Source organism: Bos mutus, chromosome 21, assembly GCF_027580195.1.
Source record: "Bos mutus isolate GX-2022 chromosome 21, NWIPB_WYAK_1.1, whole genome shotgun sequence".
In the NCBI taxonomy this organism is placed as follows: Eukaryota; Metazoa; Chordata; class Mammalia; order Artiodactyla; family Bovidae; genus Bos; species Bos mutus.
Genome location: NC_091637.1, coordinates 44,067,547 through 44,211,316, shown reverse-complemented (window position 1 = coordinate 44,211,316; position 143,770 = coordinate 44,067,547). Strand labels below are relative to the sequence as shown.

At 42.0% G+C, this 143,770-nt stretch overlaps 2 protein-coding genes, 1 long non-coding RNA gene, 9 other non-coding genes and 1 pseudogene across 12 annotated transcripts; 7 read left to right on the top strand and 6 right to left on the bottom strand.

Annotated features, from left to right (window-relative positions):
• Window positions 1–2,325: 2,325 nt before the first annotated feature.
• CFL2 (cofilin 2) lies at window positions 2,326–6,771 on the top strand. Its single transcript, XM_070358711.1, has 4 exons — window positions 2,326–2,613; window positions 3,691–3,998; window positions 4,116–4,192; window positions 4,278–6,771. Exons 1-4 carry the CDS (start codon window positions 2,611–2,613, stop codon window positions 4,388–4,390), a joined length of 501 nt encoding a protein of 166 aa, XP_070214812.1. The 5' UTR covers window positions 2,326–2,610; the 3' UTR covers window positions 4,391–6,771.
• Window positions 6,772–37,266: 30,495 nt separating this feature from the next.
• On the bottom strand, window positions 37,267–37,950 carry LOC102272259 (cleavage and polyadenylation specificity factor subunit 5 pseudogene; annotated as a pseudogene).
• A 19,332-nt stretch (window positions 37,951–57,282) lies between these two features.
• SNX6 (sorting nexin 6) lies at window positions 57,283–105,238 on the top strand. The gene is made up of 14 exons (XM_070358710.1): window positions 57,283–57,391; window positions 57,546–57,593; window positions 68,659–68,763; window positions 68,999–69,109; window positions 72,155–72,276; window positions 74,186–74,309; window positions 81,419–81,514; window positions 83,769–83,874; window positions 87,449–87,524; window positions 89,389–89,428; window positions 96,094–96,180; window positions 99,881–100,040; window positions 100,123–100,208; window positions 104,525–105,238. Exons 1-14 carry the CDS (start codon window positions 57,386–57,388, stop codon window positions 104,576–104,578), a joined length of 1,221 nt encoding a protein of 406 aa, XP_070214811.1. The 5' UTR covers window positions 57,283–57,385; the 3' UTR covers window positions 104,579–105,238.
• Window positions 86,768–86,990, top strand: LOC138984526 (small nucleolar RNA U3). The gene has a single exon (XR_011461815.1). It is a non-coding gene; the product is annotated as a small nucleolar RNA U3 (small nucleolar RNA).
• On the bottom strand, window positions 89,042–89,113 carry TRNAW-CCA (transfer RNA tryptophan (anticodon CCA)). The gene has a single exon. It is a non-coding gene; the product is annotated as a tRNA-Trp (tRNA).
• A 2,600-nt stretch (window positions 105,239–107,838) lies between the features above and the next one.
• On the bottom strand, window positions 107,839–108,002 carry LOC138984522 (U1 spliceosomal RNA). The gene has a single exon (XR_011461811.1). It is a non-coding gene; the product is annotated as a U1 spliceosomal RNA (small nuclear RNA).
• Window positions 108,003–113,304: 5,302 nt separating this feature from the next.
• On the bottom strand, window positions 113,305–113,394 carry TRNAY-GUA (transfer RNA tyrosine (anticodon GUA)). The gene is given in 2 exon segments: window positions 113,305–113,340; window positions 113,358–113,394. It is a non-coding gene; the product is annotated as a tRNA-Tyr (tRNA).
• Window positions 113,395–116,153: 2,759 nt separating this feature from the next.
• Window positions 116,154–121,442, top strand: LOC138984395 (uncharacterized). The gene is made up of 3 exons (XR_011461654.1): window positions 116,154–118,037; window positions 118,569–118,687; window positions 119,615–121,442. It is a non-coding gene; the product is annotated as an uncharacterized lncRNA (long non-coding RNA).
• On the top strand, window positions 116,177–116,340 carry LOC138984500 (U1 spliceosomal RNA). The gene has a single exon (XR_011461790.1). It is a non-coding gene; the product is annotated as a U1 spliceosomal RNA (small nuclear RNA).
• TRNAY-GUA (transfer RNA tyrosine (anticodon GUA)) lies at window positions 119,696–119,785 on the bottom strand. Its single transcript is given in 2 exon segments — window positions 119,696–119,731; window positions 119,749–119,785. It is a non-coding gene; the product is annotated as a tRNA-Tyr (tRNA).
• A 1,204-nt stretch (window positions 121,443–122,646) lies between the features above and the next one.
• LOC138984489 (U1 spliceosomal RNA) lies at window positions 122,647–122,810 on the top strand. The gene has a single exon (XR_011461781.1). It is a non-coding gene; the product is annotated as a U1 spliceosomal RNA (small nuclear RNA).
• Window positions 122,811–135,377: 12,567 nt separating this feature from the next.
• Window positions 135,378–135,541, bottom strand: LOC138984525 (U1 spliceosomal RNA). The gene has a single exon (XR_011461814.1). It is a non-coding gene; the product is annotated as a U1 spliceosomal RNA (small nuclear RNA).
• Window positions 135,542–138,391: 2,850 nt separating this feature from the next.
• Window positions 138,392–138,481, top strand: TRNAY-GUA (transfer RNA tyrosine (anticodon GUA)). Its single transcript is given in 2 exon segments — window positions 138,392–138,428; window positions 138,446–138,481. It is a non-coding gene; the product is annotated as a tRNA-Tyr (tRNA).
• Window positions 138,482–143,770: the final 5,289 nt, after the last annotated feature.

Below are 143,770 nucleotides of genomic sequence, written 5' to 3'. Positions count from 1 at the left end.
AATTTGTGTCGTTTTAAGCCACTAAAATGTGGTAGCTTGTTAAGCAGCCACAGGAAACTGACACACATGATGTCTGACACTCAGATCCCTCCACCACATAGGGGCCAAAATTCATGCAGCAATACTTGGTAATGCTGTCTCTCTAGCAAGCAGCGGTAAATTCTGGTTATAAATTACAGGTGTGAAGAGTTGTTACTAGTTTCTACATCCTAAGAGCTGGCCTGACAAGGGCATGTAGAAAGGTCTCACAGTCTTGAGGTGCTTCCTTTTTGTTCTCTTTCTAGCACTAAAGCATCTTAAAGTTGTTATTTTATCACCTATTGAGTACCTGTATATGCGCGTTAAGTCGCTAAAGTCGTGTCCCACTCTTCGCAATCCCATGGACTGTAGCCTGCTGGGTTCCTCTGTCCATAGAATTCTCCAGGCAAGAATACTGGAGTGGGTTGCCATTTTCTTCTCCAGGGTATCTTCCCCACCCAGGGATCGAACTTAGGTCTCTGGCATTACAGGCAGATTCTAGGGAATAACCCTCCTCACTATGATTTTCCATCCCTAAATTTACTTAATCCTGCCAGGTTCCTCTGTCCATATAATTCTCCAGGCAAAAATACTGGAGTGGGTTGCCATTTTTCTTCTCAGGGATCTTCCCCACCCAGGGATCGAACTTAGGTCTCTGGCATTACAGGCAGATTCTAGGGAATAACCCTCCTCACTATGATTTTCCATCCCTAAATTTACTTAATCCTGCCAGGTTCCTCTGTCCATATAATTCTCCAGGCAAAAATACTGGAGTGGGTTGCCATTTTCTTCTCCAGGGGATCTTCCCCACCCAGGGATCGAACTTAGGTCTCCGGCATTACAGGCAGATTCTAGGGAATAACCCTCCTCACTATGATTTTCCATCCCTAAATTTACTTAATCTAAGAACACACACACCATTTCCTGAGAAACACTGGCACGCTAGGAAACTGAGTTTTTAAGCTCGAAAGGACTTCAAAGATAACCACAATGGCTTTCCAGATGGCTCAGTGGTAAAGAATCAGCCTGCAATGCAGAAGACCTGGGTTTAATCCCTGGGTCGGGAAGATCCCCTGAAAGAAACGGGAATCCACTCCAGTATTCTTGCTTGGGAAATCCCATCGACAGAGGAGCTGGCAGGCTACAGCCCATAGGGTCACAAAAGAGTCAGACAGTGACTAAACAACAACCACAGCTTATAATACAGATGAAGAAGATCTACAGCGGTTGAAAGTTTTTCCAATTTATAGAGATGGGGCAGTGCCAAGATTCATACTAGTTTCTCAACTCATAGTTCTTACCCTGCACTTCTGGCTTAGCTCACCTTGAAGTTTATCTGGACTATTTTGTTTCCAACAGTTTTAGTCATTAACAATTCTAATTTTTTAGAGCAAGTCTTTTTCACTTGAAAATAAGTTCAATTATTAATCAGAGTTTTAAATTCATTTTGCCAATTTTACAAATGAAGAAAGTAAGGTGGAAATGATAAATGTTCAGGAGAAAAGGTGATATAAATTAGCCCCAAAACTCATGAATGAAACTTTATTAATTTTTCCTTGTATTAAACATAACCACATAAAGTGTTTCATTTAAACACTTTCATTATAAACTCATAAAGCATTGAATCTTCATGTAAAATTTCCTCAAAGTATACGGTGACAATTTTTTCTATGATAAATGCAATGGATACTTGTAGTAAGTATCAAAAAGGTTTAGTCAGAGAAGAGCCTTGGCTCAGTCATATGGGTTTTGCTAGAAAAGGTTGTGATCGCCAAAAAGAGGGAGGAATCTCTATTCTTGGGTCCACTTATTTGATGCCAGCTGTTAAAGGTAGGGGCCTCATGAGGAAAAGACTATTAGCAGAGAGTACAATCCTACTAAACCTAATAATATATAAAAGAATATTACTAAAGGATGTTATTAATACTACCCCAAACTCCCCATTATTATTTCAACCATAGACTTTTAGAAAGTGATTTCCCACCTCTGTTTATCATTTTCTTTTTGCTGAGTAATTCAATCGCTAGGTTTAACCTCCGCCCCACAGTGTTTTATTCTCACTGAATTGATGGAGATCTAAATAATTTTCGCCATTTCTGACGGGGGTTTTCCAAAAAGACCCACAACGTAGGCATCCAATGGAAACCACAAACGAATAAAAGACACCCGGTGCCTCGTTCGCCTCACACGCGCCCAAGCCGGGGAGTAGCGGCCTGGCCCTCGGGAGGCAGGGTGGAAACGCCCTCCCGAGAGCCGGCTGGACCGGACTGCTGGTGCCCCGGGGTTGGAAACCTCCCCGCCAAGGCCCGCGGCTCCCACCGCGGATGCACAGCCCGCGGGGGCCTGCCGAGCGCGCGCGGGGTCAGGCCGAGGACGCGCGGAGGGTGAGGAGGGCCAGCCGGCGGGAGGGCCGGCCCGGGGCGTGCCCACGTGACCGCCCCGCCCGCGCCGCAGCCCCCCGAGCCGCCGCCGCCTCTCGGGCCGCACTCCCGGCGTGCCCCGCACTCGCCGCCGCCCGCCTGCCCCTCCTTCTCCTCGCAGCGCCACACCGCCGGAGCCCGAGCCGCCGCCGCAGCCTCAGCCGCGGGCACTATGGTAAGGCGGGCGCGCCGGCCGGGGGTCGCGGGGTCGAGGGGCCCCGGGGGCCGGGGCGTGGCGAGTGCTGCCTCCCACGCGGCTCCGCGGGGCCCTGGACCTGAGGCCGCCATTTTAACCTGATTTCGGCCTCCAAGGTGGGCATTCCTGCGCTGCGGCCCCGGTGCTCTCTCTCCACCCGGCGGGCCTGCCCTCTCGCCGTCAGGCCCGGCGAGGCAGCTCTTCGGATTCCTGGGGGCGGGGAGGGCCCGGACAGGGGGCGACACGCGGGGGTTCGAGGCCTGAGCCGGGCGGGCGGAGGCCGGGGGCGCGGGAGGGTCCGCCGAGTTGTTCCCCGGCCACCCCACCCAGCTCGCCGCCTTTGCCCTTCGCTTCCTTATTTTATTCCCACGCGGGCTTTCAATTCGGTATGTGCGGTAAAAACCCCTTGCTGAAGGCTGAGGGTCTTGAGGGCCTGTCATAAAACCCTTACGGGGAGATAAAGGAGGTGGGAAAACTCTTGAAAATGCTTTCTCGCCGTAGAAAGCTTTTTACACGCGATCCGTTAGTTTTGAAGTGCCTGCATTTGAGCTGTGAGTCAATTATGTTGTAGCCGTGGGCGGTTTGGAGTTCACACTTGATTCTCTTTCCTTATGAGGAAACGGCACTGGCTAGGATGACTTTAAAGAAAAAAATAGTAGAAGCATTAACTGAAATCCAAAAGTGTTTTTTTAAGGCCTGCCGGGTTGACACAATACAGAAGGTATTTTTGCTGCTGCTCCTGAAGCTCTGACATCACCCAGTGAAATAGGAAACATTTCAGGGATGGGACAGCCTGTATTTGTCCCTTTCCGTCTACCATCCACTTGCTTTAACCTCCACACACCTTTTTTAAAAAGGATGAATGGAGCAGGATGAGTTAGAACCCTTAGGTGCATCATATCCTGATACTTAAAATGTGGCAAATCTGATTAGACGGCTTGCAGGGTATGATGCAACTTTTGATGTCCAGACTAAAGTGAATCCTCTTGCGCAAACAGTAATTTTGGTTAAAACCGAATTACTTGTTCTGAATTTCTGTCCTTTCTTTACTTTCAGGCTTCTGGAGTTACAGTGAATGATGAAGTCATCAAAGTTTTTAATGATATGAAAGTAAGGAAATCTTCTACACAAGAGGAGATCAAAAAAAGAAAGAAAGCAGTTCTCTTCTGTTTAAGCGATGACAAAAGACAAATAATTGTTGAGGAAGCAAAGCAGATCTTGGTGGGTGACATTGGTGATACTGTAGAGGACCCCTACACATCTTTTGTGAAGTTGCTACCTCTGAATGATTGCCGATATGCTTTGTACGATGCCACATACGAAACAAAAGAGTCTAAGAAAGAAGACCTAGTATTTATATTCTGGTGTGTAAAAACAAAAGAAAAAAGTACTTTTAAAATGCAAGGATTATTATTAACATAGTCAGTTTTGCCTTTGTTTTTCTTTTAAATAGGATTCAACCATTTTTTTTTCCCCTGTAGGGCTCCTGAAAGTGCGCCTTTAAAAAGCAAGATGATATATGCTAGCTCTAAAGATGCCATTAAAAAGAAATTTACAGGTACAGGCATTGACTATTTTGTGCAGAAGAATTGCTCCTTTCTTAATTATAATAAAGTAATTGGATAATATTTTTTTCTTTTTAGGTATAAAACATGAGTGGCAAGTAAATGGCTTGGATGATATAAAGGACCGTTCCACACTTGGAGAGAAATTGGGAGGCAATGTAGTAGTTTCACTTGAAGGAAAACCCTTATAAATCAGTCAAGTGCCATCTGGATCTTAAGGAGCTTCCATTTCTCCAGCTCAGTCAATTGGAATAGTATTAGGTTTTTTTTTTTTCTCTTTTCCCACTGGGTCCTTCCAACACAATGAATGAAGGAAATATCATTCATGTAAGCAGCCTATCAGTGATTGCCATTAGACTGTTTAATACTGTTACTTTTATGTAGAACCCAAGGAATGCCTTCCCATCATATTTTAGCCAAAACAACTGGGTATATGCCTCCTTTGCAGCAAACACTACAGTGAATTGTGATTGTCAATGTGACTAGCTTAGAACACTACAAAGGGTTAAGCTAATTGAATGCCTTCAAAGTATTATCCACTGGTGAGATGGTAAACTCTATTCAGTATTACTGATAGTTGCACTTGACTGCAGTTCTGTGAGGCTTGAGCATTCATACACCTCACCTGCCTTGGCAAGCCTATTTTTTTTTGACATGGCAGCACGGATGTAACACTATGCATTAAAAGCACTTTTTTTGTAATAAATTTAATCCCCCACCAGAAAAGGAATGCCAATTAAGTTGTGTTAACTGTGTCATCAGCTTATCCTAGTACCTCAGTGTTCATTCCTTTTACCTGCATATCTTAAAAGAAATAGCTATTATTAATGCCTTTTTTCCCCCATTGAGTGTATACTACTGAATACACGTAGGAGTTTTATGTTTACCATGTGAGTCTTGCAACACTAAAGATATTTTGAGTATCAGTCATGATGGCAATTTCTGTATAAAAGAGCCTTAAATGGAACATTGTTTTTGAGATCAAACTCCCCACCCTCACAAAAATGGCCACGTTGCAATAAAAATTGTGGCATATTACAGAACGGTTGCCTTGTTTTCCTTGGACATTTTGCAAAATACCATGTGAAGCAACTCCTAGGCTAAACAGCTATTATTAATCTCTGCACTGGTCATTTAAGAATTTTTTTTGTACAACATTCTTGCATGATATTTTCCAGTTTGTTGATTTTATTTGGTTTAAAAAATATTCTGTCCTAAAGCTAATATAAAATATTACAGAGGTATACTTTTATAAGCTTTATTTATTTCCTTATGTATTAATATGGTGATCAGGAATTATTTTTTGCACTTTGACATAAATACTCTTCAGTATCTGATTAGTTCTCTGAATAAATTAGCATAGTTATTTTTTTAATTCACGTTTACATTTCTAAGTAGTTGACCAGTAGAAGAAACAGGAAGCTCTTATTGCCTATTTGGTCATAATGAAAATAATTTATAAAATGTTGTCCTTCAAAGGTTAATAGTACTTCTGTTTAGGAACTTTAATTTCAGCTACTATTTCTTAATATATTTCACAAATTCAAAAAAAAATGTTTATATAGCAGTCTTAAAGATTAGTAGTGGAATTTGGCTGTGGTCCAGGCGGCTCTCCTTATAGAGAATTTGATCTGTTCAGTGTGAGCAGTTTGCTGTTAGCCAGAGCTATTTATGGCAAACACATGCTTTTGTATCTTGTCATAGCTACCCACAAATGGCAGAACTGGACTTGAGGCTACTGGTATGCAAAACAGGCGTGCTAGGAAGCAGTGGCTTGCAGCTTCGGATTTAACCCCATAGCTCTGAAGAATGCTCTTATTAGAAAACAGGGACTGAAAAATCCCTTCTTTTTCTGATGTCTGGAAGTAATTTTGAGTTTAGTTTTTTTCCCCATGTTTTCAAAAGGTTTTTCAGATGAAAACAAAAATAGGAGGTAAATGTCTAGGTTTCCATTTAAAATTATATGAATGGCTTGGGATCTTCTGCACTGAGCAATTTTATTTCAGGCTTCCAGCTGTCCCTGTGAATTATTCTGGACGTTTTGATGGCTTTTTGGTAAGGCCAAACTCATATAAGTAAAGCATGAGAATACTGACATACACTAAACCATATGTGAAACTGATACTTGTACCATGAAATTTTTCATTATTTTCCTCATTCTAAAAAATAAGGGACTCTAAAGTTGTGCAGTCTCTTGTCTTTTTATAGCTGATTTCTCAACTTTTCTTACGTACCTCTTTAATTATACAATAATTTCAGAGGTTAAATATTGCTTTAAACTGTGGTACTTTGATTTGTTAGATTGACAGAACTGATACTAATAATTAAGTTCATCTTTGAAATACATCTTTGTGCATAAAGCCAAAAATAATGATAATTAATGGTTCTTATGTTACTTGAGACTAATTTGGCATTTGAAATGATCATTCTACTTTACAATCATTTACATTTGAAACAATGTTCCAGTTAGCTTTAAAAGGTATACGGTGCTAATTAGTAAAATATCAAGGACAATATTTTACTGCTAGCTTGCAAAATTATAAGTGTTTAAAAAATAAAATATATGAAACTATGTAAAGCTGTGGAGATGTGTTTACTTATACTTTGGGACACTAAAATTTTTTTAAACTAATATTTCAAATCATTATCTTTAGTCTATTTTTTAGGATTTTAGTTGATATACTTTCTCGATAGATAATAATATTCTTTCAAAACAAAGTGTTGTTGCAATTAATTTTGACATCTTTCAGACAAATGGAAACAGTTGGCATTTGTCCCAAACTGGCTATCAGCTGTTGTTTTCCATCATTATCAAAAATAATGTGGCCAACGTTGTGCATTTAATGTGCCTTTCTGATAGTGTAAGAAAAGCCTCTTATTAGGTTTGAATTTCTCTGATATGGATTCTTTGTAACAGCTAATTTATGGAATACAGCAAATGAGCTCTAGGAGAAAATTATTTTTCCTTGTTAAAGAATAATCTCAAAAAAAAAAAAGAATCTCAGCAATGGTAATCATAGAAACACTATGGTAATCATTGGTAATCATTGAAACACTTTTCCTTAGGTTTGCCACAGAAAAATAATCTACTTTAGTTCTTTAATAATAGTTTGAGATCCCAAACAAGCATGAATATTCCTTTTTCTATGAACATTAAAGCTACTAGAGATGTGCAGACAGGCTCCAATGAATATTGCTTTTGAAACAGCATGAATTGACAAATGTTCTGTGTCTCATCTCAGCCAATAAGGAAGTTTGAGGTTTTTACTTTTCTCTAGAACATCCAAATAATTGCTTTCTTTCCATGTAGATCAGGAGTCATCCTTCCACTTCAATTTCCTGTCAAAAAACAGTTGTGCAAATTAATTTCCCTGAGCCTCAGTTTCTTCATAAGAATGATGATATCTGTCTACCATACCTGCTTGCTGAGGATCAAATATGGAAATACTTTTTGGAAGACAGGAAAATACTATGTAAATATAATTATTTAAGCTTCACTCTTAAATATATATAGTTAAGAACCATGTTAAAAATAAGATTTATTGTAAGCCTTTGAACCTCTTTATTGTAACTATTTAATCTACAAATTCTTTAAGGACTGATTAGCTGATAAATTACAACTGTTTCACAGAATGAAGTATAAAGTGTGGCCCCCGAGTTCATGACTGCTCTTAATGTTTTTAGTGTAATTTTCTTTTTCACATGTGATCCGTGAGAGACTAGCTTCATTTCCCCAGACTTTGAAGTAAAGAGTAAATAAAGAGATATTCTTGTTTTGGAATACTTGGCATAAATGTATGATCCAGGTTGTTGAAAATCTGTGACTGTTTATTAATACTAGAAGTTTAGGTAGTGCTTCATAGTTCTCAAGGCACTTGAAATCCGTTTGATCTCCTTAGGTCCTCTTAACAAGCTAAACCGTATTTCTCTGCTGCACATGAAGAGACTGACGTTTGGAGAGGTTAAGGGACATCCAAGCTGTTGAGTAGCAAAATGGATTCCAGTCCAGTACACATTTCAGTCTGCGTTCATATTGTAACATACAGTGAGTTACTAATTTTCTTTTTTAAAAGATGGAATAATCTGACTTTTTGAGCAGAACATAACTAATTAGTATGTTTTTAAAGCATCTCAGAGAATATTTGAAAAACATTCTTGGACTATTTGTTTTCTAAGAAAGCCCATACTCATAAAGATCTGAAAATATTTTTACACTTCAAATATTTTCTTAGATGTTTCAGTATCATAAGTTTTTTGAAAACCATAAGGATTGTATAGACACATTTTCTAGAAAGCTGATACCTCTCAATCCTTATCCAAAATGTTGGATATTTTCCTCCTCTGTTCCTCTACTCACCTTTCTAAGAAATAGTACAGTATATTATGATAGTTAAATACTAGGACTTTGGTATCAGACTGTCTGGGTTCTTCACACATAGACCTTTAATACTTTCTAACTGAATGATCTTAGGAAAATCACTTAACCTCTCAGAGCCTTTAGTTCATCTGAAAAAAGGGATGATTTTACCTCGTCTCATAGTACTGTGAGGATAAATGAAAGCCATTGGAATAGTTCCTGCATGTAATAAGCATTCAGTAGGATGACCCTAAAATTTAGTTCAAACCATTCTTCTTGAGACTGAAAGGGAGAGCTAAAAATAATTATGCGTAGACAACAGCCTTAAACTGGTACAGTCCAAAGCAAATCAGATGTGTTCCTCCATCAAAAAGTAGGCTAATAGCAACATGATAGTTAAATAGAAGAAACTATTGATGACTCAAGGTCATCATCATTTCAGTTATATGTACTAGCATACTAACTTGGGAGTCTCCTGAAGAATATGATTTCTGTTAAGTAACCTCAAAAGGGTTGATTCTGGCTTTTTAGACCTTTTTTTTTCTTTTGATTTTCATACTTTTAGACTCTCAGATACTGCATTTTGTTGTTTTCAGTATGCTTTGCCCATAGTAGCTTCTCTTACTGTTGCTTTTCATCTCATGTGGACGCGGAAAGCTGAGTTTGTTAAACTTGTGAGGAAGGAACCCAGTAGACTCAGAGTGAGGGCTTGAGAGCAGAATGCCTGATGGAGCACAGGAGCCTTCTAACATTCCTTTTGACTGTTCAGAGAAAGTTGTCTGGGTTTTGGTTTTATTTTATTATCAGTAAGGTTTGTATGAGATCTGAGCTGTTGGTAAAGGAAACATTACTGTATTCCAATGAGGTGTCTAAAATACCATTAATTAGAGAAGTTATATTTGCTTTTGATTGTACTTTTGTCATTAAAGGCATACAAAAAGGATTTGTTCCCATTATTAAGAGAGAGAAGGTTTATTCTTGATCCAGCTTTTCTGGATTTTTGAAACAATAATAGGATCTGAGAACAAACATTTGATAAATCTTTAAAAATATAAAATGCCAATTGATTTTTTTTAGTTTGTTAGACTTTTCTTACATGTACCCTAGACATGTTCACTTGCAAGTAGCTTTGATTACTCTTCATCTAGACATGTAGATACTTCTCATTTACTCTTTTCTGTCAACTAATTTGATTATGCATGTATAACATTTTGGTACTTTATTTGGCATAACAAAAATTTGGAACAGATTTTTTCAAACGTGTAATTTTCTCACAGAAATGAAAAAGCATCTGTGTTAATTATGTTTTGTAGTAGCCCTTTTTTTCTTGTTTTATGTATTCCTAATAGTGGAATTTCAAATATTTCCTTTGGGAAGATGATAGTTACTGAGTGAATCACAGAATTCCTGGGCATGTGGCCCAAAACCTTTTATGTGTTCCTGTGAGCTGATGGGGCCCTTTTTTAATTAGCTGTAAACTAAATCACCAGCTAAAAAGTAAGACAGTTCCCAAATTGGCATAATTTGAAAGTTTTATAAAATGTAAAAGTGATAGCAGAGTATTTGTTCTAGAAATCATAAAATTCTGCTGTACCACATAAGAAATAAGATACGAAGGAGATGTATACTTTATGAAATAAGTAGAAAATAATTGTATGTGAAGATTAAATTAAGCCTTTTGTGTGTAAAATAGCTATGGTTCAAATAGGTTCCTTAACTCATTACTGCTTGTTGATAACTGTTATGAAGGAATGTATAGAAATATAGTTTTCATTTCAAAAAGTCTTTTACATGAGAGAAAAAGGGGATGAGCTAGCAAATCTGGTGTTAATCATTTTCCTATTTTGAAGTATATTTAGGCTTTAGAATGTATCTGGGTTTTTTTCTAAGGTTTAACTAAGTTTTAAAAGTAAAAAATAGAATTGTTGATTTACCATTTTCACATATTGAGTAATATGTACACTTTGAATAATTACTGCATTAGAATTATATGCAGTTAATTTAACAGTGCTTCCCTCCTGAAAGAGGACAGAAAAGAAATAAAGGGAAGCGAAAGATAAAGATTTTACCAGGTGCTATAAAAATCTGTATGGGAAGGAGCTGTATGAAGTATATTTTTTTGTCTAGTTAGTACAGTATATTTAAAGCGCTTGAAAATTCTGTAAAAAAAAAAAAATATATATATATATATACACACACACACTTGCCTCTTTATTTTAGTTTTGTTTTTATCTACCTGATAAAGAAAAATGCTTTATGGTTATCATAGTGTACCGGTTCTTAAGAAATAGCAGGTAACTGAATTAGGTATCTTGTGCCCTGGCTTTAGAAAAAAAGGTTTGGGGACTAGTTGAAGTGTCACTGTTACTGTAACAAAAAAATTTCCTTCTCTGAGCTAGATATTTTATTTCACTCAGTTTTTCTGTTTGCAATATGTAAAATAATAGAATTTTTGAAACTGAGCCTTAGGTTAAACAGAGAAGGTCTAATGGTATTCTTATAGGAAAACCCTAAAAATTGGGGCAGGTTAATATTTTTTTATTTGTGCTGGGTAACTCTTTAAAAATAATTGTGTTTTTATTTGAAAAATAATATGTTCAGTGTGGAACCTCTGTAAAATACAGAAAGGAACAAATAAGGAAGTGAAATCATGAATTATTTTCTTATGTTAAATTATTATGACTAATTGGAAGATTCCTGTAGTTAAAACTAGTTTTAAGTTAAAACTATTAATATATGCTTATCAAAGGCGAGATTTTATCCTTAAATATTATCTGTGCACATTCCTTAGTATTTTTCACCCTACAAAGAATTTTGTTGTGGCTCTAGACAGAGGAGCAGATTTAAATCTTGAAAATTATGCATTGTCCCTACTTGAATGCTTGCTGTATGACTTGGGGCCATCCACTGTAAATATTTGAAGCCACAAAATGTCCCTGTATTTCTCATGCCACCTACTTTTTTTCCATTGGCATTTGATAATAGGCACCCCTTGAATAATTTTTATTTTTCTCCAGAGGAATTATTTTGGGCTTTCCAGGTGGCGCTAGTGGTAAAGAACCTGCCTGCAAATGCAGGAGACACTGGTTCAATCCCTGGGTTTGGAAGATCACCTGGAGGAGAACATGGCAACCTACTCCAGTATTCTTGCCTGAAAAATCCCATGGACAGAAGAGCCTAGCGGGTGACAGTCTATGGGTCGCAAAAGAGTCAGACTCTTTCAGCAACTAAACAACAACCCTGCCAAAAGATTTAAGGTAAAACATAATGTATACATTTTGCACTAAGCCAGAAATACTCAACCTATATTTAAGAGTTTGTATTTTGTATGCTGTTCCAAGAGGGTCTGGTAATCCCTCTGATTAAAGCAATGTATGATTTATGTTTGCTGTGGCAAAGCATGATCATCTTGGCCACTATGAATCACTCTGGAAACATTCCACCTCTGTTTCCCAATTACTCAGATCGTTAGATCAAATTCAGTTCAGTTCAACAAACATGAAACACCTTTCATGATCTCAAAAGGTTTACATTGATAAAGAAAAGGTAAGCATATAATCAAGTAATTATAATACAACATGGTAACTAAAAGATAATAGATTTAGAAGAGGGAGTGATTGATTTTGGAGTTGGATGGACTTCAAGAAGGCCTTACAGAAGTCACTTTGAGCTGGGTTGTGAAGGATGATGGAGTTCATCAGAAGTCAGTGTGAAAGGATGGTCCTGGAGAAAGGAGAGCTGTGCAGAGCCCTTCTAGCGGATTAGTCTAGCATGAAGCACTGGGGCGGGAGAAGTACAGGAAAGGCGGGTATGAGCCAGATCACCGAGGGCCATGGGTACCCTGCTCACAAACAGACCTGTGCGTGGTGAGGAGCCACTGCAGGGTTTTGAGCAGAAGGATGGGCTGATCCTTCTGAAGCACACATCTGATCACTTTGTGAGCATGTTGAGAACCTATGGAAGAGGAAGGAAATTGGAAGCAGTTAGGAGGCCTGAATTGAGGCAGTGGCAAGTGCACTCAGAGTGGATGTGTTTGGGAGGTATATAGGAAAATTGACAGGACTTGATTAATTTCATAATTAAATGAGAGGGTACAAAAGCTTTAATCATCTTGAAAAATGTTAGCTATATTTTTAATATTGTTGACATTTAAGAGAATTTAATCATCAGATTGTCTTAGGGAAAACTTAACAGGAAATGTGGAAAGAAAAAATATTAAACACATTTTTAATGAAGGTAACATTTTGAAAGCATGAAATAAATCACTGACTAAAATGTCATAGGTGTGCTGTTTGAATTTAGATTTACAAGGCTTATTTGTAGTAATTTTTGTATAACAGTGGTTTCAGTAGATAAAAGAAAATTTTGAACTACCATAACAATAGCATCTTTGAAATGAAATATCCTATAGTTTTAAAAAATTATAGTTGTTTTTTTATTATTCTGTGTTGAGCTTTCATTATAAAACTCATGTCTGTCCACATATAAGCTGTGGCTAAATTCCTGGATCAAAGATTTTAGAAAGAATTTAGCAATGTTCTTCATCACATAATCTGCTCATTAGAGAAAGCTTGGCCCACTCTGCTAGTGTTAGAATATGGAATTTTCAGGTCATCTGAGGGATCACTTTCTATTAAGACTTTTAATCCTTACTAGTAAATAAAAGTTATTTATAAACATGGTGTCTTAATTCCTTTCACAAGTACTATCCAGAATCTGAGATTCCTCTCTTTTCACTGCTTTGTAATAAAATTTCTCAACCATACTGGCTTTTAATATGCTTTTATGGTAAATAAATTCACGTTTCTGAAAAGCCTTATACTCATCAGGAAGCATTTATTGAGTGTCTATTTGTAGAACACTATTCTGGCCCTCCTGAGAAATAAACTTCTCAAGGGCACTTTTATAATCCAGCTGGAGAGACAAAATAGACCTGTGAACTAAAAAGTATTCAGTGATAAACAATTGAATAACCATTGAGGGAATGCAGGGAAAAAGAAGGGTCAAAAAATGATTTCCTAGAAAGGAGTTTTAAATGGTACTTAGAGGAAATGTTTTTTTTTAAATTAAGGTATTTTCACTTCAAATATACAATTACTATTTAAAATGAGGTTCCAAGAGGCTCTTTCTTCACTGAGAATGTCTCCATAACATCACGAACAGAAAGGGCATTTTTATCACCACTTTAATTAGATCATTTTGGAGTAGTGGAGCCAAAATAGAGACCTTACGCTGGGAGTTCTGTGTTCAATGTGAGTAAATTGTCATGGAGCCCTGAGTTTCCACGGGGGTTCTTAACGTTTTCATGTGCCATTCATCCCTTTGGCAGTCTGGTAAAGCCAATGAAGCTCTTCTAACTTATTTTTTAATTGGAGTATAATTGCTTTACAATGTTGTGTTAGTTTCTGCCATACAACAACATGAATCAACTATAAGTATACATATATCCCCTCCCTCTTGTTCCTCCCTCCTGTCCCCCAACTCGTCCACCCCCTAGTTCCCCTACCCCCACCCCCCACCATCCAGCCTGTCTAGGTTGTCACAGAGCAGGGAACTCCCTAATAGTATACTTTTTTGTGTCAATCAAAAGTGATACCTTCACGTGTATGCTTTTGCTTAACACATTGTACAACAATATCTCTGTCAGTAATAGCTACCATAGTATGTCCTGATGAAGGTAAATGATACTTTGAGGTATATACAACCACATGATATGACTTGTATGAGTCTGTGATTTCTATTGGTGATGAATGTTTATCCTACTATGGTGTGGCCTAAGTTTAAAATCAAAGGAACTGGTAGATTTCAAATAATGGTTAGTTAAAAATGAAGTCTTAATGGGTCCTCTGAATTCTTTCCATGGATCCTTCAGGGTCCAAAGATCCCTAGTTAAGAAATCCTGCACTTTAGTGATTACTGAGAAGCCCCAGGAAGTGAAAGACTGAATGAATAGGGGTCACCTTCATTTCAAGGAAACTGCTTTTATTTTGCTTTATACGTTAGAATTTCATATACAATTTCATTTGAAATAAAAATGGTTTCTGGAACTAAATATATAATTTTGAAGACAATTATAAACAAAAAACTTGATTCTTTATCTTGGTTTTTTTTTTTAGCTTTAAACTTCTTTTGTAAACATTCTCAGTATGTTAGTATATGATCGAGTTGATAAATAAAGATTTAGAAGTCAACAGTATATGGTTGGAAGATATGAGACATCAGTCAGGTTGCCCAGCAGTAGTATGTGTGAGTATAGCCCAAGATGAGGAACAATAGGCAGAAGAAGAGTTGCCTGGAAAGAAGACAGAGAAGGAGTTGTCAGAGGGATAAGAAGAGAACATGATTTCTGCTATGTTAAAGAAGCAAAGGGTATCAGTGCTGCGGAGATGTCATAGATGATGAGAGAATTCACTGAACCTGGCTATTAGGGAGGTGAGTAACCTTTCCTACATCATTTTCAGCAGAGTGAAGAGGGCAGATGCCATATTGAAAGGGCTTGAAGACTCAACGAGAAATGATGTGGAGACAGTGTTATATATACCTGTGATTTTCAAAGGTCTGTAGTGAAGCACAGTGCCTCATTTCTAACCTATTGTGGACTTACGGCAGTCCTGCCACACACAGCTAGCATGCTGGTTGTACCAGATGTAAGCTACCCTAAGGGTTGGATGGCAACCAAAGTGGTCCAGACTTTTAAACAAGACAGGTCCACTGATGACAGGCTTGGGTGGCATGGCTGTGTCACATTGCTGTACAAGCTTCTAAATGCTTATTAATTCTGTACAGTAGTATCTCCCGTGCATGCTCAGTCATGTCTGACTCTTCCAACCCCCTTGGACAGTAGCCCGCCAGGCTCCGCTGTCCATGGGATTGTCCAGGCAAGAACACTGGAGTGGGTTGCCATTTCCTCAGGGAATCTTCTCGACCCTGGGTCAAACCCATGTCTCTTGTGTCTCCTGCTTGGCAGGCAAATTCTTTACCACTGAACCACCTGGAAAGCATAGTATACGTACAGATTATTCTTTCAAGAAGCTTACTTGTCAAGGAAGAAGGAGAATAGCCAGTGCTCTGTGGGGCCTTTAAAGGGTTGAAAGAAGGTCTCTACCAATATTATTTCTTACAACTGTCTCCTCATGTTCTTCATGCTTCACATTCTTTTCAGCCCCTAATTTGCATCTCCAACACTGAAAATAGTTCCCTGGTACATAGAAAGCATTTATATTGAAAGGTGGTTGGGAATACCCTGGCAGTCCAATGGTTGCGACTCTGCACTTTCACAGCTGAGGATCAGGGTTCGATCCCTGGTCAGGGAACTAAAATCCCATAAGCCACATGACGTGACCAAAACAAAAGGATGTTGAAAAAAATAAATTTCATATGAACAGTGGAGGATCTTAGTAGTCGTGTGTTTTCCAGGTTTTACAGTAAGAATATCCTGCCTCTTTAATCTCTGGATATTTGTTTTGTCAGGGAATTACCAGGGAGACCCATAGTCTTCACAGTCTTTGAGTGCATTAAATCATTGCCTTCTCTTTTCAAAGATGACATCACTGACTTGTTCTTTGAGGAGTTTTGTTTCTTGTTTTTAAAATTGGAATTGGGTTTTCCTCTTGATTTGCCTCTTCTTTCCTCTTCATGGACATACATTAACAAAAAACTAGACACATTTGGGGCCATACCATGACCACAGAATAAGGAGAACTGAACTGAGCAGCGAGTTAAAACCTAAGAGTATCATCTAGTATGAAGGACTCTGGTTTTCCATAAATCTCTTCACTTTCCTCTTTCTCTGATAGGAATGATTTTCAAACCTCTTGTTTTCTCATCTACAGCAGTGCCTATGGCCAACACAGAACTCAAATTTGTACCTGAAAAAAAATGAGAATTCTAATCTAAAATATGGGCAATATGAACAGGAACCAAAGAAAAAGGGACAATTTCTGTCCTTTGGCCAGCAGGCTTTTACTGCTGAGTGTATCATATGTGCCAGGCACACGTGCCAGGTATATGTCTCTCTATGCTATGCTATGCTAAGTCACTTCAGTCGTGCCCGACTCTTGGCGACCCCATGGACTGCAGTCTACCAGGCTCCTCCGTCCATGAGATTTTCCAGGCAAGAGTACTGGAGTGGGGTGCCAATGTCTCTGGGAAGTGTAAAACTTGGGTCTAATTGGTGTAGTAGGCTAGACTTGTGTATTTAAGTGCTCACCCAGACTTGTTTTCCTATGATAGCTGGAAGGCTTTCCATAGTGTGAGTCACTTATGCCACTCAGATTCATCCTTGACTAGATTGTTAACCTTAATCAGGCATTATTTAACAGATTTAAGGATCCTAGCTGTGTATGTGTGTTTGGTTTTGTGTGTGGAGTAAAGGGGGAAGTGATTAAATGAGAACTTTTAGTAATTTTTGGAAATAAGCGGTAGTTGAATTTACAACTTAAAAAGGACTTACGACTTTTTATCCATTTCTGGAATGAAGAGGACCTTGACTCTTTAGCTGTAAATCTTGTTCTCCATCTGGTCCTTAGTATGAAGTTCTCAATCTCTAGGAAAATCTATTGCCACATTAGAGCCAATGACTGCCAAAGGGTGTGGCTTGCGTGTATTTGTTCATTCATTTATTAATTCAAAAACAATTTACTGAGTATATTCTACTTTTATAATCCTTAACATCTCTAAAAGAGCTTGGCTGAGAAGGGAAGAGAAGAAATATGTCAATAGCCATAACAGGTGGGAAGTGTTCAGTGCTGTGCTTAGATAATATGTTATTAATTCCATTAACCTGGCCATAAAAATAGCCCAGTACCATTCAGAAACACCCCATGAATAGAAGGAAAGTCTGCTTATTTCTCACAAAGACAAATTATGATCTTATTGCACCTCTTTATATCAGATCAAGCTAGAGAAGTTTTACGTGTTTAGTCACTAAGTCATGTCCAACTCTTTGCAACCCCATGAACTGCAGTACAGCAGGCTTCCATGTCCTTCACTCATCTCCTGGAGTTTGCTCAATTCATGTCCATTGAGTCAGTGATACTATCAAACCACCTCATTCTCTGCCACCCTATTCTCGTTTTGCCTTCAGTCTTTCCCAGCATCAGGGTCTTTTCTAGTGAGTCAGTTCTTTGCATCGGGTGGCTGGAGTATTAGGGCTTCAACATCTCTCCTTGCAATGAATATTCAGGGTTGATTTCCTTTAGGATTGACTGGTTTGATCTCCTTGCAGTCAAAGAGACTCAAGACTCTTCTCCATCACCACAGTTCGAAAGCATCAATTCTTTGATGCTCAGTCTTCTTTATGGTCCAACTCCCACATCCATAGATGACTACTGAAAAAACCATAACTTTGATTATAATGGATCTTTGTCAGCAAAGTAATGTCTCTGGTTTTTAACATGCTGTCTAGGTTTGTCATAGCTTTCCAAGGAGCAAGCATATTTTAATTTCATGGCTGCAATTGTCATCTGCAGTGATTTTGGAGCCCCCAAAAATAAAATGTGTCACTGCTTCTGCTGCTTTCCCTTCTATTTGCCATGAAGTGGTGGGACCAGATGCCATGATCTTAGTTTTTTGAATGTTGAATTTTAAGCCAGCTTTTCCACTCTCCTCTTTGACCTTCATCAAGAGGCTCTTTAGTTCCTCTTCACTTTCTATCATTAGAGTGGTATCATCTGCATATCTGAGGTGGTTGATATTTCTTCCGGCAGTCTTGATTCCAACTTCTGAGTCATTCAGCCCAGCATTTCACATGATGTACTCTGTATATAAGTTAAATTAAAAAGTGAAAGTCGCTCAGTTGTGTCCGACTCTTTGCGACCCCATGGACTGTAACCTACCAGGCTCCTCAGTCCATGGGATTTTCCAGGCAGGAGTACTGGAGTGGGTTGCCATTGCCTTCTCCAGGGGATCTCCTAACCCAGGGATCGAACCCGGGTCTCCTGCATTTCAAGCAGATGCTTTACCGTCTGAGCCAAGGAGTCACCTATTAAGTTAAATAAGCAGTGTGACAATATACAGCCTTGTTGTACTCCTTTCGCAATTTTGAACCAATCAGTTGTTCCAGGTAAGTTTTCTTACTGTTGCTTCTTGACCCACGTACAGGTTTCTCAGGAAACAGGTAAGGTGGTCTGGTATTCCCATCTCTCAAGAATTTCCCACAGTTTGTTGTGATCCACACAAAGATTTTTGCATAGTCAATGAAGCAGGAGTAGAGAAGTTTGGGAAATATTAAATAATACCACTTTGGCATAAAAAATTATGTCAAAATTATGTGGGTTTCTTTCAGCATATTGATTTCTCATATGAGTTACATGATTCTTGAAGCACTTTCTTTAAATGTATATTATACCACTAAAGATATCTCCACTCTGGCAGGCACAATTACATGGTGGAAAAGCCTGGCTTTTGCAGTCATGTGTTGTCAGAATGCCCACTCTTACTTTCTATTAGATTCATGACCATAGGCAAACTATTAACCTTTTTGGGCCTCAGAGCTCCGATGTGAAAAATGGGATTAGTGCCAACTTCTAGGGTTGTTGGATTATCAGGAATATTAATGATAGCTAATATTCACCATTTACTTTGGGCACTTCACATAGATTTTCTCATAGATCATCCCCTCAAACAAGGCTAGTAGTGGTGCTGCTACTTCTCTACAGACACAGTTGCTTAGAGGTTAAATAACTTGCCCGAGGTTGCATAACAAAGCAGCAGAAACAGGATCCAAACTCAGGCAGTCTTTTTTTTTTTTTTTTTAATTTATTGTTTAAATGAAACAAAGATGAATTTTTTTTATTAAATTTTTTTTTAACTGAAGGATAATTGCCTTACAGAATTTTATTGTTTTCTGCCTAACATCAGCATGAATGAGTCACAGGCACACACATGTCCCTTCCCTCCTGAACTTCCCTCCCATCTCCCTCCCCACTCTACCTCTCTAGGTTGTCAGAGTCCCTGTTTGAGCTCCCTGAGTCATACAGCAAAATTTCCCTGTTGTTCTCGCCATACATCCCACCCTCTCCCTCCAACCCTCCCCACCTCTTCCCCGCCATCCCCACCACATTGGGTCCACAAGTCTATTGTTTATAGTCCATATCTCCATTGCTGCCCTGCAAATAATTTCATCAGTACCATCTTTCTAGATTCCATATATATGCATTAATATACAAGATTTTTCTTTCTCTTTCTGACTGACTTCACTCTGTATAATAGGCTGTAGGTTCATCCACCTCATTAGAACTGACTCACATATGTTCCTTTTTATGGCTGAGTAATATTCCATTGTATACATACACTACAGCTTCCTCGTCCATCTGTCTGTCAATGGACAGCTAAGTTTCTTCCATGTTCTAGCTATTGTGAATAGTGCTGCAGTGAACACTGGGATACATGTGGTCTTTTTCAATTTTGGTTTCCTCCGGGCATATGCCTTATAGTGGGTTGCTGGGTCATATGGTGGTTTTTTGTTTGTTTGTTTTTTTGTTTTTTTTTTTTCATATGGTGGTTTTAGTCCTAGTTTTTTAAGGAATCTCCATACTGTCTTCCATAGTAGCTATATCAATTTACATTCCCACCAGCAGGGCAAGAGTGTTCCCTTTTCTCCACACCCTCTTCAACATTTATTGGTAGACTTTTTTATGATGGCCATTCTGACTGGTGTGAGGTGATTATCTCATTGTAGTTTTGATTTGCATTTCTCTAATAATGAACAGTGTTGAGCATCTTTTCATGTGTTTGTTAGCCATTGTATGTCTTCTTTGAGGAAATATGTGTTTAGGTCTTTTTCCCACTTTTTGATTGTTTATTTTTGCTTGCCTAGTTGTATGAGCTGCTTGTATATTTTGGAGATTAATTCTTTGTCAGTTGTTTCATTTGCTATTATTTTCTCCCATTCTGAGGTTTGTCTTTTCACCTTGCTTACAGTTTCCTTTGCTGTGCAAAAGCTTTCAAGTTTAATTAGGTCCCACTTGTTTATTATTGTTTTTATTTCCATTACTTTAGGAGGTGGGTCATAGGGGATCTTGCTTTGATTTATGTCATTGAGTGTTCTGTCAATGTTTTTCTCTAAGAGCTTTATAGTTTCTGGTCTTGTATTTAGATCTTTAATCCATTTTGAGTTTATCTTTGAAACGAAGATGAGTATTTTTAGTGATAAAAGGTTTATTTCACAAAGAAGGTAGACATCATAAACCATTAGACACCTAACAACAAAGAAACAAAGATGCATAAAGCAAAAATCAGAAATATAAGGGGAAGAAAAAACATATAATCATAGTGAGATGTATTAACATTTCTCTGCAAACTCAGGCAGTCTTGACTCCAGACTTCATTCTTTTTTTTTAAACAGTTCTATCGAGATATAATCCACATGTCATACAATTCACCCACTCAAAGTGTAAAATTCAGTGGTTTTTAGTATATTCATAGCTATGCAGTCATCACTAAAATCTAATTTTAAAACACTTTCATCCCCTCTAGGGACCTCCCTGGTAGCCCATTGGCTAAGACTGCATTCCCAATGCAGATGGCCTGGGTTCAATTCCTAGTCAGGAAGCTAGATCCCTTGTGCCACAACTGAGTTTGTGTGCTACAACTAAGACCCAGTACAGCTGAAATGAATTTAAAAAATGTTTTTATCCCCCCTAAAAGAAATCTCAGGAGACGGTCCTAAGATGGTGGAGGAATAGGACGAGGAGTCCACTTTCTCCCCAACAAATTCATCAAAAGAACATTTAAACACTGAGTAAATTCCACAAAGAAATCTCATATCTATTAACAATCACTTCAACCCTAATCCCCTGCTTCCAGCTCTTGGCAGCTACTAATCTATTTCATATTTCTATAGTTTTGTGTTTTCTAAACATTTTATGTAAATACAATAATATGTGTTTTTATTTACAATTGGCTTCTTTTGCTTAACATAATGCTTTCAAAATGTATCCATGCTGTTGCATATATCAGAACCTCATTCCTCTTTATTGCCAAATAATATGCCATTGTATGGATATCTATCCATACAATCAAATTTGGGGTTGTTTTCACTTTTTGCCTATCAGGAGTAATGGGGCTGTGAGCATTTGTGTACAAGTGTTCTTATGTGCAAATTTAGGCTTTCATTTTTCTTGGTTATGTATCTAGCAGTCATATGCTAGGTCACATGATGACTATGTTTATCTATTTAAGGACATTCTTTTTTATTGTGAGAAATTTCAAAAGTTGAAAGAATATAGTACAGAGTACCTGTACACCCTCCATTTAGATTCAGTAATTGTTAATATTTTACTGATTTTACATCCCTGCTTCTTCTCTTCCTCCCTATTTTTGTCTCTCAGATTTCATTTTTTTAGATTCAGTCTTCTTAACTACTACTTTGTATTAATTTGCACTTAAATGAGTGAAAATAGATTAAGTAGTTATTATAATGCCTGGCCAATAATGGCGTCTTAATAAATGTGAATTTCTTCTTTTTCCCAGTGCTTAGAAACACTGTGTAGAATCTGGGGCTGCAAGCTCTACATCAAGATAAGAGAAGTGAGATTTTTTTTTAAATTTTTTTTATTATTATTTTTTACTTTACAATATTGTATTGGTTTTGCCATACATCAACATGCATCTGCCACGGGTGTACGAGAAGTGAGATTTAAATAGAGATTCAAGAACCTTACTTTCTATAGTATTTCTGGACCAAAGTCAGTGGAATTAGGTGGGTGGCCATCCAAGCCATGGTAATTAATTTGTGGTTGCCTTTATTAGGGTGATGGATCCTATGAATAGTTAAATTAACAGAAACAAAGCAGACAACTCAAACCATCACAACTTTTTTTAAGGTAGCATGAACTTCAGCTCATGTGATGTACAAACAAGCCTATCGAAAGCAAATTAAGAAATCCCATTTACTAATGCCAGTTTTTTTCACATCCCCACATTTCATGCATGGACATGAGGAAGGAGTTGTGAGAGAGAACTGACCAAAACTGAAGTTTTACCAAAGATACCAACAGGAAGGGTTACTTTCTTCCTGGACAGTGACATATATCAGGTGAAAATTGGATAACACATGACTCTACTCATTATTGACTTATTCTGAAGAATTGATCATAATATTGGCTCCTTGGGGACTTCAGAACAGTTTTCAGTCCAGTGAAATTCACATGCTTCCCCAAAATCCATGGGACTTCCTGGAATTTTTATGTATTATTACTCTTGATCTTGTGAACACCTAGGTCTGGGGCCCGAGTCTCACTGAGCCCAAACCTGAGATTCTGAGCCCTGGCTGTACACCAGAGACCTTTATCGCACCTAACAAAATTAGCAGTTTCTTAGTATAATCTAATACCTGATCTACATTAAAATTTCCCCAATTTCCCCCAAAATATCATTTACAACTGGTATGTTCAAACCACAATCCAACAAAATCCACATGTTGTATTTGGTTTTATTCTTCATAAGTCTCTTATAATCTAGCATAGTCTCCAACACTTTTTTTTTAGTGCCGTTGATTTGTTGAAGAACCTCTGTATGTCCTGAAGAATATTCCTACCTTATCACCCTGATGATTTCCTTGGGATGTCATTTCCCTTGTTCCTCTATTCCTTGTAAGCTGGTAGTTGGATATAAAAGGTTGGTTAGATTCAGGTTAAACATTTTGGGTAACAGTACTTCATGGGTGACACTATGTCCTTTGTGCTACATCGTGTCAGGTCCACACAATATCTGGTTGCTCCACCAATACTGAGACCAAGATTGATCAGTGCAATCGTATGATGGATCACAGCCTGATCCTTCTCTTTGCAGAGCTGTGTTTTCCCCTATAACCAGGGTGGGGTGATACTTCAGTCCTTCTATTCACTGCCACCATGTGCCATCCAAGTCCTGAAAGATTAAACAGAAACAAAACAAAAAATTATCTTCACTTTCCTAGTTTGAATCAGAGGATTTAAGCAAAGTATATTATTTGATCACAATGGAGTAGAATTAGAAATTAGTAATGGAAAGAAATTTAGGAAATTCACAAATATGTGGAAATCAGCTCCTAAATTTTAAATTAAACCAAGATTGGAAAAATTGTTTCTTTATGAAAGGAAAGAGATTTCCTAACCTAGCATCATGATTTTAGCCCCTCCTCCACTGTTCCTCCAATGCCATGTGCTGCTTCCTGTTACAGAGACTTTGTATCCACTGTTCCCACTGCCTAGAATGCTCTTGTCCGGCTTCCTTGCTCAACTAGTGCCTACCTTTCACTCAGATCTCAAGCCCAATGTTACTTCTATGGAGAGAACTTCCATGATCCCCCACACGCTAGGGCAGGTCTTTCTGGCGGTGTGTGCCATCCAGAAACATATGCCTTTCCTTTTTATCACAGAATATATTTACAATCTGTATGTGATCAGTGGTTTAATGTTTATTAAATCTCCCCTGCTAGGTTGCTAACTCCCCAAAGAATGGAACCGTGCTTCTTTTGTTCACCTTTGTCTCTCCTGTGTTGAGCACAGTAGCTGGCACACACTAGGAGCTCAGTATATATTTGATCATTCATAAGAATAGAAAAAAATTTTATGTAGATATTTCTCACAATTTTATGATAAAAAAGATCAATATAAAGGCTAAAATACAGAAAATTTACACAATGAAACATGTAGCCTTTAAAAGTGTTTCTCAAAAAAATCATGTTTCTGAGCAATATTTAATGATACTGGGAAGCATTCATTATATAATATTAGATTTAAAAATTAATGTGGCATAAGAGTCCTATTTATTTACCTTTTCCACATATTTTTGAAAAGTAGAATTATTAAGTGTAGTTTTGTGTCATGCTTTTCACTTAATACTTAAGCCAATATATCAATTTATCATGTATGCATAAGATATAAGCAGAGAAATAAGTTGAAGACAATGTTACTGGTGATTTATTTTACTGGACAGAATTTCAGGAGGATTTATTTCTTCCTTAGACTTCCTGTATTTTTCAAATGTGTTGATAATAAGCACATATGTTTTTGTAATTAGGAGCCACTGTAATTAAGAACATGGACTTTGGTATTAGCCTGATCTGAGTTCCAGTTCCAGCTCTGTCTCTGCCACCTAGTAGCTGAGTGACCTGGACAACATTCTCCCCTCAGAGGAATACCTAAAACACATAAACCTCTTAGACCTCTTTATGCCATATTAATAACTAGCAGCTTTTGTTATAGATTTGGATCTGATAAAAATATCACTTTTAAAATTTAAAAAACCTTTCTTCTGGAAAGAAAAAAATGAGAATAATACCCATCTCTACTTTCAATAGTATTTTCAAAACGAAAAAAAAGTTTAAAGTCATTCTCAGAACATTGAAAAAGTGAAGGATTACTGGCCCTGGAGAATCAGCTGTAGGAAGAAAGACCATTGAAATTCAGGAGTTAATTCCTGGGTCACTTTCTAAAAAGTAAAAAACAAAACTCTTTAACGTTGCCGACCTAAAGAGACGTGAATGAATTCCTATATTAAGTGCAGCTGCTGCAGCAGGGTCCCTCAGAGCTATTCACAAGCAGGTAATGATTTAGCCAAACTGTTGGACTCAGCTGTGTCATCACTATAGTGGACAGCTCTACTTCATAGGCAAACTTACACGACCTCAGTTTCTCCCTGGTTAAGTTGACAAATGGGCTCCACAACCAAGTTGATAATTTGTAAGCTATCCAAAATTCATGCATCTTGTTCTAATTGGAACAGCGTGTAGTCAGGGAGACCAACTTTAGTAGAAGCTATTAGGTTTATCTCTAGTGGAAAGACCCGATTGGAATCTCAGCCCTTCCACTTACCCAATTTTATAGCTTTAGGCTAAAACTTAATCATGCATGAGCTTCATTTTCTCATTTGTAGCTGGGAATGATGATTCCTACCCTACTGGGAAGCTATGCAGATAAAAAGAAATGGTGTCCATAAGAGCCTGGAACAGAGCCTGACAACTGACAGGATCAATGTACTACTTCCCACCTCCCATGGGGACCCAGTCCGTGGGACAGAACCAGGCAGCCAGGCCTGTATCTGAGCATGGCTACTGCAGTGAGATATGCAGCCCAGTTCCTTCATGGGGCTCACATCCAGCTAACAGAGCTGTCTGCCAGGTGGTAGAGGCCTTCAGAGAGCAGACTGACGCAGCCCCTGCCTTCGGGAAGCAGCATTGCTAAGCAGCCCTTCGACCGTTAAAATAGTTCAAACTTTATTGGTTTTAAGTAGACAATGATCACATCTGTTTCTTGAGTGATTATACCTCCAACTTCTCTAAATCTAAACTTAAACCTTGATGCAGCCTACACACATACACACACACACACAGACACACCGAGTCCTTGAATCAGAAGGATGGTTTTCTCCACAAGTCACAGCTTTTCCTCATCTTTTTATTTTGAAAATTTCAAACAAATTGCAAACAGAAAAATTACAAATAGTACAATGAACACCATATACTATTCATTTAGATTCATCAATTGAATTCCCCCATTTGCTTTCTCTCTTTTTAATTTTTTATTTCTGGCTGAACCATTTAGAGTTAATTATAGACACTGACACTTCATCCCAAAATACGTTAGCATGTATTTCCTAAGAACAAGGACATTCCTCCTACATGGAATAAGACTCTCACTCAGGAAATTTAATGGTAATGCACTAGTAGAATCTGATACACAGTCCATATTAAAATATTTTCATTTGTCCCAACAATATCCTTTGTAGGTTTTTTTTTCTTTTAATCTAGATATCAAAAAGAATAAAAAGGAAAAAAGACCACATATTGCATTTAATTGTCATCCATTCACTCTGAAATCCGATAACCTTTCCCCTTTGGAGCTAGAACTATTGTTTTCCTCTTAATTTTTGTTTACAGCAGTGGGCCTCGTGACTAAATGCAGAAATTTGTCATCTTCTATGTACTTCTTGAAAAACTGACTTGTACTGAATATAATCCCACTATTTTTCAGATCTTAGCTTTAAACCATATTGAAATAGAATGATACATGTTAACAGCAGCTATATGATGACAAGTCTGGGTAGAAAAGGAATGGGGCATGCAGCCTGTTCAAGTCAAAGAACTGACAGAACAGGAAGGTGACAAGACCAGCAGGCCATGAGTGGAGTTAGGAACCTGACTCTCTCCCAGGGAAGGTGAAGAGAGTCACAGAGGAGTGAGGGGGAGCCTCAGGATGGTGACTTTCCTAGGGGACAGATCATTCTGAACCCTGGAAGACTTCCAGGCCAGAGGAGCAGCAAAGCTCACTGGAGACCCACCGGGGGTGGGGAGAGTGGGGAGTGCCCAGGTAATAAGGAAGAAGCAGTGAATCCCACCCCTGAGCTGCACATGGTTTTAAATTCAAATTAGTTCTCTAGAAGAGGGGCCTTGGGACCCAGACCTATGCCAGCTGGAGTCAGATCAGGTAACCTTCTGGAGGGGGAAGGTAGAGGGCAGGCTAGAGGTGCAAAATCCCAGATCTTCAGATCTCCTGAGGCAGAACTCCTTCAGGTAAGGAAAATGGGAGAAAGAACCCAGAGTAATCATCAGGAAGAGAAGTTGCCGATGAGACCGTGAAGGGACAAGTGGGAGGACGAAGGCCAACTCAGTTGGGATGGCCAGGGAACAGTGGAAAGAATCTGTGTCCCTGACAACATTGATCCACTGAGCTAACCAACTCCTAAGCCGCCCCACCTCTGGACTTCTTGCTACGTAAAACAATGAATTTTCGTACTATTAAAAACAAGAGGCCACCTTAAATTAATGAATTAAGAAGTTATCTGAAAAGGATATTTGCCAAGAAGTCTTGAGAACCAAAAGAATAAAGATAGCAAATAGGTGAACATAGTCGCAGTGACTACAGCAAATCCATTCAGCTTGTTGGCTAGATCTTATGCATATGATTACCTTGAAAAATTGTGAAGAACAAACCTATCAACTCAATGATTTTAAAAGGATTAGAGAGAAAACCAGTAAAGGCAGGTGAAAGGAACGTCTGCTCTGTAGGCAGTTTCTTAAGACATATAACATATACACAAGTATATACATGTATGTGCGATGCATATATATATACACACATGTGAGTGTATATAATAATATATATGTACAAAATGTGCCCCACACAGGAGGCACTGCTGAATACAGAAGCATTCCAGGTTATTCAAGTAGGGGAGAACAAGAGAAAGTAGGATACTGACTACTAAATGTTGAAAAGAGGTTTTGAGGTGCTCTTGCTACCTAACAAGGAAATTTGTGCCAGAATAACTAGAATAAATAGAGCTTCCACAATGCACCAGCTTTGATAAGGTTGCAAACCAGTATGAGTAATAGAGGAGAGGGAAGTGTCCTGACTCTGTTCCTGTTGAGTTTCTCTGCTGTAAACTCTGCAGATACTGAATCACCAGGGAGAGGTTATTCAACCCTCTCCGCGTCTAAAATTTAACCCCATTGTACTTCAGTTTCCTGGCACAAACCTTACTGTAAAGTTGTTTGTAGGACCGTGAATGAATTTAACAGACTGTAAATTTAACCCTAAAAATATGTAACCTTATTTCCTCCAATTTAGTGTGAAAATAATCTGTGCTGCAGTTGGGAAGAAAGGGAGAAAGAAACATGTTTTCAGCCGTTTCACCTTCAAATTAAGAGCGTGATTGTTGACATGGAACATCCACCGTTCATTTAGAAACTGTTGTATTGACTACTTCTTTCCTATTCCTCGGATCTGCTCATCTGAAGGGGTGGTGCTGATGGGGATTCGAACAGCTGCACATTTCCAACATAGTATTCCCTAAATGGTGTCAAATGACTGGGAATGAAGTTTTGGTGACTGGATGATTTATTCACTTAGTCATCGTTGTTCCGTCAGGGGAAACAATAAGAGGCTTTTGTTTGTGTTTCTGAGTGTAGGGTGTGAGGGATGAAGAGAAGAGAATAGCCATATAATGAAACTTTGGTCCTTTTTCTCCCTCTCTCAAAAGAGGTCTTTATCTTCAAATTACTATAAATATATCATAAAAAGAGAACATATACTGCATTGTGGCCCCTTCTACATTGTTTTTTCATATTTTCCTGGAAAGGTTCTTTTTTTTTTCCTTCTCTATTAAAAATACTGCAAAAAATAATGCATAAATATGTTCAAATCATAAAATATTCAAACATTACAGAAATAACAGAGTGAAAAACAAACGTTTCTCTTCACTGCCCTTGCCCAACCCCCCTCTCCCAACAGTCAGCCCCTACAAAAAAAAGTTCTTTGTTTCTTTTTTTTAAACCTTATTACCCTGATTTGGGGCAGTTTCATAACAACAGACGGTATATTCAGTCAACAGGCAAATTCCAAAATACAAACAACCAGGAATCACTGAAAGTGAACCTCCCTGTGAAATATAGTCCCAGAAAGTGCCAGGGAAATTTGTGGCAGGGTGGCTGAACACACACCAGAGTCCCCGAGTGAAAAGGCTCCTGGGGCCAGAAGCATCTGCGTTTGCTTCTCCCCCCGCCATTAGCTAGCTGGATGTCTTTGATCATCTTTGTTTCCCCAGCTGTAAGGTAGGCTTGACAATAGGAGTCCGAAATGAAGCTTATGGCCAGGAGACACCTAGCAAGTGCCTGACCTATGCTAGATCTTTGGCAAAAATAGTTTTCCTCCCAATTCCAGAGGAACTTTGGTGCGTCTAAAGCACATGTTGATTTCTGGTGAAATTCTAGTTTCATCTGCATGTTCGTGGGGAAGTTATAATCCTATTTGTGCACTGTTTATAAAAGGTGAAAAAAGAGCATGCTTTGTTGCCCTGCCAAACTGCTTGGAGTGCATCAGTGTTTTCACAGGTTAATTAAAGGCTGGCACAGAAATGCATCTACACTGGACTTAGGTTCAGGCAATGGATGTGGATTCAGGCAAGAGTGTTCAGGATTATGCAATCCTGATAATCATGTGTAAGTTATCTCTGGGAATCCTGTATCATAAAAATAATTCAAAGACAAATTTGAGTAACTGGGGAACACTGATGCAAGAACATTGGATTTAATAAAAAAAATTATTTGTGTAATATTAAGACGGTTATCACCGACTCGATGGACGTGAGTTTGAGTGAACTCTGGGAGTTGGTGATGGACAGGGAGGCCTGGCCTGCTGCAATTCATGGGGTCGCAAAGAGTCGGACACGACTGAGCGACTGAACTGAACTGAACTGAAGACGGCTATTTGGGAGTTCATAGTTTTTTATTTTCTTCACACACACACACACACACACACACACACGCAAAAACTCAGCAGTCATCCAACAGGCAAGCTCATAATAAGGTGAAAAGTAACTTGCAGAAGGTAGAAGATAAGGCTTTTGGCAATTCTGGGGCTTTTCTGCAGTCTTTGAAGGTTAGAGTGCCCTCTACCGGTTACTTTCTAGAAAGGCAGGCAACTAATAGTCCACAGAGGACTCAAAATTTTTGGAAACATGTAAATACAATACTTAATCTCTGTATATTTCCTATTGAGTGATCCTTTTTTCTAAAGGCTTATCATCTGAAAAGGAGAAAAGTGCATTTTTTGTTCCAACTTGATTTCTTAATCAGAAATACCATATTAAGTAAATAAGTAAGTGTCAGTTGCTTAGTCATGTCCGACTCTTTGTGACCCCATGGACTGTAGCTTTCCAGGCTCCTCTGTCCATGAGATTCTGCGGGCAAGAATATAAATTTTGTCTGTTGGGTCCTAAATTTTAAAGTAATCAGCATTTCAGAAGAAAGATTAAATGGAGTAAAGTGGCCCCCAAATATTTAAAACTAGATTTTACATTAAAAATATATATTTTGTTGCTGGGTATACAGTTTCTAGTATACACTAGTCTCTCTGTACTAACTTTTCAATTTCCTGTAAATCTATGATTATTTCAAAATGAAAAGTCGGGGGAAAAAATCTAATGAGTTTACTATGCAGCTTTAAATTATTTAAGTCTTTTTTGAGCTTGTTGTACTGTAATGGAAAGAAAATAACAAAGACGAAGATTTAAAATGTACATCAGTTGAAATTTTGACTTTTCTATTCTTTTTCTTGCCCTACTCTCCTTTTCTTGCCCTACTCTTCCTGGCTACTGGCCAGGAAGGGTGGCCAGAAGCCTTAGCTGATAGTCCCTGAGGAACCTGCAAGAGGAATCTAGCCAGAACAGGTATGTGCATGCTCGTCAGGCACAGCAAACATATTGCCCATGTGAACTAGCTTACTGCTTTTCATTCATGTATTTAAAAACAGAATTCTTAGCTTGTAATGCAGTGTGACCCAGAATTCATCCACTTTTCACCCATGCATTAACTTATTCCACAGCTATTGAGCACCTATTATGTACTGCACACTATCTATATGTCATGAATACATGTTGCTTCTACCAAATAGGGGTCTAAAATTTAATCACATTCCTTTTAACATCAAAACAACACACAAACACATGCACACACCAGTCTCAGGAAAATCCTTTTTTCTTTCCCTCTGCAAAATTCCTCTGTGTTACAAATCCATGAACACCAGAGGGCTAAAACTCATGCTGGGACCCAGTCCTGCATTTAATTTGCCTACTGGTCTCTACTGGGAGTGTGGGTTGTGGGAAATCAGATTTGGACAGCTTCCACCACCCTGGAAACATTGCCCGATTGTCCCGCACCACAGATCCCTGCAATGGCTCCTAGAAAAGTGACGGGGGATGTTGGTTCCCACCCAGTGTTACCGCACACAGATAAGACTTCCACGCTTTGTGACAGAAAGGGTGCCGCACTCTGTGTGTGTTCATCCCTCAGTTGTGTCCGACTCTTTGTGACCCCATGGACTGTAGCCTTCCAGGCTCCTCTGTCCCTGAAATTTCCCAGGCAAGAATACTGGAGTGGGTTGCCATTTCCTTTTCTAGGAGATCTTCCTGACCCAGGGATCGAACCTGAGTCTCCTGCATTGGCAGGCAGTTTCTTTACCACTAAACCACTAGGGAAGTCTGTTACTGTACACAGAGGGCAGAAATCCCAAACTGTTCTTTAAACACACACACACATATATCAAAGCCCACTTTTCCCTAGAGGACTGGCAGCAGGAATACCCAGTTTTGCATCCATGACCTGAGAAATCTCCAGAGCAAAGTAGCCTGTCCTTGATCTGGACTCCTCAGTCACATCCTTGGTTATCTTGTTCCATGTAAAGCCTACAGCACAGCTGCCCTGGTTGGAGCTGGGGAGGGGGAGGTTTCTGTCTCCATCTACCTATTTTTTTCTTTGCATCTCTCCCCTCCCAAGCTAGTGGACATTGAGGTACCTCTGTGAAGCTGTGGGGTTTTGTGAAATGCAAATTGAAAACTGACGATCTATTTAAAAACTCTTACTTTATTGAAAAATGAGGCCCCAAAAGTGTTGTAAACTGCTGATCTAGAACTCAAACTGAGATCTCATTTCAAACCTCTTGCTCTTCCCGTTGCTTTGTGTTGTTTCTCTTTTATCTCTATGAAGCTTTATTTGTTGTAGGTCCCATTCCCTCTGAGCTCAGCCTTAGGTAGTTATATATTGAAAAGCAATCTCATAATTTATAATTGGATGTTTATGGCCAATAATAGCTCAGTAAATTGCTTCTATCAAGGAGTATCTGGCAAAGTCCCAGGAGAAAACAGATGGCACACTCAAATTAGGATAATTCAAGGTGGGTTTAATAAAGGTACTATTTACACAAGTACATGTAGTGTGTAAGGAGAGACCACAAGGACAGCAGTCCCAAGGGTATTCCCACTCCTACTCCCAGAAGGATGCAGCGAGTGAGCAGAATCTCTAGAGACGCATGGAGCTTGCCAGAAGAGGAGCTGTGACCTTTGGTCATGGGACCCAAGCTGCCCAAGGTGACCTTTCAGGCTTAAAGTTGGGCAGTTATAACAGCACCTCCTGGGCCTAAGAGTGGGCTCTTATCTTCCACTTGAAATGAATTGTCGGAGGAGACATAAGTGCTAACGAAGCAAGAGACTCTTGGGAAGAGGTGCCCAGGTGGAGAATAGTAAGGTAAGGGAACCCAGGAGAACTGCTCTGCCACGTGGCTCTAAGTCTCAGATTTAATGGTAATTTGGTTAGTTTCCAGTTGTCTCTGGCCAATCATTCTGACTCAGAGTCCTTCCTGGTGGCACATGGATTGCTCAACCAAGATGGATTCCAGGAGAAGGATTCTGGGAGATTGGTAGGACATGTGGGCTGGAGTCTCCTCTCTCGTTTTGACCTTTCCAGAATTCTTCCAGTTGGTGGTAGCTTGTTAGTTCCACATTCCTTACCAAGATCTCCTGCTGTAAGATAACTCATGTGAGTGTCTGGTTCCTGTGGTGCCTGACCAGGGCAGGTGGTTTCAGTCAGTGGTTCCCCAAACAGCTTCACTCTCCTCTCTTCCTCTGATCTCTCCCAGGGATCGTTGTTGGTTAAATCCAACTAGAAGTCAAAGGCTGGAGAAGGCAATGGCACCCCACTCCAGTACTCTTGCCTGGAAAATCCCATGGACGGAGGAGCCTGGTAGGCTGCAGCCCATGGGGTCGCTAAGAGTTGGACACAACTGAGCGACTTCACTTTCACTTTTCACTTTCATGCATTGGAGAAGGAAATGGCAACCCACTCCAGTGTTCTTGCCTGGAGAATCCCAGGGATGGGGGAGCCTGGTGGGCTGCTGTCTATGGGGTCGCACAGAGTCGGACACAACTGAAGCGACTTAGCAACAGCAGCAGCAGAAGTCAAAGGCGCTGAACCAGTCTGTAGGGGTCAGCCACCCTATTATAGAGCAGGCCGAAGGTGGGTGGAGAGTGAACCTAGGGGCAGTGGAAAATCTTTTACTACAAGGTGCTGAAATAAAATTCACATTTTATGGCAAGACAAGAAAAATTTTAATTTTTAAATTTAAATTTTTAAATAAAATTTTTCTTTGCCTGTTTGGGCCGTGGGCTTCTCCTTCAGTGCATGTTGTACATCTGCTTTAACCAGTTCTCTTTAGGAGATAAAATTCCTTCTTAAAGTCATAAAGGCTCACAGCTCCTTAGGAGATAACCTTCCTTCTTAACCTTGTAAAGGGCCAAGAGCCACATGTAAATCTGGATTGTGTAAACTGTCAATTGATTATAGCCCTTTGTCTTAAAGACTTATATCACTGTACTTCGACCTCTAAAGAAGGAAATATTCCTCGGAACTTTCTGAAAGATTGTTTCCCAGGTTATAATCCTCAGGTTGGCAGCAATACAATTTTCCATTTCTTTCTTAGATCTACCATTGATTAATTACTAAATTGTATGTGGCCTTTTTTGTTGACATATGTGACAAAGGTCACATACAATTTAGTAAGGGACTCTTGGAGTCACCTAATGATGATTCACTGTGATGTTGTCATTCATACTCAGAAATATGTATTTGGTCTTATCCTTGTTTCTAGCACAGAGCTCCTAAAACCCTTGGAATTTCCCAAGTGAAGAGAATGACCAAGGTGTCTTTTGTGATGGAGTGGTGACTTTCGGGCTGCACCTCAGACTGAAGGCAGTAGGCCAAGAGAACCAACCAAGTAATAAGAGGATTGGAACTTTCGGTCCCATGCTCCATTTCCAGGGAGGAGAGGAGAGCTAGAGGTTGATCAGTCACCAGTGGCCAATGATTTAATCATTCATGCCTATGTAATGAAGCTTCCGTAAAAACCCAAAAGGATGGGATTTGGAGAACTTTACATTGATGAACCATAATGCTTTCACATACCACTGTGCTGGGCCCCAAACTCCATGGGGACAGAGAAGCTCCTTTGTTTAGGACCTCCCCCTATATATCTCTATTATCTGGCTGTTGATTCCAATCCTTTAATATCCTTTGTAATAAACCAGTAATCCAGTGAGTAAAGTGGTTTGAGTTCCCCGAGTCATTCTAGAAAATTAATCGCACCCCAAGAGGAAGTCATGGAAACCTCTAATTTCTTGCTGTTGGGTCAGAAGCACAGGTAACTATCTGGACTTGTGACTGGCATCTGAAGTAGGGGCAGTCTTGCAGGACTGAGCCCTCAATCCGTGGGATCTGATGATGTTTGGTTAGATGGTGTCAGAATTGAGTTGAATTTTAGGACACTCAGCTCGTGTCAGAGATTTGCTTAGTGTGGGGAAAAAACCTACCCATCAGAGTTAATGCTAGAATCATGCTTATCTAATAATGGGATCCCAGAATATGGAAAAACAAAGGAAAAGCAGTCACTGGAATGGAGCTTTCCAAGTGCCCTGAACTCTCACTACACAACCTGGAATGAACCTTACTGTGATCTGTGCTCTATATTTCTTTGAAATGATTCAAACACAGGGATTTTTTTTTTTTTTTTTTGGCCGTACCCGCAGCTTGTAGGAACTTAGTTCTCTGGCCAGAGATTGAACCCAGGGCCACGGCAATGAAAGCACCAAGTCTTAACCACTGGACCGCCGGGGAATTCCCCATAGGGATTTTAAAAGATTTTTTTTAATTTTTATTCAACTATAGTTAATTTACAATGTTGTGTTAATTTCTGCTATATAGCAAAGGGACTCATATATATATATATATATATATATATATATATATATGCTAAGTCGCTTCAGTCGTGTCCAACTCTGTGCGACCCGACCCCATAGACGGCAGCCCACCAGGCTCCCCCGTCCCTGGGATTCTCCAGGCAAGAACACTGGAGTGGGTTGCCATTTCCTTCTCCACTGCATGAAAGTGAAAAGTGAAAGTGAAGTCGCTCAGTCGCGTCCGACTCTTAGCGACCTCATGGACTGCAGCCTACCAGGCTCCTCCATCCATGGGATCTTCCAGGCAAGAGTACTGGAGTATATATACACATATTTATATATATATTCTTTTTCATATTATTTTCCATTATGGTTCATCACAAGCTACTGAATATAGTTGCCTGTGCTAGATAGTAGGACTTGTTTATCCATTCTGCATATAATAGTTTGCATCTGCTAATCCCAAACTCCCAACCCATCCCTCTCCTGCCCCACCTCCCCCTTAGCAACTACAGATCTGTTCTCTATGTCTGTGAGTCTGTTTCTGTTTGATAGATAAATTCATTTGTGTCATATTTTAGATTCCACATATAAGTGATATCTTATGGTATCTCTTTCTGACTTACTTCACTTAGTATGATAGTCTCTAGGTCCATCCATGTTGCTGCAAATGGCATTATTTCATTCTGTTTATGGCTGAGTAGTATTCCATTGTGTGTATATATATATATACTACAGCTTCTTTTGCATTCGTTCTGTCAGTGAACATTTAAGTGTTTCCATGTCTTGGTTATTGTGACTAGTGCTGCTATGAACATAAAGGTCCATGTATCTTTTTAAATTATATGCCCAGGAGTAGGATTGCTGGATCATATGACAATTCTATTTTTAGCTTTTTGAAGAATCTCCATACTATTTTCCATAGTGACAGCACCAACTTACATTTCTACCAACAGTGTAGAAAGGGTCCCTTTTCTCCACACCCTCTCCAGCCTTTGTTATTTGTAGACTTTTTAATGATGGCTATTCTGACCAGTGTGAGATGGTATCTCATTGGAGTTTTGAATTTGCATTTCTCTAATGATTAGAGATGTTGAGCATCTTTTCATGTATTTGTTGGCCATCTGTATGTCTTCTTTGGAGAAATGTCTTTTTAGATCTGACCATTTTTCAACTAGGTTGCTTTTTGCTTGTTTGTTTGTTAATTGATTTACATGAGCTCAAATGGGGGCTTCCCTAGTGGTTCAGATAGTAAAGAATCCGCCTGCAATGCAGGAGACACAGGTTCAATCCCTGAGCCGCAAAGATCCCCTGGAGAAGGGAATGGCAACCCACTCCAGTATTCTTGCCTGGAGAACTCTATGGACAGAGGAGTTTGGCAGGCTGCAGTCCATGGGGTCCCAAAAAGGTAGACACAACTGAGCGACTGACACTTTCACTTTTCTTTTCATGAGCTCAAACATGGTTTTTAAGCAGAAGTGTTATGTTTCTTAGGTTCACACAGGTAGCTGGGAAATCCCTAACAGTACCACTTGAGCAAAGAAAGAGAGTCTTGTTTAGGGTCAAAGCCACAACAGGTCAAGAATGGAGTCTGAGGTAAATGGAAAAAATTACTGAACTACAGATAAATGTTTGTTCAAAGTAAAAACTAGTTATTCCCAAAAGATTTCTCCAAAGTTAAAAAGAAAGCCTTAAAAAAAAAAAAAAAAAAAAACTTTAGGAGATTAATGTCCCTGTTTTTTCTTGGCTAATTTCTTTTCTTTTAACAGCACAATCTAGCTTTTCATATTAATATTCATTTACTATTCAGACCACAGAAAGTAGGTGGTAATTTCAGGACTGGGAAAGAGATAATACCAAAAAAGCTCTTCCTGGACGTTTATTCTATGCTGTGTATAGCTGTGCTCACAGAGATGGCTTCTCTTACTTCTCTGTTGCTGCTGCTGCTGCTAAGTCGCTTCAGTCGTGTCCGACTCTATTCGACCCCATAGACGGCAGCCCACCAGGCTCCCTCCTCCCTGGGATTCTCCAGGCAAGAACACTGGAGTGGGTTGCCATTTCCTTCTCCAATGCATGAAAGTGAAAAGCGAAAGTGAAGTCGCTCGCTCAGTCGTGTCCGACTCTTAGCGACCCCATGGACTGCAGCCTATCAGGCTCCTCCGTCCATGGGATTTGCCAGACAAGAGTACAGGAGTGGGGTGCCACTGCCTTCTCTGCTGTGCAGCAATTCAGTTGTATATAAAATTGACCCTGCTCAAAAGCTGGGGGAGACTAGAAATAATGGGTCCATATCCAGGTGCATTGTTACACAGTTCAAACAGCGGTGCAGCTACCAGCTTGTAATTTTTAGGGACTGCAAACAAGGCTTTCTCTTGAAGCTGAACCAAAAACAATTTCTTATGTTCCTTAGGTTTTGTATTATGTGCAGGAATATATGGATACTGAGGAGGTTCAAAATTTGGTCTACACCAGTTGCCAATGCAGTCATCAAAGACCCAGTCTTGCAGGACTGCATCTTGACCACCCGATATCTCTGTTATTAAGCGTTTTAGTCCTTCAACTTCATCTTCTCCTGGGTTAATAAGCTTACCACCAGGTAATTTGAAGGAGTTGTTCCCAGCTGTAGTAGTAACACATGGGGTAGCCCGTGCTCATGGACAATGAAAACCGTTTCTACAGCCCTCCTCACGCCAATTTTATCAAATTCCTTCCTCATGCGCTGAAATCTGGCTGCAACAGAGCTGTCCTCACAGAGGGGCTCTTTTGTACCAAAAAGGGAATTGGTAAGAGGGTACAGATAGATGGTGCGCTCTAGGGTGAGGGGCTTGGTCTGCTGGATGTACTTGTTGCCGAACTGGGTGACTCCCGGGGCCAGCCATTCTGCGATCGATTGGGCGGCACCACGGCCATGATGACGAGCTTTGGCACTAGGAAAGCAGGAGGCAGGGAGGCTGCCTGTGTGGGCCGCAGCTACCTGCGTCCCACTCAGCAGCCGCCGCCCGCCATTAACAAGAGAATGCCGAGGGAGGCCTTGGCTAATTTCTTAATGGGCATATGGGTAAGTTTGAATTTAAAGTAAGTCAATTTACTATTAAAACTTGATTACATCATTGATGTCTTAAAAATATTAAGTAACTTAAAAGAACATTTGAAATGAAGACTACATTTTTAGTGTTTCTTAAATAGAAAAATGCTGATGTAAGAAAAACCTTGAAGAACAAAATATTTTAAAGAACACTTAGTTTAAGGAAAATACTCACGTACTCCATCTTCCCCCCCAAGCTATGGGAAGATATTTCTATCAAGTACTTACTATATAAATCCACAAAGTGCAACTAGGTAAATACATTTATCTTAGATAAGAGTGAGACCTTCAAAAGGAGATTTCTGAGCTGAGATGGAGAAATAGCATGGGACTGACTCTTTCTTCAGCAAATAGCCAAAGCTGGGGAATCTGTACATTTGGCAAGATTCTAGAAGGAAAAAAAAACACAGAAATCATTTTAGTCTCTATCTTTCCTGTTTCTTTTATAAACACTTCTTGATCCTGATGACAAAGAGAAATTATAATGGTGTCATCACAGTTCAGGCATACAAAAATGGAGTCCGGGAGCCATTTAGGATCTGGTCTCTAGCAGTCTCTCCATCAGTGAGAACCTGAATTTTACTAAACTATACCAGACCCAAGGACACCATCTGCCAGCTGGAAGGTTAGGGTCTCAGGGTCTCCCTTTGCAACTGTGTGACCATTTCAGACCCCAACCAATCCTTACTTAATAAGCACCCTGACTTCTTGGCAGTTCCAATTACAATTCTTGATAAAGGGCTCATTTAACTGACTCTAACCTTACAGTTTTTGCCTTTATAAGCCTCCCCCATTTTGTAGTATGGCGGAACACAATTCAAGTTCTCCTAGAACTTGTGTCTCCCCAGCAGCAGTGCTAACAAACCCCATATAAGCACTTTTTATTTCAATCAGGTCTCTGCTTCTGAAGTTTTCTCTAACCTCCAGCTTGATTGCCACATGGTCTCAGTCCCTACTTCCTCACTCGTGGATGGTATGATCCCTTCCTCAGTCGTGTCTGACCTTTAGTTTCTCAGTATCCACCCCCTTCATCTAACTTCTACCTCAAAGGCAGGATTATTTCTAGATGCATGTCTGACCATTTACTGCTCCACTTAGTAACCTTCAATAACTTAACCTCACCCCAATACATTCTGTATCTGTAATGAGTTATCCTAAAATGTAGTGGCTTCAAACAATAGTGATCACATATGGTCAGGAATTTGGAAAGGGCTTGGTTAGGAAATTCTTGCTTGGAATCTTTCATGAGGATACACTCAGATTTTGCCTGAGGCTGCTGTTACCAGCAGCAAGGATCTCTAGGAGCCCTCTTGAAAACTGGCTAGTACAGGTACCTAGGATAACCTCTAATCTTAAAGTGTCCTTCAAGGCCATTTATTCTTTATCATCAGGAACAAGGACCTGCCATGCAGCTCAGACAGTAATGAATCTGCCTGCAGTGTAGGAGACCTGGGTTCGATCCCTGGGTCAGGACACCTAGAGGAGGGAATGGTTACCCACTCCAGTATTCTTGCCTGGAGAATTCCATGGACAGAGGAGCCTGTCGGGCTATAGTCCATATGGTCCCAAAGAGTTGGACACAACTGAGCGACTAACACTTTCACTTTCAGAAGTAGTGGGTAGGGACTTCCTGGCGCTCCAGTGGTTAAGACTGCCCTGCAGTGCAGAGGGTGCAGTCCCTAGTCAGGGGGCTAAGATCCTACCGGCCTTGCCGCCAAAAAAGCCAAAACATAAAGCAGAAACAGTAATGTAACAAATTCAATAAAGACTTTAAAAATGGGGGAAAAAAGAGATAAGGGGTAGTTTTTCATTCCTTTACTCCTTCTTGTTGTTCAACTGCTAAGTCATGTCCAACTCTTTGTGACCCCATGGACTGTGGCACACCAGGCTTCCCTGTCCTTCACTATCTCCTGGAGTTTGCTCAAATTCATGTCCATTGAGTGAGTGCTGCCATCCAGCCACCTCATCCTCTGTCACCCCCTTCTCTTCCATCTTTCCCAGCATCAGGGTCTTTAAAGTTGACTGAATCAGCTCTTTGCGTCAGGTGGCCAGGGTATTGGAGCTTCAGTGTCAGTCATTCCAGTGAATATTCAGGGTTGATTTCCTTTAGGATTGACTGGTTTTCTTCTAAGGAGCAAGATTCTTTTGTTATTTATTTATGTACTAACCAATACAGAATTATATCAGAATCATGTATATAAAACAGTATATATTAAGTATGTATATTTAAAGCAACATAACATACTTAATGTGTTGTTAGTCATTCAGTCATTTCTGATTCTTTGTGACCCTATGGACTGTAGTCCACCAGGCTCCTCTAGCCATGGAATTAATTCTCTAGACAAGAATACTGGAGTGAGTTGCCATTCCCTTCTCCAGGGCCAGGGATCAAACCCAGGTCTTCTGCATTGCAGACAGATTCTTTACCATCTAAGCCAAGAGGGAAGCCCCTAACCTACTTAATACCTAAAGTTTAATATATTTGATAACTTAAGTATCAGTTCAGTTCAGTCGCTCAGTCCTGTCTTACTCTTTGCAACCCCATGAATCACAGCACGCCAGGCCTCCCTGTCCATCACCAACTCCCGGAGTTCACTCAGACTCACATCCATCGAGTCAGTGATGCCATCCAGCCATCTCATCCTCTGTCGTCCCTTTCTCCTCTTGCCCCCAATCCCTCCCAGCATCAGAGTCTTTTCCAATGAGTCAACTCTTCTCATGAGGTGGCCAAAGTACTGGAGTTTCAGCTTTAGCATCATTCCTTCCAAAGAAATCCCAGGGCTGATCTCCTTCAGAATGGACTGGTTGGATCTCCTTGCAGTCCAAGGGACTCTCAAGAGTCTTCTCCAACACCACAGTTCAAAAGCATCAATTCTTTGGTGCTCAGCCTTCTTCACAGTCCAACTCTCACATCCATACATGACCACAGGAAAAACCATAGCCTTGACTAGATGGCCCTTTGTTGGCAAAGTAATGTCTCTGCTTTTGATGCTGTCTAGGTTGGTTATCGGAGAAGGCAATGGCACCCCACTCCAGTAATTTTGCCTAGAAAATCCCATGGACGGAGGAGCCTGGTAGGCTGCAGTCCATGCGGTCACTAGAGTCAGACACGACTGAGCAACTTCACTTTCACTTTTCACTTTCATGCATTGGAGAAGGAAATGGCAACCCACTCCAGTGTTCTTGCCTGGAGAATCCCAGGGACGGAAGCCTGGTTGGCTGCCGTCTATGGGGGTCGCACAGAGTCGGACACGACTCTGAAGCGACACAGCAGCAGCAGCAGCAGGGTTGGTCATAACTTTCCTTCCAAGGAGTAAGCATCTTTTAATTTCATGGCTGCAGTCACCATCTGCAGTGATTTTGGAGCCCAAAAAAATAAAGTCTGACACTGTTTCCACTGTTTCCCCATCTATTTCCCATGAAGTGGTGGGACCAGATGCCATGATCTTCGTTTTCTGAATGTTGAGCTTTAAGTCAACTTTTTCACTCTCCACTTTCACTTTCATCAAGAGGCTTTTGAGTTCCTCTTCACTTTCTGCCATAAGGGTGGTGTCATCTGCATATCTGAGGTTATTGATATTTCTCCCAGCAATCTTGATTCCAGCTTGTGTTTCTTCCAGTCCAGCATTTCTCATGATGTACTCTGCGTAGAAGTTAAATAAGCAGGGTGACAATATACAGCCTTGACATACTCCTTTTCCTATTTGGAACCAGTCTGTTGTTCCATGTCCAGTTCTAACTGTTGCTTCCTGACCTGCATACAGATTTCTCAAGAGGCAGATCAGGTGGTCTGGTATTCCCATCTCTTAAAGAATTTCCCACAGTTTCTTGTGATCCACACAGTCAAAGGCTTTCACATAGTCAATAAAGCAGAAATAGATGTTTTTCTGGAACTCTCTTGCTTTTTCCATGATCCAGTGGATGTTGGCAATTTGATCTCTGGTTCCTCTGCCTTTTCTAAAACCAGCTTGAACATCAGGAAGTTCACGGTTCATGTATTGCTGAAGCCTGGCTTGGAGAATTTTGAGCATTACTTTACCAGCATGTGAGATGAGAGCAATTGTGTGGTAGTTTGAGCGTTCTTTGGCATTGCCTTTCTTTGGGATTGTAATGAAAACTGACATTTTCCAGTCCTGTGGCCACTGCTGAGTTTTCCAAATTTGCTGTCATATTGAGTGCAGCACTTTCACAGCATCATCTTTCAGGATTTGAAATAGCTCAACTGGAATTCCATCACCTCCACTAGCTTTGTTTGTAGTGATGCTTTCTAAGGCCCATTTGACTTCACATTCCAGGATGTCTGGCTCTAGGTCAGTGATCACACCATTGTGATTATATGGGTCATGAAGATCTTTTTTGTACAGTTCTTCTGTGTATTCTTGATGAGATAGGCACAGAACTCTTCTTTATTTTCTCCTATAGCACCTCCCTGGAGAAGCCAATGGCACCCCACTCCAGTACTCTTGCCTGGAAAATGCCATGGACCGAGGAGCCTGATGGGCTGCAGTCCATGGGGTCGCTAAGAGTCGGACACGACTGAAGCGACTTAGCAGCAGCAGCAGCAGCATAGAACCTCCCAGCCCAATTCTTAGCATAAAGTGGATGGTCATGAAGTATTTGTTGGATTGGGTTGAATAGTACCAGGAATAAGTAACACCCCAGCCTTCTCTTTGCAGTTCCTTCTGAACTTCTGTGGAGCAGGAGACAGTATTGTGTTCCAGACACTATGCTGAGCACTTTACATGTGTTATTTCATTCAGTCTTCACACCTATCAGGATGGTGGTACTTTATTTTACCTATTTTGTAGATAAGAAAACTAGATTTAGAGAAATTGTTCTCTGCTATTCATAGCCTCACCAAATTCTTTATATTCTGTAGTTTGAGTCAAGAAAAAGACTATTTGATTAACATTATGCCTAGTTTTGAATATACTGATTCTATCATTTCTATTTGAAAGCTTATTTTGCATGTATTTAGCAATACTATTATTGAAATAACTTTTTCTTCAGGATATAGAGGAATGTGCTATAGAAGACCTAAACAGAGAGGACAGTACTCCTTCTAAGATACAGTTTTATTGTTCTCATTTTAAAGTTCTGAAATCAGGATGGATGTAACCTAATGCTGGTGTAAATATCTAATGCACTGCCTTTTTTCTTTCTCCCAAATGCTCTTGGTACACCTTAAAATTGCAGAAATACTTTCTGTCAAAGACATGGCCCATGCCTCTGCTTCCTCTTGGTCTGTTAAAGAATGTGATGACAATACATATGCTTCATAGAGCTGGGCTGACATCCTTTTGTCTTCCAGGAACTTGCTGGCTTTCTGCCAGACTTATACATTTACAGAATGCATCTGCAGAGATCAGCATTTTTAATTTTGAGAGCTTAAAGCACTTTAGAGACTCTGGTTTCTATTCTGTAGTATACAGGGGTATAATATAAACCTCTTACATGTCAAAGAAAGAACTATTGATTTTCCTGGAAAAGACCATTTTTCTCCTTATGTGATAACTTGTTTTTACTTAAGGGCTATTGTCGTTATCACCGTCATCATGATGTACACGTAGTGACAGAAAAAAGTCAACACCCCAGGGTTCCTTTCGGAGTTCTAATTGTTAAAATTGAGCACATTTTAAAATTAATTATGAAGATGAAACCTTTGGGAATAACTTGGATGGCCTGGAGCCTGTAAAGAAAGAGCTAACCTGTTTTGTAGGAAATGAATGAGAATTTGAGGGATTGAGGACCAGTAAGGAAGGGAAGGATGGGGACTAAAGCAAGATGAAGGGAAACCAATGCTCAAATCTGGCCCACTTTCTGTTGTTGTGCTGAATATTGCAAAGGCTGCTGAAGAAGGGCTGCCTTAAAAAAAATGTTCGCTAAAGTGTCATATGGGTCAACAGTGACCCCAAGAGGGACCCAGCACAACTTGGATGGAACAGGTATGGGGTGAATTCCCCATAAGAAAAAATGGACCAGGAATTTTTAAGTTCAGAAATATTAAAATCCTCTTTAGGTCATTCTGCCCTGGAACATCATCTCCTCCATGGTTCTCTTCCTTTGACAATATCTGCTTACATATAGCATGGATGAGTGATGTTTCAGGGTGAAGAAATTGGGGGACAAAGTTGGGGAAAAGGAGAAGAAACATTGAGTAGAAGGGCTGTAATGTTGCTGGAAGGAAGACTCAACCAGAGGACACCGAGAGAAGACTAAGCCCCAGAGTATCCTCAGAGACATGGGGGATGGGTGTTTGAACCAAACCTCATTTGAATTCCAAAGGGCTCGGGAACATCCATGGAGCTGACAGTTATATTATACAGATGTAAATATCATTTAAAAGCATTTGAGTTTTCAACAAATGGTACTGGAACAACTAGACATCCACATGCAAAAAATATTAGACACAGACCTTATACCCTTCAAACATAAAAAACCCCTCAAAATGGATCATAATTTAAATATAAAATGCAAAACCATAAAACTCCTAGAGGAAAACATACATTAGTTAGTCATTGTTATCTAGTAAACCACTCCAAAATCTTTTGCCTTAGAACGACAATTATTTTTTTTTTTTTGACAATTATTATATACACAGATTTGTGGGTCAGCTGGGGTTTGGCTGATCTGGACAAGCTCAGGGCAGTGCAAGCTCATGAGAGTGGCAGAGACATATGAGTACAAGTGGAAGCACAAGCAATGTCTTAGTAAAGCCTAGGCACACAGTCTGTCACTCCCACTCACACGTTATGGACCAAACCAAGTCCCATGGTCAAACTGAAAGTCAAGGGGCCAGGAAGTTCAAGGAACCACAGTAAGAGTGTGGACCCGTGGGAGGACAGCATATTAAAAAGCAGAGATATTACATTGCGACAAAAGCCTGTCTAGTCAAAGCTATGGTTTTTCCCATAGTTATGTATGAATGTGAGAGTTGGACTATAAAGAAAGCTGAGTGCCGAAGAACTGATGCTTTTCAACTGTGGTGTTGGAGAAGACTCTTGAAAGTCCCTTGGACTGCAAGATCAAGCCAGTCAATCCTAAAGGAAATCAGTGCTGAATATTCATTGGAAGGACTGATGCTGAAGCTGAAACTCCAATACTTTGGCCACCTGATGCAAAGAACTGACTCATTGTGAAAGACCCTGATGCTGGGAAAGATTGAAAGTGGGAGGAGAAGGAGACGACAGAGGATGAGATGGTTGGATGGTACCACCGACTCGATGGACATGAGTTTGAGTAAACTCTTGGAGTTGGTGATGGACAGGGAGGCCTGGCGTGCTGCAGTCCATGGGGTTGCAAAGAGTTGGACACAACTGAGCGACTGAACTGAACTGAGAGTTTTCTCCCTTATTTCACAGTCTATTTTGTGTGGTAGACAGGGAAACTCTGCTTACCCAGTCATCCAGCAACCCAGCCTCCTTGTGTTGTGTGGTTCGTTCATCTCTGTGGGCTTTATCATTCTCTCCTTTCAGGTCAAGGATATGGAAAGAGAGACAAAGTGTGTAGGATCACTGTGGTAGGCTGAGTAATGCCCCCAAGGATGTCCACATTCTCATCTCTAGTATCTGCGAATGTTATCTTACACTGCAAAAGGGACTTTACAGATACAGTAAGGCTTTCAAATTGGGGAAATTATCCTGGATTATCTGCTGCTGCTGCAGCTAAGTCACTTCAGTCGTGTCCGACTCTGTGCGACCCCATAGACGGCAGCCCACCAGGCTCCTCTGTCCCTGGGATTCTCCAGGCAAGAACACTGGAGTGGGTTGCCATTTCCTTCTCCAATGTATGCATGCATGCTAAGTTGCTTCTGTTGTGTCCGGCTCTGTGTGACCCTATGGACAGCAGCCCGCCAGGCTCCTCTGTCCACGGGATTCTCTAGGCAGGAACACTGGAGTGGATTGCCATGTTCTTCTCCCACTGGATTATCTGGGTGTGCCCTAAATGTAACCACTCAGCAGCAACAGCAGGGTCCTCATTTTAGAGGGAGGCAAGAAGGTCAAAGGAGAAAGAAGTAAGTAGATGTAAAGATCAGAGATTTCAAAGAGATATAAGAAAGGGATCAAGAATACAGTGGGTGGCCTCCAGGAGCTAAAAAAGGCAGAAATAGATTCCCTACTAGAACCTCCAGAATAAATGAGTCCTGCTAACACCCTGACTTTAGCTAGTAAAACTGATTTGGGAGGAATGGCCTCTAGAAATGAGAATAAATTTGTGTTGTGTTAAGTGACTAAGTTTGTGGTAATTTGTTGCAGAAGTAATAGAAAAATGATATAATTGCATAAGAGGTTTTTCAGGGGCAGACATGTGCACACCATTTTCACTCACAGCTCATTCATTCACCTTAGTCAGACAGTCACTCCCATGTTGATGGGGTCCCCGGAATGTAATCTCCTCGAATGGCTGGGGAAAAAAAGAGGGTTTGGTGAATATCTGGCCAGTCTCTTCCACAGCCTTTCATGAAAGCTTCCAAACCATGGAGCCGGCCAGTCAAACTGAATATCTCTTAGTGCCTAAAGAGCACCACATTCCTGCCTCACATCAGACCATTACAGTGACTGCAGCCTCAGTCTCGCAGTGAATCCTATCAGGGGGGATGGTGGTTTTCATCTGAATTTCTGGGAGCCTCCCATACCAAGTTTATACATCTCTGTTTAGTTAAATACAAGAGGGCAAAAGAAATACCTTTAATGATTCAGAAATTAGTGTATGTTTCCAAGATGCCTTTAAAATGATGATAAACATGTTCTGACTTTCCTTTTAGAAATTGCAAGCAAAGCAAAGGAAATTATGTAAATAGCAAGGTCAGAGAAGTGGCTAAAAATGTGGTTGTAGAACATAAAAGAGTAAATAATTCAGTACCTTTTCTGAGTCAGCGAGCAGAAAGAAAACTCAAGAGGTCGTTTGGCCCAACTCTCTGCTTCTGAGGAGACCCTGATAGAAGTCACGCCAGAAGGTGTGAGATTGCGGGTGGAGACACAAAGGTATCCTGTGTCCTACTCCCGGATCTTTAAGCATGGAGAAGATTGTATAGAACTTTCAAGGTATTGTCTGAGTCCTCATAGCTGACATACGCAATGCCAGTATCTGCTAGGTGCCTTGCCCATGGAAGACTTGCCAGCACCCAACTCAGCTGTCTTCTGACTTTGAGGAAGGCCTGAGGGGTGGGGAAACTCTGGGCCTCAATCATATCCCAAGAGAAGAAAACTCACGACTTCTCTCTGCCTGGTGGGGCTGAACTGCTAGATTAAAAAGGGGGCAGCCCTCTCAGCCCTAAAATTGAGCAAGAATCTCCCTACGTTAGCATATGCCCCATGCATCTGATGCCCCATGCTTTCCAGACCTAAAGTCGGCAGAGAGGAAATCAAGACCCCTGTGACTGTCCATGCCCTCTTCTCTTCTCAGTTCCCTTTCTCTCCATCAAGGCTAAAAGGAACTGGTGATATTCTCTCCCTCTCCACTCCAGCCCCATGGCAAAGTCTTAGGAACAGGCAAGCATATTGTCAGGGAATTCCCTGGTGGTCCAGTGGTTAAGACTCTGAGTTTCCACTGCAGGGAGCAGGAGTTCAATCTCTGGTCATGGAACTAAGATCCCACCTGCTGTGCAGCCATTAAATTAAAAAAAAATATATATATATATATATATATATATATCTTGCTTCAGCTGTTGTGGGCGCTCTATGTTATAACTACTTCCTCCTGTAAACGAGAGCAAGGGACCACGCTTTCTTGCCCAGGGGCAGTCACCCTCTAGACTCAAGTCAGAGGTGGAAAGCTAGGGAACACAATTTAGGGATGTATTTATATTCAGTGTTTTAATATTTATAGAAACAAGTCCTATTTCACCAAGAAATGACAGAGTAAGTACTCAAGTACAGTTCTGACTCAGGTCTTTGCGCTTGAAGGAGTCATTCTTTAACCTTTTTTTTTTTTTGCTCATCATCAGCCTTACTCTATAATGTATTTCCCAGCTTTTTTTTCTTACTTTTTTATCTTTTAATTTCATATCATATGCAGCTATGAGTTAAAAATTCCCATAATATATCTTGGAGACCATTCCATATATATTTCCCAGCTTTTAAATTCCAGTTTATTGCAATTTAGTTAATACTATTTGTGAGGATCCATTAAGGACTCCTTACTGTGCTATTGCTATGGTGGACTTATTCCTGTCCTCAAGATTTAAGTCCTTTGGGGACTTCTGCTGGCTTGGGTTCTGCTGGCCCTAGTCCTGCCTTATCCCCACCCTCAACCTTGAACTTTTTCACTTTGTAAATGAACCCTTTTTGAATCTCTTAAGGAGTGTGACATCTGTTTCCTGTTAGAATCTTGACTGGTAGACAGGAAGTCTGTGACTCCACTGCTTGAACTCCAGTGGCAGATGGCTAGCTGAGTCACACGCCCTTCCAAAGCACGGAGTTGTTGCCGCTCAGCCCAGAGGTTACTGTCATTTCCCAGACCCCGTGCCTCAGGAGGGGCCTCGTGACTGAATGTGGGCAGAGGAGATGTTCCTGTTACCAGGCCTGGGCCACCAAAGCTTCCTATTTGATCCTGGTGTTTTCTCTGCCCTTGTTTAATAACACCTGAGCCTCCTGGGCAGGCGTTCCTATTTATTTTGTACCATCGATGCCTGCATTCCTTCTCAGAACCTTTTTCTTTTTTGATAAACTTTAGACTTTAGAATAATTTTAGATTTACAGAGAAGTGGCCAAGATAGTATCTTAGTCCTTTTGGGCTATTACAAAAGATAGATCCAGTGGCTTATAAACAACAGAAATTTATTTCTCACAGTTTTGGAGGCTGGGAAGTCCAAGATCAAGGCACCAGCAGATTTGGTGTCTGGTGAGGGCCTGCTTCTTACTATAGGAAGATAGTCATCTACCTACTGTAACCTTACATGGGAGAAGGGGTGTGGGGTCTCTCTAGGGCCTTGTTTATGAGGGTGCTATATGCAGATGACACCACCCTTATGGCAGAAAGTGAAGAGGAACTCAAAAGCCTCTTGATGAAAGTGAAAGTGGAGAGTGAAAAAGTTGGCTTAAAGCTCAACATTCAGAAAACGAAGATCATGGCATCTGGTCTCATCACTTCATGGGAAATAGATGGGGAAACAGTGGAAACACTGTCAGACTTTATTTTTCTGGGCTCCAAAATCACTGCAGATGGTGACTGCAGCCATGAAATTAAAAGACGCTTACTCCTTGGAAGGAAAGTTATGACCAACCTAGATAGCATATTCAAAAAGCAGAGACATTACTTTGCCAGCAAAGGTCCGTCTAGTCAAGGCTATGGTTTTTCCTGTGGTCATGTATGGATATGAGAGTTGGACTGTGAAGAAGGCTGAGTGCCGAAGAATTGATGCTTTTGAGCTGTGGTGTTGGAGAAGACTCTTGAGAGTCCCTTGGACTGCAAGGAGATCCAACCGGTCCATTCTGAAGGAGATCAGCCCTGGGATTTCTTTGGAAGGAATGATGCTAAAGCTGAAACTCCAGTCCTTTGGCCACCTCATGCGAAGAGTTGACTCATTGGAAAAGACTCTGATGCTGGGAGGGATTGGGGGCAGGAGGAGAAGGGGACGACAGAGGATGAGATGGCTGGATGGCATCACTGACTCGATGGATGTGAGTCTGAGTGAACTCCGGGAGTTGGTGATGGTCAGGGAGGCCTGGCGTGCTGCAATTCATGGGGTTGCAACGAGTAAGACACGACTGAGTGACTGAACTGAACTGAACTGAATCCCATTCATGGGGACACTAATCACCTCCCAAAGAACCCACCTCCTAATACCATCACCGTGGGGCTCAGGATATGGATCTGGGGCATGTGAACATTCAGGCCATTGTAATAGTAGGATTCCCACATGCTGTCCACTCAGCTCTAGTTTCCTCTGACGTCATCATTTTACATTATTGCAGTACATTTGCCAAAACCAGCATTGGTACAGTATTATTAAGTAAACTCCAGAATTTATTCCGATTTTACCAGTTTTTCCATTAATATCCCTTTTTGTTCTGGGATCTAATTCAGGATACCACATTGTCTCTCTAGTGGTTATGTCTCCTCAGCTTCCTTCAGTCTGTGACAATGTCTTGGTCTTCCCTGGTTTTCATGACTTTGACAGGTACTTTTGAGGAGAACTGGTCAGGAATTTTGTGGAATTCCAGAATAATGTTTTATACGCATAAAACAGGATTATAAAGAAAACAAACCACATTGAAATATAGGTATTGGAGTTTTTTAAAACTGTGATACAATAATTTATGTGCTTTCTCTTTTTTTAACACATTACATAACTAGATCTAGTAGCTACCTTGATTTTGAAATAGTAGTGAACATAAACATTATTTTGAGATTCTGTAACAACTGTAGTATAACATGAAAATATCTGTGAGTTGTCTTCATGGCAGTCATGGGTACTGAGATTTTTTGCCTACAGTAAAGGCTAGAGAAAATAGAGATGTAAATTTTTTCCCATCGAAGTTTACAGATTCTCTGAATTCTGTGGCCACCATGACTGTCTTAAAAGGGATGCAGAACCCCAGGATTGGAAGCCTGAGTTCCTGAATATCAATCTTCATGTAGCTGAGACTCTCAAAATAGCCCCCCGACACCCCCACCACTGCCAAATACATTTTGCCTAAGTTAGCAGTAAATCATACAGGGTTACACCATTGAAGTTTCAGGTTTATCTATTAAAGCAGTTGGCATAATCTCAAATAATATGGCTCTTAAACATTAAATTTTATTTATATGTACACTTGTATTAACTAACAATACAAAAGTACATATATTTGTATTCATTGAGACTTCTTTTCCTTACAAGTAACCAAAAGCTTAACCAAAGAAGGAGATGTTACTGGAAGAGAGCTGGAATATCTCACTGCATACAAAGGTAAGGTAAACCATCAGGCTTCTTAATGGACTGGAGTCAGCGAAGCTCTAGGAACCTCAGCAGTATTCTGGGGTGCCTGCCTCTTTTGACAGGCCCTGCCATTAATATGACTGGGCTTCCAACTCTGTTGCTGCATGTCTCGAAGACCCTTACCCAGAAGAATCTGATTGGCCCAGCCAGCTTCAGTCAAATATCCTTCTCTGGCCGAGTCATCTGTGACCAGGGAGTTACTGTCCATGACTGAAACATGGTTTTGGAGGCCCATTATCTCTTGAGTGGACAGATAGTTCTAAGCAAATGATAACAATAGCATTAAAACAAATATCTGAGCTTTTGCTGTAAGCCAGGTACTCTTCTGTGTGCTTTATAAGGATTATTTTAAACCTCTTCAACCACTTTGAGATAGGTATGTGCTATTATTTCCATTTTAATGAAGAAACCAAAGAACCAAAAAAGTATATAAAAGTGTTTGAGGCTCCATGATAATCAAATGGCAAAGGCGAGATTACACTCAGCCCATCTAACTCCAGAGTCTACATGAGCATTGCTATATTACAAAGCAAGGAAATAGGCTCAGAAAGACAACTTTCTTCACCCACAGTTATAGGATACAGGGCCAAGATTTGGACGGGGACTGTCCCCAAAGCCCATGTTCTTTGCTAACTATTCCAGGTAAAGTAGGGGTGGTGGTGGAGGCAACTTCTGGGCGCATCTTGAAGGATGGTAAGATTGGGGAGGCACAGATGAGGAGGGAAGTGAGTTCAGGCTGTGAGAACAGGGGAGGTCTTGCATTACCTGCACAGACTAAAATCTGGGCAGCTCCCCTTTCTGGGCCAGACCCAGTCTGATTCTATCCCCTACAATGAGAGGGAAAGTTCAGCACCACTAAGTGAAGGGTTCCTGGACCTGTCATTTTTTTCCTACTGAGTGCAGTGTTTAAACTGACTCCTAAAGTGGAGAACTTCATGTGTCTGGATTCTTTTGTGCCAGCTGGGGCCGAGCAACACTTCTGAAGAGACAGACAGAAGGAGGAGGAGGGCCTTGGGCTCAGCCTTTTGGAAGGATTTCTAGGCCTTTTGCTTGGGAAACTCGGAGAGTTTTCTAAATCCTGAAAGTTTCCTTTCTTGAGACTCCCATGACATAGTCATAGGCTGAGGCCAATTCACAGGATTCCTGGGGTTTAAGCCCGTTAGTCTTTGCTGGAAAAATGGTTTTTGCCCAGGTACTCTTAGATCTTAAGCAATGGGATAAGCTACCCCTAAAAAGATGAATGCAAAGAGTCAGACATGACTTAGTGACTAAACAACAACAACAAAAGATGAAAGCGGTAGGGAAGCAGCAGGTTTTCCAAGCAAGGCCTGGAATTTGTAAACATTACTCATCTTCCCTTTATGCAAAGATGCAGCTATCTTTTCACGAAACAATTCTGTGACCTTTTGGAATGTAATTCTTAAAAAAAAGACCATGTGTAGGATCCTAAAAAAGAAATTCCCCAAATCACTTCTTTCTTTCTTCTTTAAATTGAGAGATAATTCACATACCATAAAATTCACCCTTTTAAAGTATATGATTGCATGGTTTTTAGTATATTTACCTTGTGTAACCAAAACCACTAATTTTAGAACATTGTCATCACCCTAAAAATGTAACCCACATACCCTTTAGCAATCATTCCCTATTTCTCCATCCCTCAGCCGTTGGCCCGAGAAGGCAATGGCAACCCATTCCAGTACTCTTGCCTGGAGAATCCCAGGGACAGGGGAGCCTGGTGGGAGGCCGTCTATGGGGTTGCACAGAGTCAGACACGACTGAAGCGACTTAGCAGCGGCAGCAGCAGCAGCCCTTGGCAATCACAATCTACTTTTCGAGATATATGTGTGTGAAGAGACAATCTTCAATTTATTTTCTAAACTTTCTCCTTAAAAAACACATCAATTAATATCTGGTACTTCTACAGTCCATTCTAAAGGAGATCAATCCTGGGTGTTCTTTGGAAGGAATGATGCTAAAGCTGAAACTCCAGTCCTTTGGCCACCTCATGCGAAGAGTTGACTCATTGGAAAAGACTCTGATGCTGGGAGGGATTGGGGGCAGGAGGAGAAGGGGACGACAGAGGATGAGATGGCTGGATGGCATCACTGACTCGATGGACGTGAGTCTGAGTGAACTCCGGGAGTTGGGGATGGACAGGGAGGCCTGGTGTGCTACAATTCATGGGGTCGCAAAGAGTCGGACACGACTGAGTGACTGAAATGAACTGAACTGAACTGCAATAAATGGTGTTGGGAAAACCAAATAGCCACATGCAAAAGAATGAAATTTTTTACACTATATTAAAAATTAACTCAAAATGGATTAAACACTTAAATGTAAGACCTGAGACCGTAAAACTCCTAGAAGAAAACAGATAGTAAACTTCTTAAACTTATTCTTTTATTTACTTATTTTTTGGCTGTGCTGGGTCTTAGTTGTGGCATGTGGGATTGAACCCAGGTGCCCTGCATTGGCAGGCAGATTCTTTATGACTGAGCCACCTGGGAAGCCCCTTCTTCATCTCACTTAAACAATTACTATTTCATATGTTTAAAATTTTTCTTCTAGAAAAAAAAAACTTGACTTTTGTTTGACAAAATATGTTCAACCCCAATAGTCTATTTCCAGAATTTTAAAGTAACTCACTCATTATTCTCTGAAATCTTACTGTTCTTTAAAATCTTCCAATGCATGTCTTTTTTTTTCTTGGCTGCATCATGCATGTTTGATCTTAGTTTCCTGACCAGGAATCCAGCCCGCACCCCCTGCATTGAGTCTTAGCCACTCTACCACCAGGGAACTCCCCCAATGCATGCCTTTTGAAGCACACCACTGGGAAACTATTCATAATTATAACATTTTACTTTCCTGTTGAATCTGTGAAGTAATCAAATTGTGATTCAACATAATTTGCTCATGAAATTTATATAAAGTAGGTAATTTCATAGAAATCTATCAAAACAAGATGAAGATTGATTACTTGGTTTAAAGTATTAGGAAAGGGGTTAGCTTTAATATCTTCTTGATTTATTTTACAAGTAGTTGAAAAACCTGTTATGTAAACTTCTACCTTAATTTCTTTTCATATTCCTGAACTTCTATAACTGTCTTCTTGATAGTTATTAGTATCAGTTACTTATAACTCCTTTTTTTTATCATTTACAAAATATATCTTGAGACCTTTGCTCAGAAAGGAAGGCTCAGATGATAATGAACAACTTTATTTCAAGATTGGGTTCTCTATTCATGTGAGTTTTCAGCTATTGATTTTAGCTACAGTAAGTACTATATGTCTTTGTTGATCATTTTAGTTGGTTACTTATATCTTGTTTTAAAATCTTATTTTTATTTGGCTGCACCAAATCCTAGCTGTGGTATGTGAACTCTTAGTTGCAGCATCCGGGATCTAGTTCCTTGACCAGGAATCAAACACAGGCCCCCTGCACTGGGAGCTCAGATTCCTAGCCACTGGACCACAAGGAAAGTCCCAGTTACTCATAACTTAAATCCTGCCCTTTTTTTTTTTTTCCAGAACTAGTGATCTTAAAGTTTCGGCATTTGAGAATTTCAGTGTTTCTCTATAGTGTTCCTGGACTTGGCTTAAATATTGAAATTTAAAACCCTTGGTTGATGCAGAAGCATTTGAAATCATCTTATGTGGCACTTCTTGATCTTTGTCCACAAGAACACACCTGACCCTCCTACCAGTTGTGTACAAATCCTGAGCTCATTAATTGTAGCTCCTTGCTTCTGTCTCCACCTAGGAAATGTAACCTTATAGGCATTATCTTAAAACCCAAAACAAATTATTGGGAAATATTGACACATTTTATCAGCAACAAGTTACTGGGACATTCCTCCTGATATTTCATCACACTACACTGACACCACATGATGCCTCATGACTCCCAATGAAAAACATCACCCTGGTAGTTATTACATTGCACTGGAAACAAGAAACAAACAAAAAATAAAGTCACCCCCCCACCCCCCCGCTCCCGTGTTGGAGAATAACCCTTGTTGGGGCAATAACGTAACTCTTTCTTTGCCTCAATTCTTACGTATAAAATGAAACCTACAATTTCTCATGAAAATGTCTGGAAGTTTAACATTATTGTTTTGTAGAAATTCCCTGGCAGTCCAGCGGTTAGGACTGTGTGCTTTCACTGGAGAAGGTACAGGTTCAATCCCTGGTTGGGTAACTAAGATCCTGCAAGCTGCGGAACCTGACCAAAAAAAAAAAAACTGAAGCAAAATAAAACCCAATACTGTTTTGAGAGCTTAAATTTAATAAGATAGGATGGGAGGGCCTGGCAAAATAGGGACTCACAGGCTGAAGAGCTGAACTTTCACATAATGGAGACTTGGGAAGATTACTGAACAGGGTAGTAACATAATCACCAATATCTGTGTCTTAGGAGGAAAACTGGCAGCAGTATATATAGAATGGCAAAGAAGTTATGAGAAATATATAGAATATTTTATATATAGAATATATAGAAGTTATGAGAAATATATAGAATGGCAAGAGAAGTTTTGGCAAAGGGCCAGACAAGGGTGGGGAGAGATAAATATGGAGTTTGGGATTAACATATACACACTGCTATATATATGTGTGTGTGCGTGTATTAACGTATACACACTGTTATCTATATAAAATAGATAAACAACAAGGACCTATTGTGCACTCATGCTCAGTCACTCAGTTGTGTACTACTCTTTGTGACCCCATGAACTCTAGCCAGTAGTCATGTATGGATGTGAGAGTTGGACTATAAAGAAAGCTGAGTGCCAAAAATTGATGCTTTTGAGCTGTGGTGTTGGAGAAGACTCTTGAGAGTCCCTTGGACTGCAAGGAGATCCAACTAGTCCATCCTAAAGGAAATCAGTCATGAATATTCATTGGAACGACTGATGCTGAAGCTGAGCCCCAATCCTTTGGCCACCTGATGCGAAGAGCTAACTCATTTGAAAAGACCCTGATGCTAGGAAAGACTGAAGGCAGGAGGAGAAGGGGACAACAGAGGATGAGATGATTGGATGGCATCACCGACTCTATGGACATGAGTTTGAGTGAACTCTGGGAGTTGGTGATGGACAAGGAGGCCTGGCATGCTGCAGTCCATGAGGTTGCAAAGAGTTGGACACAACTGAGTGACTGAACTGAACTGTAGCCCGCCAGGTTCCTCTGTCTATGGGATTTCCCAGGCAAGAATACTGGAGTAGGTTGCCATTTCCTCCTCCAGGGGATCTTCCCAACCCAGGGAACGAACCCATGTCTCCTGCATTGGCAGGCAGATTCTTTACCGGCTGAGCTACCAGGGAAGCCCGTGCTATACACTAGGGGCTCTACTTCAATTTTTAAAAATGGTTTTTAAAAAGAGGCCAGACAGATGCTGAGGGTAATTATTGTGGAAGGGGGTTGGAAGGAGGAATGAGACCAATTTAAGAGGTAATGGCAGATAATCAACTATACATGTAATGGGATTTGGTTACTAAATGATGTGAGGACTGAGGGAGAGGAAGGAAGGACTTGAATGGGACTTTTGAGGTTTCTGGCCTGAACATCTGAACATGCTGATGCCATAAACTGAGTGGAAACGTAGGATTGCTTGTTTGTACATGTGTGTGCACTTCTGTGTAACAGAAGTGGGGCAGGGGCTAAGGAATGGTTTTGTCTTGTTTCAAGTGCCTGTGGACACTTGTGTGGTGCTATAGAACTGGACAGGTAGAGTGGGCCTGGGGACAATTCTTGATATAAAGAAAAGGAATACTCTAGTAATGTGTACAGCTCATTTATATAGTGTTCAACTATTAGCGCACCACACCCTGAGGTAATTACCTTGCCAGCAGTAAAGCTTTATTACAGCCCCTGACCGATGACTGTATAAAGGGCCTTGGTTCCCACAACATCTACGGGCAAAATATTAATTGTGATTAATTATCGTGTGGCACCATACAAAAACTAGAAGTTTTCTTGTGGCTCCCGGAGGGCACTTGCTTGGTTTTCGCTACAGCTCTCAAGTAAAGGGAACTGGACAGCTCCCCGGGTGGCCTTCGGCCCTTCCCGGGTCTGAACCGGCCAGCCGCGAGCGGTCTCCAGACACGTGCGCCTGGGCCTGGGCGATCTCGGCCTAGGATGCGACGACCTTGGGCGGAGGGCACTGAGTCCTTCCTCCGCGCTCTCAGACCCTGGCCCCCAGCGTCTGGGCGGGAGGGGCGGGGCGGGGCGGAGTTGCTTCGAGGCCCCGCCCGCCTGCAGCCGCCGCCGCCGCCGGCTCCCTCCGGCCCGCGGTGCGGTGCGCGCCTGCGCTGGCCCTCGCCTCGGAGCAGCCATGATGGTGGGTGTTCGCGGCGCCGAGCCCAGGGCGCGCGGTGGGGGCGGCGGGCGCGGGGCGGGCGCGGGGGCCGCGCCGGCCGGGCACTAACGTCTCCCTTTGTGTCTCCCCTACTCCATCCTCTCCCCCGGCGCGCTGGGCCCTTCCGACCCCGCAGGAAGGCCTGGACGACGGCCCCGACTTCCTCTCGGAGGAGGACCGCGGAGTAAGTTCTGCCTCCTTCTGGCTCGCAGGACCCCCTTCCTCGCCTTGGCCCTGGGGTGGGTTACCGGAGGGGGGTCCCCGGCCGCGCGGCACCCGCTCCCCGCCGGCCTCCTTTCGGTTTCCTCGCCGCACCGCGCCCCGCCCTCCTGCAGCCCTTCCTCCCTTGGGGCCCTGCGGTTCTGATTTCCCGGGGACCCGCGGCTGCCCTCGGCCCCCCGCCCCGGCTCCGACCCTCCGGTGGACTCCTTCCCCGCCCGCTCCGGGTGCAGGTGGGGAAGTGGAGGGGGAAGTCGGAGCTAGACAGTCCCCGCCCCCCGCCCCACGTTGGGGGCTATGAAACCCATTGTCAGACCTTCCTGCCCGCACCCTGAATTTCCCCTTGGGGACCTCTCGAACCCGTCTCCGCCTACCCTTCTCTCTCTCTAAAACATTGTAGTACTGGCCTGTTGTAAATTATCCTTTGGCAAGGGATTTTACAGTCGCCGGATCTTATCTCTTCTCCAGTATCCTACGAGATTTTGCAAAGTGCTGGTAGCCCACTGTACCTTTACTTTTCCTAATGTCCAAAAGACACATCTTTTGCGGAGATCCCTTGGTGGTGATTTGAGGCAAACTGCAGTTCCCTTCAGAAAGGGCCTTCAGAGCTGTGATTCCTCCCTTCCACCCTGCCCCCATGTACCTTGGCTGAAGGGTGGTAATCTCTATAGTGCCTTGTACAAGTGAGCACTTGAAAGATACTGATACATGATGATTGCAACTCAGCAGCGTTTCATGGTTCCTTCACATTTAACAGCGTGAGCTTTACTTTTCTTTTTTGCTTTTACTTATTTATCTTTGATAATGTGAGAGACACATTTGTTAGTCGGTTTTTGGCAGATGATAAAGTATTTTTATAAGATTTTATTCCTGTTTTTTTTTAAGTAAAGATAAGGTAGTATTAACTGATGACCTTTATAAAGCTTTAACATAGTAAGAAAGATGCAAAGGGTGCAGTATACTTTTATAGATGAGGAATTAATACATTTATCTGTTTACACAAAACAGGAAAAGCAAACAGGATTTGCTCTCTTGTAAAACCTAATGTTCAGTAAAAGTATTAATTTTTTGAGTATTTATGTTGATGTGAAAAATAGAGTATTTTCTGGTGAATATTTGTGTTCCAAGCCTTATGCCTTTGATGAGATTTGCTTATCAAACTGGAACCTCTTAAGTAATGTGTCCAGAAACTTTTCATGTATTACAGATTAAAGGCAGGGTGAGATGAAAGGCATGGGTGACCAGGAGGTTCTTACAGAAACTTGCAGATGAAAATTTTAATATGAAAATGGAAAAAACAACAACAACAACAACAAACATCACCAGGAATTTGAAAGCATTTAGAAGGTCATGATGAATATGTCTACATGTCCAGTTCTTCCTTATTTTTGTCCTGTGAGACTAGGTGAATCATAGTAATAGCCACAGCCGGACGGTGTGTTAGCACTGTGTAAGCACAGTTTCCTTATATCTTCTCATCATTCTTGTGAAGCTTTTAGTATCCCCCTTTACAGATGAGAAATCTGAACCTCAGGGAAACTAAGTAATAGTCTGAAGTCATATAGTCAGTGAGTGGGAGAGGTGGACTTTAAACCATGTAGCTGACATCAAAGCCAGTGCACATATTTCTCAAAGTCTCCTTGAAACACTTGCATCAGAATCACCTGGGGTGTTTGAAGAGCTAAAGTCAAAAGGTTGTGGGCCCACTGTCTAGTAAATCAGTCTCTTGAGATGGGGAGGAAAGAAAACTACTTTGTTAACAAGCAAGAAGATTCCACTGCACATGAAGTTTGATTATGGCTGCACAAAGTTATCCTGCTCTTTCCTCATTTCAGGAACAGAAATTGCAGGCCTGTTAATTTCCTTATATTGTGTTTGTCTTAATAGAAATAGATTAGTAGAACTTTTAGGCATTGCACTTTTAGTTCAGATTGTCTTATTCAGCCTTTTAAGAAAGTCTTGATAAAGAGAAAGTGTGAAATACCTATTTGATACAAATTACAGAGGGGAACATCACAGATTCAAAAATAATAGTGTAAGCACTTCATTCAAAGCAGCAAGTAAGCAAAATTAAAGACAGTATTTTTAAATACGTTTATAAGCAGCCTTGAATTTTCATATTTGGAACAGAAGAGAATCTTAAAGCTTTAAGAAAATACTGTTTCGGGAGAAAACATAAAAAGCAGACTTTAAGAATACACAATATTGAAAATATTGGTCACGTTTAATCTCTTCGGTTACACCTCTACATAATAGGGTATTTTTTCTTTCCCAAAGGCAGGACAGTAACATATTATTTAGTAAACAAATGAGCCCTTTGAACTGGATGCATTTTGCTCTGATGTCCTTGTTAAATAGAGCGGTAGGTGCCAGCATGATGGCATAGTTCTGTTAGCATTTGATTTGAACTCTAAATAATATGTTTATTGTTTTCAGAATTACTTCAGGTGGAGGAACTGCACCTCTCCTGGACTTCTCGCCTTGCTCCTCCCTCTGCATTTCTTATCTTCATTAATGTCATTTCCATTCCTGCAGGCAAGAAGCCTCTGAATCATATCCTTCATCCCCATACCAGAACAATCATCAAGGCCAGATAATTTCACCTCAGAAATATTGTTTAGCCCATCTTTTGTTTACATGACCCCAGTTAAGGTCCCTGCCATCTCTTGCAGGGCTTGTAGCAGTATCTGTTATTGGTCTCTATCTCTGGTCTTTCTGTTTTCCAGTCCAGACTTCACATGACTGCTAGTTTACCTAACTGAAATGATTGAATCATATGGCACCAGTAGTCACAAGGACTTACTTGGACCCAGTTCTTTTTGCAGTAAGGTCTAAACTCCTTATTCTAGCATTGAATACCGTTCATCATCCTTTCTGGCCGACTTCCTTCTCAAGATGCCCCAGCACACATCCCCTCCCCAAAACACACGTGTAGGCATATTCTAGTCTATTTGTCATTGCTCAAGCATCTCTGCCCTCTCTAATGTCTATTTTATGCATGCTTGTCAATGTTGTGGAGTGGTTTTTTCCCTTTACCTCTTTTTTTCCACATGAAATTTGGCTTATCTTTTAAGACTTGGCCCAGATGTGTACATTTTCTTTTGTACCTCCTCAAGCATTTAGCTTGAATACATTCCACATTTATTGGTAGTTATTTCAGATAAAAATGTCTCATAGATTTTGTTAGCAAAGGATAAGATGAATGTTGGCAGAGGAAGAAGAGAAAGCTCCTGCCCTGGGACCATGGCAGTGTAGCATGAGATTTATGGTGAAGTGCTGAGGGAGTACCAAGGAGGGTGAATACGTAACGATTGCTACACACTGCTGAAGCATTTGCTGCATGCCAGGGACTTTCCATATATTAACTCACTTCTCAAATCCCTGTGAAGTAACTGCTTCTGTTATTCCTACTTGGAAAGGAAAAGTGAGATTTAGAAAGAGTAAGTAACTTGCCCAGATTCCCACAGCCAGTATGAAATAGATTCGAACTCAGAGGAAATCTGGCTATGGGTCCTGGGCTGTCATGTTCGACTGTTTTGTGACCCCATGGACTGTAGCCCACCAGACTCCTCTGTGCATGGGTTTCTCCAGGCAGGAATACTGGTGTGGTTTGCCAGTTCCTTCTCCAGGGGATCTTTCTGACCCAGGGATCAAACCTGCATCTCTTGCATTGCAGGTGGATTCTTTACTGCTGAGCCACCAGAGAATCTCGTTAACCGTGGTGCTGTCTCCTAAAGGAGCTAAACCTTAAATGTTGATCAGAAATTGTGTAGGCTGTCAGGGGAGGGGAGGGCTTGTCAGCAGAGAAGATAACATGTGTAGATAAGCCATTTGGTTCCACCTGCAGCGCTTGTTCTTATTGGAGAGAAATGAAGTGAAGTCGCTCAGTTGTGCCCGACTCTTTGTGACCCCATGGATAGTAGCCTGCACCAAGCTCCACCATCCATGGGATTTTCAAGGCAAGAGTACTGGAGTGGGTTGCCATTTCCTTCTCCAGGGAATCTTCCCAACCCAGTGATCGAACCCAGGTCTCTCACATTGGAAGCAGGAGTAAATACCAGTAGTACAGATAAAGTGCATAATGATAAAGAATCCAGCCAGTGGGAAGTTCTGAGGGTTCTTAGCTGGGAAGGACATATACCCAGATGAAAATAGCATTGTAGATGACTACAGTGTGGAAGATGGATTGCTGCCTTCTTGCAGAAAGCAGAGAAAGCAGTTAGCAGGCCCTTGTGGCAGTCCAGATGAGAAATGTTAAAGGTAGAACTAAGGCCGTGCAGTGGGAGAAGGGATGAAGGAGAGGACATAGCAGAGATGTCTAGGAGATAGAATGGACAGGGCATAGTGGCTTAAGAAATACATGGGCTGGGCAGAGGAGAAGGAGATGAGGAATATAGGAGAGAAGAGTAGAGTTAGAAGGTAGATAATAGGTTTGGTTTTCACATATGCTGGATTTGAAGTGCCTAATCCCTTTCCGCCAAAACTACAAACTAAGATCTGAAAGGACAAAGATTGTGTCTTTTCATCTTAGCACCTTTGACAGTAGTTGGCACACTGAAGGCACTCGGTTGTTTAATAAGTATTAAGAAATAAATATGTAAACACTAAACAACAAATACATCCAGGTGGATATATCTAGTTGGTAAGTTGAAATTATGATTGAGAACTTAGAATAAGAGATGTGAGTTGAAGGTATAAATTCAGGAGTTATTAGTCAAGAATGGCTGAAATTACAAAGGCTAGATACCCAGAGGAAATAAGATTCACATGCCAAGGGGAGAAAATGGACTAACTGATGGGGCTGAGATGGTCAGGAAGAAAATGAGAAGTGTTCCAGAAGCTGAGAGTTTTAATGGAAAGGATCAGAATGATCATTAAGGCAAATACTGAAGAGAGGTCAAAAAGACTGCAAAGTATTGGATTTGGAAATAAGGTCCTCACCGTGTGGGGGTTTTGTGAGATCAGGGCTAATTTGACTAGAAGAGCAGTGCTAGAGCAGACAGGAAGGTTACATGCTCAGGTGGCCAGAAAGCTCAGCTCTCTGTAGGACACCATGTCTTCTGAGAAAGCAGAGGCATTGAGTCCATCCAAATCTATTTGTAGAAAGGTTTATTGATGGGTCTGAAGGGGTAACAGCTGCTAGTGTTTATTTCTTGGAGATGTGGGAGGCAGTGTCACTTATTGAGCATAGGCGTGGAAATGTGGTTGAGGCTTGAGACAGGAAAGGTTTGGAGTAGTTCCTCAGGGAGTCAGAAGGGGAGCTGAGCAGATCGGCCTAGGACTGTTGAATGATTTTAAGGATCTTATGCAGTTTGGAGACCAGTACTTTGTAGTGGACAAGTGCAACAAACAGTTGTGACTTTCCTCTAGCCACACTCAGCTCAGAAAGCAAAAAATGTCGATTGAATTGCTCCTCCAGGTGGGAATTTGCAAGTCAGGTATGGCAAAGAGCAGTGAGAGTTGACGAGACCTGTGAGAAAGGCATTGGAGTGACATCAAGTGACTTATTTTTGGTATGGTAGATGAAAGGAGATCTAGTTTCCAGAAAGTATATGTATGTATAATCAACCATTGATTTGACTGCTGAGTATACTGGGTATAATAATGGAAATAATTCATTACAGGACTTCCAAAATTATTTGTTGTGGTTCAGTTGCTAAATTGTGTCCAACTCTTTGTAACCCCATGGACTGAAGCACATCAGGCCTCCTTGTCCCTCACCATCTCCAAAATTATAACTGGTTGTAAATCAGCTGTACTTCAATTAAAAAAATTTTTTTTTTCTTTTTTTAAATCCTAACTGAACTAGGAGTAAAATAGATTTAAAACTTGGCCAGAACTAGTGAACTTAACAATTTCTGTCTGTCTCATGGGGTCACTGATTGTACTATAATTCCCTAGAAATAGTTTCTTAGCACGATTACGGTTTGCGCCTTTCTTTCAGGGCTGCATTGAGCCAGAAGAATAGGGCCTGGGGGCTCGCTGTAAGGACTAGGCTTTTCTCCAAGTGAGAACCCCTTAGGTTTTGAGCAGAGGAATGTGTTCTAGTTTACTGGTATCGTTCCAGTGGCCCTATATGGAATATAGATTGAAGAGGCAAGAGGACAGAAACAAGAGAATGGTTGGGAAGCTGTGGCAATAATCAGTTACTTTGCTTCCTTCTTCCTCCTCCTTCCATCAGTCTATCTCTGTACATGTATTTACTTTTCTGACAAAAGATAAACAGTTTTTTAGGAATGTCATAAAGTAGGTACTTTAATGTGTAAACACATCAGTGTACTAAACTAGTAGTGAATGTCCTCCTTACTAATTTTACATGAATTAATCAGCAGTAGGGCAGTGTCTTTATATTTCTAAGGATAGTGTATTTATGTTGCTTAATCCATTTCCTCTGCCTGGGCTTTCTCTTGACCATGACACAAATGTTTAACCTAGTAAGTCTTTGACAAAAGAAAGTACAAAGTTTATTGACCCAGATAAGGATTAAACTGATGAATGTAGTCTAATTAGAATATCCTCAAACTGACCTGACTAGTTGCACAAAGTTAATTAAATGTTAATAAATCACAGTTGTTTGCTTCACTCCTCCCCTTAATAAAAGCTACCTAAAATTACTTATTTTTCTCTAAATCAAGAAGGTACTCTGCTTGCAAAATCTGTGTGTGTGTGTGTGTGTGTGAGGTCACTCAGTTGTGTCCGGCTCTTTGTGACCCCATGGAATATAGTCTGCCAGGCTCCTCCGTCCATGGGATTTTCCAGGCAAGGATATTGGAGTGGGTTGCCATTTCCTTCTCCAGGAAAATCAGTGCACATTGTATCTAATTAGCACTAAATTTACAGAAGTTCCCTGCAGTCCAGGGTTAGGACTCTGTGGTTCCACTGCAGGGGGCAGGGTTCCATCCCTGGTTGAGGAACTAAAATCCTGCAAACCGCACAACAGGGCCAAGAAAAGAAAGAGAAAAAAAAAAAAAAACCACCAAATTTACAGTATGATATTTTATTAAATCTAAGGTGCAGTTGATTGGAAGATATATTTTCTTACATGTACCACTAAGGAAAAAATACAGCCAACTAAACTATTAATTTGTCATCAATTACAGGGCATCCTTATTTCAGATGCATTAAAATGTGGAAAATATGTATCTGGAATTGATGAAATATGATATCAGATTATCTTTCTTTTTTAACTTAATTTTTTAAATTGAAGTATAGTTGATTTACAGTGTTGTGTCAACCCCTGCAATACAGCACAGTGACTCAGTTATACATAGATAGTAGTGAAAATAGCTCAGTGTGTCCCACTCTTTGGGACCCCATGGACTGTACAGTCCATGGAATTCTCCAGACCAGAATACTAGAGTAGGTAGCCTTTCCCCTTCTCCAGGGGATCTTCCCAACCCAGGGATCAAACCCAGGTTTCCTGCATTGCAGGTGGATTCTTTACCAGCTGAGCCACAAGGGAAACACAAGAATACTGGAGTGGATAGCTATCCCTTCTCCAGCGGATCTTCCAGACCCAGGAATTGAACTGGGGTCTCTTGCATTGCAGGTGGATTCTTTACCAACTGAGCTATCAGGGAAGCCCATACACATACAGACGTTCTTCTTTTTTTTTTTTTTTTTTAATTCTTTCCCATTGTGGCTTAACCTAGGATATTGAATACAGTTCCCTGTGCTATACAGTGGGACCTTGTTGTTTATCCATCCAGATTATCTTTCAGCGAAAGTTTTGTGTTGATGTGGGAGATCATTTTATTGGCTGGCAAACCCTTATGTGTGTGAAACAAATCTTGTGGTCAGACAAAATAATCCTTCTCCATAGGCCCAGGAAATGGAAAAAAATTGAAGTCTGAAGTGTATATGGGAACTGACCATAGGAACATGCACTATCAAAATGAATGCTTCTGCTGATATGTAGCTAACGTTCCTATGAGATATAAAGAGGAAGAATCAGAATCTTACCATCAGCGTTTTGCTGTGACCACATTTGTAATTCATGTACATTTTCCTAAGATCAGTTCTAGAACTAAGAATGAAAGAAGCAAATGGCAGGTTGAATTAATAGCTATTAAGGCTATCATGTGGGATGCTTTAGTAAAGCATACAAGAAGAGAATTTATAGAAAGGTTAGAAAGAAGTAGAGGAATAAAAGCAAAGGAGGAAACTTCTGGGACTGATGGAAATGTTCCATATCTTGATTATGGTGATGATTACAAGGGTATAATCTATGTATTTGTTAAAACTTTTCAAATTATATCCTTAAAATCTGCATTTAATTATATGTAAACTGTGCCTAAAAAAATATAGAGTACAAGACCAAAAGTGAGATATAGGAGTATAGGAATGTATAATATAGCTATACTTTTTGTATATAGGAATACTTTTATTGATTAGTTGCAATTTTAAAAAGCCAAGTGTTTTACTGTCAGACTAAACAAAGCAAAAAAAACGGAAATAGTGGATGTGGTATAAAAGGATACTGAAATGGAAGACAGAGAAATATGTTAATAATTTGAAATAATCTTTAATTGGAAGAATAAATAACAGCTGTTCATATGTAGAACTCCTGAAAGATGTATTTCCAGATTAATAATGAAATGGTTAAAAAAATAAACCTGAAAGTTAAATTGTACTTAGAGACATGCAGTCTGGCAGAATGTTTTATATCATCATTAGCAACTGAGATAAAGTTTTGACAGAATGTAAAGACAGTCCGGAAGAATCTAGACTAATGTTCCCTCATATGGTTTTTAAGGCTTATTCTGAAAATTGTTTTGATATGTCTGTGGTAGGACATGGGATTCTGTGTTTTTTAATAAGCATCCAAGTTGAATCTTACCAGTAGTGTCTGAGAAATGCTAGACCAGGCAGTGAAAACATAAATGAAGAACTGCCAAGATTGTTAGTCCAAAATCCGTAAGATAAATCTATTAGTTTCCTGGGGCTGCTGTAACAAGTTACCACAAACTTAATGGGTTAATACAACAGAATTTTATTCTCTCATGATTCTGCAGGCCAGAAGTCTGAAATCAGTATCACTGAGCTGAAATCAAGGTGTTGGCAGGGCCATGCTCCCTGACGCTCTAGCGAAGAATTAGTTACTTGTCTTTCCAGCTTTCTCCTGGCTGCCTGCACTCCTTGGCTTGTGGCTTTACCACTCTAATCTCTGCCTCCTTAGTTAAGTTGCTTTCTCTTCTTTTGTCTGTGTCAGATCTCCCTCTTATAAAGATACATGTAATTGTATTCAGGGCTCTCCTGGATAATCCAGGATAAACTCCACTTTTTTTTTTTTTTTTTAAACCATATAAGGTTACATCCACAGGGATTTGGACCTGGATGTCTTTGGGGCAGCTGTAATTCAGCCAGCCACAATAAACATCTTAAGAGTGGCCTCAATATGAGTAAAAAGAAATAAGGAAACAGATTTCTTAAATTAGAATTAGGGTAAGGGGTTAGAGAAGAGGTAGGAAACAGTTTGAAGACCTGATAAGACTAAATAAAAGCAAGAAAACCAAAGAACAGCATACTCTCTAATGTTTCCAATATTGCAGAAGCAATGAAGTTATTGGAAAATAAAAAAGAAAACTTCTTTGTAATTCAGGACAGCCTTTAAATTTCTTTTATCAGACAATGGCTACATGTAGCAGAGTACAATAGTGATTTTTTAAAACATTTTTATGTAAGTTTATAGTGTTAACTTAAAAATATGATTGCTGATTGAAATTTAATTCAGTATAAACTTATTAAAGTTACCAATAAAGTTTTTGTTAAAGGCCATCATAGATAGTATCATGCATTTTAAATAATGATTCATTTCTTCTGTGACTGTTGTTAGATTGTAATGGTATTTATTTTTTAAAAATATGTCTACTCAATATAGAACCAGTAGTGCAAAAGTCAAATAGTATTTTACTTTCATTACTAATAAACAACTCTATTTAATGAGAAACTTCACAAAATTCATCTTTGAATAAGTCACAAGATTTCTTAAAGGCTTTTTTCCAGTTTTATAAAATTCATGCATATTGTGGAAAGTTGGGAGAATAAAAGAACATAGAGGAAAATCACTGCAACTCACATTTTGTTGTATTTCCTATACATAATAATTTTATGTGTGCATTTTTTAAAATATAATTGAGATCATAGAGTGAACAATTTTGCTTCTAGCATTTTTTCCATTTGCACCGTAATTGAAATTTGAAACACTAATGATTAGGTAAGTTTCCAAAGGCAATCCTGCTTTTGCAGCTAGAGTATTTGAAGCAGGCTAGTTAGATTTTTAATATTTTGTATCTTTACATCTGGCTTAGACTTGATTTTATCTTTTAGTGTATTTGCTTTTGTAAATCTACAAATTACCTTAAGATGATAGAATGTTAATCTGTTTAAAAGGGAAGAAAAATGAGTGATACTTAAGAATGAGAAAAATTGTGATTAGAATTATAAGTGACGTCTTCTCGTAGATGAGTAAATAGAAGCACTAAATAGGGAATATACCCAATTTTTCTAATGTACTAAAACTGTAGAGTAAAATTTAATACATATCACGGGAGTTAATTATTATTTGTTAGCATTTTTCTTAGCACTTTGCATATGTAGTACATTGAACTGTTATTTTATTATATATTCCTAAATTAAGCAATAAAATTTAAATGATTGGCCATTATTCTTTTTATTATTTTTCTTATTCTTAAAGGTAGATACATTTCTTAATTTTAGGACATTTGAACTTGTAAAGGAGCATCTTTTTGGGAAATAGTTTACTAGTTTACTTTTTGGGTGAAACTATAGTAAATCATAGTTAGCACGTTGACTCATACAAAGGATAGTTGAATGATGTAGAATGAAAATTGATTAAGATAACATACCCAAAGCACCTCCCCCAGAAGATAGATTAAATGAACTTGTGTACTTGTTAGATCTAAGATTCACTATTTTAGTTTTGTTTTTGCACTGTCTTATTGTCTAGGAGAAGAATGAATTTGCATAAAAACCTATAGAATTTTCACTGAGGTATTATTTTTTTCTAGCTTAAAGCAATAAATGTAGATCTTCAGAGTGATGCTGCTCTGCAGGTGGACATTTCTGATGCTCTGAGTGAGAGAGACAAAGTAAAATTCACTGTTCACACAAAGGTAAATGGGGTTTTTTTACTTGTGTTATTTTAATTATTGTGCTGTTATATATGTAATAGTACACTGACTAGAATTTTGGTTTTCAACATAATTAGAAATTGTATTTTAGTTTATAATTCACTGCTGCTTATTATCTTTCATTAAAGACTAAGTTTAGAAAATAAGGTATAAATGTTCATAGAAACTTTTATAGTCTAATCTTAATTTTTATTTGAGAAAATCTCTGTCTTTGCAGAGTTCATTGCCAAATTTTAAACAGAATGAGTTTTCTGTTGTTCGACAACATGAGGAATTTATCTGGCTTCACGATTCCTTCATTGAAAATGAAGACTATGCAGGTTACATTGTAAGTATTGAGGTTCCATTTTAATCCTATTTTCTAGGAACTTTTTAGATACTTTATTATGTGTGGAAATTTTATTCAACACTTCTAGTGAACTGATGTAATTTTTTAAAAAATTTCCAGCTATAAAACATAATTGACTGCCACCTTTTATCCCAAGTTGTCTTGTTTGGGAGTGTGGCGATATCGATATGTAATGCTCCCTCATTTAAACTTAAATTCTTACTGTTTATTAGAATTGAAATGGGCTTGTCCTGGGGGGTAATAACTAAGGAGGTGTTAGAGACCATATTAGTCTTGAACCCTTAGGTAGACAGATGTTTAGAGTTGGAGGGCTCCTGAGAGGTTGTCTAATGTAAATATGCACCCGGTGTTATGGCTCAGCTGTGGACCACACTCAGATTTCTGGAACTGTTTCTTTTGATTTCCTTGAAATTGTCCTGACCTGATTCCATCTTTATCCTTGTGGCCCTTACTCTCAGTCATTTGCTTTGTTTTTCTTTCTACAACCCCAGTTTGGTGCACGAGTGGCGGTGCTTTTGTCGTTGTTAATTGCCAGTTTTTATCAAGACTACAACTGAGGGACAGCCCAGTAGAAAAGATGCACAGGATGAGATATTGGGGTGAGGGATTGGCACAGAACTCTCATGCCCTTTCCAGGATGTACCACCAGCATGTCAGTGTGTTTACTAGTCTGGAAGCTCTCCTGTTTCCACCCTTTTCCCCCTCATCTTCTTGTATGGTGTTATTTTCTTACTACTTTTTTCTCTCATAGACTAAACACTCCTCAAAGATCAAGACCATGTCTTATTTATCTTTATCTGCTGGTCGTTCAGCATCACGCCTGGCACATAGTAGATGTCGTGCATGGGCAGCAATGAATATGTGCCAGTCTGTACTTGGTGCTTCCTTCCCTGTTGCTTTCCTTGGTATAATCCTTTTCTTCTGGTCATTGCTGTTTTAACTTCCCCCTACTTACCTTTCTTTCTGTTTATTTGCTATCTTTGCTTTCCATCATTTCCCCTTCACAGTTCTTACTTGCAGGCTCTTCCTCTAAGATAGATTTTTTTTCTTTTATCATTCCCTTGAGTGATACGTCTTTTTTAGACCTTGTGTTTTTATTTAAAGTAAGTGCTTACTTTCCCCCTCACTGTGAGAGAATAGGGGGAGGTTAGTCATTAGTCTGTGCCGTATTCTCTTGTAGTTAAGTCAGTGCTTTCTGCCTCTGGTACACTCCAGTCATACCATTTACATACTTTGGAAAAAATAGCATGCATATTTGCAATACATTTAGTTAGTGTGTACTTAGAGCTTATTGTGCATATACATTTGAGAGCTCTAGGTTGTCACGTAGGAGTCTACAGACTGAAGTTTGGGTTCAGTTCAGTTCAGTCGCTCAGTCGTGTCCGACTCTTTGCGACCCCATGAACCGCAGCATGCCAGGCCTCCCTGTCCATCACCAACTCCCAGAGTTTACCCAAACTCATGTCCATTGAGTCAGTGATGCCATCCAACCATTTCATCCTCTGTTGTTCCCTTCTCCTCCCATCTTCAATCTTTCCCAGCATCAGGGTCTTTTCAAATGAGTCAGCACTTCGCATCAGGTGGCCAAAGTATTGGAGTTTCAGCTTCAACATCAGTCCTTCCAGTGAATATTCAGGACTGATCTCCTTTAGGATGGACTGGTTGGATCTCCTTGCAGTCCAAGGGACTCTCAAGAGTCTTCTCCAACACCACAGTTGAAAAGCATCAATTCTTCGGCACTCAGCTTTCTTTATAGTGCAACTCTCACATCCATACATGACTCCTGGAAAAACCATAGCCTTGACTAGATGGACCTTTGTTGACAAAGCAATGTCTCTGCTGCTTAATATGCTGTCTGCTGCTGCTGCTGCTGCTAAGTCGCTTCAGTCGTGTCCGACTCTGTACAACCCCATAGACGGCAGCCCGCCAGGCTCCCTGTCCCTGGGATTCTCTAGGCAAGAACACTGGAGTGGGTTGCCATTTCCTTCTCCAATGCATGAAAGTGAAAAGTGAAAGTGAAGTCGCTCAGTCGTTTCCAACTCTTATCGACCCCATGGACTGCAGCCCACCAGGCTCCTCCGTCCATGGGATTTTCCAGGCAACAGTACTGGAGTAGGGTGCCATCACCTTCTCCGAATATGCTGTCTAGGTTGGTCATAACTTTCCTTCCAAGGTGTAAGCGTCTTTTAATTTCATGCCTGCAGTCACCATCTACAGTGATTTTTGGCGCCCACAAAAATAAAGTCAGCCGCTGTTTCCACTGTTTCCCCATCTATTTGTCATGAAGTGATGGGACTGGATGCCATGATCTTAGTTTTCTGAATTGAGCTTTAAGCCAGGTTTTTCACTGTCCTCTTTTCACTTTCATCAAGAGCCTCTTTAGTTCTTCTTCAGTTTCTGCCTTAAGGGTGGTGTCATCTGCATATCTGAGGTTATTGATATTTCTCCTGGCAATCTGGATTCCAGCTTGTGCTTCCTCCAGCCCAGCGTTTCTCATGATGTACTCTGCATATAAGTTAAATAAGCAGGGTGACAATATACAGCCTTGACGTACTCCTTTTCCTAAAGTTTGGGTCCTACGATCTAATACCAGAATATAGTGCTGCGCTCTGTTTCTTCCTTGGTGTTCAGGACCTCAAGAAACTTAATTTCTAGACTTAATCAACTTCTCTAACCTTAATTAGGATATTCCTCATTCATTCATCATGTCGTTAGCTCTCTCAGACAGCAGTCTTTTTTTTTTTTGAGAGGGAAACAAAGTAAGTTTGAGTGGGAGATGCTGTTAGAACAGCGGGCCAGCTCAAGGCAGAACCGACGAGACAACAGTCTTCTATAGTGGCAATAGTGCAACTACTGAAGGAAATAAAAGTCTTTAAAAACTAGTGGTTTAGGGGACTTCCCTGGTGGTCCAGTGGTGAAGACTCCATGCTTTCACTGCAGGAGGCGTGGGATCTATCCCTTTTCGGGAACTAAGATCCTGCATGGCACAGTCAAAACAAAACTAGTGGTTTTATTCTGTGACAGATCCCTCCAGCACCACCAAGACCTGATTTTGATGCCTCAAGGGAGAAACTACAGAAACTTGGAGAAGGAGAAGGGTCTATGACAAAGGAGGAATTCACGAAGATGAAACAGGAATTGGAAGCGTATGTGACTTTTGTTGTTATTTGTGCGTGTTTTTATGCCCTTTTTTTGTTTGGTTGGTTTTTGTTTTTGTTTCTCTGATATCCCATCCTTTCAATCATTTCACCACAGTGACCCTTTCTGGAAGATGCAGGTTTAAGCCATACAACCAGTGTTAACTATCATGATCAGAGCCTACAGGAAAATTATAGAATAATTGTCTGCATTGTAAAATTCTTTAAATTACTGTTTTAAATAAACTCTGAAGATTGAAAACAGAAGATCCACAAGTCCATAAATGATAGTAGAAAGGGAAATAATGACTTTTTAAAACACACATGTAGATCATTTTATTTTTATTTACAAGGCCTTAGTCATTACCCACCTGGTTCTCTTGTTTGGACAAGTGCATACTACCAAGATTTCTGTTTCTCATATAAGTGTGCACTAAGCAACTCTGGATATTTTCTTCTTTCTTTTTCAAAAACTGTGTGTGTGTGCGTGTGTGTGTATAATTTTCCCACTCTTTTGTCTGACTATGGCTTCTGCCTGAAGGGAAAAGAATAGGAGCAAAGCAATGAGAGAATAGTTTTTTAGTGTTTTTTATTAAATGATGATTAGTTTCGTATATACTAGACATATATTAAATTCTTGAAAAAATTCTATTTCGTTTTTAGTATATTCGCTGAAAATACAGTTTTTCCCCTTCTCTTGAACATTTGAAATAATTTTGGATTGCTTCATATTGTTTTTCTGTATTTTGAGAGTTAAACAAGGAAATAGCTTTCCTTGCATTACCATCACCTCCATCACTTTTTCTGGTCATTTCTCCTGTTTGTGCATTTCCTTTTCTTCTCTTCCACTGAATTTCAGTTTTTAAGCATATATTCATGCTGCTACTAGACTCTTCTTCAAAATGCTAAACTCTTGACAAGAGAAATTAACAAAGTAGGTCTTCTTTGTTAAAGTGTAAGGTGACAGATATTTTAAGAATTCTGTCAATACTGAGTGCAAGCAGTAGCCTGATAGTGGACAGGTATGACTTCTATAGTTGATAAGCCTGACAGCTGGAAATGAGCAGCGCACATTAATATTGAGAGAATCTGTGGTTTTCCAGTGGCCCTGATCATGATTCTTTTGTGGTCTGGTTAGGGGTTGGATAACAGAGAACCTTTGGTTTATTCTACTGCTACCTCCATCCTCTGCATCCTTCTTTTTTGTCTTCACTGAATGACTACCCTCACAGAGATCAAACTTCTCCCAACATTGGTCCTGCTGGTTTGCTGGTATGTAAAACTTAACCTCCTTGCACGTAGTTGAAGCAAGAATATTGGACCTTTTCCTTGAGTGTTCCCCCCAAAACTGACATGTATTACTATAAGATCACTGTGATTCACTGATGATATTAAAATGTTTTAAACACAGTTCTTCAATGTAATGGAAAACACTAGTCTCTCCATGGTGTGTTTCTTTCTTGTGTGTTTGGGTCTTTAGATGAAAATAGTTATTAAAGTTGAAAATATGTTTACTGAGGTTTGTTTTAGTTATTTGTATGAAGGTGTATAAAAGCAGTAATTATCTAGAAATTGAATCATTAAAATTGTATGCTATAATTTGTAATGTACTTTCTCTGAAGCTAAAAACAAAAAGCCCTATAGTTACCTTTAACATCAACTTGCATAGGAAGAAAGGTTCATAAAACTTAAAAATATTAACATTTATATATAATAAATACTATTAACTAGCATGAAGTCTTTTCAGAGCTGGGTTTTATATATTTTGTTAACAGTTCAACTAAAACCTTTGTTTACATGGATTATATCTTCGTGCCTCTAGTTTTGCATTTAGAATAATTCCTAGTATTTGGTTAAAAAACTGTTGTGGGTGTTTTTCTGCAGAGTTTTTACCTTTAATTTTGTGTATTATTTCTAGTGAGTATTTGGCAATATTCAAGAAGACGGTTGCAATGCATGAAGTGTTTCTGTGTCGTGTGGCTGCACATCCCATTTTGAGGAAAGATTTAAATTTCCATGTCTTCCTGGAATATAATCAAGATGTGAGTATTGAATTGATAAAAGCAGTGATCAAGGTTTATTTTTAAAGAGTCATTGGAAGGAGAAGGGAGTTGTTAGAAAAGGCTTAAGGCCTTATAAATACATTTTATAAAATGTTCTGATTTTTCAAGGCAGTTTAATATGACTTTTTTAATGATACAGTATTTCAGTAGAACTTAAGTAGATTAATTTTTTAAATGATGCTAAACTATGTTACTGCATGAGATATTGATTTTGATCCTGAAATGTGAACTTCTTAAGAAATAGGGTTATTAAATTGGTTAATGTTTCTTAAATTTGAGTTTGGAGGCTTCTGAAGTCTTATGGAGAATTCAGAGAAGTTCTTAAGCTAAAGAATTCCCAGTTACTTTTGGGTTGATCATTGACTCTTAATCTGTTTAACCTGCCTCCTTCAGTGCTGGTTGCTGCTAATTTTCCTCCCTCCCAGCCTCAAGAGATTTCTTCATTCGTGGTCCTGGAAAAAATCTTTTTAGTGGATGGGTGATACAGATCTTGGAGTCTCTATTTGGATGACAAGATTAACTCATGATTTTAGCAGAAGAGAGATATTTCCTAACCTTCGTTCATTTCTTCCTATGGCATCAGTGACCACACCCAGGACCTCATCTCACCCCCGAGTTCCTAAACCCTGACCTTATGGACTCCAAGCGTAGCCCTCTGTCCTCACAACTCCCTTTTTCCCTGTTCCCACTGCAGTTGTTCTTTGATTCACTGCTGCATCTAGACCCTTGACTTCTCCTGCACTTTGACCCTGGCAGTAGCTCTTTTCTTTCTTTCTTATCTTGCCTAGCGTGCCTGCTCTGTCACTTATAGCAGTGTTATGACTTTAGACAGATCTCTCGTTTTCCATTAAAGCTAATTTCAATAATTCTTCTAGATCAAATAATGACCTTGTTCACTGGGACTGGACACCAATCAGAAAGCAAACACCCAAACCTCCTGTATCCCCCCATAGTCTTCAACCACTTTGGCAGCCACACTCATTTAATAGTTTTCTTTTCTTTTTTCTTTTTTACTTCCTCCTTTCCAATCTGGATGCCTTTTTAAAATTTTGCTTGCCTGACTGCCCTGGCTGGAACCCCCAGTACAGTGTTAAATAAGAGCAGACATCTGTGTTCTGTCCCTGATCTTAGGGGAAAAGCACGCACTCCTTCACTATCAAGTGTGATGTTAAATGTGGGTTTTTACATAGATACCTTTTGCCAGCTTAGAGAAGTTCTATTCCTAGTTTGTTGAGTGTTTTATCATGAAAAAGTACATCTGTTGAGATGATTCATGTTTTTTATTCTGTTAATGTGGTAAAATGCATCATGCTTTTCCATTTTGACTGAGATACCTTTCTAGCTATGCTGACTCCCATGTTCTTGTGGATCTATGGGAATCCATCTTGATGTGTTCACCTCTTAACTCTATGGCTGCTTCCCAGTCTGCTTCATGGGCTTTTCCCGCCATATATCCGTTCATTTAAATCTGATTCTTCCAAGGTTCCTCATTGAGTTCTCTACAAATCTATAAGATTTCTAATTCTGTAAATTCTCTCTAATACCTGCTTCTGTGGCTCCAGCGATTCTAATATGCTATTAACTTAGAAATCTATGGGAATTCCTTGGCGGTCCAGTGGTTAGGACTCTGTGCTTCCACTGCTGGGAGCGTGGGTTTGATCCCTGGTCACGGAACTAAGATCCCACAAGCCAAATGGGACAGCCCCGCCTGGCGGCTCCCTCCGCCCCAACTGTATCACTCCTGAGGCCCAGCACTATTCATTAAATAGCCTCCTGAAAAACCTCCATTTAGATGTCCCCTTGGCCTTTTACCCTCAGCTGAACCCTTCTTTTAAATCCATGCCTCCTTTTGTACTCTTTGTCTTATCTCAAAGAAGGCATCACTAACTCCCGTTCCCTTCCACTGTGAAAATTACTGAGGACTCCTACTGTCTGTTCCTGTCAGGGTCACCAGATTCTCTCTGTCTTTTTACTGTGGATACTTGGTTCCATCACTAGACCTGAAGACTAGTCCAGACTTTGCCTGGGTTATTGAAGCAGACCCTGACTGGTCAGTCAACCTCCAGTCTTACCTTTCTCAACCCCTCAGTTATATTGAGTTCTTTGGGTGCTTTGCTGATGCCCCATGAATAGCTTTAACACTATACTTCCCCTACTGTGTGTAATTATGTTTGCTTCTCTCTGTCTTCCTCTGTACCATTAGTTACTTTAGGAGTAGGGGCCACCTCTTAATCATCTTAATATTTGTAACACCTAGCACAGTGTGTGGTTATAATATACATTCATTATGGTTTGTTAAATGAGTGAATTAGAGAAAGAAATGGCAACCCACTCCAGCGTTCTTGCCTGGAGAATCCCAGGGACGGGGAAGCCTGGTGGGCTGCCGTCTGTGGGGTCGCACAAAGTCGGACACGACTGAAGCAACTTAGCAGCAGCAGCAGTGAAATAATTAATATAAAAAATAAGGTTAAAAAAAAGCTGGAGTACTTTGAGGGGCCTAAGAGCAGTGAATTCTAACTGGGAATTTGAAAGGGTTTCATGAAGAGATGCCTTTTATTTTGAATATTAAAGTCTGACAGAGTTTTTGGTGGAAGAGGAGATACCATTTCAGATACAGAGGAACCTAAGAGTTCAGAGCCTCTTTCGAGAACAGTGTGGAGCATAAGGCTCTTTAGGGGTAGGGGTGGAGTTGGGAAGGTAACCTGAACCAGATTTTTTCAAAGTGTTGAGTATCTTGCTAAGGGGATTGGTGTTCAGTCTCTGAACATTATGAAACTCTATGAACTTATTTAAGTATGGAAGAGATGCTCAAAGTGTGATTTTGGAAGGAAAAAGAAAGAAGCTGTAGATTGTGTCAAGATTTTTATTGAAAGGTATGGAGTTTTCATAGTTGCATACCTTTACAGTCAGTTTCTCCCATCGGGAAGCTTCCATAAGTCTCTTATCTTTATCCATCAGAGGGAAGACAGAATGAAAACGATAATCAAACTAATCAAACTGATCACATGGACCACAGCCTTGTCTAACTCAATGAAACTATGAGGCATGCTGTGTAGGGCCACGCAAGATGGACAGGTCATAGTGGAGAGTTCTGACAAAATGTGGTCCACTGGAGAAGGGAATGGCAAACAACTTCAGTATTCTTGCCTTGAGAATGCGATGAACAGTATGATAAGGCAAAAAGATTTGACACTGAAAGATGAACTCCCCAGGTCGGTACATGCCCAATATGCTACTGGAGAAGAGTGGAGAAATAACCAGAAAGAATGAAGAGACAGAGCCAAAGTGAAAACAATGCCCATTTGTGGATGTGACTGGTGGTGGAACTAAAGTCCAATGCTGTAAAGAACAATAAAAGAACGATACGGCATAGGAACCCAGAATGTTAGATCCATGAATCAATTGGAAGTGGTGAAACGAGATGGCAAGAGTGAACATTGACATTTTAGGAATCAGGGAACTAAAATGGACTGGAATGGGCGAATTTAATTCAGATGACTGTTACATCTACTACTGTGGGCAAGAATCCTTTGGAAGAACTGAAGTAGCCCTCATAGTCAACAAAAGAGTCTGAAATGCAGTACTTGGATGCAATCTCAAAAACGACAGAATGATCTCTGTTCATTTCCAAGGCAAACCATTGAACATCACAGTAATCCCAAGTCTATGCCCCAATCACTAATGCCGAAAAAGCTGAAGTTAAAACAGTTCTATGAAGACCTACAAGATCTTCTAGAACTAACACCCAAGATGTCCTTTTCATCATAGGGGACTGGAATGCAAAAGTAGAAAGTCAAGAGATACCTGGAGTAAGAGGCAAGTTTGGCTTTGGGGTACAAAATGAAGTAAGGCAAAGGCTAACAGAATTTTGCCAAGAGAACACACTGGTCATAGCAAACACCCTCTTCCAAACAACACTAGAGATAACTCTACACATGGACATCACCAGATGGTCAATACTGAAATCAGATTGATAATATTCTTTGCAGCTGAAGATGGAGAAGCCCTATACAGTCTGCAAAAACGAGATCAGGAGCTGACTGTGGCTCAGATCATGATCTTTATTGCCAAATTCAGACTTAAACTGAAGAAAGTAGGGAAAACCACTAGACCATTCAGGTATGACCTAAATCAAATCCCTTAATTATACAGTGGAATGTTGCACAGGAGGCAATGATCAAGACCATCCCCAAGAAAAAGAAATGCAAAAAGGCAAAATGGTTGTCTGAGGAGGCCTTACAAATAGCTGAGAAAAGAAGAGATGCTAAAGGCAAAGGAGAAAAGGAAAGATGTACCTATTTGAATGCAGAGTTCCAAAGAATAGCAAGGAGAGAATGAGAAAGCCTTCCTCAGTGATCAGTGCAAGGAAATAGAGGAAAACAATAAAATGGGACAGACTAGATATCTCTTCAAGAAAATTAGAGATACCAAGGGAACATTTCATGCAAGGATGGGTACAATAAAGGATAGAAATGCTGTGGACCGAACAAAAGCAGAAGATATTAAGAAGAGGTGGCAAGAATAAACAGAAGAACTGTACAAAAAAGATGTTCATGACCCAGATAACCACAATGGTATGATCACTCACCTAGAGCCAGACATCCTGGAGTCCAAAGTCAAGTGGGCCTTAAGAAGCATCACTGTGAACAAAGCTAGTGGAGGTGATGGAATTCTAGTTAAGCTGTTTCAGATCCTAAAAGATGATACTGTGAAAGTGCTGTACTCAATATGCCAGCAAATTTGGAAAACTCAGCAGTGGCCACAGGACTGGAAAAGGTCAATTCTCAGTCCAATCCCAAAGAAAGGCAATGCCAGAGAATGTTCAGACTACCGCACAACCGCACTCATCTCACACACTAGCAAAGTAATGCTCAAAATCCTCCAAGCCAGGCTTCAACAGTACATGAGCCGTGAACTTCCAGATGTTCAAGCTGGATTTAGAAAAGGCAGAGGAACCAGAGATCAAATTGCCAACATCCATTGGATTATCAAAAAGCAAGAGAGTTCCAGAAAAGTATCTGCTTCTGCTTTATTGACTATGCCAAAGCCTTTGACTGTATGGATCACAACAAACTGGAAAATTCTGAAAGAGATGGGAATATCAGACCACCTGACCTGCCTCCTGAGAAATCTGTATGTAGGTCAAGAAGTAACAGTTAAAATCGAACATGGAACAATGTACTCGTTTCAACACGGGAAAGGAGTACGTCAAGGCTGTATATTGTCACCCTGTTTATTTAACTAATAATGCAGAAAGCAAAGAACTAACGAGCCTTGTGATGAAACTGAAAGAGGAAAATGAAAAAACTGGCTTAAAACTCAACATTCAGAAAACAAAGATCATGGCATCTGGTCCCATCACTTCATGGCATATAGATGGGGAAACAATGGAAACAGTGAGAGACTATTTTCTTGGGCTTCAAAATCACTGCAGTTGATGACTGCAGCCATGAAATTAAAAGACACTTACTCCTTGGAAGAAAAGCTATGATAAACCTAGATAGCACATTAAAAAGCAGAGACATTACTTTGCCAACAAAGGTCTGTCTAGTCAAAGCTATCTTTTTTCCAGTAGTCATGTATGGATATGAGAGTTGGACTATAAAGAAAGCTAAGCACTAAAGAATTGATGCTTTTGAACTGTGGTGTTGGAGAAGACTCTTGAGAGTCCCTTGGACTGCAGGGAGATCCAACCAGTCCATACTGAAGGAAATCAGTGCTGAATATTCATTGGAATGACTGATGCTGAAGCTGAAACTCCAATGCTTTGGCCACCTGATGCGAAGAACTGACTCATTTGAAAAGACCCTGATGCTGGGAAAGATTGAAGGCAGGAGGAGAAAGGAACGACAGAGGATGAGATGGTTGGATGGCATCACTGACTCGTTGGATGGGAATTTGAACAAGCTCTGGGAGTTGGTGAGGGACAGGGAAGCTTAGCATGCTGCAGTCCATGGAGTCGAAAAGATTTGGACATGACTGAGCTACTGAACTGATGGGGTTTTAGGGACCAGATGAGAAGCTAAGAGACTGTATAGATGGGAAAACCATGAATAGGGAACCAAGAAGACGGAAAACTTGGAGATTAGATTATAATAAATATTTTAAAAAATATTCAATGTGCGGTTAGCTGAATATATATGTGAAGAATACGATGTAGGCAATTTGAAATATAATCTAAGATTCAGGAAAGAGCCTCTGTGTAGTGATTGAAATGTGCTAGTCACTTGCTTAATGGTGAGTATTGAAGCCATGGCAGCAGATAAGGAAGTTAGATGAGATGTTCCTTCACGGGGCACTGATGCAATAAGTGGTAAAGTCAGAGTTGACTGCTTCTCAGTTTTGCCTTTAGATATATACTATTCATGCCATTCAGAGTCATCGTTTGTGTCCTTTGTCTCATGAGTTTGCTGACCCCAATATAGGTCGGGAGATGAGATTTGGAGTTCAGAGTGAAAAATTTGCAAAATATATTTTCAGAGTTTCTATAGAATCATATGATGGTATATTGTACTCCAGTAAATTTTACATGTTCAGAGAAGCTTCTGAGTGAATTTTTAGTTGACTTTATATGATGTAGTAGTGTTTGACAAAGTATGATGAAAGGGCTCCTTAGAGCAGAATTATCAACTACATTTACACAATTTGGAGGGGCTTCCCTGGTGGCTCAGCAGTAAAGACTGCCTGCAATGTGGGAGACTCGGGTTTGATCCCTGGATTGGGAAGATCCCCTGGAGAAGGGAACGGCAATCCAGTCCAGTATCCTTGCCTGGAAAATTCCATGGACAGAGGATCCTGGCAGGCTACAGTCCATGAGGTCATAAAGTGTCAGACACGACTGAGCGGCTAACACTTTCACTTTTGAGCCATACTGTAGATCAGCTGAACCTGAATCTTTGGGGCTGAGGCCAGACTCCTTTAAGTTCCCAGAATTTGAAAATCACTGATCATACATAATGAAATTGCCAAAAGTTTAAAAACTGGAGTCCTTTTGAGATTGCTGTTTTGATGACAGAGAATAAAGGAGGTATTAACTTCTCATTTGTAATCTTAAAAGAAATACTAACTTTAATTTACCTTTCTTTCAGTTGAGTGTGCGAGGAAAAAATAAAAAAGAGAAACTGGAAGATTTCTTTAAAAACATGGTTAAATCAGCAGATGGAGTAATTGTTTCTGGAGTAAAGGTAAGACACTATTTGGTTAACAGAGGTACTGCTTTGAGAATTTACTTCTTTTACGAGGGAGATACTTTGAGATTTTCCGATGTGTAGGCCATTATATTGGAATGGAAGAGAAGTTTGGATAGTAGACTTCTTAGGGCTGGGAAACTGGGCCCCTTGCCTTGAGTTCCCCTCTTCAGAGAGCTCCTTTCTCTAAGGGGTGATAGGTCTGCAGCTCCAAGGGAATTTGCCAACCCAGAGCCTACACCCCTGTCCTCCAAACCAGACCATCCTCCTTATCTAGAACCCCACATTTTCTTGCCCAAATTCCAAGCCTGCCTTCAAGTCCTGCTTGGACTTCCTCCTTGAATTCATCTGCTGGTGAGTAGACCGTGCCTCTGGTGGTCTGTCCTCCACAGATAGTCACGGAGTAGAGGGCCAGCACAGGGAAGAAGAGCAGTGTGCGGGATGGAATGACTGTCCGGCCTTACCCTGTGACTCTGCCTTACAGAGTCACAGGGTGGGCACCGAGGGGCTGCCTCGGTTTGTACACGTAGCCTTGGCTTTACAAATGTTAGGGGCCGACTTGGGTTTAGATTTGAAGTTAGAAGAGCTCAGTTGAAGTTTTGGTTTTGTCTCATAGTAGCTACGTGACCTTGAGAAAAGTCACTTTTCTTTCTCTAAATCTCAGGTTTCCCATTTTGAAAACGTGGTTAGTAATGCTACCTAGCTATAGGATTGTTAGAAACACTGAGTTAGATTTAGAAAGAATGAGATGCTAGTATGCATATACTTATAATTACCTAGATAACACCTAGATTTTTCTTAATGATGGTCTGAAAATGGTACAAGAATTGATTTTTTTGAAAACTCTTACCATCAATATTGAGAAAAATGTTTATTGCACAATGTATTTTCAAAGTTTATATAGAATCATATTATGGTATATTGTACTCCAATAATAATATTATTAAGCAAATAATAAAGCAATAAATAATGCCTTATCATCATTGCCTGTTTTTATAAATATATCTACACTAAAACTTTGGTGTAAAGTACTATTTGGTTTATACTTTGATTTTGTAGAGACAGGTCAGTTGATATGTTGACAGTGCATCTCCTTTGGCTACTTTTAATAAAGGGTTGACATGGGAATTCCCTGGCAGTCTAGTGGTTGGGACTCAGCGCTTTCACTGCCGAGGGCCTGTGTTCAATCCCTGGTCAAGAAACTAAGATCCCACAAACCATGCAGTGAGACCAAAAAAAGATTCAAGCTGGTTTTTTTTTTCTTCTTCAGATTATTTCCATTTTGATGCTACTTATGTTGAACTTTTTGATTAACATTAAGTATAAACCACTATATTGATTAGTAGTTTGATAATTTTATTAAAGTAATAGCTAACATTTTTTTGAACATTTGCAATGTGGTGTTTGGTAGCGCACATTTCATTAATCTTCACTACAACTCTGCAAGTTAGTTTTATCTCTGTTTTTCCAATAGACCTCACCTATACTAGTTAAGAAAACTAGTACACATGCATTAACAGATTTTAAGTCACATTTTGTCACACTAACTTTTGCTACTATGTTCTGTTAATACGGGTCTCAAGTTACATCATTTCAGCTGGTGCGTTTTCAGTAAACAGTTGCTATTTTAGAAGGGAGTTCATTGTTTTTAGTTTTAATGGATTTCTAGCTTTGTTCCAAAAAAGATTGAAAACAGTGTTTAATACCAAAATTGCTCCCAGATAGCTAATTTGGCCAGGTTCCCCAAAGCAGTCAGAGAGGGCCAATGACTAAGGCTTGGCAGCATTCAGGAATGGTTCATGAAATGCATAACAGACCAAGAGAAGCAGATTTCTACTTGTCTGCTGGGCTTTTTCCCCTTTTTTTCCTCAAAAGCAATTGATTGCTCCCACTGGAGGAAACAAATGTGTTGGAGAAGCAGGATTGCAGTGGAAGAGTACAAGCTGGAATAGGTTCAGGCACAGCGTGGAAGCTGGGACCATATGGGACCATGAGCCTTCTGCTGTGGCACTGTGGAAGGCCTCTTACCTGATAGAGAGGTGTTTTTGAGGTTTGAACTTGTTTTTGAAGTTTGAACTTAACATGTTTTTGAAGTTTGAACTTGCTGGTGAAATCAATATAATGTCTGATTGTTAGAGGATAGCTATGCTGTTTAATGATGATCTTTTATGATTATAAGGGAAGCAAAGTGTTATATGTTAGATTAAAGCAAATAAGTGAAAAAAGCTCATATTTTCTTTTGATCCCATAGGATGTAGATGATTTCTTTGAGCATGAACGAACATTCCTTTTAGAATATCATAACCGAGTTAAGGATGCATCTGCTAAATCTGATAGGATGACAAGATCCCACAAAAGTAAGGTTTTTCTCTGTGGCTCAAGTTTACATTGTTTAATGGAAAAATTATCAAGTTATTATGTTATTTACAGTTTGTAAAAGTCTTGATATAGGGCAGTGATTTTCAAACTGTGGTCTATGAAGCTTTGATCTCAAGGCCCTTTTAAGCAAGTCTGTGAGAACAAAACTAATTTCATAATAATACTAGGATGATTTTTTTGTCCTTTTCACCATGTTGACATTTACACCAATGATGCAAAAGTTGTGATGGATAAATTGCTGGTGTCTTAGGACAAATCAAAGCAGTGGCACCAAACTGTACTAATAATCTTTGTATTCTTTCCCACAGTGCATTCAAAATTTTAAAAATTCAATTAAGAATGTCCTTGATGAAGCAGTGAAACTTATTACTTATTGAAAGTCTCCTCCCTTGAGTATACTTTTTTAATATGCTGAATGATGGATCGGGAGGTATGCATAAGGCACTTCGCATATGGATGTATGATGGTTCTTTCTAGAAAAGCAACTGAGTTGCAGCTGAACTGGCTGCTTTTTTTCAGTACCATTTTTACTTGAAAGAACAACTGACAGACAAGCTGCTATTATGCAAACTTGTGTCTTGGTAGACATTTTATCAAAAATTAATTAAATGAGCCTCACACTTCATGGAAAACTACTGGCAGCGTTTGTTGACAATGATGAAAATCAAGGTTTCCAGCAATTATTAGAATCTTGGAAAACTTGTGTCAGTCACCATGAGTTTGCTTTTCAGTAATTAAAGACTTGTCTGAGGAGATTGATGGTGATATTACTGAGTGTGATACTTTTTATATACTGAAATGCATCTGCATTTGGAAGATGTGTGTGATTCATTGAACCAGTATTTTCTAAATAATCAAAATCATGTTTAGTACACGTTAGATTAATGGTTTTTTTTAACAGCTGTATTGAAGTGTAATTGATATCAATAAGCTGCAATGTTCAAAGTTTACAATTGGATAAGTTTTGACACATGTATGACATCATTACTAGAGACAGTATAATGAACATGTCCATCACCACACACAGTCCTCTTGTGGCCCTTCATAATCCCTCCATCCTGTCCCTGTCCCCAGGCCACTGCTGATAATGCTTTCTGTCTCTGTAGATTAATTTGCATTTTCTAGAGTTGCAAATAAAATGGAATCATACAGTATGTACTTTCTATGGTCTGGCTTTGAAATTCAACAAAATTATTTTGAGTTTCATCCATGTTGTTGTATGCTTCAGTAGTTCATTCTGTTTTGTTGTTGAGTGGTATTCCATTGTATAGATATACCACAGTTATCTATTCAGCTGTTGCTGGACAATTGGATTGTTGGCTAGCTTTCACCCATTCAAAATAAAGCTGACATATGTAAGTCTTTGTATGAAAATAGGCTTTCATTTCTCTTGGGTAGTACCTAGAAGTAGAATGACTGGGTCAAATGTAAGTGTATAATTAACTTTTTTAAAAATTGCCAAACATTTTTCCAAAATGATTGTATCATTCTGCATTCATACCAGCTGTGCACGAGGATTCCAGCTGCTTCATATCCTTACCAACAAAGTCAGTCTTAAATTTTATCCATTCTGCTAGGCCAATATGGTTTTAATTTCAGTGATTGATGATATTGAACTTCTTTTCTTGTATAAGTCTTTCAACTTTATTCTTCTTTATCAAAGTTGTTTTGGGCCCTCTAGGTTCTTTATTTTTTTGGATGGATTTTAAAATCAGCTCGTCACTTTCTACAAAAATGCCTGCTGGGATTTTTTGATTGGAATTGTGTAGAATATAGATCAGTTTGGGGAGGATTAAGATCTCAAAAGTGTTGGTTCTTCTAATACATGAACAGGGTATATGTCTATTTACTTTGGTCTTCTCTCAGCAATTTTTTGTTGCTTCCTTTGTAAAGCTCTTATACATCTTTAGTTAGATCTCTGTTTTTTGATGCGATTCTAAATGATGTGTTTTCTACATTTGAGTTTCTAGTTTTTTTGCCAATATATAGAAATACATTGTATTTTCAGCATTGAGCTTATATCTTGCAGCCTTTCTAAATCAACTCACTTATTAGTTTATTAACTATTTTGTAGATTCCTTAGCATTTTCTACATAAAGGGTCATCTTTGAATAAAAACAGTTAACACTTCTTCCGTTCCAGTTGGAATGATGTTTATTTCTTTTCCTTGCCCATTATACTATAGCTGTACCCTTTAGTACCATTTTGGTAAAAGTGGTGAGGGCAAGCGGTTTGACCTTGTTCCTTATCTTGTGGGAAAGCATCCATTTTAATTGTGATGTTAGGTATAGGTTTTTCCTAGATGCCTTTTAGCAGGTTTCAGTTAGGAATGAATGTTGGATTTTGTCAGATGCTCTTTTTGCAACAATTAAGATAACCATACGGTTTTAATTTTTTTAGTCTGCTAATATGGTTAATCATATTGATTGATTTTCAGATACTAAACCAATCTTATATTCTTGGGATAAATATTACATATCATTGGAGTTTAATGTGATAGAGTACACAGACTTCACTGATAGGACTTTAGGTTCCCCAGTGTGACTAACCCTTAAAGAAAAGACTGCTTGTTGAGTAGAGTATCCACAGTTATCTGAAAATATTAGTAAAATACCTCCTGCTTTTCCAACAACATACCTGTTTGAAGCTAGATTTTTTTTTCCCCACATACTTGAGCAAAAATATTGTGTCACAGTACAGTGAATGCAGAAGCAGATAAGAGAATGGAGCTATTGACTGTTAATCCAGACACAAAAAGGAGATTTGCAAAATCTAAGTGTCACCATGGTCACTGATTTTAAATATTTTTCATTTAAATATTATGTTAACATATAATGGTTTGAATACTGTTATTTTAAAATAGTAAATATTAAGACTGTACTTTTGAGGATCGTTGCTGTTGTTTGTTACTCTAGAAGTTTCTCTGAACATGTAGAGCACCTGAAAGCATGAGGAGGAGACATACTTCACACAGCAGTCTCTCCTCAGCGTGAAGCTGGCTCGTGGTGTTGCTTCTGCAGTTGCTGTTTGCTGTTGATGATTGTTCTCTTCCTCCTTTGGGAGAGTAAGAGGGAGAGAATGCTGTCTGGGTGGTTTCCTTAAGAAAAAAAAAAGTAAATACTTAAAAATTTTTTTGTTTTACTTTAAAAAAAAAATAACACTCTCTACAGTGCTACAGACCCAGAAGTCTCTCTGAATATTCTTTGCTCTTGTATGTCTCCCTGGTTCTTTTCCATGCCCTTCTCTTTATCTAGAATTCTTTCCTCCACTTTGCCTAGTAAAGATTTCCTCACCCTGCAAACTCCAACACCTGCTGTAGTGTCTGTAAACCCTTCCCTGACATCCTCAGGTGGAATATCTGTTTCCCCTGCTCCTTAAGTAGTTTATAGCTACTTCCAGTTCCATATTCATCATAATGTATTATAGTTTGTGTGGTTTCTTTCTCTAGACTTCGGTATCTCATATTACATACACATTTTTTGGCAGGTACGTATTCAGTAACTTTTTTAATCCATGAATAAATATATTAAATCCTTAAAACTTTTTCCATAGGTGCTGCAGATGATTACAATAGAATTGGTTCTTCATTATATGCTTTAGGAACTCAGGATTCTACAGATATATGCAAGTAAGGATTCTGATTTAAAACATTAAATAAAACAAAATTTTTGTTGCCAGCTCGGGCACACACACTACTGCTGACCCAGCAGGCGTTTTGGAATATTTTTGTCAAAACACATTGACAGTATAGAGCTTCTTTATAAAGTTAGGTTGGTGTTATTTTTCTCTTCCTTTTTTCTCTTACTTTTTTAAATCTGAGAAATAAAAGTCAACCTTAGTATATATAATTTTTAACATTTACAGTGTTTTAGTTGATGAAAATTTGCCAATTTATGTGTGTGAAAGAGAAACAATTTATATTAAAATGTTCTTAGATTTTAATAAAGTTTCTTTTAAATAAGAAATGCTAAAAAAAAAAAAAAATTCTGTTTTAGAATTAGAGTATATATATATTAATATATATTTTGTTGGAGGCCGAGTTTTACTCTTTGGCCACCTGATGCAAAGAACTGACTCACTGGAAAAGACCCTGATGCTGGGAAAGATTGAAGGCAGGAAGAGGAGATGACAGAGGATGAGATGGTTGGATGGCATCATCGACTCAATGGACATGAGTTTGAGCAAGCTCCAGGAGTTGGTTGTGGACAGGGAAGCCTGGTGTGCTGCAGTCCATGAGGTCACAAAGAGTCAGACACGACTAAGCAACTGAACTAAACTGAAGTTTTAATCTAGCCATAAATCTTAGTTGCTCGTGTAATGTTGTTTAAACTTAACTCTCCTTTGAAAATAGCTCAAACATACTTTTAATATTTTAAGAAGAAAAACTGTTTTCATAGTCCATGCCTTTCTCTAAACCACATCCTTGAACTTTTCTCTAGTATATCCTGTCTTAGTAGACATGTCAGATCAAATTTTTCAGCAAAACAGGATACCATAGCCTACTAATTAACATGCTACCTTCCCAAAGAGTTAGTTCTTAAGTCTTTGATAAGGAAAAAAAGGCAACCTTGCCATGTGTTACCTTACATAAACTTGTCAAAGAGTGAAGTTCATAAAATTCAGCTTTCAATAGTATATACCCTAATCCAAATATAATGTTGTCTGTCATATTTTACAGAATACCCTTCAGTAGTTTGGCATTGGGATATTTTTTAGTTGGCATCAGCATTTGAAAGATGGACTTTCTAGTTAAAAGTGACAGTGGGGACTTGGTGGCCTGGCAGTTAGGGTCCGGGCTTTCACTGAGTTGGCCCCGGTTCAGTCCCTGGTCAGGAACATCCTGCAAGCTGCAAGTGCAGGTCCCCTACCCACCCCCAGAAAGTGAAAGTGAATCCTGAAATAGAAATTGGCTATTCGTTTCTATTGTTTTCCAAAACAAAACAGCTCCATTTGAAAATATTTAAAATGTAGTTCTTTGGATGTGATTGTTCTGTACTTCTATAGTATTTAAAGGTATAGACTTTATTTAATATTATGCAGCGTATTACTAAAGGATATCAAGACAAAGATGATTGTTTTAAAAAATATTTATTTAATGTATTTATTTGGCCGCACTGGGTCTTACTTATGCTGTGTGGGATCTAGTTCCCTGACCAGGGATTGAACCTAGGCCCTTGCATTGGAAGCATGAAGTCTTAACCACTGGACTACCAGGGAATTCCCAAGACAAAGTTTTTAATGTATGGCTTAGACTGTTACCTTGAAATGGGAGGATTTTCTATAACAGTACAGCACGGGGAATCTGTTATATGGGTGCTTATACAAAGAAAGATTTTTGTCGAACTAGATGAAATCTGCAGTGAAAAAAATCATTATTATTATAATGAGATAAGAATGTTTATTATTAATATGGTTTGCGGTGTGTTCTCTGAACATTTGCAATAGAAAATTATTTCAAAGATAGCTTATGATGAAATATTTTTCCCTTCCAGGTTTTTTCTTAAAGTTTCAGAACTGTTCGATAAGACGAGAGTAAGTACTAATAATTAACCTTTGGGAGTATAAGTCTCTGCAAACAATGTTTAACTTGTTGGGCTGTGTTTAACTTTATGAAAAAGATGAGTTATACTTTAGAATCATGAAGAGGCAGATTTAGATTTGAAAATAATGAGTTTTTCAGGAAATTCACTTTTTGTTATGGTATAAAAGTTCAAATTCTTTTTTTTATAAATTTATTTATTTTAATTGGAGGCTAATTACTTTACAATATTGTATTGGTTTTGCCATACATCAACATGAATCCGCCACGGCTGTACATGTGTTCCCCATCTGGAACCCCCCTCCCACCTCCCTCCCTGTACCATCCCTCTGGGTCATCCCACTGCACCAGCCCCAAGCATCCTGTATCATGCATCGAACCTGGACAGGCGATCCGTTTCATATATGATATTATACATGTTTCAATGCCATTCTCCCAAATCATCCCACCCTAAGTTCAAATTCTTGATCAGAAAATGTGTTCAGTAGGAAACTGTTTATTTTTATGAAAAAAATCATTTTTTCTTGGGGATTTTGTAAGCTAGAAGAAAATCTTGGATTCACTATAACTTTACCAAGATTATTGTTTTTGATCCCCCATGAAATACTGAGTTAAAAGTGAGTTGTATCAATGTAAAGCAAATATATAACTGCATGAAATTTTCATTCATTTTAGTAATTTAATACTGATACAGTCTTGGTTTTCAGAGGTCATATTTATTTATAATCATTATGATAGTTAAATAATATTTAACATTTTTATAAATTGATAGAATAGTGAAAGTGTTTACTAAATGTTTAATGGTACTTAGCTAATTAAGATCGGTGGTGGCTAGTCCAAGTAGAAGTCTGGTTTCATCATGATCTTGTCAGTTGAGCTATTTATACTGAAGACAAGTAGAAAAAGATAATATTCTCTGTCAAAGGAACAAGTTCTTAAATACGTAGATGTTATACTGGGGTCCATATAGCCCATTATTCTGCCTTTGATGTTTGTACCAGTTAGCATTTTCTGGAAAGATATAGTTGTTTTCTTGAGTCTATTTACATCAAAAGGATAGGGATCTATCACAAAATAGCCTTATGTGCCAGTTCTTCAAAAGTAGATGTAAGGATGGGATTAGATGCACAGAGGTTTATTGTGAAAAGCAAAAAGGAAGGAGCAGTAATAGACAGGAGGAGCCTTCAGATGACAGTGCCAGTCTGCACCTGTGAAAGGAGAGGAAGAGGAAAGAGGACTGGCTAAGCAGGGTTTCAGACTATAGCATAGTTCTGAGAAAGCTTCATCCAGGTCACAGGGGAGTCCCTAAGCCAGAGCTGCCTGTTAGAGGAGTTCTGCGTCAGGCAAAAATGGGCTGGGTGGGGAGCATAGAACATATCTTTGGTATGAACATGATTCCAGATCCAGAGATACAGTAGTTGGGGCTATCAGCCAGCCAGCTATAATCCTTTCAGCAAGCATTTCTCTTGACCGAGGTCCGGGTGGCACATTTCGATAACCCCCAAATTCTTATTTCTTTTTGCATGTGCATGGTGTTCTGGTTACTATGGCTGTGTTACAAATCATCCTAAAATCAGTAGCTTTAAACAGCAACCATTTGATTAAGCCAGTGAACTCTGGTTCAGGAACTCAGAAAGGGCGCAGCAGAGATGATTGTCTCTGCCCCATGGTGTGCCTCCACAGGAAGGCTGTGAAGGCCAGGGCCTGGAACTATCTGAAGGCTCGATCATTCCTGTGTCCGAGGGTTGATACTGGCTAGCAGCTGGAACTTCTGCTAGGGCTGTTGGCTCTAACACCTACATGTGGCTTTCCCATGGAGCTGCTTAGGCTTCTTCATAGCTTGGTAAAGAGGTTCCAAAAGTGAGCATCCCCAGTAATGGGAAGAGGAAGCTGGGGCCTAGAAACTGGCGTGGCATCGTTCCTGTATTGGCCAAGTAGTCTTAGAGCCCAGATTCAAAGAGAGGGGACACACACCCTACTTATTAATGGCAGGAGAGGAGCCCCGTTTAAAAGCACCCAACATTAACTAGCATGTCAGGAAGTTAAGTTTGTTTCTCCACAAAGAAACAAAGTTTTTTCTAACTTTTTATTAAAGTATACTATACGTGTAGAAAAAAGCACATAACAGAAACGTACAGCTCAGTGAAATGTTATTTCACACACTCATGTAATGAATACCCAGACGAAGAAATGGAGCATTACAGCAATTCAGGTACCCGACTCCCCTTTCAGCTGCCTTCTGAGTCACCACCTCCTGTAAGACTACCACTGTCCTAGCTTCTAACAGCAAAAATTGGTTTTATTTTCATATCTTATATAAATACATATGCAGTATATATTGTTCTTTGTCTGGTTTCTTTTAATTGTTATATACATGAGATTCATTGGTGGTGTTGCATGTAGGTATAGTTTCTACATTCTTACTGCTGTATTGTTTTCCATTGCAAGAATAGACCTAACTTTATTATTTGTTCTACTGGTGGGCATTTGGATAGTTGCCGGTTTGAGGTACTTTACACAGAGTACTGTTAAGACCATTTTTTATTTATCTTCAGCTGAACATAAGTACACATTTCTGTGGGGTGTATGTAACTTGGAGACGTGATAGTTCATAGGATACCCATGTGAAAAGCTTTTGTAGGTGAACTGTTTCCCTAAGTGATTGTGCCAACTCACATTCCCACCAGAATGAATGTGAGCATTGGGCTGCTGCACAGGGTTGTAATATTTGGTATCTTTTTTTTACTTTAGCTGTTCTGGTGGATGTATAGGATTTTTTTAAAATTTTTTATTTTGACAACAATTTCTGACTTAGATTGCAAGAATAGTACAAAGAATTCCTGTACACATGTCACCCAGATTTCCTTTCCTTTTGTTCAGTCACTAAGTCTTGTCCAACTCTGCAACCCCATGAACCTGCAGCAAGCCAGGCTTCCCTGTCCTTCACCATTTCCCAGAGTTTGCTCAAACTCATGTCCATTGAGTCAGTGATGCCATCCAACCATCTCATCCTCTGTCACCCTCTTCTCTTGCCATCAGTCTTTCCCAACATCAGGGTCTTTTCCAGTGAGTCAGCTCTTTGCATCAGGTGGCCAAAGTATTGGAGCTTCAGCTTCTGCACCAGTCCTTCCAATAAATATTCAGGGTTGATTTCCTTTAGGATTGACTGGTTGGATCTCCTTGCACTTCAGGGGACTCGTAAGAGTCTTCTCCAGCACCATAGTTCCAAAGCATCAATTCTTCAGCGCTCAGCCTTCTTTATAGTCCAACTCTCACATCCATACGTGACTACTGGAACAATCATAGCTTTGACTAAATGGACCTTTGTTGGCAAAGCAATGTCTCTGCTTTTTAATACACTGTTTTGGTTTGTCATAGCTATTCTTCTAAGGAGCAAGAGTCTTTTAACTTTGTGGCTACATTCATTGTCTGCAGTGATTTTGGAGCCCAAGAAAACTAAATATGACACTGTTTCCACTTTTTCCACATCTGTTTGCCATGAAGTGATGGGGTCAGATGCCATGATCTTTGTTTTTTGAATGTTGAGGTTTAAGCCAGCTTTTGCATTCTCTTCTTTCACCTTCATCAAGAGGTTCTTTTTTTTGTTGTTTTGTTTTGTTTTTTAATGATTTTATTTATGGTTGTGCACGGTCTTCATGCTGCGTGGGCTTTTCTCTAGCTGTGGCTCCTCTTGTTGCGGAACATGGGCTCTGGTGCCCACAGACCTCAGTTCTGTGGCTCCCGGGCTCGAGAGCCCTGGCCCAGTGGCTGTGATGCATGGGCTCAGCTGCTCTGCCACGTGTGGTCTTCCCAGACTAGGGGTGGAACTCACGTCCCCTGCTTTGGCAGGGGGGCGATTCTTTACCACTGAGCCACCAGGAAAGCCCTCAGGCGTATTTTAGACTAGTTTTCCACGCTCCTATCTGGTGAGAGAGGCCTGGGAGCCGGGAGTCCACTCAGCCACAGTGCTGGCTCTGCCATCAAAAGCTCTGGGGCCTCTAGCGAGCGCCTGCCCCTCCCTCAGTCGTGTCTGACTCTGCCCACCAGGTTCCTCTGTCCATGGGATTTCCCAGGCAAGATTACTGGAGTGGGTTGCCATTTCCTTCTCCCATCAAGAGGTTCTTTAGTTCCTCTTCACTTTCTGCCATTAAAGTGGTATCATCTGCATATCTGAGGTTGTTGATATTTCTCCCAGCAGTCTTGATTTCAGCTTGTGATTCATCTAGCCCAGGATTTTGCATGATGTACTGTGTATATAAGTTAAATAAGCAGGGTGACAGGATACAGCCTTGACGTACTCCTTTTCTTTTTTTTTCAGGGGTAAAATACTTTTAATAAATTTTTATGGGATACTCCTTCATTACAAACAGTATTGGAAATGTAACCAAAAAATAATAAAGATAAATAGGCCAATAACAAAATCTTAATTTTTTTTTAATTTTATTTTATTTTTAAACTTTACATAATTGTATTAGTTTTGCCAAATATCAAAATGAATCCACCACAGGTATACATGTGTTCCTCATCCTGAACCCTCCTCCCTCCTCCCTCCCCACACCATCCCTCTGGGTCATCCCAGTGCACTAGCCCCAAGCATCCAGTATCGTGCATCGAACCTGGGATGTACTCCTTTTCCAACTTGAACCTATCCATTGTTCCATGTCCAGTTCTAATTGTTGCTGCTTGTCCTGCATACAGATTCCCTTAGATTTGGTTGACATAGTACATTCTTCTTTATCCTCTGTCTCTCCAGAGTGAATGAAGAGTTCTCATCTTTTTAGTCTGACATGGCTGCTTCCCACTTCACCTCACCTCAGACTCACCACACCACTTTAGTTTTATGTTTGTTTGTTTGTTTGTTTTTAACTTTCACTCTTTGGTATTTTCAGGCACATTTTGTTAATGTTTTAATGTTGTTTTGTGGTTGTCTGCAGCAGGGGGATTGGTTTGAATTACCTAGTGCAGTACTCCTGCCAGCCTCTAGTACTTTATAGTCTGTGTACATATCAGTTGCTATTAAAATGAATAGAAAAATACAGGTGAACCTAAAAGATGATATTGAAACTAGTTACAGCCAAGAACTTGAGTCAAATATAGAGTCCTTCCATAAATTCACTAATCTCATTTGATCTCATCATTTTTCTATTAACTTTTTTTTGTCAGTTACATACAAAGACAAAATAACAGGCTCATAGAAAGAATGGAAGGAAACTTAGCTTAACTAGGAACTGATACTGTAGTTACTTATAACTTTAATTTTTTTATTTTCATTTTTTTATTTATTTTAACTGGAGGCTAATTACTATACAATATTGTGGTGGTTTTTGCCATACATCGACATGAATCAGCCATGGGTGTACACGTGTCCCCCCATCCTGAACCCCGCTCCGATCTCCCTTCCCACCCCATCCCTTGGTTGTCCCAGAACACCAGCTTTGAGTGCCGTGCTTCTCGCTTTGAACTTGCACTGGTCATCTATTTTACATATGGTAATATATATATGTTTCAATGCTAATAACTCAAGTCGGCCCACCCTCACCTTCTCCCACATAGTCCAAAAGTCTGTTCTTTACATCTGTCTCCTTTGCTGTCTTGCATATAGGGTCATTGTTAACCATCTTCCTAAATCCATATATATGCGTTAATATATTGGTGTTTCTCTTTCTGACTTACTTCACTCAGTATAATAGGCTCCAGTTTCATCCACCTCATTAGAACTGACTCAAATGCATTCTTTTTTATAGCTGAGTAATCCATTGTGTATATGTACCGCAACTTCCTTACCCATTCGTCTGCCGATGGACATCTAGGTTGCTTCCATGTCCTGGCTATTGTAAACAGTGCTGCAGTGAACATTGGGGTACATGTGTCTCTTTCAATTCTGGTTTCCTCGATGTGTATGCCCAGCAGTGGGATTGCTGGGTCATATGGCAGTTCTATTTCCAGTTTTTTAAGGAATCTCCACACTGTTCTCCATAGTGGCTGTACTAGTTTGCATTCCTACCAACAGTGTAAGAGGGTTCCCTTTTCTTCACACCCTCTCCAGCATTTATTGTTCATAGACTTTTTGATGGCAGCCTTTCTGACTGGCATGAAATGGTACTTCATTGTGGTTGTGATTGCATTTCTCTGATAATGAGTGATGTTGAGCATCTTTTCATGTGTTTGTCAGCCATCTATATGTCTTCTTTGAAGAAATGTCTGTTTAGTTCTATTGGCTCATTTTTTGATTGGGTCATTTATTTTTCTGATGTTTATCTGCATGAGCTTGTATATTTTGGAGATTAATTCCTTGTCAGTTGTTTCGTTTACTGTTATTTTCTCCGGTTCTGAAGGCTGCCTTTTCACCTTGCTTATAGTTTTCTTTGTTGTGCAAAAGCTTTTAAATTTAATTAGGCCCCATTTGTTTGTTTTTGTTTTTAATTTCATTACTCTGGGAGGTAGGTCATAGAGGATCTTGCTGTGATTTATGTCAGAGTGTTCTGCCTATGTTTTCCTCTAAGAGTTTTATAGTTTCTGGTCTTATATTTAGATCTTTAATCCATTTTGAGTTTATTTTTGTGTATGCTATAACTTTAATTTTTTTACAATAAGAAAAAAGTACTGAGTGTAGAATGTAAATACTGACTAAATACTTAATTTTTTTTTCCTATTTTAGAAAATAGAAGCACGAGTGTCAGCTGATGAGGACCTCAAACTTTCTGACCTTTTGAAATATTACTTAAGAGAATCCCAAGCTGCTAAGGTAATTTTATTCATTGTTTTTAAAATGGACTGCTTTACAGAAACCCATCATCTCTTTAGAAGTTGTTAGACTTAAGATGGTTTAAGATGACTTATCTCTTGATTTTAAATCATATTTTCAAGTGTGATTTTTTTTTTCTCCTTTTATAGATTGTAGGTCACAGAACCCCACGTTAAAGTCTCCTCTATTAACTTCTGATACAGTTTGTCTAGAACTTATCTTTTTTTTGAATTTGATATATTTAGCCAGGTGAAATACCTGCAGAGACAAAAGGAAAACGCCCAAATAACAGTTGTACAGTTAGAGGATTCCTAATTTGGCCTATCTAAGTCCTCTGTTGGGGGTGTCTGCTCAGTTGTGTGCAGCTCTTTATGACTGCATGGACTGTAGCCTGCCAGGCTCCTCTGTCCATGGGATTTTCCCAAACAAGAATACTGGAGTGGGTTGCCATGTCCTCCTCCAGGGGACCTTCCCGACCCAGGGATTGAACCCACGTCTCCTGTGTCTCCTGCATCACAGGCAGATTCTTTACCACTGAATCACCAGGGAAGCCCTCTGTTGAGGGTGAGCGAGTCATAAAACAAGGATATGTTTTATTTTAAGGCATCTCAAATTTCCTTTTGGAAATCTGTCCATGTGTAAAACTAAAACTCTTTACTAATCAAAAAAATGTTTAACAAAAACTTCTAAAAGCACTGAAATGTTAGTGACTCAGATATTCCAATTCAGTGTTAATTTATGAATTGAGATGTACAGAAAATTCCCATCTGGTCCCTGTTGCTTTGAATACCCTTCTTTTATTTCTCATCAAATTATAAATAACCCTTTTAACTTTGAGGACTTAAGTACTTGCAGATATACTGTCCATATCGAATTTGTTTTAAATCAGATTGTGTATTATGAACTGCTTAACATTGGTTGGGCAGGGTTAAAATAAATTGTTCACTTTTGAAGACTTATTATTATAATATGTAATTGTTTGTAATATATTCATAAAAGGGAAGGCTGCTCAACAAGTAAAAAGGAATGAGCTATGCATATATGCAACAAGATGGGTCACTCTCAAAATAATTTTGCTGAGTGAAAGAAGCCCGGCAGGAAAGACTGCAGTTTACATTAGCGCTCACTCTTGGTGGTGTACTTTCTGTGGGTTTGGACAAGAGTGTAGTGACATAAGTATCATACAGAATAGTTTTCCTGTCAGAAACCCTGTGTTCCATCTGTTCATTCGCCTTCCTCCTAACACTTTTTGATACCTTAATTGCCTCCATAGTTTTCCCTTTTCCAAAATGACATATTGTTGAGTCTTGTCATACTGGTTTCTTCACTTGGTAAGGTGCATTTAAGTTGCCTCTGTGCTTTTCAGGACTTGATAGCTCTTATCTCTTCAGCAGTTAATAGCCTCTATCCATCAAATTTGTTTATCCACTAACCTTACTGAACGGTTGCTTCTAAGTTTTGGCAGTTATGAGTACAGCTGCTATAAACATCCGTGTGCAGGTTTTTGTGTGAACATAAGTTTTCAACTCCTTTGAGTAATTAACAGCAAGGAGGGTAATTGCTAGAACATATGATAAGAGTAGTTCTGTCAAACTGTCTTCCAAAGTGGCTATATCATTGCATTCCCACCAGAATGAATGAGAATTCCTGTTGCATAACATCCTCACCAGCAATCGGTATTATCAGCATTGTAGATTTTGGCCATTCTGACAAGGTGTGTAGTGATACCTTGTTCTAATCTGCATTTCCCTGATAACATTTGATGTGAAGCATCTTTTCACAAGCTTATTTGCCATCTCTGTGTCTTTGCTGAGCTACCTGTTCTAAAAAAAGAGTTATTTGTGTATTTTGGATAGCAGTCCTTTCTATCAACATTTTTAACTGTCAGGGAAAGGAAAGTGTTAGTCGCTCAGTCATGTCTGACTCTTTGCGACCCCATGGACTGTAGCCTGTCAGGCTCCTCTGTCCATGAGGATTCTCCAGGCAAGAATACTGGAGGGAGTAGCCATTTCCTTCTTCAGGGGATCTTCCCAGTCCAGGGATTGAACCCGGGTTGCCTGTATGCCAGGCAGATTCTTTATCATTTGAGCCATCAGGGGAGCTCCTGAGCCACCAAATACACATCAAAACCATGGAGTTATATCACTTCACACCCCCTACATAGCTCTAATCAAAAAGACAACAGTGTTGACAGGCATGTGGAGAAATGAGACCCCTCATAGTTCTGGTGGAAAAATGTAAATGGTGCAGTCACTTTGAAAGTAGTCTGGCATTTTCTCAAGAGGTTCAACATAGAGTTACAAGTTGACCCTGCAATTCTACTTCTAAATAATGAGCTATGAAAGAGAAATGAAACATGAAAACATATCCACAGAAAAGCTTAAACACACATGTTCGTAACAGCATTTTTATGAAATAGCCAAAAAGTTGAAACAAACCAAATCTTTCAGCTGATGAATGGATCAATCAGTGTGGTATATCCATACAGTGAAATATAGAGCTTCCCTGGTGGGTCAGAGGTTAAAAGCGTCTGCCTCCAACGCAGGAGACCTGGGTTCGATCCCTGGGTTGGGAAGATCCCCTGGAGAAGGAAATGGTAACCCACTCCAGTACTTTTGCCTGGAGAATCCCATGGACAGAGAAGCCTGATAGGCTACAGTCCACGGGGTCGCAAAGAGTCGGACACGACTGAGCAGCTTCACTTTCACTTTGATATCCATACAGTGAAATATTTAGCAATCAAAGGTATGAAATACTGATTCATGCTACAAATAGATGAACTTGAAATTTTATGCTAAGTGAAAAAGCCAGACAGGGGAGTTCGCTGGCAGTCCAATGGTTAGGACTCTACTCTTTCACTGCTGAGGGCCCAGGTTCATTCAGTCCCTGGTCAGAAAACTAAGATCCCACAAGGCAAGCAGCCAAAAAGGAAAAAAATAAATAAAAGCCAGGCACAAAAGGCTGCATATGAAATGATTCCTTTAAGAAATCTGTTTATTTGGCTGTGCTGGGTCTTTGTTGCTATGTGGGCTTTTCCCTAGTTTGGCAAGTTGGGGTTCCTCTCCGCTTGTGGTGCACGGACTTCATTGTGGTGGCCTCTCTCGTTGCAGAGCACGGGCTCTGCAGCGCACGTGCTTCAGTAGTTGTGGCTCCCGGGCCCCAGAGCAGACTCAATAGTTGCGGCACATGGGGTTGCTTGTCTTAGACAGGTGGGATCTTCGTGGATCAGGGAGGGAAACCGTATCTCTTGCATTGGCAGGCACATTTTTTTAGCCTTGAGCCACCAGGGAAGCCCAGGATTCCTTTTTTAATGAAATGTCCAAAATAGGCAAATCTGTAGAGACAGCAGATGAATGACTGGAGGTGGGGGCTGTAGGAGGAAATGGAGAGTGATTGCCATGGATATGAGATTTCCTTTTGGGTGACAGAGATGTTCTAAGATTGAGTGTAGTGATGGGTACACAACTCTGTGTGCATATTAACCATTGAATTGTGCTCTTTAAATGGGTGAATTATATGGTGATATGAGTTATACCTCAATAAAGCTGTTACCAAAAAAATGTGGAAGAGTAACTGACCTGTGGCATTCCGTGTGTAAGTGTTAGCTCCGATGATGGTTGTTAGGGGTGGGTGGGGGGAGGTTGGCAGCAGCTACTAGACACGAGCAGCATGTGTTATCATGCAGCATTCTGTTTTATAGGATCTCCTCTATCGAAGATCTAGGTCATTAGTGGATTATGAAAATGCCAATAAAGCACTGGATAAAGCAAGAGCGAAAAATAAAGATGTTCTGCAGGCTGAAACATCCCAACAGTTATGTTGTCAGAAATTTGAAAAAATATCTGAATCTGCAAAACAAGGTACTCTTATATTAACCTTTAGTCATCAGGTATGTTTTACACTGTTACACAAGTAGTTAATCCTAATTTGTTTTGTTCACAGAACTTATAGATTTTAAGACAAGAAGAGTTGCTGCATTCAGAAAAAATTTAGTGGAACTGGCAGAGTTAGAACTGAAGCATGCAAAGGTAGTGTCATATTAAAGATATAACAATTTAAGTGACTTAAAATTTAGGAATGAGTCTGTTATGATACTTTATACTAATTTTAAAAATAGGAAATCTTAGACTTGAGAGGGATTTTAAAGATTATCTAATTTCAGGAAGAATAGTATCTGCAGTGTCTCTAATGGTTAGCTCTGCAAGACTCCAGTACCTAATATGGAGAAACAGTGTCATTTTTTGACTAGTTAAAAAAATAAATTTTCTTTACTGTCATTGCTCATTTAAAATACTATACCTGAAAATGGGAACACTTTTGCATGTGTGAAATGATTATTGTACACATTTCTTGTTGCAGCATGTTTTTTTAATTGAAGTATATAGTTGATTTAGAATGTTACGTTGATTTCAGGTGTACAGAAAAGTGATTCAGTTTTATACATATATGTATATATTCTTTTTCAGATTCTTTTCCATTATAGGTTATTATAGAATATTGAGTATAGTTCCCTGTGCTATCCAGTGGGTCCTTGTTGTTTATTTTATATATAGCAGCATGTGTATGTTCCCTTGTGGCTCAGCTGGTAAAGAATCCGCCCGCAATGCGAGAGACCTGGGTTTGATCCCTGGATTGGGAAGATCCCCTGGAAAAGGGAAAGGCTACCCATTCCAGTATTCTGGCCTGGAGAATTCCATGGACTGTATAGTCCATGGGGTTGCAAAGAGTTGGACACAACTTAGCAACTTTCAAAAAAAAAAAAGTGTGTATATGTTACTCTCAAATTCATATTTTTTGTGGTTAAAAAACATAAAATTTCCCATCTTAACCATTTTTAAATGTGAAGTTTGAGTAGTGTTAAGTATATTCACATTGTTGTATACCGGATCTCTAGAACTTTTTCATTTACTGAGCATTTATTTTAAAAATGTAATTGCAGGCCACATGTGTGTCTGTTAAATTTTAGCTTGCTAGTCTTAGCCCAGCTCATTGAGATCTTTTGGAAACTTGGGTTTGATCATGTGGTATTTGACTATTACACTAGTTTTTCCTGTCAGTTGTTTGATATTTGCAATTTGTATGAACTTCCTTTTTATGTCTTCATCTAAGTTTTGATTTAAAAGGTTGATCAGGATTAAAGGAATCAGTGTTTGTTAATCTAATTTATAAAAGTGGCACCAAAAAACTTTTAGTTCCCTTCTGTTCTTTCTATGCTAATTGATACTAACTTATTAATATTATTTGGTTATATTTATTTGAATAGTTATGAATTCACTTATTTATACTATTATCCACCATTATTTCTCCATTTTATCTGTGAAGGACATTAGGATCGAGCCTGTGTTGGTTTTCTGATGTTCACTGCTTATGTTCTTTTTAAAGACGTTACAAACTATCACGGGTTTTGTTATAGATTAAGGATGAGTTGACAAACTATAACCTGTTTTTGTACAGCCTGTGAGTCAGAAATAGCATTCATGTCTTTAAATGATTATAAAAAGATCAAAAGAATAATACTTCTTGACATGCTAATTATATGAAACTCATTTAACCTATAAAGTTTTATTGAAATTTAACCTATAAAGTTTTATTGAAATACAGCCAAGCTTATTCACTTACACTTTGTCTATGATTGCTTTCATACTACTGCAGCAACGCTGAGTAGTTGAAACAGAGACCAAACGTCTCTGAAAGTCTAAAATGTTTACTGTTTAGCGCTTCACAAAAAGAGTTCACTGACCCATGCTATAGGTTGGTGTTAGCTTCTGGTTTCCAGATTTTGTACTTTTTCAAATTCTTTCTGAGGTATGTTCTTTGGGTGCCAGTTTCTCACAGCTGTTCTAGTCCAGTTGTTCTGAACTAGTAGTGATTTTGCCCCCCAGAAGACATTTAGTAATTTCTGGAGACATTTATGGTTGTCACCAATCAGGATGGGTAGGTTATAGAGAGGCCAGAGGCCAGGGTTGCTACTCAGCATCCTCCGATGCACAGAGAACCCCCACAAGAGGGGATCACAGCCCCCGTGTCAGGAGTGCTGAGCTTGGAGAACTCTGTTGTCTCAGATTTCTTACTGATTTTTTAAGTCCGAACAAAATCTCATTTTGGTCCCAGGATCCAAGTAAACCATTCCAGAAAGAGTAGATAACGGTTAAATTTACAGCAAGATGTTTGAAACTACTTTGGATTTTATTTATTATAACTGACATATATGACTCTACCACATAACTGAAGTCTAGTTATAACAGAAAACTCGATAGTTAGGTCACTTTTGTTTCCTTGAAAATAGGCTCAGATTCTTTATTAAGGAAATAAAAAATGTATGATGGGGCAGTAACAAAAAAAGTGATGAGCCAGCTGTGGGGGTGTGACGTGAGTCCCCACGTACCCTACTGTAGGTGCAGAGCAAGGTACACCTTTTGCAGGGCATCTGGCAGGTGTCAGCCTGCAGCACATACATCTCGTGACTCGGCGGTTCCCGTTGGGGGGTGCAGCTGTAAGAAGGTAATTTCATGACGATAGGCAGGCTTAGAGTCATTTGTCACAGTTCTGTTCTTATACAGGCCAAAAATTGACAGTAACTTAAACATCTAAAATTGTTTATTTTCACTTAATTTTAGACTTTCAGAAATGTTGCAAGGAAAGTACAAAGAATTTCTGAATACTCTTCACCCAGATTCCCCAAATGTGCGTGTTATCACATCTATTTTGTCTTTTTCTCTCCCTTCTTCCCTGTTTCTCTTTACACACACATCCCTGTACATACCTATTTTTGTCTTAAACCGTATGAATAAGTTGCAGATTCTATGCTTCTTCCTTTTACATGTTTCAGTGTGAATTTCCTAAAACCAAGTAATTCTCTTTCTCTTAAAATAGTCAATTATAAAGGTGAGGAAATTAATATTGACATAATTCTGTTATCTAACCCAGAGACCTGTATTCACATTTCCCTTGTTGTGCCAGTAATGTCCTTAATGGCAGAAGGAGTGAAGAGATCGTGTGCATTCAGTGCACCTGTCGTCTTAGACTTCTGGTGTCTGGGGAAGTTGCTGAGTCTTTGTGTTTTGTAGCATTGGATACAACCCACTCCAGTGTTCTTGCCTGGAGAATTCCAGGGACGGCGGAGCCTGGTGGTGGGCTGCCGTCTCTGGGGTCGCACAGAGTCGGACACGACTGAAGCGACTTAGCAGCAGCAGCAGCAGCAGCAGCATTGGATACAGGCCCGTAGAATGTCCCTCAGTTTGGGTTTGTCTGATTCCTGCGTTTGGGTTTTGCACTCTGGGAAGGTGTCCCACACAGAAGTGATGTTCAGATGGTCTCATTGCATCGCATGTGAGGAGATACATGCTGTTGATTAGCTGCCTTACTGGCAATGTACAACATTGATCATTTGCTTAAAGTGATGTCTGCAGGCTTCACAGTGGCCGAGTTGCTGTTTTATACTTTGGAATTAAGAGGTATACTGTGGGGAGGTACTTGAGACTGTTAAATACCCCATCACTCAACCAGCACTGACCAGTAGAACTTCGTGCCATGGAGGAAGTACTCTCATTAGCACTACCCGTGTGGTTGGCGTTAGTCACGTGTGGCTGTTGACCCCTTGAAATGTGGATAATGCACCTGAGGGACTGAGTTTTCATTTAATTTTAATTAACAGAAATTTTAATTATGCAGCTGTACATAGCTAATGGCTACAGTATTAGCATTTTAAGTCTCATAATAGCATCCATTCATGTTTTTTGCCTGAGTCAGTTAATTTGTGATGATTGCCAAATGGTCATTTTCTAATTCCATCTTTATACATTTTAGTTGACTTTCTAAGGAGAAGGATTTCCTTCACTCCTGTTAATATATTACTGTAACGTCAATATACTTAAATTTACTTTTGTATGTTCCTAAATTTGGATGCCAGTTCACATGTTTTATAAGTGGGCATTTAGGTATGACTTTTGTAGAATACTTGTGTGTGATCTTACTATTTTTATAAAACTGCTATAAGTCTAAGCTAATGTATATTTTAATAGCTAAAGAATAAGAACCTGTCTTACCATCAGAACATGCTCAGTAGTTTAATCGGTATACAAAGGGCATATTTTATAACCCTCACTAGTGCATGCCAAATATTAATATATTAGTCTAGATAGAAACTTACTGAAGCATCTAGTATGTGGAAAATATTATTGTGCATGGAACAGATTCTGTAATTTTATGTCTTTAAACCTTTATTTCTACATAATGACTGTTTTCACAATTCTGGTATTTTAATGTGATTTCTAATGCCATGTGTTTTCAGTAAGACTTTTTCACACTATTTGAAGCTCACTGTTGCTGTTCCCTTCCTTTGCAGGGTAATCTACAATTGCTGCAGAACTGCCTGGCAGTGCTCAATGGAGACACATAAGCCACACTCTTGCCTTCCAGTTAAAAAGGGCTGCCTTCCTTCAGATTTTATTTTTTATTAATGATGTTAGGCATTTACTGCTCACTGGAAACGAAAGAAACAGCTGACAGAGTGCATCTCCTCTCCCTTTTTCTGAAAAATAATGGATCAGTGCCACCCACGGGTCTGCGGGCTGCGTGGTGGCACCTGCGCACCTGCGCCCTGGACAATTGCCCATCATCGTGCCCTCCTCCTCTTCAGAAGTCCAAAGTTCTGTCTTTTTTAAGTAGCCTCTATAACTGTTTATTTTATGAATAACTGTTTATTTTATGAATAGTATTCCTTTTGGCTGCCAATCTTATTTACCTTTAAATAATTTCTGAAGTTTAACCCTTTCAAAAATACATGGTTTAAACAAAGATAAGGATTGCCATTACCTTTTTTTTTTTAAATTTTGTTTAAAAAAAAACATTATACACCACCATAGTTCACTCTTGTATCCTGGTAAAGCATCTTAATCAGACTTATTTTAATTAATGAACGTTTCTTAGAAGTTTTGGGACAGGCTTTATGTACTCTTTATAAGTATGATTTCTGAAGAAAAGCAAATGCATTAGTATGTTTGCCTTAAACTTGTAGACTAAACCAACTATTGTCAAATAAACAGTGATAACAGTGATAGTTTTTAACTCTGGTCATTGTATCACTCTCAAATTTGGAGTAGCTATAATCTACTCCTATACTATGCTTTTACAGTGCAGGTCTTAGCTTTTCTTTCTTTCTTTTAAAATGGCATATGGAACCAAGTTCACCGCTTTACAGAAGAATGAACTGCTTCTCTGGGTGCTTTGAGCACTTTGTATAAGATGGAATTGGACAGAGACAGGTTAGAGACCGCTGTTTGTAAAACTGGAACAGAGACTCTGGTCTGTTGTAATTTCCAGGATTCCACCTCTAGCTCAGCCAATTAACCATGAGACATATGCCAGAGTATAGATTGGTATGTAGAGAGAAAGAGGCCTGCTATAGGGAATAGTACTTGTCAGTGGGGAAAAGTTGGAATATTTGGAATAAAAGTTAGGGTACAAAGTTAAGGTAATGTCAGTAGCTACTTTACAAATATGATTGACCTTTCTAATGTGAATGACCATTATGTTTTTCCTGGTTTAAAATGAGCTCGAGTGGTTGGATTTTTCCACTCTAAGTTGTCTCCCATGTAGAAACCACAGGCATTTGGGTTGGTCACCCCTCCAGTGTGTTCCTAATTGTTTTTGCAAACCATTCTGAAGACCGCCTGCCTGGGTCTCAGGGCTAGTTACTACGGTTCCAGACTTCCTCTGCTGCTTGTCTCTTGCCTCGCTGGTGTGCTGCTCAGTGTTCCTCTCTGTTACTGTTGTTCCTCAGTGTGTTTGAATTGTCCATGTTTGTGTTGGCTGAGAGATTGTGTTTTGTCCTCCATGTGCCCTTCACTGGTGAGAATATGCCCCTGTGATGCCCACCAGTGGGTGAACGTGGGGTGGAGGGCCCCAGCCTTTGGATTCAAGGGCAGTCCCTTCACCAGCTGCCCTTGTGGCCTCAGACCATAGGGTTCACTTGAGCTCTTTGCCTGTTTCTCCACCATGAAGGATATACTGACCTACCTCACAGGGGTGTTGTGAGGATTAATAAATGTTGGTACAGTGCTTTGGAAATGTGAAGATGCTGTGTTAATGCTAAAAAATAGCAAGTTCACAATTTTCTACACAGCCATCAACTAATCTGTTTCTACCAAGGTGGCCTTTTTCTAGGAAGGAAGTACAGTGGAAAGTACATCCCCTGACCTTTGGTTTACATTTTAGAATGCTTGACGGAATGGGGTAAACTGGAGGTGACGATTATGGGTGTGGGGAGGTGAGGCGTGCTTAATAAATACATGTATAAATGAGTTATTACTATCCAAGGGTCTTGGGAAAGAATGTGTGTTACTCCTTTGAAGTCTTAGGGCAAAAATTTACTTTGTACCTCCAGAACAATTGAAACATTCCATAGCTCACTGCTAGTCCCTGTTAAAAATAGCCCACCCTGGATTCACTGCTGTCGATTGAGTTGTGGCATTCATAAAGCTTTAGCGTGGCAGAGGTGCAAGAGGAGGACACCTAGTGGCAGAGACAGGACAGCAATGGAGAAAAATGGTTTCCCTCAGGAGATACTCTATGCTTTGAGAGGAAGAGGAGCAACCTGGTCTGTGGAAATGGCTTGGGGAGTCATTGTTGGTTGCAGTGGGAACCAAGGATGTGAGAGATTAGGAGTTTATGTGGTGAGCAAGGACAGTGACCAGAGGAAATAAGTGAAAAAGGTGAGGCAAGCCTGCCTGAGGCCAGTGAGGCTCCAACTGGATGAGTTTTTTCCAGTGGGCACATAGTGTAAAAGGAGTTGATTTTTCACTGCTTATGGGTAGAGGAGAAATATCAATAACCTCAGGTATGCAGATGACACCACCCTTATGGTAGAAAGTGAAGAACTTAGAGCCTCTTGTTGGAAAGAGTGAAAACACTGGCTTAAAACTCAATATTCAAAAAACAAAAGATCATGACATCTGGTCCCATCCCTTCATGGCAAATAGATGGGAGAGGAGAATGAAACAGTGACAGACTATTTTCTTGGACTCCAAAATTCTGTGGTTGGTGACTGCAGCCATGAAATTAAAAGATGCTTGCTCCTTGAAGAAAAGCTATGACAAATCTAGACAGCATATTAAAAAAACAGACATCACATTGCTTACAAACGTCCACATAAAAAGCTAGGGTTTTTCCAGTGAGATGTGAGAAGTGGGCCATAAAGAAGGCTGAGAGCCAAAGAATTGATGCTTTGGAAGAAGCATCAATTGGTGCTGGAGAAGACTTGAGAGTCCTTTGGACAGCAACGAAATCAACCCTGAATGTTCAATGGAAAGACTGATGCTAAAGTTGAAGCTCCAGTACTTTGGCTACCAGTGGAAAAGACCCTGATGCTGGGAAAGACTGAGAGCAAGAAAAGAAGGGGGCGACAGAAGATGAGACAGTTGGATGGCATCACTGACTGAATGGACATGAGTTTGAGCAAACTTCTATAGGTGGCATGGTGCAGTTCATGGGGTGGCAAAGAATCAGCAGGACTGAGGCACTGAACAACAACAATAGCTAACAGCAAGTTTATAGCAGAAAACAAAAAGAGCACCTCTACAAATCCCTTTGGGTATAAAACATTGAAATACACATACCCAGACACCAAGCAAGTCCCTTTTTAACTGTATTCACAATTACCAGAAGAAAGGACGAGCACAGTCCCCCACTACCCCAAGTTATGCAGTCGAGCTTCCCACATTTGGGGAAGTCACAGGGGTCAGCACATCAAGAGTACAATGAATAAGCCTCGCCCTGGGAAAACCACCTTCGTGATTATGGTATCTCCTCTACCAGGTAAGTATGAGTTTCCAACCACGCACCGCCCAGCACACTCGCGCTCGCTCCATTCTCCAGGCACGGTCACTTCCTCAGCCGACTCTGCACACTCCGGGCCCTCCGCCCCTGCACGCCTGTCGCCGTGGCCTCGCTCAGCCTTAGACCAACCCCAGGAGCCTCCGCGTGTCCACACGCAGGACGCGCAGACCCAGGTGAAGCGGGACCAGCAACCTCTGCGTGCCTGCTTATCTACATACGCCACGCCCCTGCGTGGGTGTCTCCGGCGTCCTTTGCTTCGCCTTGGGGACCGCGGAGCCCACTGACCCCACCTGAGACGCGCCGATATCTCCGATGGGGGAGGGGGGGGCGTGGCGCGTGGCGACAAGTCTGGACCTGCAGAGGGGACCAGGGAAGACGAGCTCGCGGCGTTCGGCGCCCCGCAGTTGAGGGGGGACTGGGTGGGTCCCGGCTTGGGTCTGGTTTCACTTTTCTTTTACTGAAATTGACACGCAACAGAATGTCAATTGGACGTTAAATAGTTAAGAGCAGAGTTTCGTCATAAATTTAGCATGAAATTTAGTCCTCGTCCATGATCTTTCTTTCAGATTATGTAGTAATCTAATCTTGCAACAGCGAAAGAAAATCAGACTATCAGGGCAAAGCGTCCCTGTAAGGGGTAGATGTGTATGGGCTGGGTGAGGCGTTGGATGGTCCCTGAAAATCAAATACACGCAAATATCACGTTTTCATCCTGAAGGACTAGGCTGCCCTTTCAACCGCCAGATTTGTCTTTTCCTCTTCCGTACATGAAGATTATTTCTCGGAATCAAGTGGCTCCTCCCCAAACGTGAGCAAAACGACTGAACGAACTGTTGCGCGATCATGGGTGGTCCGTGCTAGGGAGCAAAGGGAGGCGAGAGGCATGACTGGTGATGTTAAGATTAGGGAAGGCTTCCTGAGGTCCTGACTGCTCAAAGATCCTAGAACACGTGGTATAGCACCCTTTGTTTTCTTCTTCCTTTTTTCTTTTTCTGGTGGGGGCAATGCTAGTTCCCGCGACAGGGATGGAATCGCACGCCGGCGCCGCCCTGCAGTGGAAGTATGGAGTTTTAACCACTGGACAACCCGGGAAGTCCCAAGCACCCTTTTTGATTATTGGTTGTCTCAGGAAGTTTTCTTTCTTAGTGAATATTTCCTAAAAATAGAGGATTTTCTTATCTAACCCCAGTGTTTCTTGATAAAAGTCAAGAAATTAACATTGATACCTTATTTATTCTATAGACATTATTCCATTTGCTCAATTCTCCCAGTAATCCTTTATCAGATCAGATCAGATCAGTCGCTCAGTCGTGTCCGACTCTTTGCGACCCCATGAATCGCAGCACGCCAGGCCTCCCTGTCCATCACCAACTCCCGGAGTTCACTCAGACTCACGTCCATCGAGTCAGTGATGCCATCCAGCCATCTCATCTTCTGTCATCCCCTTCTCCTCCTGCCCCCAATCCCTCCCAGCATCAGAGTCTTTTCCAATGAGTCAACTCTTCACATGAGGTGGCCAAAGTACTGGAGTTTCAGCTTAAGCATCATTCCTTCCAAAGTAATCCCAGGGCTGATCTCCTTCAGAATGGACTGGTTGGATCTCCTTACAGTCCAAGGGACTCTCAAGAGTCTTCTCCAACACCACAGTTCAAAAGCATCAATTCTTCGGCACTCAGCCTTCTTCACAGTCCAACTCTCACATCCATACATGACCACAGGAAAAACCATCGCCTTGACTAGACGGACCTTGGTTGGCAAAGTAATGTCTCTGCTTTTGAATATGCTATCTAGGTTGGTCATAACTTTCCTTCCAAGGAGTAGGCGTCTTTTAATTTCATGGCTGCAGTCACCATCTGTAGTGACTTTGGAGCCCAGAAAAATAAAGTCTGACACTGTTTCCACTGTTTCCCCATCTATTTCCCATGAAGTGGTGGGACCGGATGCCATGATCTTCGTTTTCTGAATGTTGTGCTTTAAGCCAACTTTTTCACTCTCCACTTTCACTTTCATCAAGAGGCTTTTGAGTTCCTCTTCACTTTCTGCCATAAGGGTGGTGTCATCTGCATATCTGAGGTTATTGATATTTCTCCTGGCAATTTTGATTCCAGCTTGTGCTTCTTCCAGTTCAGCGTTTCTCATGATGTACTCTGCATATAAGTTAAATAAACAGGGTGACAATATACAGCCTTGATGAACTTCTTTTTCTATTTGGAACCAGTCTGTTGCTCCATGTCCAGTTCTAACTGTTGCTTCCTGACCTGCATACAAATTTCTCAAGAGGCAGATCAGGTGGTCTGGTATTCCCATCTTGCCTGTGTTTCGGCCTCACGAAGCCACCTTGGCCCAGAGCAGGCTTCCTGCAAATGTCCCTTCCACCCGCCGCGCTGTCCCCGCTGCTTGCGCTGCTGGTGGGATGTTTTTAAGTGAGTGATCGAGGTCCACGCCAAGTGATGTTCTAAAACGACAGAAGTCTCTTTACAAGGAGTCGTCTCCTGAGACCTCTTGGGAAGAGAGAGAACCAGTTCCTCTCGAGTATGGGACCCCCCCAACACCCTATCTGCTTACAAATAATGCCCATTTGGGAAAGAAACAGCTACCAAGTGGGGCAAGCAACTTGGCTGTATTCCAAGCCCTGGTTCCACCTGTTCCAAGCTCCTCAGGCTTCTACCTGTACTTTCTTGTCTGGATAACACATAGTAACATCTGGAGCAGCCGTGAAGAGATACCCCATGCCCAAGGTAAGAGAAACCCAAATAAGACGGTAGGTGCTGCAAGAGGGCATCAGAGGGCAAACACACTGAAACCATACTCACAGAAAACTAGTCAATCTAATCACACTAGGACCACAGCCTTGCCTAACTCAATGAAACTAAGCCATGCCCGTGGGGCAACCCAAGATGGGCGGGTCATGGTGGAGAGATCTGACAGAATGTGGTCCACTGGAGAAGGGAATGGCAAACCACTTCAGTATTCTTGCCTTGAGAACCCCATGAACAGTATGAACAGTAATCCTTTATAGCAAAGGGAAATTCAGAATCACGTGTTACATTATGTATCCTGATTTTTTAACAAATTTTAATCTGATATAACTCCCAGCCCTGTCTTTTTTATTTCATTATGCAGGCATTTTTGAAAATTACAGGCCAGTTATTATTGTGTAGAATAGCCTTTGATTTTTAAATTGTCCTGTATGTCCTCCTAATTACATTCAAGTACGTATTTTTTGACAGGTAGACAACATAAATGATACTGTATCCGTTTACAGGTTGAATTATGTCTGTGTCCTGCCACCCCTCCCCCAGGAAAAAAAAAACAACACACCTCAATATACTAATCCCTGGTACCTATGAACACGACCTTATTTGGAAATAGAATCTTTGTACATATAATTAAGTCAGTCCAGTCACTCAGTTGTGTCCAACTCTTTGTGACCCCATGGACTGCAGCAGGCCAGGCTTCCTTGTTCATCACCAACTCCCAGAGCTTGCTCAAACTCATGTCCATTGAATTGGTGATGTCATCCAACCATCTCAGCCTCTGTCCCCTTCTCCTCCTGCCTTCAATCTTGCCCAGCATCAAGGTCTTTTCTAATGAGTCAGTTCTTCAAATCAGGTGGCCAAAGTATTGGAGTTTCAGCTTCAGCATCAGTCCTTCCAATGAATATTCAGGACTGATTTCCTTTAGGATTGACTGGTTGGATCTCCTTGCAGTCCAAGGGACTCTCAAGAGTCTTCTCCAACACCACAGTTCAAAAACATCAATTCTTCGGCCCTCAGCTTTCTTTCAGTAAAAGTTCAGTAAGGTGGGCCCTAATCCAGTAAGAATATTGCCCTTATAAGAGGAAAATGCTGTGTAAGGACAGAGATATATAATGCCATGTAATGACAAAGGACAGATTGCAGTGGTCTTGTAGTGGTGGTCTTGCAGTGACTTGTAGCTGCAAGTCACGGATTGACTGTTACCTCCAGAAGCTAGGAAAAAGCAAGGACAGAGTCTACCCAGAATCTCAGAGGGAGCATGGTCCTGCTGACACCTTGAGTTTGGATTTCTAACTTTCGTAACTGTGAAAAAATTAATTTCTGTTGTTTCAAACCACCCAGATTGTGGTACTTTATTATGATAGCCCTATCAAGTTAATCCAGTGTCCTCCTGTGGGCATCACATTGGCAGCATGTGAAGCCAGTTTGTTCAGTTACTGATGGTGTTAACATTCATTATTTGGTTAGGGTGGTGTATCAGTCATTTACTGCTGTGTAACAAATTACTCTAAAACTTAGCAATTTAAAGTAGTAACCATGTGGGTGACTTCCTTGGTCCCGTGGTTAAAAATTGCAGAGAAACTAAGCCTAGGCAATGGTGACTAAGACCTGACTCAGGCAAATAAATAAAGTGATTAATTAATTTAAAAAATAGCAACCATGTTATTTGCCCACCATCCTTTGGGTTATCAATTGCAGTTGGGCTCAGCTGGGCTGCTCTGTGGCATTGACGTAGGCTCACTTATACAGCTGCAGTCAGCTTGTCGGACAGTTGAGGCAGGTTGGTCTAAGGGCCTCAGCAGACATATTTCATCTTCACTCCCATATTTCATCCTCCAATAGGCTAAGTCAGACGTCTCATGGTGGTCTCAGGACAGCAAATAAGAGCAAATCCTGATAAGCAACTACTTTTCAATCTTCTGTTTCCATCGCATTTACTGTTCCATTAGCAGTGGTTCCGAAGATCTCCGGGTGGTAGCTCTGCTCCACAAATAGATTAAGATGGTTGGGAAGGTTTTCTGTCTCCCCGAGTCTGCACCTGCAGAGACTATATGAAAGACAGGGACGGAGAGACAGAGGTTGGGAGGTTGAAGCATTATGACTGGGAGTAACAGAGACTGTGACCTTCCTTTAGGGGGCAGAGCTGGGGGCTGAGCCGGCATTGAGGGGGTTTCAGGAAGGGTGCCCTGCTGTCCCTGACTCTGTGACGGCCTGGGTGCTTGTTGGCCGCGCTCCAGGGCTTTTGGAGCGCAGCTGCTGTTTGCTGGGCCTGGGCGAGAGTGGGGGTGGGAAAGTGAATAAAAGCCCGCGGCGGAGGCCACCGCGCTGTGGGCCTGTGTGCGGCCTATGGGCAGGAGACGGCGCAGGCGAGTCCCCAGGCCACGGCCAACGCGGGGTGTGCGGGTGTCCCCGAAAGGCTTTCCCGCCTCTGGCCAAGAAGGAAGGTCGCTGCGCTGCCGCAGGGTGTCGGGCGGGGCAGAGGCGCCGGGGGCGGGGTGCCTTTCTCTGGGGAGCAAAAGCAACCAGCACCTCCTTCGAGCCGGAATCGAACCAGCGACCTAAGGATGACCACACGTGTCGGATCTACAGTCCTCCGCTCTACCAGCTGAGCTATCGAAGGGTGCGCGCCACCAAGTGGCCGGGGACCTTACTTTTCCCAGAAACGCTGCAACACCACACTGGGACGCCCGAGGTGAGACCATCCGGGCTGGTCGGAAACCCCTTTGAAGAGAGCGTTTAAGTGCCCTTTAAGTGCTCTTCAAGTGTCGTTAGTTCAAAATACTCCTTTGAATAAAATGGTATTATTTGCTGTGGCACGTTGTGCCGCCCTTCAAAGCCAGTATCATCTTGCCTGCACTCCGCGGATCGCCTATGGATCTCCCTGCTTTCGCTCTATCACCTTTACAGCCAGAGTGACCTTCTCTCCTTTTCTAGGAGTGTGGGAAAGAGGGTTTAGATGAAGCCGCTTCTCTTCTGGAAACTTCTGGTTCACTCAGACTTGAACCCTTACAATGGTCTACAAGACCCTCAGTTCTTGTCTCCACACAGTCACCTCTCTCAGGTTCGGTACCACTCTTAAATTTTGTTCTGTATTCAGGACCTCCTTGCTATTCTCCAGACCCACTGGTCTAGCTGACCTTTTGCTAGGGATGCTCTTCCCAGACAGCCCCGTGACTAGCCCCCTCCTCCCTCCAGTCTGCTCACGTTGTCACCTTCGCCAGGGAGCCTTTCTGACCTCCAAAATCAACACAGCAACCTGCCTCCTTATAGCAACTCCCATCCCCTTTTCCTCCTTGGTTTTTTCCTTTTTTTTCTTTTTCATAGCTCTGGTCGCACAGAGTCGGACACGACTGAAGTGACTTAGCAGCAGCAGCAACATACTAATTAATTTACCTACTGTGTCTCTTGTCAATTTTCTCCCACCCCACACCCCTTTCTCTAAGTAAAATATGAGTATCAAGAGGCCTTTTTGTTGCCAAATTCCTGAACAGTGTCTGGCATGGGGTATTCAACACATAGTTGTTGAGTGGAAAAGTGCCCAGTACTGTCAAAGAGAAGATCAGGATATAAAAGAAGGGGCCAGTAGCCAGGGTTTGCCCAGGGGGATGTGCAGAAGTATCTTCTTTGGTCACAAAATAGAGCAAGGTAGCAACCCCTCCAAACCATTTCCTGCACTAAGAGACTTGACCAGACTCAAGCCTGGCTTTCAGCAGCATAAGGTCCTGTCCCTGCCTTGACCTCCACCCCCATTAAAATGTCTGTCTGATCCCAGACATAGAAAACAAACTTATGGTTACTAAAGGGGAAAGGTGGGGAGAAGACAGAATTGGGGATTAACATATCCACACTACTATATATAAAACAGATAAAGAGCACCTACTGTATAGCACACAGGACTATACTCAATATTCTGTAATAACATGCGAATAGAGTCTACAGTATATATAATATATATAATCCTGTCTCAAAAAATCTAACACCTGACACAGGGCCCTGATCTCCGTTTTTTCTTTCTTTCTTTCCTTTGGCTTCTGTATGCTGCATTTTAGTTCCCTGGCCAGGGTGACCCCTGCCCCCATGCAGAGCTCAGAGTCTTAACCACTGAAGCGCCAGGAAGGTAGCCTAACTGCCCTTTGTTAGAGCATTTAACAGGGTTTGCAATTGTAAAGATGGTTCTCTTACGGCCCAAAGGGTCTCTCTCAAAGACTGGGACCCATTCCTTTGAAATGTAAGCAAGAAGGATAGGGCCTCTGTCTCCCACTTTCTGTGCGAGGACCCATCCCAATTTCAGTAACTGCCCGCTGACAAACACAGCTGGCCTGACTCTCTACTGACCAGCTCTGTGGTTTTTCACTGCTGCCTCTTCTGAGTCCCCTCCCCCTCATCCTCCCTTTAAAACGCCCCAATCCCCTCCCCCATTTCGGAATGGAGCTCGGTCAGCTCTTTCCCCTGCTGTCAGTATTCACTGAATAAAGTCTGCTTTCAGCACTTTCTCTACGGTCTGCTGTGTTTCTCTTTGACCGAGTCAGATCGGAAAGGACCAAAGGACACCTGGGGGGCCGCTCAGTGTCTGCCCGTTGGGGCAGCAGGCGGGGGTGGGGGTTGGGGTGGGATACGGGGGCGAGGCCCAAGGGCAAGGGCTCCTGACCCCGAGCACCGCGCTCTGGGAGCCCCCGCCTGGTGCGGTGGAGGCGACTGCTCGCGCTCTCACCTGGTTTTCTCTTTGCAACAGAATCCCGAGTTTTCCTTCCAGCATCACTAGGATAGGCTACATTATCCGAAGCACTTTCGTCACTTTTATTTAGAGAGACACCGTGAATAAACATAACCACGCTTTCCTATTAAGGAGGCTTTAGTGCTTAATGTCAACCGGTAAATAGGTCTTTTCTGAGCTTTCCATGACTAGAAAATGAGTTCACACAGGCGACTGCAAAAAAGGCCTGATATTTTCTTCTTGCTGAAAGGAAGGAGAGACCAGACTCGAGTCCAGACCCACCCCTCAACTGAGGGGCACTGCGGTCTCGTGTTTTCCTAGGTTCCCACTCCAGGTCCAGACGGGTCGCCGCTCGCCCACGCGTTCCCCTCATGAGACACCGGCGAGTCTCGGGTGGGGTTAGTAGGTCCCACGCCCCCGCGTGGAAGAACAGGACATCCGGGGCATCCCGGCAGGGGGCGTGGCGTATGTAGATGAGCGGCGCGCGGAGGCTGCTGGTCCCGCTCCTCCCGGGCCTCGGTGTCCTGCGTGTGCACACGCGGAGGTTCCTGAGGTTGTTCCTCGGGTGAGCGAGGCCGGGCCGAGGGACGAGCAGGAGCTGAGTGTGCGGAGGTGGTGCGAGGGAAGTGACCGTGCGTGCAGAGTGGGGCGAGCTCGAGGGTGTTGGGCGGTGGGTGGGCATCAACTCATACTTACCTGGCAGGGGAGATACCATGATCACGAAGGTGGTTTTCCCAGGGCGAGGCTTATCCATTGCACTCCGGATGTGCTGACCCCTGCGATTTCCCCAAATGTGGGAAACTCGACTGCATAATTTGTGGTAGTGGGGGACTGCGTTCGCGCTTTCCCCTGATTAATCTGATTTATCCAATAGAAGAATATGGATAACTGCGTATTTGTGTTTTCTAGTATTTTGTTTCTTCTGAAAATACTTTCTCTAGTTTACAGTTTTGTGGTTTTTTGGTTAGCAGAGTAATAAACAGTTTTGAGTTGTGTTTTTGGCTTTATCTCATTTTTTTTTCAGAGATGCTTTTACAAACATTATTTTTCCAAGAACTGTGGGGTTTTTTTCAGCGTTACCCGGTCAGGTGGGAAAAGAGGTTCCTGTTTGATTAAAGATGTCTCGAAACAAGTTTTGCAGTTTGTAGTATTAAAAAGGTCAGGGAAAGACAAATACAATATATGTAAGTCATTTATTGATTGTTTCAGTCATGCCTGACTGTGCGGCCACTTGTACGGCAGCAAGCCAGACTTACCTGTTCTTCACTATCTCTGCTCATCGGGTCGGTGGTGCAATCCAACCATCTCATCATCGTCCTGTATGTCACCTCTTTTTCTCCTGCCTTCAACCTTTCTCAGCATCAGCGTATTTTCAAATGTATCAGCTCTTCGCATCAGGTGGCCAAAGTATTGAAGCTTCAGCATCAGTCTCTCCAATGAATATTTAGGGCTGATTTCATTTAGGATTGATTCGTTTGATCTCGCAGTCTAACGGACTCTCAAGAGTCTTCTATCACTTACATGTGGAATCTGAAAAAAAAAAAAAAGCTTTATAAAACGAAAACAATCACAAACAAATCTGGGGGGCAGGGATAAACTAGGAGTACGGGATTAATAGGTAGAACACTGTATAAAAAACAATATACTAAAAAACAAAAAAATAATATACTACATAGCAATTGAACTATATTCAATACCTTATAATGGAAAATAATCTCAACTGTACACCTGAAATTAACACAAGATTGTAAATCAACTAGTTTAATACATTAAAAAAAATTTTTTTTAAGAACCTGGAGGGAATTCCCTGGAGATCCATGTTTAGGACTCCAGGCTTTCACTGATGGGGTAGGACATCAGTCCCTGATAAAAGAACTAAGATCCCTAAAGTTGTGCAGGCCCCACCAAAAGGCAGATTTTTTACATGTACAAGAGAACCCCCAAAGGAAGATGGACTGTAGCCTGCCATGAGATTCTTCCGGCAAGAATACTGGAGTGGGTTGCCATTTCCTTCGCCAGAGGATCTTCCCGACCCAGGGATCGAACCAACGTCTCCTACATTGCACGCAGATGATTTACCAACTGAGCTATGAGGGAAGCCCTAAAGGAAGATAAATAGCCCCCAAAGTGGCTAAGTGCTTCCGTTTATTGGCCCTGGCTCCTTTTGCTGGAGAATGATAATTAGAAACTAAAATGAGTCCTCTTGTTGATGAATACTGGTGTGTCATTGCTATTAAGTCCTGTACCTATTTTACTCAATGGATTATATTCCATTATCATCATTACCCTGATTTGGCAATGGGACTCCTTTGAAACTGGCTCCTGTGAGCTTGATATGCCCCCAAATCAGTCACCGTACATTTCTTCACTTTTCGGCACATCAGCACTTTTCCAGGTTTGCATGTTCCACTACTAAGAGCCTCAGTTCCCGTGGAAGCTGATGTGCCCCTTCGCCCTCCTGCCCACCATGACTTCTGGTCGCAGCGAGGCTTCCTGTGAAGTGATGGAGAAGGCTATCAGGCTCAGAGCATCCAGGCTTAACCAGGCCTGTAGGTATCCAGCCTTGGCTGCCTTCCTTCGCCCACCTACCCCAATTCCTGGGCATAAGGGGCTGCTTCCTGGAAGAGGTCAAGGTTCTGTGGGCTTCCTGGAGATGGGGCTGGAATCCAGAGGGAGGGGCAGAAGGCACGGGTGTCCAGATTGGACTCTACAAACATTTCAGATCCCACTGGTGTGTGTCCACCACCCAAGATCGCTAGCCCACCCAGCAAAAGTCCTCCAGAGGCACAGCAAGCCACAGTGAAGTGGCCTTCCCTCAGCCCAGTGTGTTGCCACTCCCTGACCAGGCAGCGGGCACCTCTGCCCCTTTGAGGTTGGGGGACAGTGCCTCAGAGCACCCCTGCCAGTTTCTGTGACACCCGGACCAGAATAGTTGGCCATGCTGGTAACCAAAACCCACACCCCTTCCCACTTCCCCAAACCCAGGTCCCCATGGATTCTACACCTCCACATCCCTTCAGGAATAGATCCAACAAAAGCCTAAGGTTCTTTCTTTTGGCCCCATCTGCTGGTCTTTACAGATGGTATCATTCGAGGCTGGGGTCTCTGCATCCGCAGAGCAACGGACCTTTCTGGAAGGGCACCGGTCAGACTGCAGCAGCACAGCCCTCTAGGCCGGGGCAGACTCCAAAGACTCCAGGTCGGCGCATATTAGCAGTGGGACGATTAGAAGGGCTGAGACCAACAGGGTGGGTGGGTGGGTGGGGGTGGGTTGACCACAGGAGTTTGCCAGGAGAGGAAGACAAAGCAGAAACACAGTCTCCGGTTTGAGAGGCAGTTCAGTTCAGTTCAGGCGCTCAGTAGTGACAGACTCTTTGCGACCCCATGTACTGCCGCACGCCAGGCTTCCCTGTCTATCACCAACTCCTGGAGCCTACTCAAACTCATGTCCATTGAGCCGGTGATGCCATCCAACCACCTCATCCTTTGCCTTCCCCTTCTCTTCCTGCCTTCAATCAGAACCAGAACCAAAAAAGGCCTCAGGGGTCGGGGACGGCAGCCCCGGGCCCCTGAGGTTTCAGAGAGCCACACTGCCATCGGCTGGTGAGTTTGGGTGGAGCAGGGGCTTAGGGGACGAGGAGGATCACGGGAAGGGGGCTCAGCTCACCGGAGGGCCCGCACCAGCTGCTCGAAGGCCTCATCCACGTTGAGGCGCAGTTTGGCAGAAGCTTCGAAGTAGGCCACGTGGTGGGAGGCACTGAAGGTGGAGGCTTCAGATCGGGGGACCTGGGGCGCGAGGTGGGGATACGGAGGAGTCAGGGGCCTGCAGTCAAGGCTAGTCCCAGCCGGGGGTGGGGGGAGGCAGAAAGACGCACTGTGTGCTCTAACTGGGGTAACATACTGCGGAGGCTCAAGTGTAGAGTCCTCTGAGATGGACTCCACCTGTAAGCAGTCTCTGGAGTTTCCCTCCCACAGGAAGGGAGGGAGAAAGTACCACTCCCTGCTGTTCTCTGTACCCACACCCAAACCAGTCTGTCCCCAAAGTGAAGCTGCTCCTTCTTGATGACAATCCAGCCCATTTCCTTCTGGGTGCTCTCTCCACTTCAATCTCTTTCTCCCAATTTAGCCTTAAGGACCCAGCACTAAAGTTAGCCACCTGGTGAGAACCTCCCCTGCTTTTCACTGGGGAGCAAAAGCAACCAGCATCTCCTTCGAGCCGGAATCGAACCAGCGACCTAAGGATGACCACACGTGTCGGATCTACAGTCCTCCGCTCTACCAGCTGAGCTATCGAAGGGTGCGCGCCACCAGGTGGCCGGGGACCTTACTTTTTCTGGAAATGCCTCAACACCACACTGAGACGCCCGAAGTGAGGTCGTCCGGACTCGTCGGAAGCCCCTTTGAAGAGACCGGTGTGCTCGCCGCCAGGGCGCCAAGTGCGGGTGCGAGGTCCCGGCAATCCTGCAGGGTGGCTGCGGCCCGGCCTTTGTGTCGGCCGGCATCGGGGCAGCGAGTTTCAAGATGCCTCGTTTTCTCTCCGCCGTCCCTCTTTCTACAAGTGGGGACCGCTCCCTGAAAGCGCGGAAGAGAGCTAGGGGAGAGGCGTTGGGAAATGGATGCGCGCGTGGGGTGCGGGAGGCCGGGCCAAGGAGAGGGCACCGCGGAGCCGGCTGCCAACCGCCTAGCCAGCCACCTGGTGCTCTTTAAGTGCCGTCAGTTCAAACTACTCTTTTGGTCAAAATGGTATTATTTGCTGTGGCACGTTGTGCCGCCCTTCAAAGCCATATCATCTTGCCTGCACTCCGCGGGTCTCCTATGGATCTCCCTGCTTTCGCTCTGTCACCTTTACAGCCAGAGTGATTTTCTCTCCTTTGCTAGGGGAGTGTGGAAGAGGGGTGGGGGTGGGATGTGGAGGGTTTAGATGAAGCTGCTTCTCTTCTGGAAACTTCTGGTTCACTCAGACTTGAACCCTTACAAAGGTCTACAAGACCCTCAGTTCTTGTCTCCACGCAGTCACCTCTCTCAGTTTCGGTACCATTCATAAATTTTGTTCTGTATTCAGGACCTTCATGCTCTTCTCCACATACTGCTCTGTCCTTTTGCTAGGGATGCTCTTCCCAAACAGCCCTATGACCAGTCCCCTCCCCCCCCCACCCCAGTCTGCTCACATTGTCACCTTCTCCAGGGAGCCTCCCCTGACTACCGAAATCATCACAGCAACCTGCCTCCTTATAGCAGTTCCCCATCTCCTTTCCTTCCTCGATTTTTTTTTTCTTTTTTCATAGCTGTTAACATCTAACATACTAATTAATTTGCCTACGGTGTCTATTGTCAATTTTCTCCCACCTCCACACCCCTTTCTCTAACTAAAATATGACATTTTAGTCTAAAACATTTTGCCTTACACCTGAAACTAACACAACGTTGTAAACGACTATATTTCAATTAAAAATAAATTTTAAATTCCTCTCTGAGAAAGTCCGACACCTGACACAGGCCCCTGTCATCCTTTTTCTTTCTCTTTTGTCCAGCGCTATGCTGCATTTTAGTTCCCTGGCCAGGGTAACGCGTAAGCCCGCATTGGGCGCTCAGAGTCTTAACCACTGAAGCGCCAGGAAGGTCGCTTGACTGCCCTTTGTTAGAGCATTCATTTAAAAGGGCTTGCAATTGTGAAGATGGTTCTCTTACGGCCCAAAGGGTCTCTCTCAAAGACTGGGAGCCATTCCTTTGAAATGTAAGCAAGGATAGGGCCTCTGTCTCCCACTTTCTGTGCGAGGACCCATCCTAACTTCAGTAACTGCCCGCTGACAAACACGGCTGGCCTGCCTCTCTACTGACCAACTCTGGTTTTTCACTGCTGCCTCTTCTGAGCCCCCTCCCCCTCATCCTCCCTTTAAAACGCTCCGATCCCCTCGCCCATTTCGGAATGGAGCTCGATCAGCTCTTTCCTCTGCTGTCAGTATTCACTGAATAAAGTCTGCTTTCAGCACTTTCTCTACGGTCTGCTGTTTCTCTTTGACCGAGTTAGATCGGAAAGGACCAAAGGACACCTAGGGGGCCGCTCAGTGTCTGCCCGTTGGAGCAGGAGGCGGGGGTGGGATGCGGGGACGAGGCCCAAGGGCAAGGTTTCCTGACCCAGAACACCGCGCTCCGGGAGGCCCCGCCTGATGCGGTGGAGGCGACCGCTCGCGCTCTCACCTGGTTTTCTCTCTGCAGTAGGACCCCGGGCTTTCCTTCCAGCGTCACTAGGATAGACTACATATCCCGAAGGACTTTAGTCACTTTTACTTAAAAAGACACCGTGAAGAAACGTTACCACGCTTTCCTATTAAGGCGGCTTTAGGGCTTAACGTCGAAGGCAATGGCAACCCACTCCAGTACTCTTGCCTGGAAAATCCCACGGACAGAGGAGCTGGTAGGCTGCAGTCCATAGAGTCGTGAAGAGTCGGACACAACTGAGCTACTTCACTTTCATTTTTCACTTTCATGCATTGGAGAAGGAAATGACAACCCACTCCAGTGTTCTTGCCTGGAGAATCCCGGGGACAGGGGAGTCTGGTGGGCTGCCGTCTATGGGGTCGCACAGAGTCGGACACGACTGAAGCGACTTAGCAGCAGCAGCAGCGCTTAACGTCAACAGGCAAATAGCTCTTTCCTGAACTTTCCATGACTAGAAGATGAGTTCAGAAAGGGGAGGACAAAAATGGGCTAACATTTTTTGCTGAAAGGAAGGTGAGACCAAACCCGAGCCCCGACCCACCCCCTCAACTGCGGGGCACCGCGAGCTCGCGTCTTCCCAGGTCCCCCCTGACTGGTCGCCAGTCGCCCACGCGCTCCCCTCACGAGACACTGGCGAGTCTCGGGTGGGGTTAGTAGGTCCCGCGCCCCCGCGCGGAAGAACATGACATCCGGGGCATCCTGGCAGGGGGCGTGGGGTATGTAGATGAGCGGCGCGCGGAGGCTGCTGGTCCCGCTCCTCCCGGGCCTCGGTGTCCTGCGTGTGTACACGCGGAGGTTCCTGAGGTTGTTCCCCGGGTGGGCGAGGCCGGGCCGAGGGACAAGCAGGAGCTGAGTGTGCGGAGATGGTGCGAGGGAAGTGACCGTGCGTGCAGAGTGGGGCGAGCTCGAGGGTGGTGGGCGGTGGGTGGATGGTAACTCATACTTACCTGGCAGGGGAGATACCATGATCACGAAGGTGGTTTTCCCAGGGCGAGGCTTATCCATTGCACTCCGGATGTGCTGACCCCTGCGATTTCCCCAAATGTGGGAAACTCGACTGCATAATTTGTGGTAGTGGGGGACTGCGTTCGCGCTTTCCCCTGAGTCTTTTTTGGTCTTAAAGGCAGCTGGTACAAATGGGTCTCACGTGTTTGTACTTTGGAGTGGAATCTTTGTTTACGTTGAATAAGGTAGTAATCTTAAAAAACGTACGCAGGTGTGAGAATTGTGTTCTTGGGGAAAAATGGGAAGTAACTATAGGAAATAGGAGTATATACTTTTGTTGAATGGTACCACGGACTCACTACATCTGCGTTTGCTTGAATTCTAGGAGTTTGTGAAGTACGATTGAACAATTGAGCTGAAATATACGTATTCTGACACTTTTGTCACATGCTTTGCTAGGTTATATGATTTTTTGCTTTTTAACGTTGTTAATTTGTTTTGTAGAGGCAATGGCACCCCACTCCAGTACTTTTGCCTGGGAAATCCCATGGACGGAGGAGGCTGGTAGGTTGCAGTCTATGGGGTCGTTAGGGTCGGACACGACTGAGCAATTTCACTTTCACTTTTCACTTTCCTGCATTGGAGAAAAAAATGGCAACCCACTCCAGTGTTCTTGCCTGGCATCCCAGGGACGGGGAAACCTGGTGGGCTGCCGTCTATGGGGTCCCACAGAGTTGGACACGACTGAAGCGACTTAGCAGCAGCAGAGGTTTTTCAGGGGTTTTCAAGGCAAGAATACTGAAGTTGTTTGCCATTCCCTTCTCCAGTAGAACATATTCTATCAGACCTCTCCAGCATGACCAGTTTGTTTTGGGTGGCGGGATTGCTTAGTTTCATTGAGTTAGGCTGTGGTCCGTGTGATCAGATTGGCTGGTTTTCTGTGATTAAGGTTTCAGTGTGTTTGCCCTCTGATACCTTCTCGCAACACTTGTCTTAACTTGGCTTTCTCTTACCTTGGACGTGGGGTATCTCTTCACGGCTGCTCCAGCAAAGTGCAGCCGCTGCTCCTTACTTTGGATGAGGGGTATCTCCTCAGGGTAACCCCTCCTGACCTTGAACGTGGAGTATCTCCTTTCAACCCTCCTGCACCCGCGCAGCTGCTGCTCCTTGGACGTGGGGTTGCTCCTATTGGCCGCCGCCCGTGACCTCAGGTGTGGGATAGCTCCTCTCCGCCCCCACCCCTGACCTCGGAAGTGGGGTAGCTCCTCTCGGCCGCAAGATGGTTAAACAGTGGAAACAGTGTCAGACTTTATTTTGGAGGGCTCCAAAATCACTGCAGATGGTGACTGCAGCCATGAAATTAAAAGATGCTTACTCCTTGGAAGGAAAGTTATGACCAACCTAAGATAGCGTGTTAAAAAGCAGAGACATTACTTTGCCAACAAAGGTCCGTCTGGTCAAAGCTATGGTTTTTCCAGTGGTCATATATGTATGTGAGAGTTGGACTGTGAAGAAAGCTGAGCGCCGAAGAATTGATGCTTTTGAACTGTGGTGTTGGTGAACTTTTGAGAGCCCCTTGGACTGCAAGGAGGTCCAGCCAGTGCATCCTAAAGGAGATCAGTCCTGGGTGTTCATTGGAAGGACTGGTGCTAAAGCTGAAACTCCAATACTTTGGCCACCTCATGCAGAGTTGACTCATTGGAAAAGACCCTGATGCTGGGAGGGATTGGGGGCAGGAGAAGAAGGGGACGACAGAGGATGAGATGGCTGGATGGCATCACCGACTCGATGGACGTGAGTTTGAGTAGACTCCGGGAGTTGGTGATGGACAGGGAGGCCTGTCATGCTGCGACTCATGGGGTCGCAAAGAGTCGGACACGACTGAGCAACTGAACTGAAGGTTTTTCTTTTAAGCTTTCTAATTTGCCTGCCATCGAGTTGTTTTCTATTGCCTGATACTCCCCCCACGCCGCCCCCCAGCCCAGTAAATAGCAGTTGTGTATTTGGCAGCAGGAGAAAACCTCGGAGCTAAAGACTGACTTGTACTTTTGAGATGTTTGAGGCGAAAAGGGCAAGTTCTGTGTCTGTGCAAAGAAGGCTTAGCAGTGAGTGAAGGTGATGAGCTTCTGTATAGCAGTGGGGTTGGCTTCTCTGGACAGGAGCGGATCGTGAACAGGTTCTAATCTGGTGCTGCAGGTATTAATAACTTGGTTGTGAGGTTTGGAAGGACTCGTTGGATGGGACCGGGTTCTGTAAGTTGCCAGTCATTTGCTCGTCCTGGAGGGTTGGCGGGTAGAGAGTATATAATACACAGCCGTGGACAAATTCTAGGCTTTCAGAAGGGGCTGGGACAGCATTATCCCCACTGTCAAGATGTAGGCATGTGATGACAGCGAAGACCTGTTTATGAAGCCCTTCCAAAACAAGGGGCTTGTGCTTCTAATGGACTCAGAAGACCAGGCAAAACCCTGGCCATTTGCTAAGGTTTTTCATAAGTGCTGTATAGAGTCTCCTGACTGCCCAGGAAAAAAAAGGAGACTGCCACTGTAAGACTTGGAATCACAATCCTGATGTGCACCTTTCCTCTAGTGATAATGTTGCCCTTCCCCATCCTGATAGCTCAGTTGATAAAGATAAAGCTATCAGGCAGGCTTCCCTGATAGCTCAGTTGATAAAGAATCTGCCCGCAATGTGGGAAACCTGGGTTTGATCCCTGGCTTGGGAAGATCCCCTGGAGAAGGGAAAGGCTATCCACTCCAGTATTCTGGCCTGGAGACTTCCATGGACTGCATAGTCCACAGGGTTGCAAAGAGTCGGACACGACTGAGAGACTTTCACTCACTTCATCATCCAAGTCAGTTCTGGCCCAGGCTCTCCGGCCCCATAGGCACTGGGACATGTAATGTGTAATGGAAGATGAATACTAAATCAGAAAAAAAAATTCCCCTGTGCAAAAAAGGGAAAGATACTTACTCCTCTTTCTCAAACTGTTTATTCTTTTGTTTCTGTTTTGGTCTGTGCCAGACTTAGTTTTGGCTTGCGGGCTCCTTGTTGCAGCGTGTGGGATCTAGTTCCCTGAGTAGGATGGAACCCAGAGCCCTGAATTGGGAGTGTGGAATCTTAGCCCCTGGACCAATAGGGAAGTCCTCCCCGTTTCTTAAAAAACGTGCAAATACATGTTCTGTCCTTTTGAGACACATAGATACATAGTGTTTTTAACAGCTAAACAAATCTTTTGTCAGTGTTGCAACCTAAGAATGTTTGTTTTGGGCCTTTGAAGCCATCTTTTTGAAGTGTGAACATTAAGGAAATGCTCCATCTCCCTCTACCTCAGGGAGTTTAGCTAAAGTGGCTGGCTCCATGTTGTAATGACCTGCTTGCCATGGAGATACGAGTTTTATTTCCTTTTGGATAAAGGCACACGGATGGCCACTCCAATTACCAGTTGAATTTAGAATGAACTGTGTAGCAAATGGTGCTGTCAAGTCCTCCTATTGAGGACAAGTTCTTGAAGACGTATATGTAATGAGTTGTATCTGCCTGCCTGTATAACAGGCAACATTCTTATTGTTATGGGGTGAATTGTGTCATTCCCCCTGCCCCAAGATTCATATATTGAGGCCCTGGCCCTCACGTGACTGTATTTGGAGACAGGGCCTTTAAGGAGGTAAATTAAGATTAAAATGAGGTCATAAAGGTGGATCTCTTAATTCAATATGACTGATGTCCTTAATTGGAGATGTGAGGGACAGCTGCAAGCCAAGAAGAGGCCTCATGAGAAAGCAAAGCTGCCAATATCTTGGTCTTGGATTTACAGCTCCTCAAACTGGGAAATGTTCGTATTATTCAAACCTCCCTGGCAGTCCATGATGTTTTATTACGGCGGCCCAACTGAATGATATCCGTCTTTGCAGTCTATTTGGTGCATTTCTTGTGATGTACATTACAATGTGGTTTAGTAGTTTTTCAGTAAAAATATTTTCTTTCTACTTTCGTGGAGAGGATTCCCTGGTTTGACAGGAGATGGTATTCTCAATGGTCTGGCATCGAGGACAAGTGTTGGTTTGGTGGTTCTTGACTGAATCGGGTAAACGTCTTGTGGTCTCACAACAGTCAGGTAAGAAAAGACCCTGAGTTATTTTAATTTAAAAGTCTCCCTTTTAGGACTTCCCTGGTGGTCCAGTGGTTAAGACTCCATGCTTCCAGTGCAGGGGGCATGGGTTTGATCCCTGTTAGGGAAACTTCTGCATGCCATGTGGTGTGGCAAAAAAAAAAAAAAAAAAGCCCTTTTTCAGCCCTCTGCTCTTTTCAAATTCTAGCTGGAGGAACCACCCGCTTCAATATCAACATATTAAGTAAGCATGGGTAACATAGGTTCTAAAATTCTCAGGATCACTATTAGCATTGAAGGTAAAAGAAATATGTCTGTGTGTGTGTGTGTGTGTGTGTGTATATATATATATATGCCAGCTTCCCTGGTAGCTCAGATAGTAAAGCATCTGCCTACAATGCGAGAGACCCGGGTTCGATCCCTACGTTGGAAAGATCCGCTGGAGAAGGAAATGGCAACCCACTCCAGTATTCATGCTTGGAAAATCCCATGGACCGAGGAGCCTGGTAGGCTAGAGTCCATGGGGTCGCAAAGAGTCGGACACGACTGAGTGACTTCACTTTCACTTTTCATTGCTCTCATCAGGGCTTCCCTGGTGGCTCAGATGGTAAAGCGTCTGCCTGTAATGAGGGAGACCTGCGTTTGATCCCTGGGTCGGGAAGATCCCCTGGAGAAGGAAATGGCAACCCACTCCAGTTCTCTTGCCTGGAAAATCCCATGGATGGAGGAGCCTGGTAGGCTACAGTCCATGGGGTCACAAAGAGTCAGAAATGACTGAGCGACCTCATGCATATCTATCTATCTATCTATATATATAGTCACTCAGTCTGTGGCTCAGATCATGAACTCTTTATTGCCAAATTCAGACTTAAATTGAAGAAAATAGGGAAAACCACTAGACCATTCAGGTCTAAATCAAATCCGTTATGATTATACAGTGGAAGTGAGAAATAGGTTTAAGGGCCTAGATCTGATAGATAGAGTGCTTGATGAACTATGGATGGAGGTTCATGACACTGTACAGGAGACAGGGATCAAGACCATCCCCATGGAAAAGAAATGCAAAAAAGCAAAATGGCTGTCTGGGGAGGCCTTACAAATAGCTGTGAAAAGAAGAGAAGCGAAAAGCAAAGGAGAAAAGGAAAGATATAAGCATCTGAATGCAGAGTTCCAAAGAATAGCAAGGAGAGATAAGAAAGCCTTCCTTAGCGATCAATGCAAAGAAATAGAGGAAAACAATAGAATGGGAAACACTAGAGATCTCTTCAAGAAAATTAGAGATACCAAGGGAACATTTCCTGCAAAGATGGGCTCGATAAAGGACAGAAATGGTACGGACCTAACAGAAGCAGAAGATATTAAGAAGAGGTGGCAAGAATACACAGAAGAACTGTACAAAAAAGATCTTCACGACCCAGATAATCACGATGGTGTGATCACTGACCTAGAGCCAGACATACTGGAATGTGAAGTCAAGTGGGCCTTAGAAATCATCACTACGAACAAAGCTAGTGGAGGTGATGGAATTCCAGTTGAGCTATTCCAAATCCTGAAAGATGATGCTGTGAAAGTGCTGCACTCAATTTGCCAGCAAATTTGGAAAACTCAGCAGTGGCCACAGGACTGGAAAAGGGCAGTTTTCATTCCAATCCCAAAGAAAGGCAATGCCAAAGAATGCTCAAACTACTGCACAATTGCACTCATTTCACACTCTGGTAAAGTAATGCTCAAAATTCTCCAAGCCAGGCTTCAGCAATATGTGAACCATGAACTTCCAGATGTTCAAGCTGGTTTTAGAAAAGGCAGAGGAACCAGAGATCAGATTGCCAACATCTGCTGGATCATGGAACAAGGAAGAGAGTTCCAGAAAAACATCTACTTCTGCTTTATTGACTATGTGAAAGCCTTTGACTGTGTGGATCACAATAAACTGGAAAATTCTGAAAGTGATGGGAATACCAGACCACCTGACCTGCCTCTTGAGAAACTTATATGCAGGTCAGGAAGCAACAGTTAGAACTGGACATGGAACAACAGACTGGTTCCAAATAGGAAAAGGAGTACGTCAAGGCTGCATATTGTCACCCTGCTTATTTAACTTCTATGCAGAGTACATCATGAGAAATGCTGGGCTGGAAGAAGCACAAGTTGGAATCAAGATTGACGGGAGAAATATCAATAACCTCAGATATGCAGAGGAGAAGGCAATGGCACCCCACTCCAGTACTCTTGCCTGGAAAATCCCATGGACGGAGGAGCCTGGTGGGCTGCAGTCCATGGGGTCTCCAGAGTCGGACACGACTGAGCGACTTCACTTTCACTTTCATACATTGGAGAAGGAAATGGCAACCCACTCCAGTGTTCTTGCCTGGAGAATCCCAGGAACGGGGAAGCCTGGTGGGCTGCCGTCTATGGGGTCACACAGAGTTGGACACTACTGAAGTGACTTAGCGGCAGTAGCAGCAGATATGCAGATGACACCACCCTTATGGCAGAAAGTGAAGAGGAACTCAAAAGCCTCTTGATGAAAGTGAAAGAGGAGAGTGAAAAAGTTGGCTTAAAGCTCAACATTCAGAAAACTAAGATAATGGCTGCTGCTGCTGCTGCTGCTAAGTCCCTTCAGTCATGTCCAACTCTGTGCGACCCCATAGGCGGCCTCCCACCAGGCTCCCCCGTCCCTGGGATTCTCCAGGCAAGAACACTGGAGTGGGTTGCCATTTCCTTCTGCAGGAAAGTGAAAAGTGAAAGTGAAGTTGGTCAGTCATGTCCGACTCTTAGGGACCCCCCATGGACTGCAGCCCACCAGGCTCCTCCATCCATGGGATTTTCCAGGCAAGAGTACTGGATTGGGGTGCCATTGCCTTCTCCGAAGATCATGGCACCTGGTCCCATCACTTCATGAGAAATAGATGGGGAAATAGTGGAAACAGACTTTATTTTTTTTGGCTCCAAAATCACTGCAGATGGTGACTGCAGCCATGAAATTAAAAGACGCTTACTCCTTGGAAAGAAAGTTATGACCAACCTAGATAGCATATTCAAAAGCAGAGACATTCCTTTGCCAGCAAAGGTCTGTCTAGTCAAGGCTGTGGTTTTTCCAGTGGTCATGTATGGATGTGAGAGTTGGACTGTGAAGAAAGCTAAGCACAGAAGAATGGATGCTTTTGAACTGTGGTGTTGGAGAAGACTCTTGAGAGTCCCTTGGACTGCAAGGAGATCCAACCAGTCTCTTCTGAAGGAGATCAGCCCTGGGATTTCTTTGGAAGGAATGATGCTAAAGCTGAAACTCCAGTACTTTGGCCACCTCATGTGAAGAGTTGACTCATTGGAAAAGACTCTGATGCTGGGAGGGATTGGGGGCAGGAGGAGAAGGGACGACAGAGGATGAGATGGCTGGATGGCATCACCAACTCGATGGACATGAGTTTGAGTGAACTCTGGGAGTTGGTGATGGACAGGGAGGCCTGGCGTGCTGCAATTTATGGGGTCACAGAGTCGGACATGACTGAGCGACTGAACTGAACTGAACTACTCTTCAATTTCTTGGAAGTGTTTTACTCTCCATCTGGTGATAGCATAGTAGAAACCCGGTTTTTTGGGCCACCTTTCTACTTGTTCCTTTTCCTCCATGGTTCTCATATAGAACAAGTTCTCTGACTTGAGAAACACGTATTATTTTTTTCTCCTTTTAAAGTACTGGGGAGACCTGCTGTACATATTAAAAGCTATCATGTCCTGTGCTATAGATGCCATGTTAGTGGAGCTCCTTGGAGAAAAAGACCCCTAATTTGGTAACTATGTACCTCCTGAAAGAAGAGATGGATGGCCAAGAGTGACTATCTCACACTTCACTGGAAAAGCCCTCCAAACAGACAAATCCATGTATGGGGCTGGGCCTTAGCAAATGACGACACTTTTTTAGTTTGAGATAGAGAACAATTAACAAAACTTAACAATCAAATTAAGGAGAAAAAAGAGAATTTTATTCTAGTCAAACTGAGGATTATAACCCAGGATAAGCTCTGAGAAAGAAATCCAAGGCACAGTCACATATATTTTTCAGAACAAAGAATCATACATCAAAATAACATACTGACATTTTACATAAAGTTCACCAAAGATGCATAGTTCAGGTAAGCATGTACAAATCAGGCAGCAAGCCACCATACCCTTTGACACAGCTGGGAAAGAATGCCAGTCTTCTGAGAAGTTACATCGCTGTTGTCAGAAGAAAGGGAGAAAAAAAATGATCTTTATGGCCCAGCAGGCATTTCCACCTCTAAGGAGATCTGGTTAATGTATAATACACATCACACACTAGGGAGGGCCCAATATGGGCAGGGACTATGTTATGCTTAAATTTTTTTGTCCTGTTTATACATTCAGTTCCATCAGAATCAATAATTTACCAAAAGGATAAGCTATGGTCAGGTATAAAACAATATCCTTTGTCAAGAATTCAATTAAAAGGGGGCTTCCCTGGTGGCTCCGTGGTAGAGGATCTGCCTGCCAGTGCAGGAGACACAGGTTCCATCCCTGGTCAGGGAAGAAACTACATGCTGTGGAGCAACTAAGCCCGTGCGCCACTACTGAGCCTGTGCTCTAGAGCCCATGAGCCACAACTACTGAGTCCATGAGCTGCAACTACTGAAGTCCGCGTGCTAGAGCCTGTGCTCCAAAACGAGAGAAGCCACCACAATGAGAAACCCACACAGCAACTCAGACCCAACACAGCCAAAAACAACTAAGTTTTAAAAAAGAATTCAATTAGAAGGAATAAACCAGTTTTTAAAAAATTAGAAAAATGAGAATTTTAAAACAGCGCTCACCTTGTAAAGAAGTAACAAATTTGATAATTGACTAATATGTAGATTTATACAAGATCTCAGAAAAATTAATTTATTATTCCATTAATGTTAAGGCCTGTAAGCTTCTGCTGCTGCTAAGTCACTTCAGTCGTGTCCGACTCTGTGTGACCCCATAGACGGCAGCCCACCAGGCTCTGCCGTCCCTGGGATTCTCCAGGCAAGAACACTGGAGTGGGTTGCCATTTCCTTCTCCAATGCATGAAAGTGAAAAGTGAAAGTGAAGTCGCTCAGTTGTATCCAACTCTTCGAGACCCCATGGACTGCAGCCTACCAGACTCCTCCATCCATGGGATTTTCCTGGCAATTTTAACCCTGAAGTTATCCTGACTTCAGTACCATCGTCTGCGAGGTTTATCTGTGTAGTTGATCTGAGTTCTGGTTATTTTTCTGTCCCGCTAATGGCAGAGTCTTTGTTTTCAAACACAGAGTCCTATATTGATGGCAAAGGATTCCTCAAGGGTTTCAGGACTCTTCTATTTTCTGTAGGAAAAAAACAGAAATTTATGGGAAAACTTACAGAACTATGTCCCAGCAGAAGGGTCTGTAATTGTAGATGATTTTCTAACAGTCTCCTAAAGGACACTGGAAAACCAACACCTCAGCTTTGTTCCAGCTCCTTGCTTCACAGAGAAACAAGGCCTCACTAGACAAATTGTAGGATTGTGAAACAGAAGTAAAATATTGCGGATTCATTTTGATATATGGCAAAACCAATACAATATTGTAAAGTTAAAAAATAAAATAAAAATAAAATGGCAAAAAAATAAATAAATAAAATATTTAGGGTATGTTGTCAATCGAAGGCTGCAAAGTGTTACAAGCTAGGAGTCACCTAATTTTTCAGTGAAGCATCTAGTACAAAAAAGAAAAGACAGTTTGGGGTCAGGTACAAGCACTAGTCAGGTAGGGACTTCCCTGGTGGCTTAGCGGTAAAGAATCTGCCTGCTATGCAGGAGACCTGGGTTCAATCCCTGGGTCAGGTAGATCCCCTGGAGAAGGAAATGGCAACCCACTCCAGTATTCTTGCCTGGGAAATCCCATGGGCAGAGGAGCCTGGCGGGCTACAGTCCATAGAATCACAAAGGGTTGGAAACAACTGAGCGACTAAACCACCACCAGCACTAGTCAGGTACTTAGATGGTAGGTTTCAGCTTTTCCAGAGGCAAAACTTCTGACAAAGCACTTCGTGGGAATTCCCCAGATCAGATTCAGTTGCTCAGTCATGTCTGACTCTTTGCAACCCCATGAATTGCAGCACGCCAGGCCTCCCTGTCTATCACCAACTCCTGGAGTTCACGCAGACTCACATCCATCGAGTCAGTTATCTACTGGTTTGGTCCCTAGAAAAAAGATTTTGAAGAAAAATCAGCTATTTCCCCCCAACTTTGGGTATTCCAATTTTTAGAAAGAAAACTTTTCACTTATTTTGTTATGAAAACAAAGTTGTGTTAATGGAATTTTAAGTCAAAAGTTGGGATTAGGCTATAAACCTAATAGTATGGTTCTCAGTTCTTGGTTTCAGTGTCCTGGAAGTGCCTACTTGTGTGCTTTTCAGCTGCAGCAGCAGCTGCCACACTTTTTGAAGGCTCAAACCCTGACCTTGGGTTGCTTATTTGCTATCAAAGTGAAAGAGAAAATCAGTTGGATTCATATTTCCCATGTGAAGCCAGTTAAATACCTTAGGAAAACCAAAGGGTGATTTACACAAGAACTTGACACTTAAATTTTCTGGAATAACTGACATTGGAACTGAGCTGTACTGAAAAGGTAATGATTCTTTCCTACAGATACATGTTTCCAGTCAATGCCACTTTGCACTCTCAGAAATGGTTTGTATTGAAGTTGAACAGCTGTCATTGGTGATTATTGGCAGAGCACTTTTTATAATATCAAAATAAATCTAACTTGAATCCATGCCCTCAAGCGCTAAATTTGACATGAAAACAATTTTAATTGAGTACAATGTTGTGTTAGTCTACTGTACAGCAAAATGACTGTTATATATACATTTTAAAATATATATTTGCTCCAGTCAATGTAAGTACTTGACTTAAATATGAGGTTAACTCTAAAAGCTGACTTAAATAAAACCCAACATTCAAAAAAACTAAGATCACATGGCATCCAGTCCCATCACTTCATGGCAAATAGATCGGGAAAAGTGGTAACAGTGACAGATTTTATTTTCTTGGGCTCCCAAGTCGCTGGAGAGGGTGTCTGAAGCCACAAAATTAAAACATTTGCTCCTTGGAAGGAAAACTATGACAAACCTAGACAGCGTATTAAGAAGCAGAGACATCACTTTGTTGACAAAGGTCTGTATAGTCAAAGCTATGTTTTTGTTTTTCCCCACTAGTCATTTATAGATGTGGGAACTGAACGATAAGAAACATCAAGCACCAAAGAACTGATGCTTTCAAACTGTGGTGATGGAGAAAACTCTTGAGAGTCCCTTGGACTGCAAGGAGATCAAACTAGTCAACCTGAAAAAAAGAAAGTCAATTCAGAATACTCACTGGAAAGACTGATGCTGAAGTTGAAGCTTCAACTTGGTCCACCTGATGCAAAAAACCTGATGCATTGGGAAAGAACCTGATGCCAGGAAAGATCGAGAGCAAGAGGAGGAGGCAACTGAAGAATGAGATAGTTACATAGCATTATCGATTCAATGAACAAAAACGAGTTTGCTCAAACTATGCTCAATGTGTTAAGGGACAAAACATCTGACATGTTCATAGTACCTTAAAAATAGACACGACACACCAAGTCTCAAATAGCTCAAACACTGCAGACTTAAAAGAACATCTGAAATAGTCAAAAACTCAGATATGCTCTATCACTTGTTCAAGTGAACAAGTAAAACTTTTTACTTCGCAAAATCTCACTGCCTTAAAATCTGTTTAACAGAAATTAAAAAATAGTTCACAAGCATTAATTTTATGTTTATCACAATCCTGAGAACAGTTCAGTTCAGTCGCTCAGTCGTGTCCGACTCTCTGCGACCCCATGAATCGCAGCACGCCAGGCCTCCCTGTCCATCACCAACTCCCGGAGTTCACTCAAAGCCAGTCTGTCGCGTCGGTGATGCCATCCAGCCATCCCATTCTCTGTCGTCCCCGCCCAGCATCCCGCCGCCCCCGCCCAGCATCCCGCCGCCCCATTCTCTGTCGTCCCCGCCCAGCATCCCGCCGCCCCATTCTCTGTCGTCCCCGCCCAGCATCCCGCCGCCCCATTCTCTGTCGTCCCCGCCCAGCATCCCGCCGCCCCATTCTCTGTCGTCCCCGCCCAGCATCCCGCCGCCGACCCCTCCCAGCATTATGATTTTTTCCAATGAGTTAACTTTTCCCATGAGGTAGCCAAAATACTGGAATTTCAGCTTTAGCATCATTCTTTTCAAGAACACCCATGACTGATCTTGCCCTCCAAGGGGCTTTCAAGAGTCCCCACACTACAGTTTAAAATGCATTAACTCTCCGGCGCGCAGCTTTTTTCCACAGTCCAACTCTCACATCCGAGCATGACTACTACAAAACAAACCTTAACTACACAGACCTTTGCTGGCAAAATAATCTGTTTCTGAATATAATGCCAAGATCACTCACAAATTTGTAAGGAATAAACGTCTTAAAAGGAAGTTGGTAAGAACTAATTTTTACATTACCCGTTATTTGAAAAAAATTGTAATGTCACAAACTGTAAGAAAACCTGAAGACGTTTAAGCCTATTACTTACAACACTTATAGTATCAGGAGAAAGCGCGAACGCAGTCCCCCATTGCCACAAATTGCGCACTCGAGTTTCTCGCATTGGGGGAAATAGCAGGGATCAACACATCCGGAGTGCGATGGATAAGTCTTGCTCTAGAAAAACCACCTTCGAGATCATGGAATTTCCCCTGCGAGGTAAGTATGACTTGATGCCCACCCACCGCCCAACACCCTCGAGCTGGCCCCACTCTGCACGCACGGTCACTTCCCTCGCACCACCTCCGCACACTCAGCTCCTGCTCGTCCCTCGGCCCGGCCTGCCCACCCGGGGAACAACCTCAGGAACCTCCGCGTGTGCACACGCAGGACACCGAGGCCCGGGAGGAGCGGGACCAGCAGCCTCCGCGCGCCGCTCATCTACATAACCACGCCCCCTGCTGGGATGCCCGGATGTCATGGTCTTCCAGGCGGGGGTGTGGGACCTATTAACCCACCCGAGACTCGCAGGTGTCTCGTGAGGGGAGTGCGTGGGCGAGTGGCGTCCAGGCCGGGGGGGGGGTACCTGGGAAGACGTCAGCTCACGGTGCCCCGCAGTTGAGGGGGTGGGTCGGGGCTGGGGTCTGGTCTCACTTTCTTTTCAGCAAAATATCAGCCCATTTTTGCCCTCCCCTCTCTGAACTCATCTTCTAGTCATGGAAATTTCAGGAATAGAACTATTTGCCGGTTGACGTTAAGCCATAAAGCCGCCTTAATAGGAAAGCGTGGTAATGTTTCTTCACGGTGTCTTTTTAAGTAAAAGTGACGAAAGTGCTTCGGGATAAATAGCCTATCCTAGTGATGCTAGAAGGAAAGCCCGGGGTCCTATTGCAGAGAGAAAATCAGGTGAGAGCGCGAGCGGTCGCCTCCACCGCATCAGGCGGGGGCTCCCGGAGCGCGGTGCTCGGGGTCAGGAGCCCTTGCCCTTGGGCCTTGCCCCCGCATCCCACCCCCCACCACCCCCGCCTGTTGCCCCAACGGGCAGACACTGAGCGGACCCCCAGGTGTCCTTTGGTCCTTTCCGATCTGACTCGGTCAAAGAGAAACACAGCAGACCGTAGAGAAAGTGTTGAAAGCAAACTTTATTCAGTGAATACTGACAGCAGGGGAAAGAGCTGACCGAGCTCAATTCCGAAATGGGCGAGGGGATCGGAGCGTTTTAAAGGGAGGATGAGAAGGAGGGGCCTCAGAAGAGGCAGCAGTGGAAAACCAGAGCTGGTCAGTAGAGAGTCAGGCCAGCCGTGTTTGTCAGCGGGCAGTTACTGAAGTTAGGATGGTCCTCGCACAGAAAGTGGGAGACAGAGGCCCTATCCTTCTTGCTTACACTTCAAAGGAATGGCTCCCAGTCTTTGACAGACGCTCTGGGCTGTAAGAGAACCATCTTCACAATTGCAAGCCCTTTTAAATGAATGCTTTAACAAAGGGCAGTCAAGCGACCTTTCTGGCGCTTCAGTGGTTAAGACTCTGAGCGCCCAATGCGGGGGGCGGGGCACGGGTTACCCTGGCCAGGGAACTAAAATGCAGCATAGCGCAGACAAAAGAGAAAGAAAGAAAAAGGGATGACAGGGGCCTGTGTAAGGTGTCAGACTTTCTCAGGAATTTTTTCATAACTTTTTAAATTGAAATATAGTTGTTTCGGAGAAGGCAATGGCACCCCACTCCAGTACTCTTGCCTGGAAAATCCCATGGACCGAGGAGCCTGGTAGGCTGCAGTCGATGGGGTCGCTAAGAGTCGGACACGACTGAGCGACTTCACTTTCACTTTTCGCTTTCATGCATCGGAGAAGGAAATGGCAACCTACTCCGGTGTTCTTGCCTGGAGAATCCCAGGGACGGGGGAGCCTGGTGGGCTGCCGTCTATGGGGTCGCACGGAGTCGGACACGACTGAAGCGACTTAGCAGCAGCAGCAGCATAGTTGTTTACAACGTTGTGTTAGTTTCAGGTGTAAGGCAAAATGTTTTATATATCATATTTTAGTTAGAGAAAGGGGTGTGGAGGTGGGAGAAAACTGACAATAGACACCGTAGGCAAATTAATTAGTACCTTAGTTGTTAAGAGCTACAAAAAAAGTAAATAAAAAAAATCGAGGAAGGAAAGGAGATGGGGAACTGCTATATGGAGGCAGGTTGCTGTGTTGATTTCGGTAGTCAGGGGAGGCTCCCTGGAGAAGGTGACAATGTGAGCAGACTGGAGGGAGGAGGGGGCTGGGCATAGGGCTTCTGGGAAGAGCATCCCTAGCAAAAGGTCAGCTAGACCAGTGTGTGGAGAAGAGCATGAAGGTCCTGAATACAGAACAAAATTTATGAATGGTACCGAAACTGAGAGAGGTGACTGGGTGGAGACAAGAACTGAGGGTCGTGAAGACCTGTGTAAGGGTTCAAGTCTGAGTGAACCAGAAGTTTCCAGAAAAGAAGCAGCTTCATCTAAACCCTCCACATCCCACCCCCACCCCTCTTCCACACTCCCCTAGCAAAGGAGAGAAAATCACTCTGGCTGTAAAGGTGACAGAGCGAAAGCAGGGAGATCCATAGGAGACCCGCGGAGTGCAGGCAAGATGATACTGGCTTTGAAGGGCGGCACAGCAAATAATACCATTTTGACCAAAAGAGTAGTTTGAACTGACGGCACTTAAAGAGCACCAGGTGGCTGCCTAGGCGGTTGGCAGCCGGCTCCGCGGTGCCCCTCTCCTTGGCCCGGCCTCCCGCACCCCACGCACCCATCCATTTCCCAACGCCTCTCCCCTAGCCCTCTTCCTCACTTTCAGGCCGCGGTCCCCACTTGTAGAAAGAGGGACGGGGAGAGAAAACGAGGCATCTTGAAACTCGCTGCCCCGATGCCGGGCGACACAAAGGCCGGGCCGCAGCCACCCCGCAGGACCGTCTGGTCCTCTCACCCGCACCCGGACTCTGGCAGCGCGCCCACCGATTTCTTCAAAAGGGCTTCCGACCAGAGTCCCAGTGTGGTTGTGCATCGTTTCCGGAAAAAGTAAGGTCCCCGGCCGCTTGGTGGCGCGCACCCTTCGATAGCTCAGCTGGTAGAGCGGAGGACTGTAGATCCGACACGTGTGGTCATCCTTAGGTCGCTGGTTCGATTCCGGCTCGAAGGAGGTGCTGGTTGCTTTTGCTCCCCAGTGAAAGGCACCCCGCCCCCGGCGCCTCTGCCCCGCCCGACACCCTGCGGCAGCGCAGCGACCTTCCTTCTTGGCCAGAGGCGGGAAAGCCTTTCAGGGACACCCGCACAGGCCCGCGTTGGCGGTGGCCTGGGGACTCGCCTGCGCCGTCTGCTGCCCTTAGGCCGCACGCAGGCCCACAGCGCGGTCTGCCGCCGGCCGCGCCCTCTCCGCTTTTATTCGCTTTCCCACCCCCGCCCCCGCCCCCGCTCAATGCGCCCAGGCCCACCAAACAGCAGCTGCGCTCCAAAAGCCCTGGAGCGCGGCCAACAAGCACCCAGGCCATCACAGAGTCAGGGACAGCAGGGCACCCTTGCTGAAAACCCTTCAATGCCGGCTCAGCCTCCAGCTCTTCCCCTCAAAGGAAGGTCACAGTCTCTGTTTCTCCCAGTCACAGTCTTTGAACCTCCCAACCCCCCCCCTCTCTCTCTGTTCCTTTCATATATTCTCTGCAGGTGCGGACTTGGGGCGACAGAAAACTTTCCCAGCCATCTCTCGGGGCAGAGCTGCCACCCCAAGATCTTCCGAACCACTGCCTACCCTAGTCCTACTAGGGTAGGCACCCGCAGGAGCAAAAGTCAGCAGGGCTCTCAGTGGGCCTGACAGTGCTGATGAGAAATTCCGCGGCTAATTCAGGTGTCCTGTCCGTCTGAGGACCGGAAGTGCCCCCCGGGGAAGCCTCAGCTTTCATAGGCCGTTGCACCTATCCCTGTAGCCGCTGGAAGGTTCAAGTTCCTGTGGAAAGAACAAGGATTGCTCCCACTCTGTAGAAGGGTGGGAAAAGCGCCCCCACCATTCTGCTACATTTGATGGAGGAGAAATCAGTTCAGTTCAGTCGCTCAGTCGTGTCCGACTCTTTTCGACCCCATGAACCGCAGCACGCCAGGCCTCCCTGTCCATCACCAACTCCCGGAGTCCACCCAAACTCATGTCCATCAAGTCGATGATGCCATCCAACCATCTCATCTCTGTCGTCCCCTTCTCCTCCTGCCCTCAGTCTTTCCCAGCATCAGGGTCTTTTCCAATGAGTCAGCTCTTCGCATCAGGCGGCCAAAGTAGAGATGACAGCAGAAGTACAGACAAGAGCTCAGAGAGCCCTGAGTCGGGAGCAAGGGGAGCTGATGGCAGGGAGAAGGGTGGAGGGTGGGATGGGGGGCATGTGGGGAGATGTTAGCATGAGGGGCACATAAATTCACCTAGTTGCACAGACCACTAGCCTGTGGGTTCTGACCAGGTGGCTAACTTTAGTGCTGGGTCCTTAAGGCTAAATTGGAAGAAAGAAGAGGATGAAGTGGAGAGAGCACCCAGAAGGAACTGGGCTGGACTGTTACCAAGAAGGAGCAGCTTTATTTTGGGGACAGACTGGTTTGGGTGTGGGTACAGAGAACAGCAGGGAGTGGTACTTTCTCCCTTCCTATGGGAGGGAAACTCGAGACTGCTTACAGTTGGAGCCCATCTCAGAGGACTCTCGGCAGAACACCGAAGGCAGCGAGGCTCTCTGAAACCTCAGGGGCCCGGGGCTGCTGTCCCTGACCCTTGAGGCCACAAGCCATATTTTGGTTCTGGTTCTGATTGAAGGCGCGAGGAGAAGGGGAAGACAGAGGATGAGACGGTTGGATGGCATCACTGGCTCAATGGACATGAGTTTGAGTAGTCTGCGGGAGTTGGTGATAGACAAGGGAAGCCTGGCGTGCTGCAGTCCATGGGGTCGCAAAGAGTCAGACATGACAGTGCCTGAACTGAACTGAACTGCCTCTCAAACTGGAGACTGTGTTTCTGCTTTGTCTTCCTCTCCTGGCAAACTCCTGTGGTCACCCAGCACTTCTCATCTCAGCCCTTCTCATTGTCCCACTGCTAACTAACATGCTCTGACCTGGAGTCTTTGGAGTCTCCCTGGGCCTAGAGGGTTGTGCCACTGCAGTCTGACCGGTGCCCTTCCAGAAGGGTCCATTGCTCTGCGAATGCAGAGACCCCAGCCTCGAATGATACCATCTGTAAAGACCAGCAGATGGGGCCAAAAGAAAGAACCTTAGGCTTTTGTTGGATCTATTCCTGAAGGGATGTGGAGGTGTAGAATCCATGGGGACCTGGGTTTGGGGAAGTGGGAAGGGGTGTGGATTTTGGTTACCAGCATGGCCAACTATTCTGGTCCGGGTGTCACAGAAACTGGCAGGGATGCTCTGAGGCACTGTCCCCCAACCTCAAAGGGGCAGAGGTGCCCGCTGCCTGGTCAGGGAGTGGCAACACACTGGGCTGAGGGAAGGCCACTTCACTGTGGCTTGCTGTGCCTCTGGAGGACTTTTGCTGGGTGGGCTAGCGATCTTGGGTGGTGGACACACACCAGTGGGATCTGAAATGTTTGTAGAGTCCAACCTGGACACCCGTGCCCTCTGCCCCTCCCTCTGGACTCCAGCCCCCTCTCCAGGAAGTCCACAGAACCTTGACCTCTTCCAGGAAGGAGCCCCTTATGCCCAGGAATTGGGGTAGGTGGGCGAAGGAGAGCAGCCAAGGCTGGATATCTACAGGCCTGGTTAAGCCTGGGTGTGCTGATTGCTTTTGATAGCCTTCTCCATCACTCCACAGGAAGCCTCGCTGCAACCCGAAGTCATGGTGGGCAGGAGGGTGAAGGGGTACATCAGCTTCCACGGAAGGTGAGGCTCTTAGTAGTGGAACATGCAAACCTGGAAAAGTGAAGAAATGTACAGTGACTGATTTGGGGGCATATCAAGCACACAGGAGCCAGTTTGAAAGGAGTCCCACTGCCAAATCAAGGTAATGATAATAATGGAACATAATCCATTGAGTAAAATAGGTACAGGACTTAATACCAGTGACACACCAGTATTCATCAACAAGAGGAACCAGATTTTAGTCTCTAAATGTCATTCTCCAGCAAAAGGAACCAGGGCCAATAAAAGGAAGCACTTAGCCACTTTTGGGGGTATTTATCTTGCTTTGGGGGTTCTTTTGTACATGTAAAAAAATCTGCTGTTTTTGTTTTCGGGCTGCACAGCTTTCAAGATCTTAGTTCTTTGACTGGGGATTGATGTCTTGCCCCATCAGTGAAATCCTGGAGTCCTAAACACTGCACTGCCAGGAAATTCCCTCCACATTCTTTTTTACATTTTTTATATATTAAACTAGTTGATTTACAATCTTGTGTTAATTCCAGGTATACAGTTGAGATTCCTTGCCATTATAAGTTATTATAAGATATTGAATATAGTTCAATGTGCCATGTAGTAAAATCTTATTTATTTTTTATAGTGTTCTATAACTGTTAATCCCATACTACTAGTTTATCCCTGTCTTTTGCCTCCCCCTCTTCTCCCTACTCCCCCTTGATGCCTGTTTTCTGTTTGTGATTGTTTCTGTTTTATAAGTAAGTTGACTTCCTTTTTTTTAGATTCCACATATAAGTGATATAAAAAAAACTCTTGAGAGAGTCCCTTGGACTGCAAGGAGGTCCAGCCAGTCCATCCTAAAGGAAATCAGTCCTGGGTGTTCATTGGAAGGACTGATGCTGAAGCTGAAACTCCAATACTTTGGCCACCTGATGCGAAGAGCTGACTCATTGGAAAAGACCCTGATGCTGGGAAAGATTGAAGGCAGGAGGAAGAGCAGTGACAGAGGATGATGAGCTAGTTGGATGGCATCACCGACTCAATGCACATGAGTTTGAGCAACCCTGGGAGACTGTGAAGGACAGGTAAGCCTGGCATGCTGCAGTCCATGTGGTCGCAGAGTCAGGCACGACTGAAACAGTAAGTGATTTTACAGATATTATATTTGTCTTCATCTGATCTGCTTAGTATAGCCTCTAACACCTATTCAGTTCAGTTCGGTTCAGTCGCTCAGTCGTGTCTGACTCTTTGGGACCCCATGGACTGCAGCACGCCAGATCTCCCTGTCCAACTCCCGGAGTTTACTCAAACTCCGTGTCCATTGAGTCGGTGATGCCATCCAACCATCTCATCCTCTGTCGTCCCCTTCTCCTCCCGCCTTCAGTCGTTCCCAGCATCAGGGTCTTCTCCAATGAGTCAGTTGTTCACATCAGGTGGCCAAAATATTGCAGTTTCAGCTTCAGCATCAGTCCTTCCAATGAATATTCAGGACTGATCTTCTTTAGGATGGACTGGTTGGATCTCCTTGCAGTCCAAGGGACTCTCAAGAGTCTCCCCCAACGCCACAGTTAAATTCTTCAGTGCTCAGCTTTCTTTATAGTCCAACTCTCACATCCATACATGACTATTGGAAAAACCATGGCTTTGACTAGAGGGACCTTTGTTGGCAAAGTAATGTCTCTGCTTTTTAATATGCTGTCTGGTTGGTCATAACTTTTCTTCCAAGGAGCAAGCGTCTTTCAATTTCATCGCTGCAGTCACCATCTGCAGTGACTTTGGAGCCCCCCCAAAATACAGCCTGTCACTGTTTCCATTGTTTCCCCATCTATTTGCCATGAAGTGATGGGACCAGATGCCACGATCTTAGTTTTCTGAATGTTTAGTTCTAAGCGAACTTTTTCTCTCCTCTTTCACTATCATCAAGAGGCTCTTTAGTTCTTCTTCGCTTTCTGCCATAAGGGTGGTGTCATCTGCATATCTGAGGTCATTGATACCTCTCTCTTCCTTTCCCGATTTGGAACCAGTCTGTTGTTCCATGTCCAGGTCTAACTGTTGCTTCCTGACCTGCGTATGGCTGACCTCAAGAGGCAGGTCAGGTGGTCTGATATTCCCATCTCTAAGAATTTTCCAGAGTTCGTTGTGATCCACACAGTCAAAGGCTTTGGCATAGTCAATGAAGCAGAAGTTTTTCCTGGAACTCTTGCTTTTTCCGATGACCCAACGGATGTCGGCAATCTGATCTCCGGTTCCTCTGCCTTTTCTAAATCCACCTTGAAGAGCTGGAAGTTCAGGGTTCACGTACTGCTGAAGCCTGATTTGGAGAATTTTGAGCATTATTTTACTAGCGTGTGAGATGAGTGCACTTGTGCGGTAGTGTGAGCATTCTTTGGCATTGCCTTCCTTTGGGGTTGGAATGCAGACTGACCTCTTCCAGTCCTGTGGCCACTGCTGAGTTTTCCACATTCAGCACGTTCACAGCATCTTTTAGGATTATGAAATAGCTCACCTGGAATCCCATCAACTCCACTAGTGAAGGTCCTAAGGCCCACCCACTTGACTTCGCATTCCCGGATCTCTGGCTCTAGTTGAGTGATCACTGCTG

Bases quoted from the DNA above. Each gene is read 5' to 3' on its own strand.
- CFL2 (XM_070358711.1), top strand. The intron at 3,999-4,115 runs GTGTGTAAAAAC...TTTCCCCTGTAG, and splicing joins GACCTAGTATTTATATTCTG to GGCTCCTGAAAGTGCGCCTT. The intron at 4,193-4,277 runs GTACAGGCATTG...TTTTCTTTTTAG, and splicing joins CATTAAAAAGAAATTTACAG to GTATAAAACATGAGTGGCAA.
- SNX6 (XM_070358710.1), top strand. The intron at 57,594-68,658 runs GTAAGTTCTGCC...ATTTTTTTCTAG, and splicing joins TCTCGGAGGAGGACCGCGGA to CTTAAAGCAATAAATGTAGA. The intron at 72,277-74,185 runs GTATGTGACTTT...TATTATTTCTAG, and splicing joins ATGAAACAGGAATTGGAAGC to TGAGTATTTGGCAATATTCA.